At 39.7% G+C, this 144,179-nt stretch overlaps 2 protein-coding genes and 1 long non-coding RNA gene across 3 annotated transcripts; all 3 read right to left on the bottom strand.

Annotated features, from left to right (window-relative positions):
• Positions 1-11,872: 11,872 nt before the first annotated feature.
• LOC131706894 (scavenger receptor cysteine-rich type 1 protein M130-like) lies at positions 11,873-52,502 on the bottom strand. Its single transcript, XM_059008833.1, has 26 exons — positions 52,169-52,502; positions 51,010-51,315; positions 50,328-50,639; positions 49,690-50,004; positions 48,569-48,871; positions 47,971-48,042; positions 47,194-47,511; positions 46,710-46,847; positions 46,152-46,247; positions 45,763-45,813; positions 45,517-45,603; positions 45,073-45,144; positions 44,639-44,758; positions 18,484-18,798; positions 17,554-17,868; positions 16,866-16,952; positions 16,341-16,655; positions 15,685-15,987; positions 15,073-15,144; positions 14,445-14,762; positions 13,959-14,096; positions 13,401-13,499; positions 13,012-13,062; positions 12,766-12,852; positions 12,323-12,394; positions 11,873-12,006 (listed from the first exon to the last, which is right to left on the bottom strand). The coding sequence occupies exons 1-26, from the start codon at positions 52,488-52,490 to the stop codon at positions 11,873-11,875; spliced, it is 4,818 nt and encodes a 1,605-aa protein (XP_058864816.1). The 5' UTR covers positions 52,491-52,502.
• Positions 43,654-45,138, bottom strand: LOC131707130 (uncharacterized). Its single transcript, XR_009310996.1, has 2 exons — positions 45,073-45,138; positions 43,654-44,758 (listed from the first exon to the last, which is right to left on the bottom strand). It is a non-coding gene; the product is annotated as an uncharacterized LOC131707130 (long non-coding RNA).
• Positions 52,503-78,077: 25,575 nt separating the features above from the next.
• Positions 78,078-110,274, bottom strand: LOC117964850 (scavenger receptor cysteine-rich type 1 protein M130-like). The gene is made up of 27 exons (XM_059008834.1): positions 109,960-110,274; positions 108,515-108,829; positions 107,826-107,912; positions 107,301-107,615; positions 106,172-106,474; positions 105,574-105,648; positions 104,797-105,114; positions 104,635-104,667; positions 104,250-104,387; positions 103,689-103,787; positions 103,279-103,350; positions 103,056-103,142; positions 102,613-102,684; positions 102,186-102,305; positions 95,955-96,019; positions 95,482-95,569; positions 95,058-95,129; positions 86,572-86,889; positions 83,426-83,737; positions 81,983-82,304; positions 81,575-81,591; positions 81,302-81,388; positions 80,777-81,091; positions 79,659-79,961; positions 79,059-79,130; positions 78,209-78,598; positions 78,078-78,085 (listed from the first exon to the last, which is right to left on the bottom strand). The coding sequence occupies exons 1-27, from the start codon at positions 110,060-110,062 to the stop codon at positions 78,078-78,080; spliced, it is 4,506 nt and encodes a 1,501-aa protein (XP_058864817.1). The 5' UTR covers positions 110,063-110,274.
• Between the last annotated feature and the right edge of the window lie 33,905 nt (positions 110,275-144,179).

Below are 144,179 nucleotides of genomic sequence, written 5' to 3' on the forward strand. Positions count from 1 at the left end.
TATTAAGGTTTGAATTCTCTGAAATCAGCAATACGAGGGGAGATGAAATAATCTTTACTTTATTGATTCTATTTTCTTTTTTTAACGTTATAGTATTTTTAAAATGTCCCCAAATATAAATATAAATCTGAATATTTCCCAATATACTTTTATTTTTCCAGCCATCGTTTTGTTTTCAGCATTTCAAATATGGTAAGAATCTAATGTTACTGCTGATAACTTTCTGCATCGTTGTTTGTTTCTACACACAGCAGCTCCTTTCTACCTGAACAATATGCGTGTTATAACAACAGTATATGAGCAGGGAAGTGTTTGGTATAAGTTACTGCTTAATCAAAACTAATAATAATAATAATAATAATAATAATAATAATAATAATAATAATAATAATAATAGCACACATTGTACCGTTACAGTACCTATTTAATAATCTTTTTCTCTCATAATGTAAATACAATTTCACAGATCCACAACAGATTGTATCGATAAATGACTGAATAAGGCTGACTTCACAAATACATAATTTCACATAATTTAAATAAAAGACCTAGTTGAAAATAACGCGCACGTGCAATAGCCAGTTGTCTTTGTTAGTCGAGCTCGAAGAATGCATTCTATTTTAATTGTAACTGCACGATTTTGCATTTGTATATGTGAAGTCAACCTTATGCAATCATTTATAGATTAAATCTGTTGCATTTCAATTTTAATATTTTTGTACAGGTATATTTTTATGTGCTATTTTTATGTGAAAAAGGTTCTATCTAGAACCATTATAGTAGGACTATTTAGTATCAAGATCAGTATGCTTTTCCAAGGCAGTATAATGTTTATTTTTTTTTTGTTAAATCATTCTACATTTCCAATATTATTCTTCCACATTGATGATTAAGAACCCTGACACAGCTCTCTGCTAGAAATAAACCCAACATCTGCACCTGGGTGAATAAAACCAGCAGCTCCGAGATCACTGATATACAAGCACACAAGATTACACTGCACATTACACATGTCAGATTTGAAAGAGAGAATTACGTAATTAGATGGATGTGTAAGATCCCTTAAAACATTTTTTTTTTTTATCTCATCCAGCGTGTCAATTAAACTTGACGTAGTCCGTCATAAAATTAAACATCTATCTATCAATCACAAACACACACTGAATAACCAGGGCATAGGCAAACATGAGCAGAGGAGCCCTGTTTTTTTCTGCTCCAGTACTGTATCTCATCACACGGTTTTGATTGATTTCAAAATGTTACCAATCAGACAAATCTCACTGGGATGCAACTCCTTCAACAAAACAAATCAATGCACAAAAACGACAATTTTAGGAAGCAGCAGTGAGAAAATTGCATCAATACAAGATATACAAATGAACACCATAAGACATAATGTAGACGGGTCGTGCGCCAGCACCGTGAATAATAAGACTGTAAAACACTGAAGTTTATAATAAAATGATCATTCACCATGTAAAATAATAATAATAATAATAATAATAATAATAATAATAATAATAATAATAAATACAACTTAATAATAGACCACTTAAATTACAGGGACATCAGATACAATTCAGCTTAAACAAATTGGTCTCAATGTTACAATTCAATTTTTAACATTTTAAACTGCTGCAGTACAACTTGTTCTTCAGTTCAACAGCAGCACTGCCTGACTATTCTGGTAGATTAACACACTATAATCTAGAAGTTACATCTTTGTGAAGTTGCAGGCTCACCAGCAGACACAGCCCTGGCACCATGAAGTGTTATTTCTGCAATGCAACACAGCTGGAAATACACTGTGCTTGAGCAGGGACTTTCTTTACAGTGAAGTTACTGTGTCCACCTGAACACCAGTATCCCCTCACCTCGGCTGGGTTTAGGCAGGTTTGCAGGTGGAACCCAGCCTCCAGAATCTATACCTCTACAGTTCTATCCCAGTTAACAAACTCAATAAATCAATCAATAAAAACAGCCTTGAAAGGAAAGCATCCTAATGGGCAGTTCTACCCACCAAGTCACTCAGTCCCTGGACCACTGAACCGGACTCCCTGTCTCAGAATAAATAACCGACTTCATTAAAAAGCTGTAAAGAAATAACAGTGTGGAACTTACTGGCTGGTGAGTGCAGAAGCAGGACAGTGAGACAGAAGATGGGCATGCAGCTCTCCATTGTTATCAGGACAGATGAACCCTCCTCTGAGCGAAGTCAAGACCCGTGCTTAACCCCCTGAGCCAACACAGCAACTGAGAGGGTGCTCAACGCCCCACAACACCAGCAGAAACACAGCCCCCCCCCACCCCACCAATCACACTCAGCATGGCCTTTTTGAGACAGAAAACAGGAAGATTTCAAACAGGTGTGTTGACAAATCAGAGGGCTCTTTTAAGTTCGATCCATATATATCGCTAATACATCACTGTTTCCTCCCAGACCGCCCAGAGGTGATGAAACACACAATACGGAAGAAAGGGGGAGAGATCTGAAAGTTAGACAAAGAAAAAAAAAAAATTTTAAAAAAAATTTGTGTTTATGAAAAGCTTGAGAAAGCTGGTTGCAGAGAGCAAGGAACTTAGTAGTTATCTCTGAGCTCTGGGTTCAGACCCCAGCCAGGCTTCACTCTGCCTAAAGGCCTGGTTTTCGATACTCTTGCATTGCATATCTCTTCTGGGATGTCTTCTGTTTTTGTGTGATTGAAAGCTAGGATTTCCAGAGCAGTCCTAAGTCTATGAAGCCATTGTAATACCCAATGCTGTATCCCTACTTCTCTATGCCCTGTCCATTACACAGCAGAGCCTTGTCTGTACAGGGCCGGGGCGGGATCAAAAGCTGTATTGCATTTACAGAAATCCCTGTACTGTAGGATGCTTTCAACATGTAAGATACACACCAGGTTATATAGGCAGTAGTTTCTGTTACTTGTTTGGTACCAAGGCTGACATTGCAATAATTAAGAAAAAATTACTTATCTGATCTGGTCTACGCCATGGTGACTGTTCCTATTTGGCAGAAATGGGGGTAAATCTTCGGTAAGAACAGGTGGGAAGTATAGAGGCAGGCAATTCTGAGGTTCTGTAAGTCCCCTCTCCTTAGATCTTGTCACTACAGATTGGGAGCTTACAGCTCTCATCTTCACAAGCAGCTATGTGACGTGAAGCTGTGGTTGTCTGTGTGCTGTAGCTGCTGATAACTGCTGCACAGGGTAACAGCACAGGGAGACAGTGTAATGAGAGTATTAGTGCTTGACAAGATGCAGAGAGCTAAGAATGGGATCTTTTAGTTCTCATGAAGGTACAGCGCTGGGTGATGTATATGGAGTGCTTTAATGCTCATTACGATCCTGCAGAGCCTTATACAAATATTATAATAGGAATCATTAAACTATGAATGAAAAGCAATAGGGAAATGTATTTTCAATGGTAACAAGATACACCTTAATTTCCCAATGGGACATCTACTATGTATAATATTAACTATCATACATACTGTAATGTTCCAAAAACCAATGCATTTACCAGTGGTATACTGTGCCATTATAACATTACTTTAGCAAACCAAGCTCTCTGATTGGCTGAAAGGCCTGTACAACTCTCCTAACAATGCAGAGGAGGCGGGTCCGAAGGGGCGCTTAACCTATAAGAAGATCAAAGTGAGTCTGTTAGCAACTGTGAAAAGTGTAGCGGGGCCCTCTGGTTTTCTCACCGCTGGTATTGTAGGCTTTAATAGTATTAGTTATACTGCCCCACTGCTATACGAATTCCTAATCCGTACATAACACAGAATACCTACTGAGTACAGGATCTGTAAATGCTGCCCAAACCACACTGTGTGTCAGAATAGGGCTCTAACCACAGCCAGCTATTCAGAAGCCCGCATGGCACGAAACAAACTTTTTAATGAGGAGCAGCATGTCCCCTAGTGGCTCAAGCAGTAAAAGCTTTTTCACTGCAGAATCTCTTTATTCATTTTACTGCTGGTAGAATTATCAGCCTTCCTCCTCTAAAATGGCATCTCCCTCAGAGGCGTCTGTCACATCCACATCAAGTGGTGCTTGGAAGGGCTCTAATGCGTTTATATTTTTGCCTGTATAGAGAAATGAAAAAAATTAAAAAGTCACTGATTACAAAGCAGTAAATAGAAAATGCATAAAGTACCAGAGGTATTATTATTATTATTATTATTATTATTATTATTATTATTATTATTACTATTATTATTATTATTATTATTATTATTATTATTATTAGTTTATTTGGCAATGCAAGGTTACAGTGCTAATACAATATTTAAATTCAGTGTAGCTTACAGTAAGTGTAAATACAACTAGATGCATTATGAGATAAGAAGAAACAATTTAGGATTAAGACCATTTGTATCTACAATGACCTAACTGTAGTGCAATAGTGCAAGGATAGTGCATCAGCTGAGGATCCAGTAACATGGTGCTGAGGTCAGCAAGTCCAGTGAAGCCTTTTGAAGGAAAAAGTGATCTCGGAATTCAGGCATGGACAGGTATTCCCGCGTTCCAGATTACTGACTGACAGTCCATTTCTTGAGACAGTATTTTCATTGTAATAAATGGAAAGGAAAGATGAAAAAAGAAATCAGGTAAAAATGTTGACATTGAAACCCCCGAGTCTGGAGGCCGCAGCTGCTACAGATTCAGCAGACTCTGCAGGCTCCCATAAATCACATTACACAAGTCTGATTGTGCCTGTTTGCTCCCACTTATCACCCCTTAGGCAAATTAAGAACCCATCAATGAATAAAATGTACATACAATCACATGTTGATAATGACAAACTTCATTTTTTTTGCCTCACCCAAACAGTGATCTTACACACAAGTGTGAATGACTGTGGCGGGTCTGGGTCTGCGGTTCTGACCCGGGAAATGCGGGTCACCTGGGTGGTCTGTAACAACCTGTGCCTTAATTTTAGTGCCTTGCCCTATGATCAATATTGGGCACACGGTCTTTTACAAAAGCACCCTCTGAAAAAAGCTTTGACGACTGCGCAATAAACTCCAATACAACATAACTTACCTTTACTGAAGCATCACCTTCAGTTTTTGCTTTACTGAACATGTTCCGCTGCAAATCAATACTTTTTAAAAATTCTGCAGCTTCATCTTTTTTTCTTTCCTTCTAACTTGCCATATTTTGTTTGTTTAGTTTCCTCACATCCAATTCCTTTAAGACCTTACCGGTACATCCGAGTCCTTTAAGAATATTGCAAAGTCTAAACAATGCAAACATCCAGAAATGAGTGAAAGGGATGTCAAGGGTTCATTTTGCAAAATGATACAAAAATAATGTGCAAATGAAGTATTTATTCCGCAAACAATCTCTAAACTCATCGCCGTGGTGGGTCTCGTCTAAAATAACCTAGATGTGAACGAGGTTAGGGTTGCAAGCATGCAAGAATTTTGACATCAAAAGCTTTGCAAAGCAAAGTACCACAACATCTCAATATATCAGGAGTGAGAGACAGAGAAAGTGAAGGAAAGCAGGGCAGGTGTGATACCACAGGGGCTGATATTAATCTGTTTAACAAAAAAAAATCGCATTTTCATATTTTTATAAATATCTTCTTAAACAAGATTAACATCACCCTTATTTTTATTATGTAACATTTAAAATCTAGATGATTTTTTTAAAGCCTACTTAATCATTGTGAAAAACAAAAATGCATTTTGAAAAGAAAGTTTCCCTCAATTTTCTGACTTTTTTTTTTTTTTTAAATATAAAATAAACGTAGAGAAGGTTTTTCCTGCTTCCTCTGGCAAGTGCTCTCAGCTGCAGCCGTTTCTTTCTTCAGTCTTGTCAGCAATGGGCCTCATATGCAAATAATACATTTAAAGACTGAAACTTAACTCCCCTACATAGCAAATGCTCCACTACAAGTGCACAGTGTAATGAGAATCCACATCAAATGAATAAACTATCAATAGCTACATGCCACTGTTTCTGTTTCAAGTCGATGACTTCTGAACACTTGGCTGTGGTTAGAGCCCTATTCTGACACACAGTGTGGTTTTGGCAGCATTTACAGATCCTGTACTCAGTAGGTATTCTGTGTTATGTACGGATTAGGAATTCATATAGAACTGAGGCAGTATAACTAATACTATTAAAGCCTACAATACCAGCAGTGAGAAAACCAGATGGCGGTGCTACACTTTTCACAGTTGTTAACAGACTCACTTTGATCTTCTTCTAGGTTAAGTGCCCCTTCGGACCTGCCTCCTCAGCTCTGCATTGTTAGGAGAGTTGTACAGGCCTTTCAGCCAATCAGAGAGCTTGGTTTGCCAAAGCAATGTTATAATGGTATAGTATACCACTAGCAAATGCATTGGTTTTTGGAACATTTCTGTATGTATGATAGTTAGTATTATACATGGTAAAAGTCCCATTGGGAAATTGAGGTGTATCTTGTTACCATTGAAAATACAGTTCACCATTGCTTTTCATTCATAGTTTAATGATTCCTATTATAATATTGATATAAGGCTCTACAGGATCTTAATGAGCATTAAAGCACTCCATATACATCACCCAGCGCTGTATCTTCATGAGAAGAAGGTACATGTCTGCATCTTGTCAAGCACTAATACTCTCATTACACTGTCTCCCTGTGCTGTTACCCTGTGCAGCAGTTATCAGCAGCTTCAGCACACAGACGACCACAGCTTCACGTCACACAGCTGCTTGTTTTTCAGATTCTGTACAAACCACAGAGTCGGCGCAGCTCTTGGTCTCGGGCTGGTGTGAAGATGAGAGCTGTAAGCTCCCAATCTGTAGTGACAACATCTAAGGAGAGGGGACTTACAGAACCTCAGAATTGAACGGCGAAGTATAAAATTCTGCTGTGTTGGCTGGTGCTATTTCAAGTTATTTGCTTATTAACTATTATTTTATTATTTTTCTTTGAAGAAAAAAATGCTTTGTTTCATGTTTTATACACAGTTGTATGTTAAATTGATGTCTGCAGTCGCTGTTCCCCTAGTACATTAAAGCCTCTTTCACACTGGCATGCTCTGTCCGGGTTGTGACCTGGTGTCACGCGGGTGGGCTACGTGATTTCACACTGGTTTTTGAAGAATCAGGGTCGACCTGGGTGACAGAAGCAAGTAAATGCACGCACGCAATGCCCAAGAAGCAGCTTCCATCCAAGCTTCACTGGATTGACTCGTCAGGCAAATGTTCATCCCTGCTGCAATCTGGCTCATGGGGTGTCTCAGTCAACAAAAATATTGTTCAACAGAAAAAACAGAAATGTTGCTTGCGGAAGTGAAACCTTCACGCAGGCGTGGCTGTTTGTTGCTTCGTTGGCTTACGAACAGCCATCATGCATTTTGTCTCGCTCAACCCGAGTCAAAGTGTGTCGACCCACATCCTGAGGTGGGTCGCTGCCGACCCAGGGTACGTGGTATTGTGACCCGGGTAGCCAGAACCCAGGTTGGGACCCGGGTAGGAGCGTTAGTGTGAAAGGGGCTTGCGCCTTCATTATTTCCTCCAAACAGCATACCTGCCTCTATACTTATCACCAGTCCTGACACCAGCCTCACCCCCCATTTCCACCAACAGGGACAGTCGCCAGGAGGCCTGCAGCCAACTGCGCTCCACTAAGGAAGGATACCTTTCTGGCTACCACTGCTCCCCCCATTATACAAAGGGAATGGGCTCTCCACAGCTCAGACCTAATGCTCAGGCCGTCTTAATGTCAGCAGGAAGGGGACATTTATAAAATCACCTTTTCTCCAAAATGTTTAAAATGTGCATTATCAAAGAGGTACTCATCCAATAGCAGTGGGTCAAAGAAACCAATGTGAGGGTTCCCCTTAGCTTTATGAGTATAATAATTAGGCTCATATTTGACTTTAGAATGGTTTGGGGGCCACTAGACCTTAGTTTTGCCATTACTTTAAAGCTGTTTGATTCAACTGACCTTATAGTAACCTTATCCTGTCCATACATGGCAGAAAAGGGGGTTTGTAACTCCTATTTTATTTATTGTGTTGTCCAGCAACACCACTGGAATTCAAAACCCCAAAATATTTCAAAAAAATAGAACAGCAGCACACTAACACTTATTACAAGAATGCCTTCGAATTAATTGACTTGTGAGCTTGTTTGTATGGAATTGTGATGTAGCACCCCCCCCTGCTGGCAGGTGCAGTACATCACACTTTCAGGATCATCTACAGTGCTGGTAAACAATGGAGTCCGAAGTGTGTAATGTAGGGTTGAAATGCCAGTGGGACAGTTTTATTAGAATTCACAGGGTTAGGCCACTGGCCCTTTAAGAAAGAAAAAACTAATTGTATTGGTTTTACGTTTGGCCTATATAACCTGGTGTGTATCTTACATGTTGAAAGCATCCTACAGTACAGGCATGTCTGCAAATGCAATACAGCTTTTGATCCCGCCCCGGCCCTGTACAGAGAAGGCTCTGCTGTGTGACGGACAGGGCATAGAGAAGTAGGGATACAGGATTGGGTATTACAACGGCTTCATAGACTTAGCACTGCTGTGGAAATTTACAGAAGAGTAAAATTAAAGATCTTGGTGTATTTTTAATGATATGATTAGTAATTTGCTTTTTGCACTTACAGTGTGACGGGAGACCCAAGTACCTCAAAGAGAGTTTGCTAGAAAATGTTCGACAGCCTCTTATCACTCTTATGATCCACCGCTGGTTGTCCAATTTTCATTGCTCTGTGTTTTTTTTTGTTTTGGCTTCACCCTCCACCCTTGCAAGTGTTACATTGTATAACCACCCTTTGAATGCAGCTCCAGAGCGGCACAACACGCCTACAGCTACAGCCAAAAGTGTTGCATCACCTCAAATTCGGGGGGTTGAGACATAATTCAAAATAGAAAAATACAACTTTATGAACATCATTTCGATATTTTATTTAACATCATGTAATCAAAGAAACAAAATGATATCGCAAATAAAGTCTACCGGAAAAATAGTAGTACTGTTAGATTTCAAAATGTCACATTTTTCAAATTGTCATTTTTTTCATTAAGTATATGGAAAACTACAACACGCTATGTCATTCAATATGTTACCGTAACATTATTCAGCAGGTTTCATTCGACGTCATGTATCAAAATTGGTTAATTCTATAGGGTGATGCTAAACTTTCGGCCATAGCTGTAGATCTAGGACCACCTTCATAAAACTCAATTTAGTTAATCTAGAGCCTTTAAGAAGTATACCTGCTTATTAAGAGCACAGTTTGCCTCGAGCAAAGGTAGCATTGCAGAGAATAAAAGCAGCCCAACGAAGCACTTTCACAGGGACACAAACGCCTGTGGACTGAGCGCTAGCAAGAACATTGTAATATTTCACATTAGTATTCAAAACCGATTTGAAATCTTGTTTCTCTGAAGTCTTTTTTTTTTCATAAAAAGGAATATTTTAGTTCCCGGTGATCCTAAATTCCACTTCAAGAAGAAAGTTTGCATTTAATTAATGCTGTTTCCATTTGTTAATGTGATAGGTACACGGTAATGAATGCAAAAAAGACAATTCATTAATTTATTAATATGTCATGCGGCGACTGTCGTGTTAGGCTTCATGTGTGTGCAAGCACTTAACCACTCTGTGTTTATCATTACTAATCTGGACACCAAGGCAGCCTCGCTATCTCTTTCTAATATCTGACTTGTACAATGGCTGCTGTAACGTTTACATTTCCTAAAATATACCTAAGAGCTCGTCTATAGTAAAGGTGTGTATTCCATCTATATGTAAGGCTTTAGATTTTCATAAAGCTCACCTATATATGTCCACGTGTGTCAAACTATACTCAAAAGAAAAAAAAAAACATGTTTTCATGTCTGCTTTGTCAAGGTAATTCATTATTTTGTGTCTTAAACATATTAAACACTCGCCTGCTGTGTTTATAAAATACATCATTTAATACATGCGTTTTCCTAGGAATATAGCATATAAAATAAGATAAACAGGTGGATCCTTGAGTTTAGATTTTGGTTGCCAACGTAGAGAGTTTTTTCTATGCTTTGCCGCAGAAAAAAGAAAAAGCAACTTTATATTGTTCTGTTCAAATCTTTGTGTAATCATAACTGAAAAGCATTCAAATATTCATCTATCCGGACAGAAAACCCTTTGAGAAACAGTAGCTTGTGGATATTTAAAAAAAACCCAAAAAACATTTTCGTGCTTGTTTACAAATAACTGTGTACTAATAAATTATATTGCAATAAAGATCATAGTATGCATTTAGAAATCCTGTTACATCTTCAGAGCTGACATTTTTTAAAATTGAAATCTTGCCTCTTCTCAATCTCACACGATTAGTCTCCCAGTGAGATCAAAACTGCTTTCACACATGACCAGAGACCGAGGGTTATGACGTGTCACCATACCTAAGGAAATATTTAGCCTGTTGTGTGTTTAACATAGGAAGGGCCAGTGAATACTCAAGTTTGTATCTTTAAAGCTGCACCCTCGATTCTTCAGTTGGTAATTCAGCGGGTCAGCCAGTTATGCCAGAGCTCCAGTAATAAAGTGTTCAACAAGAGAGGTTGTCTCATAAAATGTTCTGTCAGGGAAAGAGGTATCAGTGAAACTTGCTCAGTGAATGTACAGCTATGGTCAAAGGTTTTGCATCACCTTGAATTTTAGAACTGAGACTTGAGTATATTGAAAACAACAAAGTGGTATGCAAGTCAATATGTCAACATAAGATTATTCAGCAGGTTTCATTCGACTTTCTGAAGCAAAATGAGTTAATTCTGTAGGATGATGCAAAACCTTTGGCCAGTTATTTTTTGTGACAATGCAGCCTTTTTTTGCAGGCTGTTGCACATACATAGTAAGTACAGTTAAAGGAACCTTGAATACATTCTCTGTGTATTACATTAACCATTTTTACAACAAAAACACACGCCATCCGCCAGATGATAAATTAGACTTTATTGTTTAAAAATAGAATACAGCCTTCAAGCCATTGCACACTCTGCAAGAAATGCTATACGTTTAGAAATGGTACATTAAAACAGAATACATATATTCAAATAAAAAAAAAACTAACATTTTAATATAGACATCATTTTTTATCTGCACACCAAGCTCCAAATGAATTACAAACAGCGTAACTATCAAGAGTTGGGCTGCAGGAATTCTGTAAATCCAAACTTTACAACAGAATTTCAAAACAATCCATTTTCAAACCAGATCCCCTTTGAAACTGCACACCACCACAATTACAGGCTGAAAGAGGGAACACAGACCCCTATTAAAACACAATCTGTATTTAAAGACTGGATTTAAAAGAAAACCTGACCAGAAGAGACATTGCTAGAAAAAATGGACACAAAATACACAGACAGCAGACTGCCAAGCGAATCTCCTTTAAATTTGGAAATCTGTATATACCTTCATAATTGTGATGGGGGTGCACACAAAAACCATTGATATAACAATGTGTTTCACAAAACCCACCCAATGGCTATTAGTTACATTTTGAACTGTTTCAGTTACTTTGGTAGCCAGAAACAATGATTTTTAAAAAATATATATATATATATAAAATACTGATCTTTGAGGTTGCTTCAGTTAGCATTCGCGACATGGTTTCCTAATTTGATGCTTGTTTCTAACAAAATGCAATTTTGCAGCATAAAGGGAAAAATTCATATTTGACATGAAGCACTTTTATGAGAAGCCTGCTAAATATTCAGCCAATGGAGTTTCACTGTGAAATCCCAGAAGGCGGCTGGAACTGCAGTGAAACTGGCAGGTTTACAGTTAATGGCGCTCTTACAGCTCTAGAACTTTAGGGGGCTCCAGCTGCCCCTCTATTCTCCTCCCAGACACACTGCCAGCCTCACAGCGCCCCACCCTCTCCTGGAGACTCCTCCCCAACATCATCGTAGTCAGTCCTGTCAGGTGCAGCGGGTCCTTCTTCAGGGGGCAGTGCGGCCCGGGCATTCTCCTCTCCAGGGGGAGTGAGGGGAAAACCTGCCAAAGAGAGACACACACAATCAGGGACTGGTTGGGTTTACGCAGTGGGAGGGTTCACACAGATCTGGGGTCAGGGATTGGTTGAAGCAATGGGTGTGATTAGAGTGCCATGGGTGGTTTCTGAGAGATTCAGAACTTCTCAAACTCCACTGCCTGGTAGTGACACCTGCTGGAAGAGGTGGGAGTGGGGCAGTTACAGGCTCCCCCACAGCGTGCTGCTCCTGGGGCAGTAGGGTGTGCTGTGCTGAAGCGGGGCAGGATATGTGAGGGGCCATCCCAATCCCTCCCCACTATAGACTCCAGTCCCCCTTACCTTGGATGGGGTTCCCCTCACTGTCCTCCACATCATAGTAGCCAGAGGGAAGTTCGTCATAATGGAAACTCCCTAGGAACAGGAATCAAGGTTAGGTCTGGAGTTTGACCTGCTTTCACCCACAGCATATTAACTCCCTCCTATTGTCCACTAACAGACATACAGGGTTCACAGTGCTAAATAAAACTGTTTACATAACATTAAGACTGACCCATCAAATGCAGAAAAACTACTTGGCACCCTAGAATCAAACCCACTCTACTGCTCAACGGGCATGGCGGGGGATGTTGCACAGTCCTGGGACTTACCTGCACAAACAATATGCAGTGACTGAGGATATGACAAACGTGAGCTAAATTAGGAACCTGATTGAATACATTTACTTTCTCCAAGACTGGGTTTGGTGCAGGGCTTCTCTACAGGGCTTGTCTGCAAGAACTCACCTGATAAATCTTCTGGGTTACTGTTCATAGGGACGGCATCGTCATAGTACCCTGGGGTCTCTCCTTCCAGAGAGGGCATCGATTCACCTAAAAGAGACAGAGAACAGCATTAGTGTTACAGACCAGAGAGAGCACTGCTTCACCTAAACCAGACAGAGAACAGAATCGGTGATACAGGTGAGAGAATTGTTTCTTCATAGGTTTGTAACACAGCCCCCCCCTTACCTGGGATGGGGTTCCCCTCACTGTCCTCCACATCATCGTAGTCAGAGGGCAGCTCATCAGAAAGGAAACTCCCTGGAACAGGAGACAGGGTTAGTGCTGCCTGCTTTCACTCTGCAAATTCACTACCTGCTACTTGTTGCACACTGACTACTATTGTAGCTGTTGTTCAATGTTTGGATTACTGAATTCAGGATAGGAAATTAAACAGTGGTTTTGTGATCTACACCCTAAGTAACTACATATTATCTACTGTTTGCTGCTCTGTTCCTGCCTGTCTCCCACTCTTTGTAGTGTTTCCTGTGGTGAGAGGTTTACAAGTCTGCTGCTTTGAGTCATGTTTGTGGATTGTGTGGCAGTGTGATGTGTGTGTTGGCTCTCTCTTTCTCCACTCCCCCTCCCCTCTTACTCACCTCTCCTGGGCGCATCATAGGTTCCCTGTCTGGCCAGTTTGTACTCAATCTCCTCGTAAACGGCTTCATGGAAGGGGTCAAGCTCCTCCTCAGCAATCCCTATGGGAGGAAACAGGCTCTCATTCACAGTGACACAGCTCTGCACACACTGTACTGAACAGCACAGCCTTCAGTGATCCACAGTGCAAGAACACCATTTCTTTTCTTTATTTAAAACTGCCATTTTAAACAGCTTTTTAATTAATGATCTTGTCAAGATTGTGTCCTCTGCTGCCCCTACTGCAGCAGGCTGGTATCGCACATGTGGTTCAAGACCAGCTTTTTCTCTAACCAGATCATTAATAAAAGAGAATGATTTTTAAATTGTCATCTGAGATGCACAGAACAAGGATCGCTGCTATAAAGGATCTGGGTAGTGAATTTGTGTTGTCTGGAAAGCACTGCAGATTTAAAATGCCGGTGTAGGGCATTACTGAATACAATCCTAGAACAACGCATTAGGACCTGAGTGTGTCACCTTCCTGAACTTGCATCTCTTTAAAGGGATTTGTTCCCTACCTCTCCTCAGCATCCTGTTGTGCTGCAGCTGCCCGGCTAACAGGACCAGCACCACAAAGAGCAGAGCTCCCAGCACGATGCAGGCTATCAATGGGATGGTCATGTCTCTCTGTGGCTGCAGCCTGGGTGGAGAGGCTTCTGTTGGAGAGGAAGACAGACAGACACTTCTGGAAACAGTTGGGTACTGTACTGTAAATGAAGCAAAAAAGCTGTATTCACATTGCTTACATAGGAAAGCCCTAACTGAGGCCTCCCTTCATTTATCCACGCGACTCCCAAATTCAGAACGCTACACAATAAGAAACATTTCCCCTTAGAGCTGTGCTTTTGTGTTTATGTTTATGAGAGTGTAGTCTGAAGTAAAACAGAATGAAATGACTGTTAATATTTGCAATGTAAGCAAGTACTCCCTGCCTAACACAACAGAGCCTCTCCCCAGTACAGCTCATTCCCCATCTCCCCTGCTCAGATAACCCCCTCTCTCACCTGCACAGGTAACCCATGCATCTTCTTTGTGGTCGCAGTCATTGAGTCCCAGTAGAGAGCGCCGGCAGTCCCACAGATGCATCTCGCTGCCCCTGCAGTTCACCTCATCCAGCCAGATGATGCCGTTCCCTTGTCCAAACGTAGCCTCACCCCCTCCTGCGCTCTCTGCTGCCCCACAGCCTACTTGTCTGCAGACCACCTGGGCGTCCTTCAGGTCCCAGGAATCACCGCAGACTGTCCCCCAGGACCCCTCGAACCGCACCTCCACCCGTCCGGAGCAGGGACTTGAGCTTCCAGCTAGCCTCAGCTCTGCTGGCTCTGGAATAAAACAGCAGGGCTTACTGAATCAGTTCAGCCCAGAGGCTGCTGTGTGAGTAGTAGACAGAGGCTTGATTTCCCTTTCTGGAAAAAAATCTAGGTAACCAGTCTCAGAGATCAGAGGCAATCACAATTCAGTGTTGAATTATTAATTTGAAACTATAAGAACCGCTCATTAAAATTAGTTAACAGCAGAAATTTAAAGGCCAAACGTTGACAATGTTGTCTAAAATGTCAATACATGTCACTGTAAGGCCATGCTTTTGCAATTTTATGCATTATTTTTAGACGCTGTTAAATAAAAAATAACCTGTGCAGTGCTCTTGAGTGAGGTCTTCAGAGCATGACTTGGGTATGCTGGTGACAGACGGCTTCTCTTTCACTGTTAAAAACAAACAATTAAGTGAATTCAGTGTTTGGGAAAAAAATTACAATGCATTCACACTCTGCTCAAGCATGCTCCTGCTTTGTGTCTTGTTTGTTTTGAGCTGAAACAAGAAATGGTGAATGCAAAGTATTCTGAAGATATTGCTGTAGGGGTTTCCATAAGGCCTGGGCATATTTCCATTGGGATCTCTTAAGTTTCATCTGCTCTCTATTCTAAAGAGGCCCTGCTTTTCTGTACTTTAACACATCCCTGCTCTGGCCTCTCCTCTTTGATGTGCAGGGGTTTGATCAGGGATCTGTGGACACTATCCGCTGCTCTGCTTCCAGAAGTGTTGTTAACATTCACCAAGAAGAGGGAACATCAAATGGACCTCTCTTAGAAAGGACAGAATCCTCCAATAACACAGCTACCATGTTGTGTAACTTGCTAGGGGCAGCATGTCCTTGTTATCTCAGGAGGAGGATTCAAACCTGTGGTCTTTAACTGCTGAGCCATCAGGTGACCAGCAGAGGAACAACAGAGGGAGATCTTTACCTGTGCACTCAATCGCAGCCACCTCATAGTTTTCGCAATTTGTCTGACCCCAGGGTAAGGATGGACACTGCCACAGTGTAGAGTCGTGTCTTCGGCAGATCACTTCATCAAGCCATTTGTAATCAGAACTCAGCCTGGATTGTGCATCTCTAATAGAAACACTTTCTCCACAGTTCAGCTGCTGACATATCACTGAAGCTGTAATCTGTGTCATTCTGTTGCTGCAGACACTACCCCAGGTGCCATTGTAGAGAACCTCTATTGGTCCAGAGCAGCCTTCAGCCAGTCTAAGATCCTTGAACTCTGTCAAAACAACATACAATCGTGAAAGAAAACTGCACTGCAATGAATGACACTCAGAACTATCCTGATTACAATACTGCTGCGAGACAATATTAAAAAGCTTTTTATACAAAACGTTTTAATACAATCAACTACAAATTGGAGAGGTGCTATAAATAGTTTGAAATCATTAGAGGATCACCAGTAATCTGCCCTGCTTACTGTCCTAAACACTGAGCTCCACCTCTAAGATTAAATACATTTTATGTAGTAATTGATATTGCCTTGGTTTCCACTATTAACATATTAATGGCTAATATAGAGATGGCTCAGTTTCCACTGGTTAGGTATAGTGAGTTATTGCAATCCTGTACCTGAACACACGACTCCTGCGTCCTCCTTGTGGTTGCAGTTGTGTTGCCCCCACCCTCCTGAGTCACACCCCCACAGAGTCGATTCGTTCCCCTGACAGCGCAGCTCGTCCAGCCAGATGGGCCCGGTCCCCTGGCCGAAGGAGGCTGACACTGAGGCGTTGAATGCCGTCCCACACTGGAGCTGCTTACACACCACCTCAGCATCTGCCAGGTCCCAGGAGTCATCGCAGACCGTCCCCCAGGAGCCGTTGTGATAAACCTCCACCCTCCCAGCGCAGGCACCTCCTCCCCCAACCAGCCTGAGGGCCGTGTGATCTAGGGGGACAGAATCACAAGCACACATCAATAACACAATCACTGCAGCTTAGGCACAGAATCAGTTAGTAATAATATAAATAATAACCCTATGATAATGCGTGCCGATTTTCAGATAAGAATCCTTGTCACAGACTGTACCCATGGCAGTAATGTCAGTATAGTCACATTGAAATAACTTATTAACACAAGAGTTTGAATTGCACTAACCTGAGCAGAGCGTGGTCCCTTCATTACTGGTGTTGCATTTACTTGGTAGAGGTCCGACTCGACCTGCTTGTGCTGGTAGCAATGGACCTGAAGATAATAAGAGTGAGCAGGGGGGGAATGAAACACGTCAGAGCTGAAGGAACAGCACCATTATTTACTGCATCTACAGCTTCTACATCAGTCTACAGTTTGTTATCTTGTATGTTGAATCAGTTAAAACATAAACATGGTTTCAGAGTAATTCTGTTGTTTGGGCACTGTCTGTTCTTCCACCTGGAGCAAGCTCAAAGCTATTCAGAGATTTAGCTTTATAGAGAAATGAATAAACTCATAATGGTATTGGTGCTTTAGAACTCAGAACCAACATGGATAATTGAGAATTTAATTAAAAGTGTAAATAGCATTTCAAACTATATAAGATTAAATGTGAGACCGTTTGCTTTATTTGTATGCATACATAACATATAAAATATCATAAACTGCACACATCTAATACACCCCAAATATGGGAACAGTTAATCAATACTAATGGGTATAAAAAAATACTGTAACAGTAAATTGATTTAATTTACAATCCCACCAGATGGCAGTAGAAGATCTGAATACCTAGAATACCGAGATATGTTTAGCAGATAGGATGTTAAGTTACCTATTCAATCTTCCACCCATTAGAGTGATTACTACTCACCTGAACAATTCACTCCTGCATCATTGCTATGAGTGCAGTTACCTCGTCCCCATGCAGAGATGGAGCAATTTGATATGTGTGTCTCACTGCCATCACAGTCGAATATATCAGTCCGTACATCACCGCTGCCTTCACCAAACCAGGCCTGTCCCGGGACTGATACAGCGTACCCACAATTCAACTGCTTGCAGAGAACTGTGGCGTCCTGTAGATCCCAATAGCGATCGCAGACCGTCCCCCACTGACCATCATACTGCAGCTCCACTCGACCAGAACAGGAGTCCGGGCCACCCACCAGCCTGTACTCAGTGTACCCTGCACACAGGGCAGCAGAGTGTGAGCAGGGCACAGCACAAGCAGAGAACCAGGACATGGGGTTTGCTTTACTCTAGCTATCAATCACAAAAGGGTTGCTATGTTGTTGTAATATTGGCTGCAAGGGTATGATTGGTGGGCATGCATTTCTTTAGCTTTCTAATAATTATGCATCAGTTAATTTAATTACAGACTTCTGAAGAGTGACACTCATCTAGAACAACCCAATCCCTCACACCCTCGGGTATATGATCAAAAACAGGCTTGCCGAAAATGAAGCAGCATTCAGCTAGCGGTATCAAGCTGGTCAATTTCTATTTAAAAAATTGGCTCTAATGTATCCAATGTATATAAAAATGCTTCATGGTATGCTAAGCTTCTTGGATTGTATTGGACATATACATATAATATAAACATGTTATCTGGTTAAAAAAAGTTCTCACTTTCCATGTCTTACTTTCTTTTACATTTGAGCCTCCTAAAGCAAAATCACAGAGCCCACATTGTAAAGACTTTAATAAAGAATTCTCATTGAAACATTTGTCTAAATGACTTGCTTGATATCCACCCATAATGTTTATGGCCCCGGGTTAATAAACAAAGTTATAGACTCACCGAAACAGACAAGGCCCACGTCGTTCCTGTGTGTGCAGCTCTGCTTCTTGCTGGCTGAAGTCAAACACTTATAGATTTGGGGCTCCTTTCCCTGGCACTGCATCTCCTCGGACCAGACCGTACCCTGCCCCTCTCCAAAAGGGGCTCCTCCCAGCACCTCTTTAGGAATTCCACACTTCAGCTCCCGACAGACAACCTCTGCATCCTGCCAGTCAAAGTCAGCATCACAGACTGTTCCCCAGGTCTGCCCATGCAGTACTTCAACTCTCCCAAAGCAGAGGTTGCTGTCACCGCCTAACCGCACTGCTCTATGTCCTGAAATCACAAAACTGCACTTAGAGACTCTGGGAGCGAAGCAACAACAGTTAACAGATAATTACAAACTGCATCTTGGAAAACATCTAAATATTATTATTCAGTTAGTTCTTTCACTGAACCTCATGGTGACATGGTGTGACAGAGAGCAAATGAATCCTAGACAACAATCTCCCTCCCGATCTGTGAGGGTGCTGTATGACAGGAACAGAGTGCCTCGTACTGGTTGGTCTGGCAGTTCATTCCAGGATCAGTCGGAAGCCAGCCAGCCAGGAAGGGGGCGGAGTCACGATGCCGAAGTCATCGCCCGAAAGCGGTAGGCGATGTGTCAGTCATGGATTAGACGAGACATGATTGGACTAGCTATCGCAGGGGGCGTGACTAAGGGTATAATTGGGGATGTGATGATGTAATCTGTTCCTTTGATGTGGTTATGAGAATGAGCGAGAAAGGAAACGGACTGTGAAAAGCGTATGGTGAGTGTTAAGTGTTTTGTTTGTTTGTGGAAACTAACTGTGTGTTTGTCACTGTTAGACGGCTAACACGAACCGGGAGCTGTCGCTACAGGCCAGCATCAAGCCCGGACTTCACTGCACAACTGTCACTGTATTACCTTGCTCCGCACCTGCATTCAGAGCACTCACTGTCAGGAGAAGTGTCTGTGTTGTGTGTTGTTCTTTGTATTATTATTTCAGGACTGAACCCGGTGGTTTATACGCTGGCAAAACACATTGTTGTGTAGAGCCAGCATTATTATTTAACGGTCTCAAGCAGACCAAGAGAAAATAAAGAACTGTTTTGAACCGTAAAACTTTGTATCTGTCGTTGCTGGAGCACCTGCATCACCTGTACACCTGAGCACTGCAAATCACTGGGTCACACATGATAATTAAAATAAAAGTAAATAATATGCCATTGATGAAGCAAGATAGCAAGAAGACGTTTTTTAAATTAGAGAGTTCAAGAGAGCAATAAAGGATCCTGTCAGTAAGGCTGCCACCTAAACATCTTTATTTCCTTCATTATAAAACTCTGGGCACCTAACAAGTCTGATTCACTTGTCTCTCTGGTTCATTTTTGTATTGTGTTATAACAGTCTGGGCACCTGACAAGTCTGATTCACTTCTCTCTGGTTCATTTTTGTATTGTGTTACAATCACATACTGACTGAAAGGCTTTTAAATGATCCATTATTAAGCAACAAAATGAAGACCTGACTATTCCTGTTTTGTTTGTAGTCATGCTTGTTCTATATATATACAGAGCAGTGAACAGTTTATGCTGCCACAGTGCAGTAGTCTATAGATGTGAAATGAGCAAAACTGTCATTAGTGACAAGTAGCAGTGTGGGGTTGGTAATTTAAAACGTCAGTTTCTGTCTTTGTTTATTCAAACAACACACTTCCTGTCCTATCCAAAGGACATTGAGCTTAGTTGAAAGAGCAGCAATATAAGATTAGCTCATATTAACAATAGAGTGAATTCGTATTGTGGTTTCGACAAGATCAGCAAGGTGCCCTGCCATATCAGAAAAAGATGTGAGGGAGTTCTGATACTTTCTAATGAGGAAGCTGTTGAGTGAGGAGGTTAACAAAAGGTTTTGATCGCATGCAAAGGAAGCCTAATTACTTCTCTTTTTTCACTGATCAATGCAGCAATTAATGCAGCTAAACAGGATGTATTAGTCTGACCTTTGGGATGTAAAAACTTTGAACAGTGTTTTGGTGCCACCTAGCGGACACATTGCAGCACTAACCTCTGCCAATATCCTGTAGGCAAGCTGTTAAAACGGCCTATTACAAAAAGTAGTGAGGGTTATTTGTACATCTATTTAAAGAGGTTGAAAGTCGGTAAATAAATAAATTGCCCTCGCCCTTATATGTTATCATTCATTGTCTAGTATCATATTCCAGTTCATAAGAAGAATGAAACAATGTGAGAATCCTACATTGTTTTCCTGAAACATGCATTTTATACTGGGTTCAGATACCACAACGTTGTGTGGATCTGGAGAAGACAAAAGGGTCACAATCCCTGTTTTCTGGTGAACAGGTAATACAATGAAATGTTTTATTTGTTTGTATATTTTATTGACTAATCAAACAGCCAACACGCGTGTATAACAACAGCCTTGTTTGTGGATCTAAGTATTGAAGGGGGTTCTGAATATTTTCAAATACATTTGTGTATGCAGATTTTGTACATTTTTTTTCAGAAAGCTCAGTTTCAGTTTTGTGTTACAGGATATTCTTCAGGGACAGCTGAAAGACAATTTAAGTTTCTGGATCGGTACAGCAACACGGCAGTAAAAACGGCAGCGTCCTGGATGAGAGGAAAATCCGCTTCCAGTCGGCTTTTAAAACACTCGCTGTGGAAACTAATTGCCATTAATTGGTACTCAATTGTAAAGGTGAGGGACAGGTGAAAACTGGAATGAAGACTTGCCAGACTAGATTGTGTGTATGTTGGTGTAATATAGATAGCGTATTCTTTCAAATTTAAGACGCAGAACAAATTTCCCACCCTCAATTTGAGGAAAAAATAAAACATCAAATAACTAATAATTTACAAAGACACAACCTCAATTACGCATATGGAGGCAGTTTGTGACCGTCTGCTATCACAGACAATTACAGTGATGTGCTGCTTCTCATTTCCACTCGTGATTACTCACACCTGTTTTTCTCTCAATTTGTGAACTGTGGTATTGCTTGGCACGTCGAAAAATACAGGGGTCTGGTCAGCACTTCCGATCTGTCCAAGCTGGTACTGTTTGTTAAAACTGAGCCTAATAACGAAACGCTGAAAATGTAAAAGCTTCCATTCAAATTCCTCATTAAGATTATCACGCTATTTTCAAAATGGCTGCCTCTACGTCATGGATGATTCTAGATCGGTCAGTGACGTTTTGGTTCGTCTTTTCTCAGCAGTAAGTCACGTTGTTGCTTGTGTATTTGGGCAGTGACGTCTTTGTTCGTCTTTTCTCGGCAGTCAGTCACATTGCTGTTTGTGTACTCAGGTAGTCTTGTCTTTTGTTGTTGATTTTAATGCTCGTATCACTATACTGTACTCGAATTTAAGACACAGGCTACTTAATTCTTCAAGCTCGATTAACAAAGACATCTGGCTATTGCTCGTGCACATTAATTTTAACTATGTTTTTTTTTTAAATTTAAATTGTGAAATTATGTATTTGTAAAGTCAACCTTATTCAGTCATTTATAGATAAAATCTGTTGTGGATCTGTGAAATTGTATTTACATTATGAGAGACAGAGATTATAAAATAGGTATAATTTTTTGTAACGGTACAATGTGTGCTATTATTATTATTATTATTATTATTATTATTATTATTATTATTATTATTATTAGTCGTAGTCCTAGTTTTGATTAAGCAGTAACTTATAATAAACACTTCCCTGCTCATATCCTGTTGTTATAACACGCATATTGTTCAGGTAGAAAGGAGCTGCTGTGTGTAGAAACAAACAACGATGCAGAAAGTTATCAGCAGTAACATTAGATTCTTACCATATTTTAAATGCTGAAAACAAAACTATGTCTGGAAAAATAAAAGTGTATTGGGAAATATTCATATTTATATTTGGAGACATTTTAAAAATATTATAACGTTAAAAAAAGAAACTAGAATCAATGAAGTAAAGATTATTTCATCTTCCCTCGTATTGCTGATTTGAGAGAAATCAAACCTTTATACGAGCAGAAATATCTCTTTACACAACCTCGCCTACCTGACGTTTTATCTTTATATATTTACACTCTATTAACCAACATTTCCTCTGTCATTTTATAAACGGATCCAGCAGCTGGTAACTTTATACATTTTCTGATTACTTAATACATTTACCCGTGGACGTGGTTATTTGATAAATGAAGTATCATGTTAACAAATGACATAGAGATCTCATAGATCCATCAGCCTCAGGACTATTTTGTGTTTTTCCAAGACAGTATTATGTTTCATAATTTTTTGTTAAATCATTTTCATATTTTCCTGTACATTTACAATATTATTCTTCCACATTGGTGATTAAGGTAAATATAGTTTTGTGTTTTGCATTCATTAAGTTAAATAAACTTTCACTGTGTGTTAAACAGTGAATAATAATAATGAAATAATAAGTTCAGTGTTTCATGAGGCTTCATGTTCCCTGCTATTTTGTAAAGATAATAAATAAACAAAATTAAACTTATATAAAAGGTTTCCTTAAGGCAGACAGACAGACAGACAGACTGCAGCACTTTGTATTTAGGGACCAGCAACTCGCCTCATGTGTACTTCTTCACCTGCATGAGGTGGACACTGTCCTTTTATATTCACCTGCCTTGAATCAATGACCATATTGAATAATTGGTTGGTCAACCAATCAGGGTCCCACATTCTTACATGGCTGGAATGGAGGGAGCGAGGGACAGGGCCAGATTAACCCATCACTGGACTCTATGCAAACATACACTTGAGGGCCCTACCTTCTAACATGTATAACATCAAACAGCAGACATGTACACACGTTTACACTTACTCCCATACACGTGCCATTTGTTAAGATCAGGGGTGCGTTCAATAGGCAGAGATCTCCAGAGCGTTACGTGGTGCTTTCTATTGAACGACCTGCATGCTGAGAGCGCTGCCTAACAGTAGCGAGTCAAGCTCAGAGCTGCCTCGCTGGAGGTCCAAAAAGGCCAGCCTGCATTATCAGTGCGGTGGCTGCAAATTGATTTTTTCAAATATGGATTTGTGTGATCAACACATGTGTGATAAGTAATATTTTTGTTGTAATTTTTGGCTTTTTAAAACTGATTGTGACGATTGTATTAGAAAAAGAAATATGGACTATTTATAACTTGACAAATATGACAAGATGCTAAACCAAAAAAAAGTGTCACTAACTTTACATTACAAAAATACAGAAGTTGTAATTACATATATATATATATATATATATAGAGAGAGAGAGAGAGAGAGAGAGAGAGAGAGACACACACACACACACACACACACACACACACCAAAATCGTAAAACTGTTAAAGCAACTGTTTGAATACACCGCGATGTATTGGCTGCTATTGTGAAACTGCTCTCTCCTAACAGACCAACCAATAACTGCTAACATAGGTTACACGGCGCCACTAGAGAGCGCTCTGCTATTGTACGCAACTCTCCCAGAGCAGAGATCGCTGCCACCACTGAGCCGCACTCCTTGACCTGGAATCATAAAACTGCAGATATTTAGACTCTGGTGCCAAAGCAACAACCTGTAAATGGTTTGCAGATTTAAATCTATGGTGAAGATCATTTTGCATGCAGTAAATGTGAAGCCTGTTTGAGATTCCATCATGCACAAGTGTATTCCTAAACCTTGTTAATTAGACAATTATAATTGCAGAACTGTCAGGTTTTTGGTACTTGTGTCCGAATTTATTTGTGTCTATTATTCACTTAATTTCTTAATTAGTAGTAGTTAGTTTCACTATTTTCACAATTATTAGTCATTATTGTTGGTTTTGACTATTAGTTAATTGGCACGTCTGTGGAAATTGCATGTATATTAAAGCTGGCATGTTAGATGTTAGCTCTTTTTAGGGGAAAGTAATTAAGGTTATAAATGGGATATACATTTGCATAAAATTATTTTAAAATACTTCAGATAACAGTTGCATTTGTATTGTGTAATTAATTAGCCATTTCCCCGCAAATATACTTGACATTAAGTTACTGTTTTAATTGTATTCCTGACTGTTTTAAACTAGCAGTGTGGAGTAGTGGTTAGGGGCTCTGGACTCTTGATCGGAGGGTCATGGGTTCAATCCCAGGTGGGGGACATGGCTGTTGTACTATTTTACATATCCCAAAACAAACTCCAATGTTTAGTTTTACACAAAAGTTGCTGGAAAGCAGTCTAATTTTAAGTTTTAAATCGGTGTTTTGGTAAACGGGAAACCTGTTTCAGTGGTTGCTATGGAACTCCTCCCGTTGCTATATGACGTGCGCAGGGGAAGGGAAGTTTAAAGCCGGGTCCACACCTGAGCGTTCAGTTGCGCAACTCAATTGCTCCCGAAATCGCTCAATTGCTGTGTCCAAGGTTCCCGCGTCTACAAGTTTAAGTTTTTTAATGATAACTGAGAGTATTTTTTTTTTTTTTTTTTGGTTTTGACAACTGAGTTGACACGTTTTTGTTTTTTTTTTCTTTTTCACGTGTCTACAAGTTTAGAATTGTATTTATTTTATTTATTTGTTTTTAAAATTAGCGCTTCTTCATGACAGGTATGCAAGCCGTTCAGTCAGCATTATAAGAACCAATCAGAGTTCTCGAATTGCCACGTGATCGCCTATGTCTACAGAAGTCGCTCAGGCGGTTGCTTGGAAAGTAGAGCCCGGCTCTCCTGCAAGCAGCTGGTTCAAGTTGCAGGGACGTCCACATACGCGACTCAGGTGTGGACCCAGCTGAACAGAAGCAGCATGGCTACGCAGGGAGCTAGCAAGTGTTTGCAAACAAAAGGATGCTGAAACCTCGGAGAGTGAGGAGGATGACATTTTTAAAGAGACTTTAGAAGAAACATTATTTAACGCCGAAAATCCTAATCAATACGATCCAAACCACGTCAGTTTGACGTGTAGCCTTACCTTTCGTATCCTTGTATACAGCGAGATTACTAGACTTTCTATCTATCTTCAGTCGCAGAAGAAAGTATTGGCATCCTTCAATTGAAACAATGTTATTCACTAATTTATTTAGTTTAATACATACTGTTAATTAAACTATACTTATTTAACAGTGATATGTTTTTGAAGTTTATTGGACACTCATGCATCCTAGCAAGTAATAGTAAAGATTGCAGGTACATTATTTGAGTTCAGACAGGGAGTGCCAATACTTATGTCTGTAACTCAGGAAGTGCCCCGATTGTGAAATATGATGGTATCTTGTTTTTATGAAAGTCCCTTTTCTGTATTACTACCGTGTTAAATTGTACTCTTACCAACGCTTTTGTAAGGCAATCTCTATTTCGTAGTGTGGACTGATATCTGACATCTTTCTACACCTACACTACACCCTGCTGGAGGAAATGGTTCTGATTCAGCAGTGTCCTCTACGCTATCTTTAGCTACACTATGCTTTCGTGATCTTTACGAGACTCTTGCAAGACCTGTTAAAAATAAAATAATTTATAATAGGACTAACAATTAATCTCACACATTTGTAAAACTTGCTGCCATCTAGCGGAGTAATAAGGTTATGTATCATCTGGAAGCTGTTTTTTTTTTTTTTTTTAAATACATACCCTTATTATTCCACTAGATGGCAGCATAAGACCACAAATAGCTAGGGGAATCATTATATATTCAGTACAGTACAACGTCGCATATCCGACCCTCTGTGGACTGGGGTATAGGCGTTATGTGAAAAAGTCGGATTTGCGATCATCTATAGAAAAAGCATTTACACATCCACAAATAGGTTAGTGAACAAAAACAATACGCCAACTGCTTTAAACATGTGGACATTTTCTGCTTTAAAAGTAAACAAACATAAACGACATTAATTAGGCTACAAATACACAGTGTTGCTATGCGGTTTGCTATAAACTATCACCACGCAAGCTTTTTTTTTTTTTTTTTTTTTAAACAAAACAAATGGTAAATGTACAGTAACCTGCAACTGATGGCTTCTTTCTTAACTCTAGAAGTCCCTGCTTCCCTGGTTCTGCGTTCTTAATATCTCTGTCACGGTACTTTGCGCTCTTTCTTGATATTGCCAACAGCCGATAAGCAGCTCGGTTTGAATATTGCTTCGGCTATTTTAAACAAACGTCCGGTAAGCATTACGTTTATGAAGCTTGCTTTGTTTAATTCAAATGCATTTAAATGCCACAACAGCACGCTGCCAATATCTGCAAGCGTGCGCTCCATCATATAAACACATTGCACACAAGAAAGCTTTCTCGACTGGTGTATTTAAACGTTACTGCTACACGCAGCTGACTGACACACGCACTCAGCCCGCCTCTCTTAAAGGGGAACGCACCAAAAGGCTGATTGCTATGACGCTTTCTTTCTGTTTCCATCGCGGAAGCTGTATTTGCTGCCAATGCCATTACTCTCGTAGCTTACTTTTAATATATATTTATTTAGCAAGGCGGTTAATTGACTGTATAGTTTTATAGGGCTACAATCATTTGCGTGATTTATTTTAATTGCCAGCAGGGGTTGCATGGTGGTGTGTGCATGCAGGGGTTGCATGGTGGTGTGTGCTTGCAGGGGGTTGCATGGTAGTGTGTGCGTGCATGGGTTGCATGGTCCTGTGTGCATGCAGGGGTTGCACGGTGGGTGTATGCCTGCAGGGGTTACACAGTGGTGTGTGTGTGCAGGGGTTGCATGGTGGTGTGTGCTTGCAGGGGGTTACATGGTAGTGTGTGCGTGCAGGGGTTGCATGGTCCTGTGTGCATGCAGGGGTTGCACGGTGGGTGTATGCCTGCAGGGGTTACACAGTGGTGTGTGTGTGCAGGGGTCGCATGGTGGTGTGTGCGTGGAGGGGTTGCATGTTGTGTGTGGATGTGTGAGGAGGGCAATCGAGGTGCAGGTTTGGCGTAAAAGACGGCTGAGCGGGGAAGCGAGTGCAGATAAGGGGGTGCAGAGAAAAGACGGGGAGGATTGGGGAAGACAAGAGTGTGAGAGAAAGTTGTGTTCGGGGGGATAGAGAGAAAAACTACTTCATCATTTATTTTCATTTTCACCTCCCAGTTCCCTTTCCCTCACTTTATGATTTTATTTTGTGATTATTGAATTATTGTAAAAATAAATGGCTTGAGCCTTTACCTACTCACGGTTGCAGTCTCATTTCTGTCGCAAAAAGAACCCGAAATGCTACAGTATAGTGATGGACATTACATAAGAAATGTGTGATATTATTATTATTATTATTATTATTATTATTATTATTATTATTAGTTTTGATTAAGCAGTAACTTATACTAAACAGTTCCCTGCTCATATACTGTTGTTATAACACGCATATTGTTCAGGTAGAAAGGAGCTGTTTTTTTTGTTGTTGTTGTTCAGGTGTTCTGTGTTTACATGCAAATATCCACTGGTAAGAACTCAGCATTGGAACTTTGTGTATTTCTATTTTTAACAACCAGTATGGGATCAATGGGTATTGACAAGTAGCAATGTGGGGTTGGTAATTTAAAATCCTTCACACAGTTGCTGTCTTTTTTTAATTGAAATAACACAGTCCCCGTCCTATCCAAAGGACACTGAGCTTAGTTGAAAGAGCAGCAATATAAGATTAGCTCATATTAACAATAGAGTGAATTCGTATTGTGGTTTCGACAAGATCAGCAAGGTGCCCTGCCACATCAGAAAAAGATGTGAGGGAGTTCTGATACTTTCTAATGAGGAAGCTGTTGAGTGAGGAGGTTAACAAAAGGTTTTGATCACATGCAGAGGAAGCCTAATTATTGCTCTTTTTTCACTGATCAATGCAACAATTAATACAGCTAAACAGGATGTATTAGTCTGACCTTTGGAATGTAAAATCTTTGAACAGTGTTTTGGTGCCACCTAGCGGACACATTGCAGCACTATCCTCTGCCAAGATCCTGCAGGCAAGCTGTTAAAACGGCCTATTACAAAAAGTAGTGAGGGTTATTTGTACATCTATTTAAAGAGGTTGAAACTCGGTAAATAAATAAATTGCCCTTTCCCTTATATGTTATCATTCATTGTCTAGTATCATATTCCAGTTCATAAGAAGAATGAAACAATGTGAGAATCCTACACTGTTTTCCTGAAACATGCATTTTATACTGGGTTCAGATACCACAGCGTTGTGTGGATCTGGAGAAGACAAAAGGGTCACAATCCCTGTTTTCTGGTGAACAGGTAATACAATGAAATGTTTTATTTGTTTGTATATCAAACAGCCAACACACGTGTATAACAACAGCCTTGTTTGTGGATCTAAGTATTGAAGGGGGTTTCTGAATATTTTCAATTTCAAATACACTTGTGTATGCAGATTTTGTAGATTTTTTTTTTTTTTTCAGAAAGCTCAGTTTCAGTTTTGTGTTACAGGATATTTTTCAGGGACAGCTGAAAGACAATTTAAGTTTCTGGCCTCGGTACAGCAACACGGCAGTAAAAACGGCAGCGTCCTGGATGAGAGGAAAATCCGCTTCCAGTCGGCTTTTAAAACACTCGCTACGGAAACTAATTGCCATTGATTGGTACTCAGTTGTAGAGGTGAGGGAAGGACACAATGTGAGAACGGGAATGAAGACTTGCCAGACTAGATTGTGTGTATGTTGATGTAATATAGATAGCGTATTCGTTCGAATTTAAGACGCAGCCCAAATTTCCCACCCTCGATTTGAGGAAAAAATAAAACATCAAATGAATTTACCAAGACACAACCTCAATTACGCACATGGAGGCAGTTTGCGACCGTCTGCTATCACACACAATTACAGTGATGTGCTGCTTCTCATTTCCACTCATGATTACTCACACCTGTTTATCTCCCAATTTGTGAACTGTGGTATTGCTTGGCGTGTCGAAAAATACAGGGGTCTGGTCAGCATTTCCGATCTGTCCAAGCTGGTACTGTTTGTTAAAACCGAACCTAATAACGATACGCTGAAATTGTAAAAGCTTCTCTTCGAATTCCACAGGAAGCTAATGACGCTTCTTAGAAAATGGCTGCCGTACGTCACGGATGATTCGAAATCGGGCAGTGCTTTGTGTTTGTGTATTCGGGCAGTGACTGTTTGTGTTTTCGGGCAGTGACGTCTTTGTTCGTCTTTTCTCGGCAGTCAGTCACATTGCTGTTTGTGTACTCAGGTAGTCTTGTCTTTTGTTGGTGATTTTAATGCACGCATCACTATACTGTACTCGAATTTAAGACACGGGCTATTTTTTAAAATAATAATAAAAAAAATGGTTTAAAAAGTGTGTTTTAAATTCGATGGTATTCACTCCTACTGTTCAAGCAATTTTACAACAATAATCCACATTGCTAAAGTTTACACCATGGCAATTTTTGAAAGGAAAAAAATAGAGAATATGGAAGCACCTGCAAAACAATTGATAACCCCCAGCCCTATCTTGCCCATTGTCATTTGCAACAGGGAGAGCCCGCTTTTTACATTGCACAATACAGGTCAGGGATGCCATTTCAAAAAAAAAAAGAAACTGGTCATGTGATGCGCGGCCCATTTAAAACACGTGTGCTACAGATGGACGGTGTTTCTAATGTTTTGTTCAAACTCTTCATAGCCTAAGAGATATATTTATGTGTTTCCTACCTGAACAGATCACTCCAGCGTCTAAATAGTGACCACAGTAATTCTTTCCCCATCCACGAGATCCACAGTCCCGAAGAGCTGACTCAGAACCTCTGCAGGAAACATTATCCAGCCAGATGGTTCCAGAACCGGCTCCGAAGTGAGCATAGCCTGGTGCTGATACAGCAGATCCACAGCCCAGCTGTTTACACACAACTCCTGCATCCGTCATATCCCACTGATAACCACAAACTGTGCCCCACTGTCCCTCATGAAGAATCTCCACTCTCCCAGCACAGGGACTGCCTCCATTCACCAGCCTCAGATCATCACCGCCTTCAAAGAGAAGAAAGTGTGTCAAGTTCACTGATGTCATCACATATTGGTATCAGGTATCATTCATATTCTGCATCAGGTGTCACTCGATATTGGTATCAGGTATCATTCATATTTTGGATCAGGTATCACTCGATATTGGTATCAGGTATCATTCATATTTTGGGTCAGGTGTCACTCGATATTGGTATCAGGTATCATTCATATTTTGTATCAGGTGTCACATTTGGTGCCAGTGATCAAACAGTTTCAACTTTGTTTCTGTGTTAAACTACGATTTTTGACCATTGATATCTTCGCAATAGTAGAGGGTAAACATTGTGATAACGTCTCTTTAAACGGTCTTTTAATAGGATTATTATTTTAACGATAAGAGAGATGTCAAAACGTTGACATGTCCTCTGTGTACAATGCGAATTATAAATAATGTCGTTTTTCAGCTAAAGAAACACGTGCACAGCGTGGAAAAAAAGTGCTTGTGTAGCACACCATGTTTAGTTGCAGTTACACTCTGCGTCCTGCATAAAAGCGCGGCGCTAATGATCTCATATAAGAACCTCACTATCCTGGCATCTAATGCTGCTGCTGAGATCAAAGCTTTTCGTGCCTTCGACGGTTGAAACATACCAACGATCTTCAGGACTGAGGCTGGTCTTTTTTCACGGTTATCACGGATTTCACAATTTCCGTAAAATGTACCCATTTCTGTGTAATAGGCGATGTAGTCCCCAGTGAAAAATCAAATTTCTGAAAAAATATTGTAAATAGGTTATGCATATTTTTATCACTTAAAATAAATACAGCAAACGTTTCCCTTAGTTATTGACGCTCTACCTGTTACATTAAATCTCTTAACCTGGCAGCTGGTTTGGTTTGCTTCAATCAAAAACACACTGCGTCACAGATCGGAACTATTTCTGCTAATATCGCTCTGTCCAGGTCAGGACAAAAGGGGAACCTTTCACGTGTCTGTTGTTATTTTTACATTTATTTATTTATTTATTTATTTATTTATTTATTTATTTATTTAGTTTGATAATTCACTGATGATGAAAATAGAACGTGTTTAAAAGATGGACATAAAAAACTAGATATTCTACAATTTAGTATTTACCGTTTTCCGGTAAGCATTTAAATATTTAGGTACATTTGTTGTGTAATAACTGTATGACAATGCAATAAAATCTTTGCTGACCGATATTTGTGCTTGATAATTGTGTGATTTTATCAAGCTTTAACTGTTGTAAAAAAAAAAAAAAATGGTATGTGATTTTGTATGTTTGTATTGTGTTGATTTTATTTATTTATTTATTTATTTCACTGCTGTAGTGTGAACCTCTTGGCCAGGTCGTTATTGTAAATGAGAATATGTTCTCAACTGACTCACCTGGCTAAATAAAGGTTAAATAAAATAAAAATAAAATCATGGGCATGGGGCTGAAGGTGTATAGATAATTAACAATACCGGTTGATATGCTGCTTGTAATTTCCAGATTGATTTGAAAATGTTTAACGACCGGGCTAGCCAAACCCTTAGACCAGTGGTTTGCACCCTGCTAGTAGCATTGCTGACATCATTAAAAATAATTTAAACATTCAGAATACATTCATATGTGTTGCACTGTTTTTCTTTCTTTTTTCTTTTCTTTTTTTTTGCCACATTTAAGTTTTAAAAGCCAGTTGAAAATCTTCAGCTAAATTTATTTTTTGTCAGCTGGTCGGATTAGCCAGTCACAATTTCTTCAAATCAGTCGTAAAACCTAAATTCAACTGTACCTGGGTAACATTCCCGCCAATATAAGAAATGTACCTGAAGCAAAAGCAAAACATATGTTTTTTGGTAATTACGTAATTCTCTCTTTCAGATATCGCATGTGTAATGTGCAGTGTAATCTTGTGTGCTTGTATATCAGTGATCTCGGTGCTGCTGGTTTTATTCACCCAGGTGCAGATGTTGGGTTTATTTCTAGCAGAGAGCTGTGTCAGGGTTCCTAATCATCAATGTGGAAGAATAATATTGGAAATGTACAGGGAAATGTGAAAATGAACATTATACTGCCTTGGAAAAACATACTGATCTTGATACTAAATAGTCCTACTATAATGGTTCTAGATAGAACCCTTTTTCACATAAAAATATACCTGTACAAACATATTAAAATTGAAATGCAACAGATTTAATCTATAAATGATTGCATAAGGTTGACTTCACATATTACAAATGCAAAATCGTGCAGTTACGATTACAATAGAATCTCGATTAACAAAGACACCTGGCTATTGCACGTGCGCGTTATTTTCAACTAGGTCTTTTATTTAAATTATGTGAAATTATGTATTTGTGAAGTCAACCTTATTCAGTCATTTATCGATTCAATCTGTTGTGGATTTGTGAAATTGTATTTACATTATGAGAGACAGAGATTATTAAATAGGTATAATTTTCTGTAACGGTACAATGTGTGTTATTATTATTATTATTATTATTATTATTATTATTATTATTATTATTATTAGTTTTGATTAAGCAGTAACTTATACTAAACACTTCCCTGCTCATATACTGTTGTTATAACACGCATATTGTTCAGGTAGAAAGGAGCTGCTGTGTGTAGAAACAAGCAACGATGCAGAAAGTTATCAGCAGTAACATTAGATTCTTACCATATTTTAAATGCTGAAAACAAAACTATGGCTGGAAATATTCATATTTATATTTGGAGACATTTTAAAAATACTGTAACGTTAAAAAATGAAAACAGAATCAATGAAGTAAAGATTATTTCATCTTCCCTCGTATTGCTGATTTGAGAGAAATCAAACCTTAATAACAGCAGAAATATCTCTTTACACAACCTCGCCTACCTGACGTTTTATGTTTATATATTTACACTCTATTAACCAACATTTCCTCTGTCATTTTTTATAAACTGATCCATCAGTATAATGTTATTTTTTTGTTAAATCATTTAAATATTTTCCTGTACATTTCAAATATTATTTTTCCACATTGATGATTAAGAACCCTGACACAGGTCTCTGCTAGAAATAAACCCAACATCTGCACCTGGGTGAATAAAACCAGCAGCTCCGAGATCACTGATATACAAGCACACAAGATTACACTGCACATTACACATGCCAGATTTGAAACATAGAATTACGTCCTTATGGATGTGTAAGATCCCTTAAAACATTTTTTTTATCTCATCCAGCGTGTCAATTAAACTTGACGTTATCCGTCATAAAATTAAACATCTATCTATCAATCACAAACACACACTGAATAACCAGGGCATAGGCAAACATGAGCAGAGGAGCCCTGTTTTTTTCTGCTCCAGTACTGTATCTGATCACACGGTTTTGACTGATTTCAAAATGTTACCAATCAGACAAATCTCACTGGGATGCAACACAATTAACAAAACAATTCAAAACACAAAAGCGACAATTTGAGGAAGCAGCAGTGAGAAAATTACATCAATACAAGATATACAAATGAACACCATAAGACATAATGTAGACGGGTCGTGCGCCAGCATCGTGAATAATAAGACTGTAAAACACTGAAGTTTATAATAAAATGATCATTCACCATGTAAAATAATAATAATAATAATAATAATAATAATAATAATAATAATAATAATAATAATAATAAATACAACTTAATAATAGACCACTTAAATTACAGGGACATCAGATACAATTCAGCTTAAACAAATTGGTCTCAATGTTACAATTCAATTTTTAACATTTGAAACTGCTGCAGTACAACTTGTTCTTCAGTTCAACAGCAGCACTGCCTGACTATTCTGGTAGATTAACACACTATAATCTAGAAGTTACATCTTTGTGAAGTTGCAGGCTCAACAGCAGACACAGCGGAGGCACCATGAAGTGTTATTACTGCAATGCAACACAGCTGGAAATACACTGTGCTTGAGCAGGGACTTTCTTTACAGTGAAACAAATTCAACTTGCACAATATATACTCAGTATTTTAGATCCCATTTTACTGCATTGAGAAGTTACTGTGTCCACCTGAACACCAGTATCCCCTCACCTAGGCTGGGTTTAGGCAGGTTTGCAGGTGGAACCCAGCCTCCAGAATCTGTACCTCTACAGTTCTATCCCAGTTAACAAACTCAATAAATCAATCAATAAAAACAGCCTTGAAAGGAAAGCATCCTAATGGGCAGTTCTACCCATCAAGTCACTCAGTCCCTGGACCACTGAACTGGACTCCCTGTCTCAGAATAAATAACCGACTTCATTAAAAAGCTGTAAAGAAATAACAGCGTGGAACTTACTGGCTGGTGAGTGCAGAAGCAGGACAGTGAGACAGAAGATGGGCATGCAGCTCTCCATTGTTATTAAGACAGATGAACCCTCCTCTGAGCGAAGTCAAGACCCGTGCTTACCACCCTGAGCCAACACAGCAACTGAGAGGGTGCTCAACGCCCCACAACACCAACAGAAACACAGCCCCCCCACCCCACCAATCACACTCAGCATGGCCTTTTTGAGACAGAAAACAGGAAGATTTCAAACAGGTGTGTTGACAAATCAGAGGGCTCTTTTAAGTTCGATCCATATATATCGCTAATACATCACTGTTTCCTCCCAGACCGCCCAGCATTGATGAAACACACGATACGGAGGAAAGGGGGAGAGATCTGAAAGTTAGAATAAAAACCATATTTTTTTAAATTTGTGGTTATGAAAAGCTTGAGAAAGCTGGGTGCAGAGAGCAAGGAACTTAGTAGTTACCTTTGAGCTCTGGGCTCGGACCCCAGCCAGGCTTCACTCTGCCTAAAGGCCTGGTTTTCGATACTCTTGCATTGCATATCTCTTCTGGGATGTCTTCTGTTTTTGTGTGATTGAAACCTAGGATTTCCAGAGCAGTCCTAAGTCTATGAAGCCATTGTAATACACAATGCTGTATCCCTACTTCTCTATGCCCTGTCCATCACACAGCAGAGCCTTGTCTGTACAGGGCCGGGGCGGTATCAAAAGCTGTATTGCATTTGCAGACATGCCTGTACTGTAGGATGCTTTCAACATGTAAGAAACACACCAGGTTATATAGGCAGTAGTTTCTGTTACTTGTTTGGTACCAAGGCTGACATTGCAATAATTAAGAAAAAATTACTTATCTGATCTGGTCTACGCCATGGTGACTGTTCCTATTTGGCAGAAATGGGGGTAAATCTTGGGTAAGAACAGGTGGGAAGTATAGAGGCAGGCAATTCTGAGGTTCTGTAAGTCCCCTCTCCTTAGATCTTGTCACTACAGATTGGGAGCTTACAGCTCTCATCTTCACAAGCAGCTGTGTGACGTGAAGCTGTGGTTGTCTGTGTGTTGAAGCTGCTGATAACTGCTGCACAGGGTAACAGCACAGGGAGACAGTGTAATGAGAGTATTAGTGCTTGACAAGATGCAGAGAGCTGAGAATGGGATCTTTTAGTTCTCAAGAAGGTACAGCGCTGGGTGATGAATATGGAGTGCTTTAATGCTTATTAAGAGTCTGTAGAGCCTTATACAAATATTATAATAGGAATCATTAAACTATGAATGAAAAGCAATGGGGAACTGTATTTTCAATGGTAACAAGATACACCTCAATTTCCCATTGGGAAATTTACTATGTATAATATTAACTATCATACATACTGTAATGTTCCAAAAACCAATGCATTTACCAGTGGTATACTGTGCCATTATAACATTACTTTGGCAAACCAAGCTCTCTGATTGGCTGAAAGGCCTGTACCACTCTCCTAACAATGCAGAGCTGAGGAGGCGGTTCCGAAGGGGAGCTTAACCTATAAGAAGCTCAAAGTGAATCTGTTAGCAACTGTGAAAAGTGTAGCGGGGCCCTCTGGTTTTCTCACTGCTGGTATTGTAGGTTTTAATAGTATTAGTTATACTGCCCCACTGCTATACGAATTCCTAATCCATACATAACACAGAATACCTACTGAGTACAGGATCTGTAAATGCTGTCAAAACCACACTGTGTGTCAGAATAGGGCTCTAACCACAGCCAACTATTCAGAAGCCCGCATGGCACGAAACAAACTTTTTAATGAGGAGCAGCATGTCCCCTAGTGGCTCAAGCAGTAAAAGCTTTTTCACTGCAGAATCTCTTTATTCATTTTACTGCTGGTAGAATTATCAGCCTTCCTCCTCTAAAATGGCATCTCTCACAGAGGCGTCTGTCACATCCACATCACGTGGTGCTTGGAAGGGCTCTAATGCGTTTATATTTTTGTCTGTATAGAGAAATGAAAAAAATTAAAAAGTCACTGATTACAAAGCAGTAAATAGAAAATACATGAAGTACCAGAGGTATTATTATTATTATTATTATTATTATTATTATTATTATTATTATTATTATTAGTTTATTTGGCAATGCAAGGTTACAGTGCTAATACAATATTTAAATACAGTGTGGCTTACAGTAAGTGCAAATACAACTAGAATGCACTATGAGATAAGAAGAAACAATTTAGGATTAAGACCATTTGTATCTACAATGACCTAATTGTAGTGCAATAGTGCAAGGATAGTGCATCAGCTGAGGATCCAGTAACATGGTGCTGAGGTCAGGCAAGTCCAGTGAAGCCTTTTGAAGGAAAAAGTGATCTCGGAATTCAGGCATGGACAGGTATTCCCGCGTTCCAGATTACTGACTGACAGTCCATTTCTTGAGACAGCATTTTCACTGTAATAAATGGAAAGGAAAGATGAAAAAAGAAATCAGGTAAAAATGCTGACATTGAAACCCCCGAGTCTGGAGGCCGCAGCTGCTACAGATTCAGCAGACTCTGCAGGCTCCCATGAATCACATTACACAAGTCTGATTGTGAATGTTTGCTCCCACTTATCACCCCTTAGGCAAATTAAGAACCCATCAATGAATAAAATGTATATACAATCACATGTTGATAATGACAAACTTCAATTTTTTTTGCCTTGCCCAAACAGTGATCTTACACACAAGTGTGAATGACTGTCACGGGTCTGGATCTGCGGTTCTGACCCGGGAAATGCGGGTCACCTGGGTGGTCTGTAACAACCTGTGCCTTAATGTTAGTGCCTTGCCCTTTGATCAATATTGGGCCCGCGGTCTTTTACAAAAGCACCCTCTGAAAAAGGCTTTGACGATTGCGCAATAAACTCAATACAACATAACTTGCCTTTACTGAAGCTTCACTTTCAGTTTTTGCTTTACTGAACATGTTCCGCTGCAAATCAATACTTTTTAAAAATTCTGAAGCTTTATCTTTTTTTTCTTTCCTTCTAACTTGCCATATTTTGTTTGTTTAGTTTCCTCACATCCATTTCCTTTAAGACCTTACCGGTACATCCGAGTCCTTTAAGAATATTGCAAAGTCTAAACAATGCAAACATCCAGAAATGAGTGAAAGGGATGTCAAGGGTTCATTTTGCAAAATGATACAAAAATAATGTGCAAATGAAGTATTTATTCCACAAACAATCTCTGAACTCATCGCCGTGGTGGGTCTCGTCTAAAATAACCTAGATGTGAACGAGGTTAGGGTTGCAAGCATGCAAGAATTTTGACATCAAAAGCTTTGCAAAGCAAGGAACCACAACATCTCAATATATCAGGAGTGAGAGACAGAGAAAGTGAAGGAAAGCAGGGCAGGTGTGATACCACAGGGGCTGATATTAATCTGTGTAACAAAAAAAATCGCATTTTCATATTTTTATAAATATCTTCTTAAACAAGATTAACATCACCCTTATTTTTATTATGTAACATTTTAAATCTAGATGTATTTTTTATTAAAGCCTTATTAATCGTTGTAAAAAAAACAAAGATGCAGGTTGAAAAGAAAGTTTCCCTCATTTTTCTGACTTTTTTTTTTTTTTTTACAAATATAAAATAAACGTAGAGAAGGTTTTTCCTGCTTCCTCTGGCAAGTGCTCTCAGCTGCAGCCGTTTCTTTCTTCAGCCTTGTCAGCAATGGGCCACATATGCAAATAATACATTTAAAGACTGAAACTTAACTCCTCTACATAGCAAATGCTCCACTACAAGTGCACAGTGTAATGAGAATCCACATCAAATGAATAAACTATCGATAGCTACATGCCACTGTTTCTGTTTCAAGGCGATGACTTCTGAACAGTTGGCTGTGGTTAGAGCCCTATTCTGACACACAGTGTGGTTTTGGCAGCATTTACAGATCCTGTACTCAGTAGGCATTCTCTGTTATGTACGGATTAGGAATTCATATAGAAGTGGGGCAGTATAACTAATACTATTAAAGCCTACAATACCAGCAGTGAGAAAGCCAGATGGCAGTGCTACACTTTTCACAGTTGCTAACAGATTCACTTTGAGCTTCTTATAGGTTAAGCGCCCCTTCGGACCTGCCTCCTCAGCTCTGCATTGTTAGGAGAGTTGTACAGGCCTTTCAGCCAATCAGAGAGCTTGGTTTGCCAAAGCAATGTTATAATGGTACAGTATACCACTGGCAAATGCATTGGTTTTTGGAACATTACTGTATGTCTGATAGTTAATATTATACATTGTAAATGTCCCATTGGGAAATTGAGGTGTATCTTGTTACCATTGAAAATAGAGTTCCCTATTGCTTTTCATTCATAGTTTAATGATTCCTATAAGAATATTTTTATAAGGCTCTACAGGATCTTAATGAGCATTAAAGCACTCCATATACAACACACAGCACTGTACCTTCATGAGAACTAAAAGATCCCATTCTCAGCTCTCTGCATCTTGTCAAGCACTAATACTCTCATTACACTGTCTCCCTGTGCTGTTACCCTGTGCAGCAGTTATCAGCAGCTTCAGCACACAGGCGACCACAGCTTCACGTCACATAGCTGCTTGTTTTTCAGATTCTGTACAAACCACAGAGTCGGCGCAGCTCTTGGTCTCGGGCTGGTGTGAGGATGAGAGCTGTAAGCTCCCAATCTGTAGTGACAAGATCTAAGGAGAGGGGACTTACAGAACCTCAGAATTGAACGGCGAAGTATAAAATTCTGCTGTGTTGGCTGGTGCTATTTAAAGATATTTGCTTATTAACTATTATTTTATTATTTTTCTTTAAAGAAAGAAATGCTTACTTTTATATTTTATACACAGTTGTATGTTAAATTGATGTCTGCAATCACTGTTCCCCTAGTACATTAAAGCCCCTTTCACACTGGCATGCTCTGTCCGGGTTGTGACCTGGTGTCACGCGGGTGGGCTACGTGATTTCACACTGGTTTTTGAAGAAGCAGGGTCAACCTGGGTGACAGTAGCAAGTAAATGCACGCACGCAATGCCCAAGATGCAGCTTCCATCCAAGCTTCTCTGGATTGACTCGTCGGCCCAAATGTTCATCCCTGCTGCAATCTGGCTCATGGGGTGTCTCAATCAACAAAAATATTGCTCAACAGAATAAACAGAAATGTTGCTTGCGGAAGTGAAACCTTCATGCAGGCGTGGCTGTTTGTTGCTTCGTCGGATTACGAACAGCCATCATGCATCTTGTCTCGCTCAACCCGGGTCAAAGTGTGTCGACCCACATCCTGAGGTGGGTCACTGCCGACCCAGGGTACGTGGTATTGTGACCCGGGTAACCAGAACCCAGGTTGGGACCCGGGTAGGAGCGTTTGAAAGGGGCTTGTACCTTCATTTTTTCCTCCAAACAGCATACCTGCCTCTATACTTACCACCAGTCCTGACCCCAGCCTCACCCCCCATTTCCACTAACAGGGACAGTCGCCTGGAGTTCTGCAGCCACCTGCGCTCCACTAAGGGAGGATGCCTTTCTGGCTACCACTGCTCCCCCCCATTATACAAAGGGAATGGGCTCTCCACAGCTCAGACCTACACCTCAGGCCGTCTTAATGTCAGCAGGGAGGAGACATTTATAAAATCACCTTTTCTTCAAAATGTTTAAAATGTGCATTATCAAAGAGGTACTCATCCAATAGGAGTGGGTCAAAGAAACCAATGTGAGGGTCCCCCTTAGCTTCATGAGCATAATAACTAGGCTCATATTTGACTTTAGAATGGTTTGGGGGCCACTAGACCTTAGTTTTGCCATTACTTTAAAGCTGTTTGATTCAACTGACCTTATAGTAACCTTATCCTGTCCATACGTGGCAGAAAAGGGGGTTTGTAACTCCTATTTTATTTATTGTGTTGACCAGCAACACCATTGGAATTCAAAACCCCAAAATATTTCAAAGAAATAGAACAGCAGCACACTAACACTTATTTCAAAAATGCCTTTGAATTAATTGACTTGTGTGCTTGTTTGTATGGAATTGTGATGTAGCACCCCCCCTGCTGGCAGGTGCAGTCCATCACACTTTCAGGATCATCTACAGTGCTGGTAAACAATGGAGTCCGAAGTGTGTATTGTAGGGCGGAAATGCCAGTTAGAGAGTTTTATTAGAATTCACAGGGTTAGGCCACTGGCCTTTTAAGAAAGAAAAAACTAATTGTATTGGTTTTACGTTTTGCCTATATAACCTGGTGTGTATCTTACATGTTGAAAGCATCCTACAGTACAGGCATGTCTGCAAATGCAATACAGCTTTTGATCCCGCCCCGGCCCTGTACAGACAAGGCTCTGCAGTGTGATGGACAGGGCATAGAGAAGTAGGGATACAGAATTGGGTATTACAGCGGCTTCATAGACTTAGCACTGCTGTGGAAATTTACAGAAGAGTAAAATTAAAGAGCTTGGTGTATTTTTAATGATATGATTAGTAATTGCTTTTTGCACTTACAGTGTGACGGGAGACCCAAGTACCTCAAAGAGAGTTTGCTAGAAAATGTTCGACAGCCGCTAATCACTCTTATGATCCACAGTTGGTTGTCCAATTTTCATTGCTCTGTGTTTTTTTTTTTGGCTTCACCCACCACCCTTGCAAGTGTTACATTGTATAACCACCCTTTGTATGCAGCTCCAGAGCGGCACAACACGCCAACAGCTACAGCCAAAAGTGTTGCATCACCTCAAATTCGGGGGGTTGAAACATAATTCAAAATAAAAAAATACAACTTTATGAACATCATTTCGATATTTTATTTAACATCATGTAATCAAAGAAACAACAAAATGATATCGCAAATAAAGTCTACCGGAAAAATAGTAGTACTGTTAGATTTCAAAATGTCACATTTTTCAATTTGCCATTTTTTTCATTAAGTATATGGAAAACTACAACACGCTATGTCATTCAATATGTCACCGTAACATTATTCAGCAGGTTTCATTCGACGTTATGAATCAAAATTGGTTAATTCTATAGGGTGATGCTAAACTTTCGGCCATAGCTGTAGATCTAGGACCACCTTCATAAAACTCCATTTAGTTCATCTAGAGCCTTTATGAATACCTATATACCTGCTTATTAAGAACACAGTTTGCCTCGAGGAAAGGTAGCATCGCAGAGAATAAAAGCAGCCCAACGAAGCACTTTCACAGGGACACAAACGCCTGTGGACTAAGCGCTAGCAAGAACATTGTAACTGCAATGCTGGCATTGTTGTTACTTGCAATGCTCTTGGTCTCGGCCGTGCGAGATGACATCCTTCAATCGGTCATCGATGTTGTGTGTGTTTTTTTTTGGTTTTTTTTCACATTAGCATTCAAAACCGATTTGAAATCTTGTTTCTCTGAAGTCGTTTTTTTTTTTCTTAAAAAGGAATATTTTAGTTCCCGGGATCCAAAATGCCACTTCAAGAAGAAAGTTTGCATATAATTAATGCTGTTTCCATTTATTAATGTGATAGGTACACGGTAATGAATGCAAAAAAGACAATTCATTAATTTATTAATATGTCATGCAGCGACTGTCGTGTTAGGCATCATGTGTGTGCAAGCGCTTAACCACTCTGTGTTTATCATTACTAATCTGGACACCAAGGCAGCCTCGCTATCTCTTTCTAATATCTGACTTGTACAATGGCTGCTGTAACGTTTACATTTCCTAAAATATACCTAAGAGCTCGTCTATAGTAAAGGTGTGTATTCCGTCTATATGTAAGGCTTTAGATTTTCATAAAGCTCACCTTTATATGTCCACGTGTGTCAAACTATACTCAAAAGAAATGTCTGCTTTGTCAAGGTAATTCATTATTTTGTGTCTTAAACATATTAAACACTCACCTGCTGTGTTTATAAAATACATCATTTAATACATGTGTTTTCCTAGGAATATAGCATATAAAATAAGACAAACAGGTGGATCCTTGAGTTTAGATTTTGGTTGTCAAAGTAGAGTGTTTTTTCTCCTGCTTTGCCGCAGGAAAAAGAAAAAGCAACTTTATATTGTTCTGTTCAAATCTTTGTGTAATCATAACTGAAAAGCATTCAAATATTCATCTATCCGGACAGAAAACCCTTTGAGAAACAGTAGCTTGTGGATATTAAAAAAAACCAAAAAACCATTTGTCTGCACTGTTTCCTGCTTGTTTACAAATAACTGTATACTAATAAATTATATTGCAATAAAGATCATAGTATGCATTTAGAAATGCTGTTACATCTTCAGAGCTGATATTTTTTTTAATTCAAATATTGCCTCTTCTCAATCTCACAAGATTAGTCTCCCAGTGAGATCAAAACTGCTTTCCCGCATGACCAGAGACCGAGGGTTATGATGTGTCACCATACCTAAGGAAATATTTAGCCTGTAGTGTGTTTAACATAGGAAGGGTCAGTGAATACTCAAGTTTGTATCTTTAAAGCTGCGCCCTCGATTCTTCAGTTGGTAATTCAGCGGGTCAGCCAGTTATGCCAGAGCTCCAGTAATAAAGTGTTCAACAAGAGAGGCTGTCTCATAAAATGTTCTGTCAGGGAAAGAGGTATCGGTGAAACTTGCTCAGGGAATGTACAGCTATGGTCAAAGGTTTTGCATCACCTAGAATTTTAGAACTGAGACTTGAGTATATTGAAAACAACAAAGCGGTATGTAAGTCAATATGTCAACATAACATTATTCAGCAGGTTTCATTCGACTTTCTGAAGCAAAAGGAGTTAATTCTATAGGACGATGCAAAACCTTTGGCCAGTTATTTTTTGTGACAGAGTGCAGGCTGTTGCACATACATAGTAAGTACAGTTAAAGGAACCTTGAATACATTCTCCGTTGTATTACATTAACCATTTTTGCAACAAAAACACATGCCATCCGCCAGATGTTAAATTAGACTTTATTGTTTAAAAACAGAATACAGCCATCAAGCCATTGCACATTCTGCAAGAAATGCTATACGTTTAGAAATGGTACATTAAAGCAGAATAGATATATTCAAATAATAAAAAAACAAACTAACATTTTAATATAGAAATCATTTTTTATCTGCACACCTAGCTCCAAATGAATTACAAACAGGGTAACTGTCAAGAGTTGGGCTACAGGAATTCTGTAAATCCAAACTTTACAATGGAATTTCAAAACAATTCATTTTCAAACCAGATCCCCTTTGAAACTGCACACCACCACAATTACAGGCTGAAAGAGGAAACACAGACCCCTATTAAAACACAGTCTGTATTTAAAGACTATGGACTGGATTTAAAAGAAAACCTGACCAGAAGAGACATTGCTAGAAAAAATGGACACAAAATACACAGACAGCAGACTGCCAAGCGAATCTCCTTTACATTTGGAAATCTGTATCTACCTTCATAATTGTGAGGGGGGGGGGAAGGGGGGTAGACAAAAACCATTGTTATAACAATGTGTTTTCCCAAAACCCACCCAATGGCTGTTAGTTACATTTCTGAACTGTTTCAGTTACTTTTGGTACTGGATTTTTAAAATATATATATATATAATACTGATCTTTGAGGTTGCTTTGCAACACATAATTTGATGATATATTTTTCTTGGGAAAATATAATTTCTTAGTTTCTTTCAGACATCTTTGCTAATTTGATTTAACCAGCTTTGTAACAAGATGCAATTTTGCAGCATAAAGGGAAACATTCATATTTGACATGAAGCACTTTTATGAGAAGCCTGCTAAATATTCAGCCAATGGAGTTTCAACGGAACTGCAGTGAAACTGTCTGGCAGGTTTACAGTTAATGGCGCTCTTACAGATCTAGAACTCTAGGGGGCTCCAGCTGCCCCTCTATTCTCCTCCAGACACACTGCCAGCCTCACAGCGCCCCACCCTCTCCTGGAGACTCCTCCCCAACATCATCGTAGTCAGTCCTGTCAGGTGCAACGGGTCCTTCTTCAGGGGGCAGTGCGGCCCGGGTGCTCTCCTCTCCAGGGGGAGTGAGGGGAAAACCTGCCAAAGAGAGACACGCACAATCAGGGACTGGTTGGGTTTACGCAGTGGGAGGGTTCACACAGATCTGGGGTCAGGGATTGGTTGAAGCAATGGGTATGATTAGAGTGCCATGGGTGGTTTCTGAGATTCAGAACTTCTCAAACTCCACTGCCTGGTAGTGACACCTGCTGGAAGAGGTGGGAGTGGGGCAGTTACAGGCTCCCCCACAGCGTGCTGCTCCTGGGGCAGTAGGGTGTGCTGTGCTGAAGCGGGGCAGGATATCTGAGGGGCCATCCCAATCCCTCCCCTCAATAGACTCCAGCCCCCCTTACCTTGGATGGGGTTCCCCTCACTGTCCTCCACATCATAGTAGCCAGAGGGAAGTTCGTCATAATGGAAACTTCCTAGGAACAGGAATCAAGGTTAGCTCTGGAGTTTGACCTGCTTTCACCCACAGCATATTAACTCGGAACATATTGTCCACAAACAGAGTTACAGGGTTCAGAGTGCTAAATAAAACTGTTTACATAACATTAAGACTGACCCATCAAATGCAGAAAAACTACTTGGCACCCTAGAATCAAACCCACTCTACTGCTCAACGGGCATGGCGGGGGATGTTGCACAGTCCTGGGACTTACCTGCACAAACAAGATGCAGTGACTGAGGGTTTGACAGACATGAGCTAAATTAGGAACCTGATTGAATACATTTACTTTCTCCAAGACTGGGTTTGGTGCAGGGCTCCTCTAAAGGGCTTGTCTGCAAGAACTCACCTGATAAATCTTCGGGGTTACTGTTCATAGGGACGGCATCGTCATAGTACCCTGGGATCTCTCCTTCCAGAGAGGGCATCGATTCACCTAAAAGAGACAGAGAACAGCATTAGTGTTACAGACCAGAGAGAGCACTGCTTCACCTAAACCAGACAGAGAACAGAATCGGTGATACAGGTAAGAGAATTGTTTCTTCATAGGTTTGTAACACAGCCCCCCCCTTACCTGGGATGGGGTTCCCCTCACTGTCCTCCACATCATCGTAGTCAGAGGGCAGCTCATCAGAAAGGAAACTCCCTGGAACAGGAGACAGGGTTAGTGCTGCCTGCTTTCACTCTGCAAATTCACTACCTGCTACTTGTTGCACACTGACTACTATTGTAGCTGTTGTTCAATGTTTGGATTACTGAATTCAAGATAGGAAATTAAACAGTGGTTTTGTGATCTACACCCTAAGTAACTACATATTATTTACTGTTTGCTGCTCTGTTCCAGTCTGTCTCACACTCTTTGTAGTGTTTCCTGTGATGAGAGGTTTACAAGTCTGCTGCTTTGAGTCATGTTTGTGGATTGTGTGGCAGTGTGATGTGTGTGTTGGCTCTCTCTTTCTCCACTCCCCCTCTCCTCTTACTCACCTCTCCTGGGCGCATCATAGGTTCCCTGTCTGGCCAGTTTGTACTCAATCTCCTCGTAAACGGCTTCATGGAAGGGGTCAAGCTCCTCAGCAATCCCTATGGGAGGAAACAGGCTCTCATTCACATTGACACAGCTCTGCACACACTGTACTGAACAGCACAGCCTTCAGTGATCCACAGTGCATGAACACCATTTTGTTTCTTTATTTAAAACTGCCATTTTAACAGCTCTTTAATTAATGACAGAACTTGTCAAGATTGTGTCCTCTGCTGCCCCTACTGCAGCAGCATGGTATCCCACATGAGGGTCAATACAAGCTTTTCCTCTAACCAGATCATTAATAAAAGAGAATGATTTATAAATTGTCACCTGAGATGCACAGAACAATGATTGCTGCTATAAAGGATCTGGGTAGTGCATTTGTTTTGTCTGGAAAGCACTGCAGATTTAAAATGCCGGTGTAGGGCATTACTGAATACAATCCTGGAACAGCGCATTAGGACCTGAGTGTGTCACCTTCCTGAGCTCGCGTCTCTTTAAAGGGATTTGTTCCCTACCTCTCCTCAGCATCCTGTTGTGCTGCAGCTGCCCGGCTAACAGGACCAACACCACAAAGAGCAGAGCTCCCAGCACGATGCAGGCTATCAATGGGATGGTCATGTCTCTCTGTGGCTGCAGCCTGGATGGAGAGGCTTCTGTTGGAGAGGAGGACAGACAGACACTTCTGTAAACAGTTGGGTACTGTACTGTAAATGAAGCAAAAAAGCTGTATTCACATTGCTTACATAGGAAAGCCCTTACTGATGCCTCCCTTCGTTTATCCACACAACTCCCAAATTCAGAAGACTACACAATAAGAAACATTTCCCCCTAGAGCTGTGCTTTTGTGTTTATGTTTATAAGAGTGTAGTCTGAAGTAAAACGAAATGAAATGTCTTAATATTTGCAATGTAAGCAAGTACTCCCTGCCAAACACAACAGAGCATCTCCCCAGTACAGCTAATTCCCCATCTCCCCTGCTCAGATAACCCCCTCTCTCACCTGCACAGGTAACCCATACGTCCTCTTTGTGGTAGCAGTCATTGTGTCCCAGTTGAGAGCGCCGGCAGTCCCACAGGTGCATCTCGCTGCCCCTGCAGTTCACCTCATCCAGCCAAATGATGCCGTTCCCTTGTCCAAACATAGCCTCACCACCCCCTGTGCTCTCTGCTGCCCCACAGCCTACTTGTCTGCAGACCACCTGGGCGTCCTTCAGGTCCCAGGAGTCATCGCAGACTGTCCCCCAGGACCCCTCGAACCGCACCTCCACCCGTCCGGAGCAGGGACTTGAGCTTCCAGCTAGCCTCAGCTCTGCTGGCTCTGGAATAAAACAGCAGGGCTTACTGAATCAGTTCAGCACAGAGGCTGCTGTGTGACTATTAGAGGTAGGCTTGGTATTCACATCTAGGAATGCACTGTTCCATTGTTCACTTGAAAAAAAGACACATACCTTTCCCTTAAGGTCTGTTATAAGTTGTCCTGCTTTGTAGTCTCTTTACTATTGGAAACTATGAGATCGCTAATTTTAATCAGCACTGTAGCAGAAAATTACAAATTTGGCTCAAATGAACGGTAAACAGGTAACAATTCACAGCTGTGTAGGAATAAGACATCTTTGACATGTTTGGATACCCTTCCCTACCTGTACTTAATACAGTATGTCTCTGTAAAATGACTAATTGTATGCATTACTTTTACAATTGCATATTTCTATGTGTGATATCAGTTAGTATGAATCTAATAATTCTCAAGGGTCAAGTCAATGAAATACGAACCCACCTGAGCAGTGCTCCTGAGTGAGGTCTTCAGAGCAGTTCTTGGGTATGCTGGAGACAGTTGGCTTCTTTTCCACTGTTAAAAACAAACGACAAAATTGTGTTTTATTCACACTGCTAAAGCATGGGTATGTTTTGTGTCTCTTGGTGGTGAGTATAGTGGAGACATGTCCACAGGGAAGCTCACAGGTGCAGTATGCCAACTTGTATCCCTAAAGTTTCATCTTGTAAACTCATACTGAAGGAATGAGTTTACAAGCTGGAATACGTAGTGCATTAATCCTGATTAAATAACTAAATCAATTAACAAATAACACTGTAGCTGAGCACAGCCCTGCTCTGGCCTCTCCAGTGTGGTGGGTATTACAGTAAGTTTGGTCAGGGCTCAGTATCTGCTGCTCTAGGGCTGGAGGCATCAACTACACCCCTCTTAGAAAGAGCAGTGCCTCCAATAACACAACTTCACGTTGTATTGCTGGTGTTCGGGGAGGCATGTTCCGGTTATCACTGGAACAGGATTTAAAGCTGTGGTCTTTCGGGTGACTGTTTAGCTGCTGAGCCATTAGGTCACCAGCAGAAGAAAAACAGAGAGAAATCTTTACCTTTGCAGTCAATCTCAGCCACCTCATTATTCAGGCAGTAGTTTTGACCCCAGGGTGAAGATGGACACTGCCACAGTGTAGAGTCATGCCCTCTGCATTCAACATTATCAAGCCACTTGCGCGCAGTGCTAGATGCTGGAAGTGGCATTGATATTTCAGAACTCTCTCCACAGTTGACCTCACGGCATATCATCTTAACTGTGTTTTCACTCATGCCGTTATAGCAGACGCTGCCCCAGGTGCCATTGTAGAAAACCTCTGCCAGTCCAGAACAGCCCCGAGACAGTCTCAGCTTCTTGAACTCTGTGTCACAAACAATAGAAATACGTTAATGTAAACATTCCGGATTACAAAACGTCTGCTTCATTAAAAGATTTTCAGTAAAGGTGAAATCATGAAATGGATTAACTACCCCCTGCCCGGTGGAGGCGAGCATACATACTCCTTGGTACATTTCTTAATTATTAAAAATGTAAAAACAAATTGCAATCAAAATAAGCACAAATGCAATCACAATAAATAAATACAAACAGCTCAAGTAAAACATTTTAAAACCATTGTTGTGCGTTTATGTTTTCATTTATATTGCTTCCTTTATAACTTTCATATCTCACTAACACCTTACAAAATCCTTCTGTTAAACTGAAAGGTAAAGTCTTATCCAACTGGCCTTTTCCCTTTCTTTTAAAACCAATTACCCGTCTTCATCTATTTTACATTTATCTGGAGAAGCACTTATTCAATTGTGAATCAACATGAGGTTATCTAGGAGAGTCACTTTGTGTGTCAAACTTACATTATTACATGTGCATACAGTGAATGGAAATGTTTTTTTCTTTTTAATGAGCATAGCCTGTAGTTTCATTTCCTGTGCATGTATGAAGACACAAAATGAGTTTTGTTTGTGTGATTACTTTGCTGCAGCTTTCTATTGGTACAGTTATTGAATTGAAGTGTAAGGGTATGATTCACGAAGTCATGTGTAACACAGAAAGAGTCACAGTAGTAAGATGGCACAGTAGTGACTAATACATCAGCATACTAAATGAGAATTTTGCATTTATTTTTTGGGGGGCTGGAGGCGGGCTGGTTAGGCATGGTGAGTTATTGCAGTCCTGTACCTGAACACACGACTCCCGCATCCTCCTTGTGTCTGCAGTTGTGTTGCCCCCACCCTCCTGAGGCACACTCCCACAGAGTCGATTCGTTCCCCTGACAGCGCAGCTCGTCCAGCCAGATGGGTCCGGTCCCCTGGCCGAAGGAGGCTGACACTGAGGCGTTGAGTGCCGTCCCACACTGGAGCTGCTTACACACCACCTCAGCATCTGCCAGGTCCCAGGAGTCATCGCAGACCGTCCCCCAGGAGCCGTTGTGATAAACCTCCACCCTCCCAGCGCAGGCACCTCCTCCCCCAACCAGCCTGAGGGCCGTGTGATCTAGAGGGAAAGAATCAGAGTCAGTGACCAATAATCAATTCAATAATAGTGTGTCATCATACTGACTGAATACCACGTGATCTAGAGGAACAGAATCAGTGATCAATAATAAATCAGAAGCATTAAGATCAACCCCTTTCAGCATTCAGTATTGTTTCCAATGAAGTTCTTGTGATAAAATAGGTTTTAAGTAGTCAAGCTACAAAAGGGCTTATTATAAAAGCTGAAACATAAATGAGAAGTGTCCTTGTATTACAGGATGGACACCCCAGTACATATGGGAATATTTTATTTATGAGATCATGTTTTTGAAATGCACTCACTGGAGCACAGCACAGCCGCACCGTTACTGGTACTGCAGCTGACTTGCTGTGGAAGGCTGCAGTTTATCAGATGGGACTCATCCCCGGTGCAGCGAATGCCTGTCAGACACACATCACTGTGCCCTGTCCCGTATCGAGAGGAGTTAGAGACTTCCATTGCAGAGCCACAGTCCAGCTCTCTGCACACCACGGAAGCCTCTGTGATGCCCCAGGAGTCGTGGAGAACTCTCCCCCAGGTCCTGTTGTAGTAAACTTCCACCCGGCCTTCACAACGACTCGGCCCGGCTGCCAACCGGACTCGACCTGCCTGTGCTGGGAGCAAAGGAGAGAGAGTAGAGTGCATGAACCACAAACCAGAGAGATTGCTATATATGGTACAGTATGTACACAAACTAAATGGTTAAAATTGTTCACGTGGCAATGGAAGTTATAATGCAAGTTCATTCAGGAAAATGGAAGACCTACATTTCAATACAATTGATATAGTTAGTGTGATTGCAGTGTTATGATATTCAGATATGGGAATAGCGGACTGGAACTAGAAATGAGACATCAAAAAGGTTTTCTCTTATTGTGAAGTAAGTTCTGAAAAGGCTCACGTCATGGTCACACGAGGGGGGTTCCATCTGAATATAAATCAATAGACCTTTTCAGCATCCCTCATGAAGTGATTACTACTCACCAGTACAAATAACACCAGCATCATTCTCATGAGTGCAGACACCTCGTCCATATTCAGAGGCGGGGCACTTAAATAAGTCAGCCTCGCTGCCCTCACAGTTAAATTTATCAGCCCAGATTTGACCACTGCCTTTCCCAAAATGGGCCTGTCCAAGGCCGGCTACAGCATATCCACATTTCAGCTTCTGACAGAGAACTGTGGCATCTTGTAGATCCCAATAGCGATCGCAGACCGTCCCCCAGACTCCTTCATGATGCAGCTCCACTCGGCCAGAACAGGAATCAGAGCCATTCACCAGCCTGTACTCTGAATAGCAAGTATACAGACAGTGAAGTTAGTGGAGTCGCTCCCTATTACCTTTGCAGTGCATACATACCTGTTGCTAGTTGTAAAGCACTATCAGGTAATACATTAGTTCTTGATTCCTGATCATTGGAAATCTGTTTTACTAATCTTTATAATCTGATCCTTGAGTTATTTAAAAATCAGTAATTTACAAGACTGGTTTCTCAACTGAATAAAAATACAGAATTAGCTCAGTATACAAACAATTTATACAAGATGTGTTGTTCATTTCCTTAAGTGAAACGTTTGTCTTCTGGACTGCAATATTTTTTAGCTTTATTCACTGTAGAGATGCCCTTCACAAGATAATGGGTTTTCATAACTGTGCAAACACTTGCTAGCTCCCTGCGTAGCCATGCTGCTTCTGTTCAGCTGGGTCCACACCTGAGTCGCTAATGTGGACGTCCCTGCAACTTGAACCAGCTGCTGTAGACATAGCGATCACGTGGCAATTCGAGAACTCTGATTGTCATGTGACAGGTGGAGAGGTACTCAAGATGTGACGCTGCAACGCCGCCCAGGCATTTATTTACAATGATTTTAGCTGTAGTTGCAGGTAAGCGACCCCATGGATTCAAACACGGGGTCGCTGGGGTCCTGGATCCAGGAGAGCCCGCTTCGATCCATGCCTCCCCTGGGTCCGCCCTGGAACCCTCCCCGCTCCCCATGCCCAGCACTCTTAAATCAAATATCTATTAGAACATTTTTGAAGTTTGCTGGAAAGACCTAACAGAGAAACATAGAAGTGAGGGTAGTGCTATTTGTTTGCATTATTAACAGGCTGTTCATCTATATTCACCCTCCTTGTACTCACCAACACAGACAAGGCCCACATCGTTTGCATGTGTGCAGCTTGGCTGCTCCCTGGCTGAGGTGGGGCAGCCATGGAGCCCGGGCTCATCTCCCCTGCACTGGATCTCCTGTGACCAGACCGGACCCTGCCCCTTACCGAAACGAGCAGCTCCCAGCACCTCTAGAGGAATTCCACACTGCAGCTGCCGACAGACAACCTCTGCATCCCGCCGGTCAAAGCCAGCATCACAGACCGTGTTCCAGGCGCTCCCACGCAGTACTTCAACTCTCCCAGAGCAGAGATCGCTGCCACCACTGAGCCGCACTCCTTCACCTGGAATCATAAAACTGCAGATATTTAGACTCTGGTGCCAAAGCAACAACCTGTAAATGGTTTGCAGATTTAAATCTATGGTGAAGATCATTCTGCATGCAGTAAATGTGAAGCCTGTTTGAGATTCCATCATGCTCAAGTGTATTCCTAAACCTTGTTAATTAGACAATTATAATTGCAGAACTGTCAGATTTTTGGTACTTGTGTCCGAATTTATTTGTGTCTATTATTCACTTAATTTCTTAATTAGTAGTAGTTAGTTTCACTATTTTCACAATTATTACTCATTATTGTTGGTTTTGACTATTAGTTAATAGGCACGTCTGTGGTAATTGCATGTATATTAAAGCTGGCATGTTAGATGTTAGCTCCTTTTAGGGGAAATTAATTAAGGTTATAAATGGGATATACATTTGCATAAAATTATTTTAAAATACTTCAGATAACAGTTGCATTTGTATTGTGTAATTAATTCGCTATTTCCCTGCAAATATGCTTGACATTAAGTTACTGTTTTAAAGGTATTCCTGACTCATTGTTTTAAACTAGCAGTGTGGAGTAGTGGTTAGGGTTCTGGACTCTTGACCGGAAGGGTTTTGGGTTCAATCCCAGGTGGAGATCATTGCTGTTGTACTATTTTACATATCCCAAAACAAACTCCAATGTTCCGTTTTACTCAAAAGTTGCTGGAAAGCAGTCTAATTTTAAGTTTTAAATCGGCGTTTTGGTAAACAGGAAACCTGCTTCAGTGGTTGCTATGGAACTCCTCCCGTTGCTACATGACGTGCGCAGGGGAAGGGAAGTTTTTTTTTTTCTTTTCCCCGTGTCTACAAGTTTAGAATTGTATTTATTTTATTTATTTTTTGACAACTGAGGTGACACTGTTTTTTTGGTCAGGTCGTAATGTGTCCAGTAATTAACGAGGAAGAGTTGGCTGTTATTATTTTTTCAACTGTTGTTATTTTAAATGCCATACTCCCTTAAGAAAAAAACAACGCCACTTAAAAACTGGACGAAACCGTTTAATTTTACCGCCGACATTTTTAAAATTAGCGCTTCATGACAGGAATGCAAGCCGGTCCGTCAGCATTATAAGAACCAATCAGAGCTCTCGAATTGCCACGTGATCGCTATGTCTACAGAAGTCGCTCAGGCGGTTGCTTGGAAAGTAGAGTCCGGCTCTCCTGCAAGCAGCTGGTTCAAGTTGCAGGGACGTCCACATAAGCGACTCAGGGTGTGGAACCAGCTGAACAGAAGCAGCATGGCTACGCAGGGAGCTAGCAAGTGTTTGAAAACAAAAGGATGCTGAAACATCGGAGAGTGAGGAGGATGACATTTTTAAAGAGACTTTAGAAGAAACATTATTTAACGCCGAAAATCCTAATCAATACGATCCAAACCACTTCAGTTTGACGTGTAGCCTTACCTTTCGTATCCTTGTATACAGCGAGATTACTAGACTTTCTATCTATCTTCAGTCGCAGAAGAAAGTATTGGCATCCTTCAATTGAAACAATGGTATTCACTAATTTATTTAGTTTAATACATACTGTTAATTAAACTATACTTATTTAACAGTGATATGTTTTTGAAGTTTATTGAACACTCATTCATCCTAGCAAGTAATAGTAAAGATTGCAGGTACATTATTTGAGTTCAGACAGGGAGTGCCAATACTTATGTCTGTAACTCAGTAAGAGCCCCGATTGTGAAATATGATGGTATCTTGTTTTTATGAAAGTCCCTTTACTGTATTACTACCGTGTTAAATTGTACTCTTACCAACGCTTTTGTAAGGCAGTCTCTATTTCGGTGTGTGGACTGCTATCTGACATCTTTCTACACCTTCACTACACCCTGCTGGAGGAAATGGTTCTGATTCAGCAGTGTCCTCTACGCTATCTTTAGCTGCACTGTCATTTATGCTTTCGTGATCTTTACGAGACTCTTGCAATACCTGTTAAAAATAAAATAATTTATAATAGGACTAAATTAATCGCACACATTTGTAAAACTTGCTGCCATCTAGCGGAGTAATAAGGTTATGTATTATCTGGAAGCTGTGTTTTTTAAAAAAAATACATACCCTTATTATTCCACTAGATGGCAGCATAAGACCACAAATAGTCGCATATCCGACCTCCTGTGGACTGGGGTATAGGCGGTATGTGAAAAAGTCGGATTTGCGATCATCTATAGAAAAAGCATTTACACATCCATAAATAGGTTAGTGAACAAAAACAGCATGCAAACTGCTTTAAACATGTGGACATGTTTTGCTTTAAAAGTAAACAAACATAAACGAGATTAATTAGGCTACAAATACACAGTGTTGCTATGCGTTTTCCTATAAACCATCTCCACGCAAGCTTTTCTTTTTTTTTTTTTTTAAACAAAACAAACGGTAAATGTACAGTAACCTGCAACTGATGGCTTCTTTCTTAACTCTAAAAGTCCCTGCCTCCCTGGTTCTGCTTTCTTAATATCTCTGTCACGGTACTTTGCGCTCTTTCTTGATATTGCCAACAGCCGATAAGCAGCTCGGTTTGAATATTGCTTCGGCTATTTTAAACAAACGTCCGGTAAGCATTACGTTTATGAAGCTTGCGTTGTTTAATTCAAATGCATTTAAATGCTACAACAGCACGCTGCTAATGTCTGCAAGCGTGCGCTCCATCATATAAACACATTGCACAAAAGAAAGCTTTCTCGACTGGTGTATTGAAACGTCACTGCTACACGCAGCTGACTGACACGCACACACAGCCCGCCTCTCTTAAAGGGGAACGCACCAAAAGGCTGATTGCTATGACGCTATCTTTCTGTTTCCATCGCGGAAGCTGCATTTGCTGCCAATGCCATTACTCTCGCAGCCTACTTTTAATATTTATTTATTTATTTAGCGAAGCGGTTAATTGATTAGGGCGGTTATGTGACGGTTGGATATGCTACGTTCCACTGTATAGTTTTAGACGGCTACTATCATTTGCGTGATTTATTTTAATTGCAAATATATATGCTGACCGTTATTACAGTTTTGTTACAGGATTCATTAGTTTATCTGTAATGTAAACACAGTTTTACGTATAGACTGCTCGTTCTCAAGGTTCTGGGCCAATTTGGTTTTCAGAGAACGTCCCAAATTCTGGGCGATTTGGTTTTCAGAGAACGTCCCAAATTCTGCTTTGCTTTTCCGAATTAAGCCCAGTTTTTGGGATGTTCTGACAGCCGAGTTTCTAAGTCATGCATGCTCAGTTTACCATAAAAAGGCACACGAGAACTGGATCGTGAATTCATTTAAGAGTAATCCTTAGTACATGAATAAAAGTAAATGTATTTTTTTACTCTCATTAAAACGTTTTTTTTTATTTTTTTATGAAGAAACAGAAATAAAATGTAAATGTTAAAAACACGTATTTCTTTATTACAATGAAGAAACTACATTGCACTGAAATAGATATTTTTATATCATTTACTTTCATTTTCGACTCCCAGTTCCCTTTCCCTCACTTTATGATTTTATTTTGTGATTATTGAATGATTGTAAAAATAAATGGCTTGAGCCTTTACCTACTCACGGTTGCAGTCAAAAAGAACCCGAAACGCTACAGGATAGTGATGTACATTACATAAGAAATGTGTGATATTATTATTATTATTATTATTATTATTATTATTATTAGTAGTAGTAGTAGTAGTAGTAGTTTTGATTAAGCAGTAACTTATACTAAACACTTCCCTGCTCATATACTGTTGTTATAACACGCATATTGTTCAGGTAGAAAGGAGCTGTTTTTTTTGTTGTTGTTGTTCAGGTGTTCTGTGTTTACATGCAAATATCCACTGGTAAGAACTCAGCATTGGAACTTTGTGGATTTCTATTTTTAACAACCAGTATGGGATCAATGGGTATTGACAAGTAGCAATGTGGGGTTGGTCATTTAAAATCCTTCACACAGTTGCTGTCTTTTTTTAATTGAAACAACACAGTCCCCGTCCTATCCAAAGGACATTGAGCTTAGTCGAAAGAACAGCAATATAAGATTAGCTCATATTAACAATAGAGTGAATTCGTATTTTGATTTCGACAAGAGCAGCAAGGTGCCCTGCCATATCAGAAAAAGATGTGAGGGAGTTCTGATACTTTCTAATGAGGAAGCTGTTGAGTGAGGAGGTTAACAAAAGGTTTTGATCACATGCAAAGGAAGCCTAATTATTGCTCTTTTTTCACTGATCAATGCAGCAATTAATACAGCTAAACAGGATGTATTAGTCTGACCTTTAGAATGTAAAAACTTTGAACAGTGTTTTGGTGCCACCTAGCGGACACATTGCAGCACTAACCTCTGCCAAGATCCTGTAGGCAAGCTGTTAAAACGGCCTATTACAAAAAGTAGTGAGGGTTATTTGTACATCTATTTAAAGAGGTTGTAAATAAATAAATTGCCCTTGCCCTTGTATGTTATCATTCATTGTCTAGTATCATATTCCAGTTCATAAGAAGAATGAAACAATGTGAGAATCCTACATTGTTTTCCTGAAACATGCATTTTATACTGGGTTCAGATACCACAGCGTTGTGTGGATCTGGAGAAGACAAAAGGGTCGCAATCCCTGTTTTCTGGTGAACAGGTAATACAATGAAATGTTTTATTTGTTTGTATATTTTATTGACTAATAAAACAGCCAACACACGTGTATAACAACAGCCTTGTTTGTGGATCTAAGTATTAAAGGGGGTTTCTGAATATTTTCAAATAAATTTGTGTATGCAGATTTTGTAGATTTTTTTTTTTTTTCAGAAAGCTCAGTTTCAGTTTTGTGTTACAGGATATTCTTCAGGGACAGCTGAAAGACAATTTAAGTTTCTGGCCTCGGTACAGCAACACGGCAGTAAAAACGACAGCGTCCTGGATGAGAGGAAAACCCGCTTCCAGTCGGCTTTTAAAACACTCGCTGCGGAAACTAACTGCCATTGATTGGTACTCAATTGTAAAGGTGAGGGAAATGTGAGAACTGGAATGAAGGCTTGCCAGACTAGATTGTGTGTATGTTGGTGGAATATAGATAGCGTATTCTTTCAAATTTAAGACGCAGCCCAAATTTCCCACCCTCAATTTGAGGAAAAAATAAAACATCAAATAAATATGCATTTATAAAGACACCACCTCAATTGCGCATATGGAGTCAGTTTGCGAGCGTCTGCTATCACACTGAAATACAGTGATGTGCTGCTTCTCATTTCCACTCGTGATTACTCACACCTGTTTTTCTCCCAATTTGTGAACTGTGGTATTGCTTGGCATGTCGAAATATACAGGGGTCTGGTCAGCATTTCTGATCTGTCCAAGCTGGTATTGTTTGTTAAAACTGAGCCTAATAACGATACGCTGAAATTTTAAAAGCGTCTCTTCGAATTCCTCAGGAAGATTATCACGCTATTTTCAAAATGGCTGCCTGTACGTCACGGATGATTCGAGATCGGTCACTGACGTTTTGGTTCGTCTTTTCTCAGCAGTAAGTCACGTTGCTGCTTGGGTATTTGGGCAGTGCCGTCTTTGTTCGTCTTTTCTCGGCAGTCAGTCACGTTGCTGCTTGTGTATTTGGGCAGTGCCGTCTTTGTTCGTCTTTTCTCAGCAGTAAGTCACGTTGCTGCTTGGGTATTTGGGCAGTGCCGTCTTTGTTCGTCTTTTCTCAGCAGTAAGTCACGTTGCTGCTTGGGTATTTGGGCAGTGCCGTCTTTGTTCGTCTTTTCTCGGCAGTCAGTCACATTGCTGTTTGTGTACTCAGGTAGTCTTGTCTTTTGTTGGTGTATTTGTAAAGTCAACCTTATTCAGTCATTTATAGATAAAATCTGTTGTGGATCTGTGAAATTGTATTTACATTATGAGAGACAGATTATTAAATAGGTATAATTTTTTGTACAGGTACAATGTGTGCTATTATTATTATTATTATTATTATTATTATTATTATTATTATTATTATTACTTATTATTATTATTATTACTTATTATTATTACTTATTATTATTATTATTATTATTATTATTATTATTATTATTATTATTAGTCGTAGTCGTAGTTTTGATTAAGTAGTATCTTATACTAAACAGTTCCCTGCTCATATACTGTTGTTATAACACGTATATTGTTCAGGTAGAAAGCAGCTGCTTTTTTTGTCTGTTGTTGTTCAGGTGTTCTGTGTTTACATGCAAATATCCACTGGTAAGAACTCAGCATTGGAACTTTGTGGATTTCTGTTTTTAACATCTATAACCTCAATATTTAGTGAGCACGCCATCTAAGGGGGGTATATGGGGCATCAAAAGACATGCCCCCATGCTTTCTGTATTGGTTATAATCGGCTACATTTTGGGTTGCTGCTGTTCGTGGCGTACGGCTTGCTCACTAAAATCTTTAGTGTTTTTGCAAAGAGTGGGTTATAACCTATCTAGCGATACCTCGATATTTAGTGAGCAAGGTGTCTAAGGGGGGTTAAATGGGGCGAAACAAGCAGGTAATATAGGGTAACGCTATGCTGCTGATACAGATTTGTTATTAATATTTTCGTTTTTTTTTTTTTGTTAAAGAAGGAACGATTATTTTTTAAATAGTGGCAATATATTAATTGAGCAAGATGTTTAAGTGAGTTAAAACACACAGAAAAAGGACACGCTGCTTTGTCAACTACACCGCGAATAAGGAACCGGGAAGAAGTAACCAACTTCCAGGTGGTGATTCTGACAGGAAACAGACCACACCCACAAACATAGAGACTTGGGAACACAATTACTAAAACAAGTGAATACTAAAGTAAAAAACACAACAGCATACGAAACACTGCACTGCTGATACGTGCTTTACTGTAGAAGTGGTTGCTTTGTTCACATGGCCTGACTTGCTAGATGTGTTTTATAACTCCAGTACAGGACTATTCTGGTCCCCGCATCGGCACCGCAGCACCAAATACACTTTAAAGTGGCTTCTTTTCTGCTTTTTAAGACACAAAATCATCTATAACGTCATCAAAATCAAGCGAGGTGGTGATTTTGCACGCAACACAAGTGAGACTGCCCTGCCTACACTGACAAGAAAAAAAATGACTGTGTTGAAACAGTGCCAGTGTCAGTGAGTAAAGTTCTACTTTGCCTACGCATTAATCCAGCCCTGACTAGGGAGACAATTTCCATGCAAGGATAGGAAAAGGTAACCCAATCCCTGCCAGCCCATCACCACAAACACACAACACATACATTCATAGTTTACATTAATATTATGAAACAGGGGACACTTCACAATGTCACAGAATTACTGATGAAAATAATAATTCTGATGAAAAGTCAAGAGTGTCTGGTGTTTACACACATATTTATACTGTATAATCGTAGTATTTGAGTTTCCTGATTGCAATGAGAACGACTCGGAATGATTGCAAGCATCATACAAAGGGAAGGGGGCTGTTAATCAAAGGAAGACTAGAAACTTAACCTGAAGATACTTACCCTTTAAGTACTGCTACAATCTGATGATTTCTAAATTGATAGACTACAAATGTATCTCAAAAACTGAAATACATCCACACAAAGTGCAATACATGTGTAACCTGGATCACACATTTAAAAAAAAAAAAAAAAAAAAAAAAAAAATTGGAAGGAAATTCATCTTAAATACGCAGTGTCAGAGATGAAGACAATGGCAGAAATAGTGATCTGTGTTGATTGATTTAATTACAGAAGCACCTGCCAACCGAGAATCTACTATCAGCGCTCTAGTCTGTCATATTTAATGTCTTGTCCATGAAGATGCTTTTCTGTATTATTGAATATGTGTCTGGGATTTCATTTGCATGACACATAAATCAGTGTGATGAGCTGCACATTGGAGGAGTGCTACAGAGGGCAGGTGGTCCTGTTTGTCTGACCCCTGTATATTGAGTAAGTGTTTCTGTGATGGAATGTGTGTCTCTTACCTGAACAGATCACTCCAGCGTCCCTGGCGTGAGTGCAGAAAGAGGTCTCACCCCACCCCCATGACCCACAGTCTCGCAGGGCAGATTCAGAGCCGCTGCAGGAAACATAAGCCAGCCAGATGGTTCCAGAACCGGCTCCGAAGTGCGCATCGATTGGTGCTGATACAGCAGATCCACAGCCCAGCTGTTTACACACAACTCCTGCATCCTCTATATCCCAGCCACCATTGCAAACTGTCCCCCACCGTCCCTCGTGAAGAATCTCCACTCTCCCAGCACAGGGACTGCCTCCATCCACCAGCCTCAGATCATCACCGCCTTTAAAAAGAGAAAAGGGAATAAGAGAAGGGAGTCTGTACAGGCCCTGCCACAAGAGAACACAGGTTTATAATCACACACTGTTTACACTGCATGGAGTTGTATTATTCTCCATATCACAAAGCTTCCCAAGTAAACATCAGCAGTAAAACTCCTCTATATATATATTTCATGTATAGAAATGTTTTCATGATGTTCACACGCTGCATAAGACGTGTGCTAAGAAGGGTTTCCACCTAGTATCTGAGATAACACTACAGCAGGTAAAGTACCTGACAAATATTAAACTTTTCGAGAAACGTAGCACAACCCTGATAAGCATGCATACATCATATATAATTGTTCAAATAAAGGGTTATATGTTTCATATTTGGAACTCATAATTATGGTTCTTTTCAATCCCACCTCAGCCATTGACTCATTGTGTGACCCTGAGCAAGTCACTTAACCTCCTTGTGCTCCGTCTTTCGGGTGAGATGTAATTGTAAGTGACTCTGCAGCTGATGCATAGTACACACACTCTAGTCTCATCCGAAAGAAGGAGCACAAGGAGGTGAAGTGACTTGCTCAGGGTCACACAATGTCAGTGGTTGAGCCAGGATTTGAACCAGGGACCTCCAGGTTACAAGCCCTTTTCTTTAACCACTGGACCACACAGCCTCCTCAGTAGTTTTATTTGTATAAGCCTGTGTTTTTCTGAATAATTGACATGATGTTTGTAGAATGTGAATAAGTAGTGTTTCCTAAGAAAGCTCAGTGCTCATATTCCATTACCTTGACTCACTAGCAGGGGTCAGCATTGTTTGTAATTGCTGTGCCTCACAATAACTGGCAGTGGCTTAAAAATATAAGTTTTAAAGAAACCCGGTCAAACCCGGTCAAACCCGTTCCTCTGGACCCCATGTGTCTTCTGGTTTTCATTCCAAATGAGCTCTCAATTACTTAACTACAAATGCTAAATTAAACTTATAATTTGCTTAATTAGACCTTTTTAATTGTTCTCAGCTCCTAAAAGGTTGCAGAATTTAAGTTAACTTGAAATCTCCAAATGTTAAAGAACTGAACACAATTAAAAAGGGCTCATTAAGTGAATTATTAGTTCAATTAAGGGTTTAGTGAAGTAACTGAGAGCTCGGAAGGAAGACCAGAAGACACTGGGGTCCCGAGGAGCGGGTTTGAGAGCCCCTGCACTATATGATGCTACACATTCTGTAACAAAGCAATACTGAAAGAAACTAGAATTCAATAAGAAACCTTTCGGCAAGAAGTCTTTTTCAATGTCTTCAGTCCAAACAAAGAGTTCTAATCGAAAGGATCCTCATTTATTTATTTATTTATTTATTGTATTTCTTAATTCAACACTATTTGAGTGTTTAATAGCTGTGGATGAATCTCTGTAATATGTTTTACAAATGCTCCATTGCTGACTGACTGCTTGTTGTATGAAACACATTTCATATAAAGTTATTTAGCTGAAATATTAATTCTTAGTGTTTACAGATATAGTATAGTTCTTTATTTTATTTCAATACTGGAATGTTCCAACTGTAGGATATATTTTCTTCTTCAGACATTGTTTCAATGAAGTGCAGCAAAAAAAAAGCCTTTTTGAGTGTTTTGCTTTTCTTAGGAAAATAAACATTCAAAATAAACTGTGCTATTTTACTTTTCCTATTGCCCCTAAATGCATTTGCAATGTAATACCCTGACACACCCAGGGTCAGCAAGGAAACACAATGTAGCATAACATGAAATAATAATAATAATAATAATAATAATAATAATAATAATAATAATAATAATAATAATAATAGCAGATAAATATACCTGTATAATAATCTCTGTCTCTCATAATGTAAATGCAGTTTTACAGATCCACAACAGATTTCATCTATAAATGATTGAATCAGGTTGACTTCACATATTACAAATACAAAATCGTGCAGTTACGATTAAAATAGAATGCATTCTTTGAGCTCGATTAACAATTGGTCGTGCACGTTTTTTTATTTTATTTTATTTTATTTTATTATTTAAATTATGTGAAATTATGTATTTGTGAAGTCAACCTTAATCAGTCATTTAAAAATAAAATCTGTTGTGGATCTGTAAAACTGCATTTACATTATGAGAGACAGAGATTATTATACAGGTATATTTATCTGCTATTATTATTATTATTATTATTATTATTATTATTGTTATTATTGTGTGTGGAATACAATAGATTGTCTGTAATTCAACAGATGTCACAGCACGAGACCGGGCTAGCCAAACCCTTAGACCAGTGGTTTGCACCCTGCTAGTAGCATTGCTGACATCATTAAAAATAATTTAAACATTCAGAATACATTCATATGTGTTGAACTGTTTTTCTTTTTTTTTTTGCCACATTTAAGTTGAAAAAGTCAGTTTAAAATCTTCAGCTAAATGTAATTTTTGTCAACTAGTCGTGTTAGCCAGTTACAATTTTCTCAAATCAGTCGTAAAACCTAAATTCAACTGTACTGGGTAACATTCCCGCTATTTTTTTTTAATATAGATATACCAATATAAGAAATGTACCTGAAGCAAAAGCAAAAAATATTGTTTCTGGTAATTACGTAATTCTCTCTTTCAAATCTGGCATGTGTAATGTGCAGTGTAATCTTGTGTGCTTGTATATCAGTGATCTCGGAGCTGCTGGTTTTATTCACCCAGGTGCAGATGTTGGGTTTATTTCTAGCAGAGAGCTGTGTCAGGGTTCTTAATCATCAATGTGGAAGAATAATATTTGAAATGTACAGGAAATATTTAAATGAACAAAAAAAAATAAACATTATACTGCCTTGGAAAAACATACTGATCTTGATACTAAATAGTCCTGGGGCTGAGATGGGTCTATGAGACCTCTATGTCATTTTCAACATGATGATTCATTGTATTAGTATTACTAATAAGTAATACAAATAATAATAGCACATAAAAATATACTTGTATAAAAATATTAAAATTGAAATGCAACAGATTTAATCTATAAATTATTGCATAAGGTTGACTTCACATACAAATGAAAAATCGTGCAGTTACGATTAAAATAGAATGCATTCTTCGAGCTCGACTAACAAAGACAACTGGCTATTGCACGTGCGCGTTATTTTCAACTAGGTCTTTTATTTAAATTATGTGAAATTATGTATTTGTGAAGTCAGCCTTATTCAGTCATTTATCGATACAATCTGTTGTGGATCTGTGAAACTGCATTTACATTATGAGAGACAAAGATTATTAAATAGGTACTGTAACGGTACAATGTGTGCTATTATTATTATTATTATTATTATTATTATTATTATTATTATTATTATTATTAGTTTTGATTAAGCAGTAATTTATACTAAACACTTCCCTGCTCATATACTGTTGTTATAACACGCATATTGTTCAGGTAGAAAGGAGCTTCTGTGTGTAGAAACAAACAACGATGCAGAAAGTTATCAGCAGTAACATTAGATTCTTACCATATTTTAAATGCTGAAAACAAAACTATGGCTGGAGAAATAAAAGTGTATTGGGAATATTCATATTTATATTTGGGGACATTTTAAAAATACTATAATGTGATTTTAAAAAAAGAAAATAGAATCAATGAAGTAAAGATTATTTCATCTTCCCTCGTATTGCTGATTTGAGAGAAATCAAACCTTAATACGAGCAGAAATATCTCCTTACACAACCTCGCCTACCTGACGTTTTATCTTTATATATTGACACTCTATTAACCAACATTTCCTCTGCCATTTTTTATAAACGGATCCATCAGTATAATGTTTTTTTTTTGTGTGTGTGTCTTTTTTTGTTAAATCATTTTCATATTTTCCTGTACATTTCAAATATTATTCTTCCACATTGATGATTAAGAACCCTGACACAGCTCTCTGCTAGAAATAAACCCAACATCTGCACCTGGGTGAATAAAACCAGCAGCTCCGAGATCACTGATATACAAGCACACAAGATTACACTGCACATTACACATGCCAGATTTGAAAGAGAGAATTACGTACTTATGGATGTGTAAGATCGCTTAAAACATTTTTTATTATCTCAACCAGCGTGTCAATTAAACTTGACGTTGTCCGTCATAAAATTAAACAGCTATCTATCAATCACAAACACACACTGAATAACCAGGGCATAAACATGAGCAGAGGAGCCCTGTTTTTTTCCGCTCCAGTACTGTATCTCATCACACGGTTTTGATTGATTTCAAAATGTTACCAATCAGACAAATCTCACTGGGATGCAACTCCTTCAACAAAACAAATCAATCCACAAAAACGACAATTTGAGGAAGCAGCAGTGAGAAAATTGCAGCAATACAAGATATACAAATGAACACCATAAGACATAATGTAGACGGGTCGTGCGCCAGCACCGTGAATAATAAGACTGTAAAACACTGAAGTTCATAATAAAATGATCATTCACCATGTAAAATAATAATAATAATAATAATAATAATAATAATAATAATAATAATAATAATAATAATAATAATAATAATAATAATAAATACAACTTAATAATAGACCACTTAAATTAAGGGACATCAGATACAATTCAGCTTAAACAAATCGCTCTCAATGTTACAATTCAATTTTTAACATTTTAAACTGCTGCAGTACAACTTGTTCTTCAGTTCAACAGCAGCACTGCCTGACTATTCTGGTAGATTAACACACTATAATCTAGAAGTTACATCTTTGTGAAGTTGCAGGCTCACCAGCAGACACAGCCGTGGCCCCATGAAGTGTTATTTCTGCAATGCAACACAGCTGGAAATACACTGTGCTTGAGCAGGGACTTTCTTTACAGTGAAACAAATTCAACTTGCACAATATATACTCAGTATTTTAGATCCCATTTTACTGCATTGAGAAGTTACTGTGTCCACCTGAACACCAGTATCCCCTCACCTAGGCTGGGTTTAGGCAGGTTTGCAGGTGGAACCCAGCCTCCAGAATCTGTACCTCTACAGTTCTATCCCAGTTAACAAACTCAATAAATCAATCAATAAAAACAGCCTTGAAAGGCAAGCATCCTAATGGGCAGTTCTACCCACCAAGTCACTCAGTCCCTGGACCACTGAACTGGACTCCCTGTCTCAGAATAAATAACCGACTTCATTAAAAAGCTGTAAAGAAATAACAGCGTGGAACTTACTGGCTGGTGAGTGCAGAAGCAGGACAGTGAGACAGAAGATGGGCATGCAGCTCTCCATTGTTATCAGGACAGATGAACCCTCCTCTGAGCGAAGTCAAGACCCGTGCATAACCCCCTGAGCCAACACAGCAACTGAGAGGGTGCTCAACGCCCCACAACACCAGCAGAAACACAGCCCCCCCACCCCACCAATCACACTCAGCATGGCCTTTTTGAGACAGAAAACAGGAAGATTTCAAACAGGTGTGTTGACAAATCAGAGGGCTCTTTTCAGTTCTATCCATATATATCGCTAATACATCACTGTTTCCTCCCAGACCGCCCAGAGGTGATGAAACACACGATACGGAAGAAAGGGGGAGAGATCTGAAATTTAGACAAAGAAAAAAAAACATTTTTTTTTTAAATTTGTGTTTATGAAAAGCTTGAGAAAGCTGGGTGCAGAGAGCAAGGAACTTAGTAGTTATCTCTGAGCTCTGGGTTCGGACCCCAGCCAGGCTTCACTCTGCCTAAAGGCCTCGGTTTCGATACTCTTGCATTGCGTATCTCTTCTGGGATGTCTTCTGTTTTTGTGTGATTGAAACCTAGGATTTCCACAGCAGTGCTAAGTCTATGAAGCCGTTGTAATACCCAATTCTGTATCCCTACTTCTCTATGCCCTGTCCGTCACACAGCAGAGCCTTTTCTGTACAGGGCCGGGGCGGGATCAAAAGCTGTATTGCATTTGCAGACATGCCTGTACTGTAGGATGCTTTCAACATGTAAGATACACACCAGGTTATATAGGCAGTAGTTTCTGTTACTTGTTTGGTAACAAGGCTGACATTGCAATAATTAAGAAAAAATTACTTATCTGATCTGGTCTACACCATGGTGACTGTTCCTATTTGGCAGAAATGGGGGTAAATCTTGGGTAAGAACAGGTGGGAAGTATAGAGGCAGGCAATTCTGAGGTTCTGTAAGTCTCCTCTCCTTAGATCTTGTCACTACAGATTGGGAGCTTACAGCTCTCATCTTCACAAGCAGCTGTGTGACGTGAAGCTGTGGTTGTCTGTGTGTTGAAGCTGCTGATAACTGCTGCACAGGGTAACAGCACAGGGTGACAGTGTAATGAGAGTATTAGTGCTTGACAAGATGCAGAGAGCTGAGAATGGGATCTTTTAGTTCTAATGAAGGTACAGTGCTGGGTGATGATATGGAGTGCTTTAATGCTCATTAAGATCCAGTAGAGACTTATACAAATATTATAATAGGAATCATTAAACTATCAATGAAAAGCAATGGGGAAATGTATTTTCAATGGTAACAAGATACAGCTCAATTTCCCAATGGGACATTTTCTATTTATAATATTAACTATCATACATACTGTAATGTTCCAAAAAACCAATGCATTTAGCAGTGGTATACTGTGTCATTATAACATTGCTTTGGCAAACCAAGCTCTCTGATTGGCTGAGAGGCCTGTACAAATCTCCTAACAATGCAGAGCTGAGGAGGCGGGTCCGAAGGGGCGCTTAACCTATAAGAAGATCAAAGTGAATCTGTTAGCAACTGTGAAAAGTGTAGCGCAGCCCTCTGGTTTCTCACTGCTGGTATTGTAGGCTTTAATAGTATTAGTTATACTGCCCCACTGCTATACGAATTCCTAATCCGTACATAACACAGAATACCTACTGAGTACAGGATCTGTAAATGTTGCCAAAACCACACTGTGTGTCAGAATAGGGCTCTAACCACAGCCAGCGATTCAGAAGCCCACATGGCACGAAACAAACTTTTTAATGAGGAGCAGCATGTCCCCTAGTGGCTCAAGCAGTAAAAGCTTTTTCACTGCAGAATCTCTTTATTCATTTTACTGCTGGTAGAATTACAGCCTTCCTCCTCTGAAATGGCATCTCTCACAGAGGCGTCTGTCACATCCACATCACGTGGTGCTTGGAAGGGCTCTAATGCGTTTATTTTTTTGCCTGTATAGAGAAATTAAAAAAATTAGTCACTGATTACAAAGCAGTAAATAGAAAATACCTAAAGTACCTGAGGTATTATTATTATTATTATTATTATTATTATTATTATTATTATTATTATTATTATTATTATTATTATTATTATTATTAGTTTATTTGGCAATGCAAGGTTACAGTGCTAATACAATATTTAAATACAGTGTAGCTTACAGTAAGTGTAAATACAACTAGATGCACTATGAGATAAGAAGAAACAATTTAGGATGAAGACCATTTGTATCTACAATGACCTAATTGTAGTGCAATAGTGCAAGGATAGTGCATCAGCTGAGGATCCAGTAACATGGTGCTGAGGTCAGCAAGTCCAGTGAAGCCTTTTGAAGGAAAACGTTATCTCGGAATTCAGGCATGGACAGGTATTCCCGTGTTACAGATTACTGACTGACAGTCCATTTCTTGAGACAGTATTTTCATTGTAATAAATGGAAAGGAAAGATGAAAAAAGAAATCAGGTAAAAATGCTGACATTGAAACCCCCGAGTCTGGAGGCCGCAGCTGCTACAGATTCAGCAGACTCTGCAGGCTCCCATGAATCACATTACACAAGTCTGATTGTGCCTGTTTGCTCCCACTTATCACCCCTTAGGCAAATTAAGAACCCATCAATGAATAAAATGAACATACAATCACATGTTGATAATGACAAACTTCAATTTTTTTGCCTTGCCCAAACAGTGATCTTACACAGAAGTGCAAATGACTGTTGCGGGCCTGGGTCTGCGGTTCTGACCCGGGAAATGCAGGTCACCTGGGTGGTTTGAAACAACCTGTGCCTTAATTTTAGTGCCTTGCCCTTTGATCAATATTGGGCACACTGTCTTTTACAAAAGCACCCTCTGAAAAAGGCTTTGACTATTGCGCAATAAACTCCAATACAACATAACTTGCCTTTATTGAAGCATCACTTTCAGTTTTTGCTTTACTGAACATGTTCCACTGCAAATCAATACTTTTTAAAAATTCTGCAGCTTTATCTTTTTTTCTTTCCTTCTAACTTGTCATATTTTGTTTGCTTAGTTTCCTCACATCCAATTCCTTTAAGACCTTACCGGTACATCCGAGTCCTTTAAGAATATTGCAAAGTCTAAACAATGCAAACATCCAGAAATGAGTGAAAGGGATGTCAAGGGTTCATTTTGCAAAATGATACAAAAATAATGTGCAAATGAAGTATTTATTCCGCAAACTATCTCTGAACTCATCGCCGTGGTGGGTCTCGTCTAAAATAACCTAGATGTGAACGAGGTTAGGGTTGCAAGCATGCAAGAATTTTGACATCAAAAGCTTTGCAAAGCAAAGTACCACAACATCTCAATATATCAGGAGTGAGAGACAGAGAAAGTGAAGGAAAGCAGGGCAGGTGTGATACCACAGGGGCTGATATTAATCTGTTTAACAAAAAAAAATCGCATTTTCATATTTTTATAAATATCTTCTTAAACAAGATTAACATCACCCTTATTTTTATTATGTAACATTTAAAATCTAGATGATTTTTTTAAAGCCTACTTAATCATTGTGAAAAACAAAAATGCATTTTGAAAAGAAAGTTTCCCTCAATTTTCTGACTTTTTTTTTTTTTTTAAATATAAAATAAACATAGAGAAGGTTTTTCCTGCTTCCTCTGGCAAGTGCTCTCAGCTGCAGCTGTTTCTTTCTTCAGTCTTGTCAGCAATGGGCCACATATGCAAATAATACATTTAAAGACTGAAACTTAACTCCCCTACATAGCAAATGCTCCACTACAAGTGCACAGTGTAATGAGAATCCACATGAAATGAATAAACTATCGATAGCTACATGCCACTGTTTCTGTTTCAAGTCGATGACTTCTGAACACTTGGCTGTGGTTAGAGCCCTATTCTGACACACAGTGTGGTTTTGGCAGCATTTACAGATCCTGTACTCAGTAGGTATTCTGTGTTATGTACGGATTAGGAATTCATATAGAACTGAGGCAGTATAACTAATACTATTAAAGCCTACAATACCAGCAGTGAGAAAACCAGATGGCGGTGCTACACTTTTCACAGTTGTTAACAGACTCACTTTGATCTTCTTCTAGGTTAAGTGCCCCTTTGGACCTGCCTCCTCAGCTCTGCATTGTTAGGAGAGTTGTACAGGCCTTTCAGCCAATCAGAGAGCTTGGTTTGCCAAAGCAATGTTATAATGGTATAGTATACCACTAGCAAATGCATTGGTTTTTGGAACATTTCTGTATGTATGATAGTTAGTATTATACATGGTAAAAGTCCCATTGGGAAATTGAGGTGTATCTTGTTACCATTGAAAATACAGTTCACCATTGCTTTTCATTCATAGTTTAATGATTCCTATGATAATATTGATATAAGGCTCTACAGGATCTTAATGAGCATTAAAGCACTCCATATACATCACCCAGCGCTGTATCTTCATGAGAAGAAGGTACATGTCTGCATCTTGTCAAGCACTAATACTCTCATTACACTGTCTCCCTGTGCTGTTACCCTGTGCAGCAGTTATCAGCAGCTTCAGCACACAGACGACCACAGCTTCACGTCACACAGCTGCTTGTTTTTCAGATTCTGTACAAACCACAGAGTCGGCGCAGCTCTTGGTCTCGGGCTGGTGTGAAGATGAGAGCTGTAAGCTCCCAATCTGTAGTGACAACATCTAAGGAGAGGGGACTTACAGAACCTCAGAATTGAACGACGAAGTATAAAATTCTGCTGTGTTGGCTGGTGCTATTTCAAGTTATTTGCTTATTAACTATTATTTTATTATTTTTCTTTGAAGAAAAAAATGCTTTGTTTCATGTTTTATACACAGTTGTATGTTAAATTGATGTCTGCAGTCGCTGTTCCCCTAGTACATTAAAGCCTCTTTCACACTGGCATGCTCTGTCCGGGTTGTGACCTGGTGTCACGCGGGTGGGCTACGTGATTTCACACTGGTTTTTGAAGAATCAGGGTCGACCTGGGTGACAGAAGCAAGTAAATGCACGCACGCAATGCCCAAGAAGCAGCTTCCATCCAAGCTTCACTGGATTGACTCGTCAGGCAAATGTTCATCCCTGCTGCAATCTGGCTCATGGGGTGTCTCAGTCAACAAAAATATTGTTCAACAGAAAAAACAGAAATGTTGCTTGCGGAAGTGAAACCTTCACGCAGGCGTGGCTGTTTGTTGCTTCGTTGGCTTACGAACAGCCATCATGCATTTTGTCTCGCTCAACCCGAGTCAAAGTGTGTCGACCCACATCCTGAGGTGGGTCGCTGCCGACCCAGGGTACGTGGTATTGTGACCCGGGTAGCCAGAACCCAGGTTGGGACCGGGGTAGGAGCGTTAGTGTGAAAGGGGCTTGCGCCTTCATTATTTCCTCCAAACAGCATACCTGCCTCTATACTTACCACCAGTCCTGACCCCAGCCTCACCCCCCATTTCCACCAACAGGGACAGTCGCCAGGAGTTCTGCAGCCAACTGCGATCCACTAAGGAAGGATACCTTTCTGGCTACCACTGCTCCCCCCCATTATACAAAGGGAATGGGCTCTCCACAGCTCAGACCTACTGCTCAGGCCGTCTTAATGTCAGCAGGAAGGGGACATTTATAAAATCACCTTTTCTCCAAAATGTTTAAAATGTGCATTATCAAAGAGGTACTCATCCAATAGCAGTGGGTCAAAAAAACCAATGTGAGGGTTCCCCTTAGCTTTATGAGTATAATAACTAGGCTCATATTTGACTTTAGAATGGTTTGGGGGCCACTAGACCTTAGTTTTGCCATTACTTTAAAGCTGTTTGATTCAACTGACCTTATAGTAACCTTATCCTGTCCATACATGGCAGAAAAGGGGGTTTGTAACTCCTATTTTATTTATTGTGTTGTCCAGCAACACCACTGGAATTCAAAACCCCAAAATATTTCAAAAAAATAGAACAGCAGCACACTAACACTTATTACAAGAATGCCTTCGAATTAATTGACTTGTGAGCTTGTTTGTATGGAATTGTGATGTAGCACCCCCCCTGCTGGCAGGTGCAGTACATCACACTTTCAGGATCATCTACAGTGCTGGTAAACAATGGAGTCCGAAGTGTGTATTGTAGGGCGGAAATGCCAGTGGGACAGTTTTATTAGAATTCACAGGGTTAGGCCACTGGCCCTTTAAGAAAGAAAAAACTAATTTGATTGGTTTTACGTTTGGCCTATATAACCTGGTGTGTATCTTACATGTTGAAAGCATCCTACAGTACAGGCATGTCTGCAAATGCAATACAGCTTTTGATCCCGCCCCGGCCCTGTACAGACAAGGCTCTGCTGTGTGATGGACAGGGCATAGAGAAGTAGGGATACAGAATTGGGTATTACAACGGCTTCATAGACTTAGCACTGCTGTGGAAATTTACAGAAGAGTAAAATTAAAGATCTTGGTGTATTTTTAATGATATGGTTAGTAATTTGCTTTTTGCACCTACAGTGTGACGGGAGACCCAAGTACCTCAAAGAGAGTTTGCTAGAAAATGTTCGACAGCCGCTAATCACTCTTATGATCCACCGTTGGTTTTCCAATTTTCATTGCTCTGTGTGTTTTTTTGTTTTGGCTTCACCCACCACCCTTTCAAGTGTTACATTGTATAACCACCCTTTGTATGCAGCTCCAGAGCGGCACAACACGCCTACAGCTACAGCCAAAAGTGTTGCATCACCTCAAATTCGGGGGGTTGAGACATAATTCAAAATAAAAAAATACAACTTTATGAACATCATTTTGATATTTTATTTAACATCATGTAATCAAAGAAACAACAAAATGATATCGCAAATAAAGTCTACCGGAAAAATAGTAGTACTGTTAGATTTCAAAATGTCGCATTTTTCAATTTGTCATTTTTTTCATTAAGTATATGGAAAACTACAACACGCTATGTCATTCAATATGTCACCGTAACATTATTCAGCAGGTTTCATTCGACGTTATGAATCAAAATTGGTTAATTCTATAGGGTGATGCTAAACTTTCGGCCATCGCTGTAGATCTAGGACCACCTTCATAAAACTCAATTTAGTTAATCTAGAGCCTTTAAGAAGTATACCTGCTTATTAAGAGCACAGTTTGCCTCGAGCAAAGGTAGCATTGCAGAGAATAAAAGCAGCCCAACGAAGCACTTTCACAGGGACACAAACGCCTGTGGACTGAGCGCTAGCAAGAACATTGTAATATTTCACATTAGTATTCAAAACCGATTTGAAATCTTGTTTCTCTGAAGTCTTTTTTTTTTCATAAAAAGGAATATTTTAGTTCCCGGTGATCCTAAATTCCACTTCAAGAAGAAAGTTTGCATTTAATTAATGCTGTTTCCATTTGTTAATGTGATAGGTACACGGTAATGAATGCAAAAAAGACAATTCATTAATTTATTAATATGTCATGCGGCGACTGTCGTGTTAGGCTTCATGTGTGTGCAAGCACTTAACCACTCTGTGTTTATCATTACTAATCTGGACACCAAGGCAGCCTCGCTATCTCTTTCTAATATCTGACTTGTACAATGGCTGCTGTAACGTTTACATTTCCTAAAATATACCTAAGAGCTCGTCTATAGTAAAGGTGTGTATTCCATCTATATGTAAGGCTTTAGATTTTCATAAAGCTCACCTATATATGTCCACGTGTGTCAAACTATACTCAAAAGAAAAAAAAAACATGTTTTCATGTCTGCTTTGTCAAGGTAATTCATTATTTTGTGTCTTAAACATATTAAACACTCGCCTGCTGTGTTTATAAAATACATCATTTAATACATGCGTTTTCCTAGGAATATAGCATATAAAATAAGATAAACAGGTGGATCCTTGAGTTTAGATTTTGGTTGCCAACGTAGAGAGTTTTTTCTATGCTTTGCCGCAGAAAAAAGAAAAAGCAACTTTATATTGTTCTGTTCAAATCTTTGTGTAATCATAACTGAAAAGCATTCAAATATTCATCTATCCGGACAGAAAACCCTTTGAGAAACAGTAGCTTGTGGATATTTAAAAAACCCCAAAAAACATTTTCGTGCTTGTTTACAAATAACTGTGTACTAATAAATTATATTGCAATAAAGATCATAGTATGCATTTAGAAATCCTGTTACATCTTCAGAGCTGACATTTTTTTAAATTGAAATCTTGCCTCTTCTCAATCTCACACGATTAGTCTCCCAGTGAGATCAAAACTGCTTTCACACATGACCAGAGACCGAGGGTTATGACGTGTCACCATACCTAAGGAAATATTTAGCCTGTTGTGTGTTTAACATAGGAAGGGCCAGTGAATACTCAAGTTTGTATCTTTAAAGCTGCACCCTCGATTCTTCAGTTGGTAATTCAGCGGGTCAGCCAGTTATGCCAGAGCTCCAGTAATAAAGTGTTCAACAAGAGAGGTTGTCTCATAAAATGTTCTGTCAGGGAAAGAGGTATCGGTGAAACTTGCTCAGTGAATGTTCAGCTATGGTCAAAGGTTTTGCATCACCTTGAATTTTAGAACTGAGACTTGAGTATATTGAAAACAACAAAGTGGTATGCAAGTCAATATGTCAACATAAGATTATTCAGCAGGTTTCATTCGACTTTCTGAAGCAAAATGAGTTAATTCTGTAGGATGATGCAAAACCTTTGGCCAGTTATTTTTTGTGACAATGCAGCCTTTTTTTGCAGGCTGTTGCACATACATAGTAAGTACAGTTAAAGGAACCTTGAATACATTCTCTGTGTATTACATTAACCATTTTTACAACAAAAACACACGCCATCCGCCAGATGATAAATTAGACTTTATTGTTTAAAAATAGAATACAGCCTTCAAGCCATTGCACACTCTGCAAGAAATGCTATACGTTTAGAAATGGTACATTAAAACAGAATACATATATTCAAATAAAAAAAAAACTAACATTTTAATATAGACATCATTTTTTATCTGCACACCAAGCTCCAAATGAATTACAAACAGCGTAACTATCAAGAGTTGGGCTGCAGGAATTCTGTAAATCCAAACTTTACAACAGAATTTCAAAACAATCCATTTTCAAACCAGATCCCCTTTGAAACTGCACACCACCACAATTACAGGCTGAAAGAGGGAACACAGACCCCTATTAAAACACAATCTGTATTTAAAGACTGGATTTAAAAGAAAACCTGACCAGAAGAGACATTGCTAGAAAAAATGGACACAAAATACACAGACAGCAGACTGCCAAGCGAATCTCCTTTAAATTTGGAAATCTGTATATACCTTCATAATTGTGATGGGGGTGCACACAAAAACCATTGATATAACAATGTGTTTCACAAAACCCACCCAATGGCTATTAGTTACATTTTGAACTGTTTCAGTTACTTTGGTAGCCAGAAACAATGATTTTTAAAAAATATATATATATATATAAAATACTGATCTTTGAGGTTGCTTCAGTTAGCATTCGCGACATGGTTTCCTAATTTGATGCTTGTTTCTAACAAAATGCAATTTTGCAGCATAAAGGGAAAAATTCATATTTGACATGAAGCACTTTTATGAGAAGCCTGCTAAATATTCAGCCAATGGAGTTTCACTGTGAAATCCCAGAAGGCGGCTGGAACTGCAGTGAAACTGGCAGGTTTACAGTTAATGGCGCTCTTACAGCTCTAGAACTTTAGGGGGCTCCAGCTGCCCCTCTATTCTCCTCCCAGACACACTGCCAGCCTCACAGCGCCCCACCATCTCCTGGAGACTCCTCCCCAACATCATCGTAGTCAGTCCTGTCAGGTGCAGCGGGTCCTTCTTCAGGGGGCAGTGCGGCCCGGGCATTCTCCTCTCCAGGGGGAGTGAGGGGAAAACCTGCCAAAGAGAGACACACACAATCAGGGACTGGTTGGGTTTACGCAGTGGGAGGGTTCACACAGATCTGGGGTCAGGGATTGGTTGAAGCAATGGGTGTGATTAGAGTGCCATGGGTGGTTTCTGAGAGATTCAGAACTTCTCAAACTCCACTGCCTGGTAGCGACACCTGCTGGATGAGGTGGGAGTGGGGCAGTTACAGGCTCCCCCACAGCGTGCTGCTCCTGGGCAGTAGGGTGTGCTGTGCTGAAGCGGGGCAGGATATCTGAGGGGCCATCCCAATCCCTCCCCACTATAGACTCCAGTCCCCCTTACCTTGGATGGGGTTCCCCTCACTGTCCTCCACATCATAGTAGCCAGAGGGAAGTTCGTCATAATGGAAACTCCCTAGGAACAGGAATCAAGGTTAGCTCTGAAGTTTGACCTGCTTTCACCCACAGCATATTAACTCCCTCCTATTGTCCACTAACAGAGTTACAGGGTTCACAGTGCTAAATAAAACTGTTTACATAACATTAAGACTGACCCATCAAATGCAGAAAAACTACTTGCAACCTAGAATCAAACCCACTCTACTGATCAACGGGCATGGCGGGGGATGTTGCACAGTCCTGGGACTTACCTGCACAAACAAGATGCAGTGACTGAGGGTTTGACAGACATGAGCTAAATTAGGAACCTGATTGAATACATTTACTTTCTCCAAGACTGGGTTTGGTGCAGGGCTTCTCTACAGGGCTTGTCTGCAAGAACTCACCTGATAAATCTTCTGGGTTACTGTTCATAGGGACGGCATCGTCATAGTACCCTGGGGTCTCTCCTTCCAGAGAGGGCATCGATTCACCTAAAAGAGACAGAGAACAGCATTAGTGTTACAGACCAGAAAGAGCACTGCTTCACCTAAACCAGACAGAGAACAGAATCGGTGATACAGGTAAGAGAATTGTTTCTTCATAGGTTTGTAACACAGCCCCCCTTACCTGGGATGGGGTTCCCCTCACTGTCCTCCACATCATCGTAGTCAGAGGGCAGCTCATCCGAAAGGAAACTCCCTGGAACAGGAGACAGGGTTAGTGCTGCCTGCTTTCACTCTGCAAATTCACTACCTGCTACTTGTTGCACACTGACTACTATTGTAGCTGTTGTTCAATGTTTGGATTACTGAATTCAGGATAGGAAATTAAACAGTGGTTTTGTGATCTACACCCTAAGTAACTACATATTATCTACTGTTTGCTGCTCTGTTCCTGTCTGTCTCGCACTCTTTGTAGTGTTTCCTGTGATGAGAGGTTTACAAGTCTGCTGCTTTGAGTCATGTTTGTGGTTTGTGTGGCAGTGTGATGTGTGTGTTGGCTCTCTCTTTCTCCACTCCAACTCCCCTCTTACTCACCTCTCCTGGGCGCATCATAGGTTCCCTGTCTGGCCAGTTTGTACTCAATCTCCTCGTAAACGGCTTCATGGAAGGGGTCAAGCTCCTCAGCAATCCCTATGGGAGGAAACAGGCTCTTATTCACAGTGACACAGCTCTGCACACACTGTACTGAACAGCACAGCCTTCAGTGATCCACAGTGCATGAACACCATTTTGTTTCTTTATTTAAAACTGCCATTTTAACAGCTCTTTAATTAATGACAGAACTTGTCAAGATTGTGTCCTCTGCTGCCCCTACTGCAGCAGCCTGGTATCCCACATGAGGGTCAATACAAGCTTTTTCTCTAACCAGATCATTAATAGAAGAGAATGATTTATAAATTGTCATCTGAGATGCACAGAACAAGGATCGCTGCTATAAAGGATCTGGGTAGTGCATTTGTGTTGTCTGGAAAGCACTGCAGATTTAAAATGCTGGTGTAGGGCATTACTAAATACAAACCTAGAACAGCGCACTAGGACCTGAGTGTGTCACCTTCCTGAGCTTGCATCTCTTTAAAGGGATTTGTTCCCTACCTCTCCTCAGCATCCTGTTGTGCTGCAGCTGCCCGGCTAACAGGACCAACACCACAAAGAGCAGAGCTCCCAGCACGATGCAGGCTATCAATGGGATGGTCATGTCTCTCTGTGGCTGCAGCCTGGATGGAGAGGCTTCTGTTGGAGAGGAGGACAGACAGACACTTCTGTAAACAGTTGGGTAATGTACTGTAAATGAAGCAAAAAAGCTGTATTCACATTGCTTACATAGGAAAGCCCTAACTGAGGCCTCCCTTCGTTTATCCACATGACTCCCAAATTCAGAACGCTACACAATAAGAAACATTTCCCCCTAGAGCTGTGCTTTTGTGTTTATGTTTATAAGAGTGTAGTCTGAAGTAAAACAAAATGAAATGTCTTAATATTTGCAATGTAAGCAAGTACTCCCTGCCAAACACAACAGAGCATCTCCCCAGTACAGCTAATTCCCCATCTCCCCTGCTCAGATAACCCCCTCTCTCACCTGCACAGGTAACCCATGCGTCCTCTTTGTGGTAGCAGTCATTGTGTCCCAGTTGAGAGCGCCGGCAGTCCCACAGGTGCATCTCGCTGCCCCTGCAGTTGACCTCGTCCAGCCAGATGATGCCATTCCCTTGTCCAAACATAGCCTCACCACCCCCTGTGCTCTCTGCTGCCCCACAGCCTACTTGTCTGCAGACCACTTGGGCGTCCTTCAGGTCCCAGGAGTCATCGCAGACTGTCCCCCAGGACCCCTCGAACCGCACCTCCACCCGTCCGGAGCAGGGACTTGAGCTTCCAGCTAGCCTCAGCTCTGCTGGCTCTGGAATAAAACAGCAGGGCTTACTGAATCAGTTCAGCACAGAGGCTGCTGTGTGATTATTAGAGGTAGGCTTGGTATTCACATCTAGGAATGCACTGTTCCATTGTTCACTTATAAAAAAAGACACATACCTTTCCCTTAAGGTCTGTTATAAGTTGTCCTGCTTTGTAGTCTCTTTACTATTGGAAACTATGAGATCGCTAATTTTAATCAGCACTGCAGCAGAAAATTACAAATTTGGCTCAAATGAACGGTAAACAGGTAACAATTCACAACTGTGTAGGAATAAGACATCTTTGACATGTTTGGATACCCTTCCCTACCTGTACTTAATACAGTATGTCTCTGTAAAATGACTAATTGTATGCATTACTTTTACAATTGCATATTTCTATGTGTGATATCAGTTAGTATGAATCTAATAATTCTCAAGGGTCAAGTCAATGAAATACGAACCCACCTGAGCAGTGCTCCTGAGTGAGGTCTTCAGAGCAGTTCTTGGGTATGCTGGAGACAGTTGGCTTCTTTTCCACTGTTAAAAACAAACGACAAAATTGTGTTTTATTCACACTGCTAAAGCATGGGTATGTTTTGTGTCTCTTGGTGGTGAGTATAGTGGAGACATGTCCACAGGGAAGCTCACAGGTGCAGTATGCCAACTTGTATCCCTAAAGTTTCATCTTGTAAACTCATACTGAAGGAATGAGTTTACAAGCTGGAATACGTAGTGCATTAATCCTGATTAAATAACTAAATCAATTAACAAATAACACTGTAGCTGAGCACAGCCCTGCTCTGGCCTCTCCAGTGTGGTGGGTATTACAGTAAGTTTGGTCAGGGCTCAGTATCTGCTGCTCTAGGGTTGGAGATATCAACTAGACCCCTCTTAGAAAGAGCAGTGCCTCCAATAACACAGCTTCACGTTGTATTGCTGGTGTTCGGGGAGGCATGTTCTGGTTATCACTGGAAAAGGATTTAAAGCTGTGGTCTTTCGGGTGGCTGTTTAGCTGCTGAGCCATTAGGTCAGCAGCAGAAGAAAAACAGAGAGAGAGATCTTTACCTTTGCAGTCAATCTCAGCCACCTCATCATTCAGGCAGTCGTTTTGACCCCAGGGTAAAGATGGACACTGCCACAGTGTAGAGTCATGCCCTCTGCATTTAACATTATCAAGCCACTTGCGCGCAGTGCTAGATGCTGGAAGTGGCATTGATATTTCAGAACTCTCTCCACAGTCGACCTCACGGCATATCATCTTAACTGTGTTTTTATCCATGCCGTTATAGCAGACGCTGCCCCAGGTGCCATTGTAGAAAACCTCTGCCAGTCCAGAACAGCCCCGAGACAGTCTCAGCTTCTTGAACTCTGTGTCACAAACAATAGAAATACGTTAATGTAAACATTCCGGATTACAAAACTTCTGCTTCATTAAAAGATTTTCAGTAAAAGTGAAATCATGAAATGGATTAACTACCCCCTGCCTGGAGGAGACGAGCATACATACTCCTTGGTATATTTCTTAATTATTGGAAATGTTAAAGAAATTGCAATCAAAATAAGCACAAATGCAATCACAATAAATAAATACAAACAGCTCAAGTAAAACATTTTAAAACCATTGTTGTGCGTTTATGTTTTCATTTATATTGCTTCCTTCATATCTTTCAGTTCTCACTAACACCTTACAAAATCCTGCTGTTAAACTGAAAGGTAAAGTCTTATCCAACTGGCCTTTTCCCTTTCTTTTAAAACCAATTACCCGTCTTCATCTATTTTACATTTATCTGGAGAAGCGCTTACTCAATTGTGAAGCAACTTGAGGTTATCTAGGAGAGTCACTTTGTGTGTCAAACTTACATTATTACATGTGCATACAGTGAATGGAAATGTTTTTTTTTTTTTAATGAGCATAGCCTGTAGTTTCATTTCCTGTGCATGTATGAAGACACAAAATGAGTTTTGTTTGTGATTACTTTGCTGCAGCTTTCTATTGGTACAGTTATTGAATTGAAGTGTAAGGGTGTGATTCACAAAGTCATGTGTAACACAGAAAGAGTCACAGTAGTAAGATGGCACAGTAGTGACTAATACATTAGCATACTAAATGAGAATTTTGCATTTATTTTTTGGGGGGCTGGCGGCGGGTTGGTTAGGTATAGTGAGTTATTGCAGTCCTGTACCTGAACACACGACTCCCGCGTCCTCCTTGTGTCTGCAGTTGTGTTGCCCCCACCCTCCTGAGGCACACCCCCACAGAGTCGATTCGTTCCCCTGACAGCGCAGCTCATCCAGCCAGATGGGTCCGGTCCCCTGGCCGAAGGAGGCTGACACTGAGGCGTTGAGTGCCGTCCCACACTGGAGCTGCTTACACACCACCTCAGCATCTGCCAGGTCCCAGGAGTCATCGCAGACCGTCCCCCAGGAGCCGTTGTGATAAACCTCCACCCTCCCAGCGCAGGCACCTCCTCCCCCAACCAGCCTGAGGGCCGTGTGATCTAGGGGGACAGAATCACAAGCACACATCAATAACACAATCACTGCAGCTTAGGCACAGAATCAGTTAGTAATAATATAAATAATAACCCTATGATAATGCGTGCCGATTTTCAGATAAGAATCCTTGTCACAGACTGTACCCATGGCAGTAATGTCAGTATAGTCACATTGACATAACTTATTAACACAAGAGTTTGAATTGCACTAACCTGAGCAGAGCGTGGTCCCTTCATTACTGGTGTTGCATTTACCTGGTAGAGGTCCGACTCGACCTGCTTGTGCTGGTAGCAGTGGACCTGAAGATAATAAGAGTGAGCAGGGGGGGAATGAAACACGTCAGAGCTGAAGGAACAGCACCATTATTTACTGCATCTACAGCTTCTACATCAGTCTACAGTTTGTTATCTTGTATGTTGAATCAGTTAAAACATAAACATGGATTCAGAGTAATTCTGTTGTTTGGGCACTGTCTGTTCTTCCACCTGGAGCAAGCTCAAAGCTATTCAGAGATTTAGCTTTATAGAGAAATGAATAAACTCATAATGGTATTGGTGCTTTAGAACTCAGAACCAACATGGATAATTGAGAACTTAATTAAAAGTGTAAATGGCATTTCTAACTATATAAGCTTAAATGTGAGACCGTTTGCTTTATTTGTATGCATACATAACATATAAAATATCATAAACTGTACACATCTAATACACCCCAAATATGGGAACAGTTAATCAATACTAATGGGTATAAAAAAATACTGTAACAGTAAATTGATTTAATTTACAATCCCATCAGATGGCAGTAGAAGATCTGAATACCTAGAATACCGAGATATGTTTAGCAGATAGGATGTTAAGTTACCTATTCAATCTTCCACCCATTAGAGTGATTACTACTCACCTGAACAATTCACTCCTGCATCATTGCTATGAGTGCAGTTACCTCGTCCCCATGCAGAGATGGAGCAATTTGATATGTGTGTCTCACTGCCATCACAGTCGAATATATCAGCCCGTACATCACCGCTGCCTTGACCAAACCAGGCCTGTCCCGGGACTGATACAGCGTACCCACAATTCAACTGCTTGCAGAGAACTGTGGCGTCCTGTAGATCCCAATAGCGATCGCAGACCGTCCCCCACTGACCATCGTACTGCAGCTCCACTCGACCAGAACAGGAGTCCGGGCCACCCACCAGCCTGTACTCAGTGTACCCTGCACACAGGGCAGCAGAGTGTGAGCAGGGCACAGCACAAGCAGAGAACCAGGACATGGGGTTTGTTTACTCTAGCTATCAATCACAAAAGGGTTGCTATGTTCTTGTAATATTGGCCGCAAGGGCATGATTGGTGGGTATGCATATCTTTAGCTTTCTAATAGTTATGCGCCAGTATTTTTTTAATTACAGACTTCTGAAGAGTAACACTCATCTAGAGCAACTCAAACGGTATATAATCAACAGCAGGCTGCCAAAAATGAAGCAGCATTCAGCTAGCGGTATAAAACTGGTCAATTTTTATTGAAAGTAATGGCTCCATTTTAACCAATGTATATAAAAATGCTTTATGGTATGCTAAGCTTCTTGAGATTGTATTGGACATATACAGGACATGTATTACAGTTTCAAATGGCATTTTAGTTTTAAATTTGGCAGGCATTTACCTCTCACAATGCTACAAAACCCATTCCCGGACCTACATTTTCCAGGGGAGAAACATTTCAAATGCTATTCAGCACCCTGAGCTTCCCTGTATTTATTACTTTCCATATGTCCTGGTGTGAGCTTCCATTAGTTGTATAGGTCTCCTTTGTGCAGTTTTAAAAGAAGCACAGTAAAAATATATATTTTCAATTTATAGCAATAGCAGCAACACCAACAGACCTCCTCAGAGCAGCTCACAATTCACAAAACAGTTTCAAGAGAAATCTGACTGAGGCCAGCAGAGAGTTCCAAAGGTTAGGAGGATAATAGGAAAAGGCTCTTTCTCCCTTTGCTAAGGAATTGCAAGTGCCCTGTGTCAGGAGAATGTAAAGTGTGGCTAGGGATGTAAAGAGAGGGCAGTTCAGACAGATAAGGCAGAGCAAGGCCATTCACACACTGATAACCAATGTAATGAGGCTGTACAGGGGTAATATAAACATGCTGTCTGGTTAAAAAAAGTTTTCAGTTTGCATGTCTTACTTTCTTTTACACTTGAAAAAAAGCTAAAACAGAGAGTCCACATTGTAAAAATTTTGATACGGAATTCTCATTGAAACATTTATCTAAATGACTTGCTTGATATCCACCCATAATGTTTATGGCCCCGGGTTAATAAACAAAGTTATAGACTCACCGAAACAGACAAGGCCCACGTCGTTCCTGTGTGTGCAGCTCTGCTTCTTGCTGGCTGAAGTCAAACATTTAGAGATCTGGGGCTCCTTTCCCTGGCACTGCATCTCCTCGGACCAGACCTTACCCTGCCCCTCTCCAAAAGGGGCTCCTCCCAGCACCTCTTTAGGAATTCCACACTTCAGCTCCCGACAGACAACTTCTGCATCCTGCCAGTCAAAGTCAGTATCACAGACCGTGTTCCAGGCGCTCCCACGCAGTACTTCAACTCTCCCAGAGCAGAGATCGCTGCCACCACTGAGCCGCACTCCTTGACCTGGAATCATAAAACTGCAGATATTTAGACTCTGGTGCCAAAGCAACAACCTGTAAATGGTTTGCAGATTTAAATCTATGGTGAAGATAATTTTGCATGCAATAAATGTGAATTCCATCATGTAAAACTTGTTAATTAGACAAGCATAATTGCAGAAGTATCAGGTTTTTGATACTTGTTTCCTAATGTATTTATGTATCTATTATTCACTTAATTTCTTGATTAGTAGTAGTTAGTTTCACTATTTCAGTAGTTGAGTATGCTATTTATTTTTGATTTTCACATTTATTAGTAATTATTGTTAGTTCTGACTATTGGTTCATTGGCACGTCTGTGAGAATGGTATGTCTATTAAAGCTGGCCTGTTAACCCTTTTCAGGGGACAGTAATTAAGGTTATAAATAGGATATACACTTGCATAAATGTACCTCTTTTAAAATACAGTAGTAGAGATAACAGTTGCATTTGTATTTCCTGTGAATATATGCTTGATATTTTTCTTGTATGTAAAAGCTCTCCATGTTCGGGGTGTGGGTGTTCGAGAGAGGTAGAGGGAGAGGGACAGGGGGAGGGGGAGAGAGGGGGAGGGGGGTAGAGGGAGGGGGAGAGGGAGAGAGGGGGAGGGGGGGAGAGAGGGGGAGAGGGGGGTGGAGAGGGAGAAACTTAAAAGATTCCAAACTGTCCCAGGATCGTATTATTTTTGTGTTTGTGATTATTTTGTTTCACTGTTTTATTTTTGCTCTGTGAGCAAGTGTTTTGTGTTTAAACTTTTTATTTTATTTTTGTATTTAAATAAACAGCGCACAGCGTCTTTTTGACCTGCAGTACTGCCTTTGTGTTTTGGTTCCTGCTTCTGGCCTGACATCACCACTCGTCCACCCTGTCACAGGGACACTGTAAATAAAAATCACACCATTTTTTCTAAAAAAAAAACCCTTCATTTACAGGGTTTACAGGGTTATTTAGAAGTTTGTCTTGGAGGCTTGAGCCCGAGAAATATTATTTTTTTATAACCATAAATAAAGAATGAGGTCTTCTTCCTGGTATTGAACCCTGATCTCCACAGTATATGAATATACCTAAACTATAGATGTCACCCCTATGCAATGACAAACTAACAGTTTGTAAATAAATAAAAAAATTCTTTAAAAAATAAATGTTTTAAACAAGTGTGATGTCATTAATCTGTGCCCTTATATTATCAGAAGTTCTGACAGCTGCATATTATACTGTAGCCTTAAATAGTGTTTATTTTTTCCTCATCGTCTATTGTCCAAATGTACAGCACACACTCAAACTGTAAGGTAGGCCAATTATCTGTGTCATTGCAGCACATATCATAGAGCACTTATAATGGGGTAAAAAAAAAATACTTCTTCTCTTATTATCTTCTTACCTTGGCAAATGCAAACCATTAAAACATCTGCATGTTGGGCAGGCAGACAGACAGATACACAGACAGACAGACAGTCAGACAAACAGGCAGGCAGACAGACAGACAGGCAGGCGGGCAGGCAGGCAGGCAGACAGACAGACAGGCAGCAGACAGACAGACAGACTGCAGCACTTTGTATTTAGGGACCAGCAACTCGCCTCATGTGTACTTCTTCACCTGCATGAGGAGGACACTATCCTTTTATATTCACCTGCCTTGAATCAATGACCATATTGAATAATTGGTTGGTCAACCAATCAGGGTCCTGCAGTCTTACATGGCTGGAATGGAGGGAGCTAGGGACAGGGCCAGATTAACCCATCACTGGACTCTAGGCAAACATACACTTGAGGGCCCTACCTTCTAACATGAATAACATCAAACAGCAGACATGTACACACGTTTACACTTACTCCCATACACGTGCCATTTGTTAAGATCAGGTTTAGCATATATCGTTTTATCAATTTTTAAAGGGTTTAGGATAGCATTCATGGTTTTGATCAGAATCTGGGAATTATGCTGCATTATGATGAATTCATTTTGACAAACCTTTCACACAATGTTCTGAACTGAATGACTGAGCGAACCTGACAGAAACAGTCCCAGTGAAGACAGTGTGCTAAATACATTTAAAAATAAACCCTGAAACCTACTTCTAATCCTGTAGAGGAGCTTGATAACCACATTTCCCAATGTATTGAACAAAAAGAGACACCAGGTCGAATGTGAACCAGGGACCGTAGACAGCTTTGATCCACGTTGTCGTCCCATTAAAAATGTGACACTTCTATTTTTAACATGTACAAGTTCCAAAACTGAAACATAGGTCCACGACAAAGTCTGGTTTCGATTAAACATATTGAAAGCAAATTTGATATCCTGAGCCCCCGCCTCTCCCTAGCAAACATGGATTCTGACAGGAAACAGACCACACCCACAAACATAGAGACTTGGGAACACAATTACTAAAACAAGTGAATACTAATGTAAAAACACAACAGCATACGAAACACTGCACTGCTGATACGTGCTTTACTGTAGAAGTGGTTGCTTTGATCACATGGCCTGGCTTGCTAGATGTGTTTTATAACTCCAGTACAGGACTATTCTGGTCCCCGCATCGGCACCACAGCACCAAATACACTTTAAAGTGGCTTCTTTTCTGCTTTTTAAGACACAAAATCATCTATAACGTCATCAAAATCAAGCGAGGTGGTGATTTTGCATGCAACACAAGTGAGACTTATTGAATATGTGTCTGGGATTTCATTTGCATGACACATAAATCAGTGTGATGAGCTGCACATTGGAGGAGTGCTACAGAGGGCAGGTGGTCCTGTATGTCTGACCCCTGTATATTGAGTAAGTGTTCTGTGATGGAATGTGTGTCTCTTACTTGAACAGATCACTCCAGCGTCCCTGGCGTGATTGCAGTCATAGGCGTAACCCCACCCCTGTGACCCACAGTCCCATAGGGCAGATTCAGAGCCGCTGCAGGTAACATAAGCCAGCCAGATGGTTCCAGAACCGGCTCCGAAGTGAGCACTGCCTGGTGCTGATACAGAAGATCCACAGCCCAGCTGTTTACACACAACTCCTGCATCCACTACATCCCAGTAATGATGACAAACTGTCCCCCACCGTCCCTCGTGAAGAATCTCCACTCTCCCAGCACAGGGACTGCCTCCATCCACCAGCCTCAGTTCATCACCGCCTTTAAAAAGAGAAAAGGGAATCAGAGAAGGGAGTCTGCACAGGTCCTGCCACGAGAGAACACGAGTTTATAATCACACACTGTTTACACTGCATGGAGTTGTATTATTCATCATATTACAGAGCTTCCCAAGTAAACATCAGCAGTAAAACTCCTCTATATATATTTCATGTACTGAAATGTTTTCATGATGTTCACACGCTGCATAAGGCGTGTGCTAAGAAGGGTTTCCACCAAGTCTCTGAGATAACACTACAGCAGGTAAAGTACCTGACAAATATTAAACTTTTCTAGAAAAGCAGCACAACCCTGATAAGCAAGCATACATCATATATAATTATTCAATATGAGAAATACAGGCTTACTGTTGTAGGAAGTGTAATTGACATGTATTTGATGCTTCATATTTGGAACTCATAATTATGGTTCTGTTTGTTCTAGTAGTTTTATTTGTATATTTAGAAGCTTGTTCAGAATATTTGAGAGGCTCTTTGTAGATACCTAGTTAATGTTCCGCCCAGGCGTTTAGCATCAATAATACAGCAATAAGGGATGTTTCTGAGGACACTGTAGTGCTTAATGACACGGAGGTGTTACTCTTGGTCCAAAGAAGCAAAGTGAATGACAGAATAAAAGGCAGCAATGGTACAAGAAGCTCTACAATGCCCAGAACAGTGATGTTGTTACATCAACGTATTTCTAATTTTTATCATCTGTATGAGATATTTTCAAAACTATTTATTATTCAAACACTAACAGGAATTAAACATCATGTAATTAGAATTACACAGCAGTGCGCATTACAAAATGCAGTGAGCAGTATTGTGTAGAATGAGTAACATCCTACGGCATTGCTTTTGAATGCTACAAAATGTAAAGTGCAGAGCGCAATTACTGAGTAATGGAAACAGAAATACCAGACATCAACTTTCCATACCCATCTGTGTACAACATGCGAGTCAGCAGCTTTATTTATTCATTTCTTAATACATTCAAATGACACTATAATAAATACATAAATTATCTTCTCCACACATATATTCACAATGCAGGAGTATCAAGTTCGTCCCGACAATGTTAAGGATACATGGAATACATTTAGATTTCAAGTTTCAAATCGAGAGTTTCTTTTAGTTTTCTTTTTATAGAATAAACATGAGAGTCATGTTATAACAGCAATAAGCCACTCCTCGTGCCTCACAGCCCACCCAAGTGTGCAGTTATTAGGAACAGCACCAAACAACACGGAACACAACCAGAGCACTATACAAGTGGAACGGAATCCAACCAGAACACTATACAAGTGGAACGGAACACAACCAGAACACTATACAAGTGGAAAGGAACACAACCAGAACACTATACAAGTGGAACGGAACACAAGCAGAACACTATACAAGTGGAACGGAACCCAACCAGAACACTATACAAGTGGAATGGAACCCAAAAAGAACACTATACAAGTGGAACAGAACACAACCAGAACACTATACAAGTGGAACAAAACACAACCAGAACACTATACAAGTGGAACGGAACCCAAACAGAACACTATACAAGTTGAACGGAACCCAACCAGAACACTATACAAGTGGAACGGAACCCAACCAGAACACTGTACAAGTGGAACGGAACCCAACTAGAACACTGTACAAGTGGAACGGAACCCAACCAGAACACTGTACAAGTGGAACGGAACCCAACCAGAACACTATACAAGTGGAACAGTACCCAACCAGAACACTATACAAGTGGAACGGAACACAACCAGAACACTATACATGTGGAACGGAACACAACCAGAACACTATACAAGTGGAACGGAACACAACCAGAACACTATACAAGTGGAACAGAACCCAACCAGAACACTATACAAGTGGAACAAAATATTTTTTTTTTTACTTTTTATTACATTTTAGTTATTTATTTAATTATTTATTTATTACATTTAGGCAGTAACCAAACACACAGTAAACCCTGTCTAATGCAGCTCCTCTACATATCAGCATTATGTATCGGCATCATTTTGGGGTCCCAGACAAAGAAGTAATTTTGTAAAGTTAAAATTTCAGGGTACCTGAACAGAACTCCTACTGTATGTATTTTAATTGAGTTTTTCAAAGTGTTAAATTAGTTTGTCATTTATACCTTTTTCAGTTACATTACTACATTTCACAGCAGTTCCCTCTATCAAGCAGCACACTGTATTGGGCAGAACACTTTTCTGATCCTATGCGATGCCGGGTTAGACAGGTTTCTCTAGACACTCTTGCAGGGCTTCTCAAACCCGGTCCTCTGGACCCCATGTGTCTTCTGGTTTTCATTCCAACTGAGCTCTCAATCACTTAACTACAAACACTTAATTCAACTTATAATTTGCTTGATTAGACCTTTTTAATTTTTCTCAGCTCCTAAAAAGTTGCAGAAGTTAAGTTAATGAAATCTCCAGGTGTTTAAGAGCTGAACACAATTTAAAAGGCCTCATGAAGTGAATTATTAGTTCAATTAAGGGTTTAGTGAAGTAACTGAGAGCTCGGAAGGAAGACCAGATGACACTGGGGTCCCGAGGAGCGGGTTTGAGAACCCCTGCACTATATGATGCTACACATTCTGTAACAAAGCAATACTGAAAGAAACTAGAATTCAATAAGAAATGTTTCGGCTAGAAGACTTTATCAATGTCTTCAGTCCAAACAAAGAGTTCTAATCGAAAGGATCCTCATTTATTTATTTATTTATTTATTTATTTATTTATTTATTTATTTATTGTATGTCTTAATTCAGCACTGTTGAGTGTTTAATAGCTGTGGATGGATCTCTGTAATATGTTTTACAAATGCTCCATTGCTGACTGACTGCTTGTTGTATGAAACACATTTCATATAAAGATATTTAGCTGAAATATTAATTGTTAGTGTTTATAGATATAGTATATAGTTCTTTATTTTATTTCAATACTGGAATGTTCCAACTGTAGGATTTATTTTCTTCTTCAGACATTGTTTGAATGAAGTGCAGCAAAAAAAAAAAGCCTTTTTGAGTGTTTTGCTTTTCTTAGGAAAATAAACATTCAAAATAAACTGCGCTATTTTACTTTTCCTATTGCCCCTAAATGCATTTGCACTGTAATACCCTGACACACCCAGGGTCAGCAAGGAAACACAATGCAGCATAACATGAAATAATAATAATAATAATAATAATAATAATAATAATAATAATAATAATAATAATAATAATAATAATAATAGAATGAATTAAGAAAAAAAATCTAAACATTAAACCCTGCAGTAGACCTATTAGGTTATGTCTGGTTTGACCTTGCCAGAAACTACGCTGACACAAATTAAAAATAATTATACTAATTCATAATACATTCATATGTGTTGAGCTGTTTTTTTTGTTTGTTTGTTTTGTGTTTGTTTTTTTAAGTTGTAAAAGGCAGTTCAAATTCTTGCCAAATTGTATTTTTATCAGCGAGTCAGATTAGCCAGTCACAATTTCTTCAAATCAGTCGTAAAGCCTAAATTCAGCTGTACCTGGGTAGCATTTCACACAATGTTTTAATACAGATATACCAATATAAGAAATGTACCTGAAACAAAAACAAAGATTCTGTTTGCTGTTTTTATATCTGCATATATTATAATTACAAATGTTAATTAGATCAATAATAATAATAATAATAATAATAATAATAATAATAATAATAATAATAATCATCATCATCATAATACTACTACTACTACTACTACTACTACTACTACTAATAATAATAATAATAATAATAATAATAGCAGATAAATATACCTGTATAATAATCTCTGTCTCTCATAATGTAAATGCAGTTTTACAGATCCACAACAGATTGCATTTTTAAATGACTGATTAAGGTTGACTTCACAAATACATAATTTCACATAATTTCAATAAAAAAATAAAATAAAATAAAATAAAAAACGTGCACGAACAATTGTTAATCGAGCTCAAAGAATGCGTTCTATTTTAATCGTAACTGCTCGATTTTGTATTTGTAATATGGGAAGTCAACCTTATTCAATCATTTATAGATGAAATCTGTTGTGGATCTGTAAAACTGCATTTACATTATGAGAGACAGAGATTATTATACAGGTATATTTATCTGCTATTATTATTATTATTATTATTATTATTATTATTATTATTATTATTATTATTATTATTATTATTGTGTGTGGAATACAATAATTTGTCTGCAATTCAACGAGACCGGGCTAGCCAAACCCTTAGACCAGTGGTTTGCACCCTGCTAGTAGCATTGCTGACATCATTAAAAATAATTTAAACATTCAGAATACATTCATATGTGTTGAACTGTTTTTCTTTCTTTTTCCTTTTCTTTTTTTTTTGTGCCACATTTAAGTTGTAAAAGCCAGTTGAAAATCTTCAGCTAAATTTAATTTTTGTCAGCTGGTCGGATTAGCCAGTCACAATTTCTTCAAATCAGTCGTAAAACCTAAATTCAACTGTACCTGGGTAACATTCCCGCTATTTTTAAATATAGATATACCAATATAAGAAATGTACCTGAAGCAAAAGCAAAAAATATGGTTTCTGGTAATTACGTAATTCTCTCTTTCAAATCTGGCATGTGTGTAATCTTGTGTGCTTGTATATCAGTGATCTCGGAGCTGCTGGTTTTATTCACCAAGGTGCAGATGTTGGGTTTATTTCTAGCAGAGAGCTGTGTCAGGGTTCTTAATCATCAATGTGGAAGAATAATATTTGAAATGTACAGGGAAATGTGAAAATGATTTAACAAAAAATTATTTAAACATTATACTGCCTTGGTAAAACATACTGATCTTGATACTAAATAGTCCTGGGGCTAAGATGGGTCTATGAGATCTCTATGTCATTTTCTACATGATGATTCATTGTATTAGTATTAGTAATAAGTTATACAAATAATAACAGCACATAAAAATATACTTGTATAAAAATATTAAAATTGAAATGCAATAGATTTCATCTGTAAATGATTGAATAAGGTTGACTTCACATATACAAATGCAAAATCGTGCAGTTACGATTAAAATAGAATGCATTCTTCGAGCTCGATTAACAAAGTCACCTGGCTATTGCACGTGCACATTATTTTTAACTTTTTTTATTATTTAAATTATGTTAAATTATGTATTTGTGAAGTAAACTTTATTCAGTCATTTATAGATGAAATCTGTTGTGGATCTGTAAAACTGCATTTACATTATGAGAGACAGAGATTATTATATAGGCACTGTAACGGTACAATGTGTGCTATTATTATTATTATTATTAGTTTTGATTAAGCAGTAACTTATACTAAACAGTTCCCTGCTCATATACTGTTGTTATAACACGCATATTGTTCAGGTAGATAGGAGCTGCTGTGTGTAGAAACAAACAACGATGCAGAGTTATCAGCAGTAACATTAGATTCTTACCATATTTTAAATGCTGAAAACAAAACTATGGCTGGAAAAATAAAAGTATATTGGGAGATATTCATATTTATATTTATATTTGGAGACATTTTAAAAATACTATAATGTGATTTAAAAAAAGAAAATAGAATCAATGAAGTAAAGATTATTTCATCTTCCCTCGTATTGCTGATTTGAGAGAAATCAACCCTTAATACGAGCAGAAATATCTCTTTACACAACCTCGCCTACCTGACGTTTTATCTTTATATATTGACACTCTATTAACCAACATTTCCTCTGTCATTTTTTATAAACTGATCCATCAGTATAATGTTTTTTTTTTCTTTTTTTTTTAAATCATTTAAATATTTCCCTGTACATTTCCAATATTATACTTCTACATTGATGATTAAGAGCCCTGACACAGCTCTCTGCTAGAAATAAACCCAACATCTGCACCTGGGTGAATAAAACCAGCAGCTCCGAGATCACTGATATACAAGCACACAAGATTACACTGCACATTACACATGCCAGATTTGAAAGAGAGAATTACGTACTTAATGATGTGTAAGATCCCTTAAAACATTTTTTTTTATCTCATCCAGCGTGTCAATTAAACTTGACGTTGTCCATCATAAAATTAAACAGCTATCTATCAATCACAAACACACACTGAATAACCAGGGCATAGGCAAACATGAGCAGAGGAGCCCTGTTTTTTTTCGCTCCAGTACTGAATCTGATCACACGGTTTTGATTGATTTCAAAATGTTAGCAATCAGACAAATCTCACTGGGATGCAACTCCATCAACAAAACAAATCAATACACAAAAGCGACAATTTGAGGAAGCAGCAGTGAGAAAATGGCATCAATACAAGATATACAAATGAACACCATAAGACATAATGTGACGGGTCGTGCGCCTTCACCGTGAATAATAAGACTGTAAAACACTGACGTTTATAATAAACTGATCATTCACCATTTAAAATAATAATAATAATAATAATAATAATAATAATAATAATAATAATAATAATAATAATAATAATAATAAATACGACTTAATAATAGACCACTTAAATTACAGGGGCATCAGATACAATTCAGCTTAAACAAATTGCTCTCAATGTTACAATTCAATTTTTAACATTTTAAACTGCTGCAGTACAACTTGTTCTTCAGTTCAACAGCAGCACTGCCTGACTATTCTGGTAGATTAACACACTATAATCTAGAAGTTACATCTTTGTGAAGTTGCAGGCTCACCAGCAGACACAGCCCAGGCACCATGAAGTGTTATTACTGCAATGCAACACAGCTGGAAATACACTGTGCTTGAGCAGGGACTTTCTTTACAGTGAAACAAATCCAACTTGCACAATATATACTCAGTATTTTAGATCCCGTTTACTGCATTGAGAAGTTACTGTGTCCACCTGACCACCAGTATCTCCTCACCTAGGCTGGGTTTAGGCAGGTTTGCAGGTGGAACCCAGCCTCCAGAATCTATACCTCTACAGTTCTATCCCAATTAACAAACTCAATAAATCAATCAATAAAAACAGCCTTGAAAGGAAAGCATCCTAATGGGCAGTTCTACCCACCAAGTCACTCAGTCCCTGGACCACTGAACTGGACTCCCTGTCTCAGAATAAATAACTGACTTCATTAAAAAGCTGTAAAGAAATAACAGTGTGGAACTTACTGGCTAGTGAGTGCAGAAGCAGGACAGTGAGACAGAAGATGGGCATGCAGCTCTCCATTGTTATCAGGACAGATTAACCCTCCTCTGAGCGAAGTCAAGACCTGTGCTTACCCCCTGAGCCAACACAGCAACTGAGAGGGTGCTCAACGCCCCACAACACCAGCAGAAACACAGCCCCCCCACCCCACCAATCACACTCAGCATGGCCTTTTTCAGACAGAAAACAGGAAGATTTCAAACAGGTGTGCTGACAAATCAGAGGGCTCTTTTCAGTTCTATCCATATATATCGCTAATACATCACTGTTTCCTCCCAGACCGCCCAGAGGTGATGAAACACACGATACGGAAGAAAGGGGGAGAGATCTGAAAGTTAGACAAAGAAAAAAAAACATTTTTTTTAAAATTTGTGTTTATGAAATGCTTGAGAAAGCTGGGTGCAGAGAGCAAGGAACTTAATAGTTATCTCTGAGCTCTGGGTTCGGACCCCAGCAGGCTTCACTCTGCCTAAAGGCCTGGGTTTCGATACTCTTGCATTGCGTATCTCTTCTGGGATGTCTTCTCTTTTTGTGTGATTGAAACCTAGGATTTCCACAGCAGTGCTAAGTCTATGAAGCCGTTGTAATACCCTATTCTGTATCCCTACTTCTCTATGCCCTGTCCGTCACACAGCAGAGCCTTGTCTGTACAGGGCCGGGGTGGGATCAAAAGCTGTATTGCATTTGCAGACATGCCTGTACTGTAGGATGCTTTCAACATGTAAGATACACACCAGGTTATATAGGCAGTAGTTTCTGTTACTTGTTTGGTACCAAGGCTGACATTGCAATAATTAAGAAAAAATGACTTATCTGATCTGGTCTACGCCATGGTGACTGTTCCTATTTGGCAGAAATGGGGGTAAATCTTGGGTAAGAACAGGTGGGAAGTATAGAGGCAGGCAATTCTGAGGTTCTGTAAGTTCCCTCTCCTTAGATCTTGTCACTACAGATTGGGAGCTTACAGCTCTCATCTTCACAAGCAGCTATGTGACGTGAAGCTGTGGTTGTCTGTGTGCTGAAGCTGCTGATAACTGCTGCACAAGGTAACAGCACAGGGAGACAGTGTAATGAGAGTATTAGTGCTTGACAAGATGCAGAGAGCTGAGAATGGGATCTTTTAGTTCTCATGAAGGTACAGTGCTGGGTGATGTATATGGAGTGCTTTAATACTCATTAAGATCCTGTAGAGACTTATACAAATATTATAATAGGAATCATTAAACTATGAATGAAAAGCAACAGGGAAATGTATTTTCAATGGTAACAAGATACACCTCAATTTCCCATTGGGACATTTAATATGTATAATATTAACTATCATACATACTGTAATGCTCCAAAAACCAATGCATTTACCAGTGGTATACTGTGCCATTATAACATTACTTTGGCAAACCAAGCTCTCTGATTGGCTGAAAGGCCTGTACAACTCTCCTAACAATGCAGAGGAGGCGGGTCCGAAGGGGCGCTTAACCTATAAGAAGATCAAAGTGAGTCTGTTAGCAACTGTGAAAAGTGTAGCGGGGCCCTCTGGTTTTCTCACTGCTGGTATTATAGGCTTTAATAGTATTAGTTATACTGCCCCACTGCCATACGAATTCCTAATCCGTACATAACACAGAATACCTACTGAGTACAGGATCTGTAAATCCTGCCAAAACCACACTGTGTGTCAGAATAGGGCTCTAACCACAGCCAGCTATTCAGAAGCCCGCATGGCACGAAACAAACTTTTTAATGAGGAGCAGCATGTCCCCTAGTGGCTCAAGCAGTAAAAGCTTTTTCACTGCAGAATTTCTTTATTCATTTTACTGCTGGTAGAATTATCAGCCTTCCTCCTCTAAAATGGCATCTCTCACAGAGGCATCTGTCACATCCACATCACGTGGTGCTTGGAAGGGCTCTAATGCGTTTATATTTTTGCCTGTATAGACAAATGAAAAAATTAAAAAGTCACTGATTACAAAGCAGTAAAGAGAAAATACATAAAGTACAAGAGGTATTATTATTATTATTATTATTATTATTATTATTATTATTATTGTTATTATTAGTTTATTTGGCAATGCAAGGTTACAGTGCTAATAAAATATTTAAATACAGTGTAGCTTACAGTAAGTGCAAATACAACTAGAATGCACTATGAGATAAGAAGAAACAATTTAGGATTAAGACCATTTGTATCTACAATGGCCTAATTGTAGTGCAATAGTGCAAGGATAGTGCATCAGCTGAGGATCCAGTAACATGGAGCTGAGGTCAGGCATGTCCAGTGAAGCCTTTTGAAGGAAAAAGTGATCTCGGAATTCAGGCATGGACAGGGATTCCCGTGTTACAGATTACTGACTGACAGTCCATTTCTTGAGACAGTATTTTCATTGTAATAAATGGAAAGGAAAGATGAAAAAAGAAATCAGGTAAAAATGCTGACACTGAAACCCCCGAGTCTGGAGGCCGCAGCTACTACAGATTCAGCAGACTCTGCAGGCTCCCATGAATCACATTACACAAGTCTGATTGTGCCTGTTTGCAACCACTTATCACCCCTTAGGCAAATTAAGATCCCATTAATGAATAAAATGTACATACAATCACATGCTGATAATGACAAACTTCAATTTTTTTTGCCTCACCCAAACAGTAATCTTACACACAAGTGTGAATGACTGTCACGGGTCTGGGTCTGCGGTTCTGACCCGGGAAATGCGGGTCACCTGGGTGGTCTGTAACAACCTGTGTCTTTATTTTAGTGCCTTGCCCTATGATCAATTTTGGGCCCGCGGTCTTTTACAAAAGCACCCTCTGAAAAAGGCTTTGACGATTGCGCAATAAACTCCAATACAACATAACTTGCCTTTACTGAAGCATCACTTTCAGTTTTTGCTTTACTGAACATGTTCCGCTGCAAATCAATACTTCTTAAAAATTCTGCAGCTTTATCTTTTTTTTCTTTCCTTCTAACTTGCCATATTTTGTTTGTTTAGTTTCCTCACATCCAATTCCTTTAAGACCTTACCGGTACATCCAAGTCCTTTAAGAATATTGCAAAGTCTAAACAATGCAAACATCCAGAAATGAGTGAAAGGGATGTCAAGGGTTCATTTTGCAAAATGATACAAAAATAATGTGCAAATGAAGTATTTATTCCACAAACAATCTCTGAACTCATGGCCGTGGTGGGTCTCGTCTAAAATAACCTAGTTGTGAACGAGGTTAGGGTTGCAAGCATGCAAGAATTTTGACATCAAAAGCTTTGCAAAGCAAAGTACCACAACATCTCAATATATCAGGAGTGAGAGACAGAGAAAGTGAAGGAAAGCAGGGCAGGTGTGATACCACAGGGGCTGATATTAATCTGTTTAACAAAAAAAATCGCATTTTCATATTTTTATAAATATCTTCTTAAACCAGATTAACATCACCCTTATTTTTATTATGTGAAATTTAAAATCTAGATGTATTTTTTAAAAGCCTTATTAATCATTATGAAAAAACAAAAATGCATGTTGAAAAGAAAGTTTCCTTCATTTTTCTGACTTTTTTTTAAATATAAAATAAACGTAAAGAAGGTTTTTCCTGCTTCCTCTGGCAAGTGCTCTCAGCTGCAGCCGTTTCTTTCTTCAGTCTTGTCAGCAATGGGCCACATATGAAAATAATACATTTAAAGACTGAAACTTAACTCCCCTACATAGCAAATGCTCCACTACAAGTGCACAGTGTAATGAGAATCCACATCAAATGAATAAACTATCGATAGCTACATGCCACTGTTTCTGTTTCAAGTCGATGACTTCTGAACAGTTGGCTGTGGTTAGAGCCCTATTCTGACACACAGTGTGGTTTTGGCAGCATTTACAGATCCTGTACTCAGTAGGTATTCTGTGTTATGTACGGATTAGGAATTCGTATAGCAGTGGGGCAGTATAACTAATACTATTAAAGCCTACAATACCAGCAGTGAGAAAACCAGAGGGCCCCGCTACACTTTTCACAGTTGTTAACAGACTCACTTTGATCTTCTTCTAGGTTAAGTGCCCCTTCGGACCTGCCTCCTCAGCTCTGCATTGTTAGGAGAGTTGTACAGGCCTTTCAGCCAATCAGACAGCTTGGTTTGCCTAAGTAATGTTATAATGGCACAGTATACCACTGGCAAATGCATTATGTTTTGGGACATTACAGTATGTATGATAGTTAATATTATACATAGTAAATTTCCCATTGGGAAATTGAGGTGTATCTTGTTACCATTGAAAATACAGTTCCCTATTGCTTTTCATTCATAGTTTAATGATTCCTATTATAATATTTGTATAAGGCTCTACAGGATCTTAATGAGCATTAAAGCACTCCATATACATCATCCAGCGCTGTACCTTCATGAGAACTAAAAGATCCCATTCTCAGCTCTCTGCATCTTGTCAAGCACTAATACTCTCATTACACTGTCTCCCTGTGCTGTTACCCTGTGCAGCAGTTATCAGCAGCTTCAGCTCACAGACAACCACAGCTTCACGTCACACAGCTGCTTGTTTTTCAGACTCTGTACAAACCACAGAGTCGGCACAGCTCTTGGTCTTGGGCTGGTGTGAAGATGAGTGCTGTAAGCTCCCAATCTGTAGTGACAAGATCTAAGGAGAGGGGACTTACAGAACCTCAGAATTGACCAGCGAAGTATAGAATTCTGCTGTGTTGGCTGGTGCTATTTAAAGTTATTTGCTCATTAACTATTATTTTATTATTTTTTTTAAAGAAAAAAATGCTTACTTTCATGTTTTATACACAGTTGTATGTTAAATTGATGTCTGCAATCGCTGTTCCCCTAGTACATTAAAGCCTCTTTCACACTGGCATGCTCTGTCCGGGTTGTGACCTGGTGTCACGCGGGTGGGCTACGTGATTTCACACTGGTTTTTGAAGAGGCAGGGTCAACCTGGGTGACAGAAGCAAGCAGATGCACGCACGCAATGCCCAAGAAGCAGCTTCCATCCAAGCTTCTCTGGATTGACTCGTCAGCCCAAATGTTCATCCCTGCTGCAATCTGGCTCATGGGGTGTCTCAATCAACAAAAATATTGCTCAACAGAATAAACAGAAATGTTGCTTGCGGAAGTGAATCCTTCATGCAGGCGTGGCTGTTTGTTGCTGGTTTCATTCGACATTATGAATCAAAATTGGTTAATTCTATAGGGTGATGCTAAACTTTCGGCCATAGCTGTAGATCTAGGACCACCTTCATAAAACTCCATTTAGTTCATCTAGAGCCTTTATGAATACCTATATACCTGCTTATTAAGAGCACAGTTTGCCTCGAGGAAAGGTAGCATCGCAGAGAATAAAAGCAGCCCAACGAAGCACTTTCACAGGGACACAAACGCCTGTGGACTGAGCGCTAGCAAGAACATTGTAATTGTTGTTACTTGCAATGCTCTTGGTCTTGGCCATGCGAGATGACATCCTTCAATCGGGCAGCGATGTTGTGTTTTTTTTTCACATTAGCATTCAAACCCGATTTGAAATCTTGTTTCTCTGAAGTCGTTTTTTTTTCATAAAAAGGAATATTTTAGTTCCCGGGATCCAAAATGCCACTTCAAGAAGAAAGTTTGCATATAATTAATGCTGTTTCCATTTGTTAATGTGATAGGTACACGGTAATGAATGCAAAAAAGACAATTCATTAATTCATTAATATGTCTTGCGGCGACTGTCGTGTTAGGCTTCATGTGTGTGCAAGCACTTAACCACTCTGTGTTTATCATTACTAATCTGGACACCAAGGCAGCCTCGCTATCTCTTTCTAATATCTGACTTGTACAATGGCTGCTGTAACGTTTACATTTCCTAAAATATACCTAAGAGCTTGTCTATAGTAAAGGTGTGTATTCCGTCTATATGTAAGGCTTTAGATTTTCATAAAGCTCACCTTTATATGTCCACGTGTGTCAAACTATACTCAAAAGAAAAAAAAACATGTTTTCATGTCTGCTTTGTCAAGGTAATTCATGATTTTGTGTCTTAAACATATTAAACACTCACCTGCTGTGTTTATAAAATACATCATTTAATACATGTGTTTTCCTAGGAATATAGCATATAAAATAAAATAAACAGGTGGATCCTTGAGTTTAGATTTTGGTTGCCAACGTAGAGTGTTTTTTCTATGCTTTGCTGCAGGAACAACAAAATGCAACTTTACATTGTTCTGTTCAAATCTTTGTGTAATCATAACTGAAAAGCATTCAAATATTCATCTATCCGGACAGAAAACCCTTTGAGAAACAGTAGCTTGTGGATATTAAAAAAAAAACAAAAAAACATGTGTCTGCACTGTTTCCTGCTCGTTTACAAATAACGGTATACTAATAAATTATATTGCAATAAAGATCATAGTATGCATTTAGAAATGCTGTTACATCTTCAGAGCTGACATTTTTTTAATTGAAATCTTGCCTCCTCTTAATCTCACAAGATTAGTCTCCCAGTGAGATCAAAACTGCTTTCCCACATGACCAGAGACCGAGGGTTATGACGTGTCACCATACCTAAGGAAATATTTAGCCTGTTGTGTGTTTAACATAGGAAGGGCCAGTGAATACTCAAGTTTGTATCTTTAAAGCTGCACCCTCGATTCTTCAGTTGGTAATTCAGCGGGTCAGCCAGTTATGCCAGAGCTCCAGTAATAAAGTGTTCAACAAGAGAGGTTGTCTCATAAAATGTTCTGTCAGGGAAAGAGGTATCGGTGAAACTTGCTCAGTGAATGTACAGCTATGGTCAAAGGTTTTGCATCACCTTGAATTTTAGAACTGAGACTTGAGTATATTGAAAACAACAAAGCGGTATGCAATTCAATATGTCAGCATAACATTATTCAGCAGGATTCATTCGACTTTCTGAAGCAAAAGGAGTTCATTCTGTAGGACGATGCAAAACCTTTGGCCAGTTATTTTTTGTGACAATGCAGACTTTTTTTGCAGGCTGTTGCACATACATAGTAAGTACAGTTAAAGGAACCTTGAATACATTCAGTGTATTACATTAACCATTTTTGCAACAAAAACACATGCCATCCACCAGATGTTAAATTAGACTTTATTGTTTAAAAATAGAATACAGCCGTCAAGCCATTGCACACTCTGCAAGAAATGCTATACGTTTAGAAATGGTACATTAAAACAGAATACATATATTCAAATAATAAAAAACAAACTAACATTTTAATATAGAAATCATTTTTTATCTGCACACCTAGCTCCAAATGAATTACAAACAGGGTAACTGTCAAGAGTTGGGCTACAGGAATTCTGTAAATCCAAACTTTACAACGGAATTTCAAAACAATTCATTTTCAAACCAGATCCCCTTTGAAACTGCACACCACCACAATTACAGGCTGAAAGAGGGAACACAGACCCCTATTAAAACACAATCTGTATTTAATGACTATGGACTGGATTTAACAGAAAACCTGACCAGAAGAGACATTGCTAGAAAAAACAGACACAAAATACACAGACAGCAGACTGCCAAGCGAATTTCCTTTAAATTTGGAAATCTGTATATACCTTCATAATTGTGATGGGGGTGCACACAAAAACCATTGATATAACAATGTGTTTCCCCAAAACCCACCCAATGGCTATTAGTTACATTTTGAACTGTTTCAGTTACTTTGGTAGCCAGAAACAGTGATTTAAAAAAAAATATATATAAAAAAAATACTGATCTTTGAGGTTGCTTTGCAACAATCATAATTTGATGATTTATTTTTCTTGGGAAAATATAATTTCTTAGTTTCTTTCAACGTTCAATTAGCATTCGAGACATGGTTTCCTAATTTGATGCTTGTTTGTAACAAGATGGAATTTTGCAGCATAAAGGGAAACATTCATTTTTTACATGAAGCACTTTTGTGAGAAGCCTGCTAAATTTTCAGCCAATGGAGTTTCACCGTGAAATCCCAGAGGAAGGCTGGAACTGCAGTGAAACTGTGGCAGGTTTACAGTTAATGGTGCTCTTACAGCTCTAGAACACTAGGGGGTTCCAGCTGCCCCTCTATTCTCCTCCAGACACACTGCCAGCCTCACAGCGTCCCACCCTCTCCTGGAGACTCCTCCCCAACATCATCGTAGTCAGTCCTGTCAGGTGCAGCGGGTCCTTCTTCAGGGGGCAGTGCGGCCTGGGCACTCTCCTCTCCAGGGGGAGTGAGGGGAAAACCTGCCAAAGAGAGACACGCTCAATCAGGGATTGGTTGGGTTTACGCAGAGGGAGGGTTCACACAGATCTGGGGCCAGGGATTGGTTTAAGCAATGGGTGTGATTAGAGTGCCATGGGTGGTTTCTGAGAGAGTCAGAACTTCTCAAACTCCACTGCCTGGTAGTGACACCTGCGTAGGGGTGGGGCAGTTACAGGCTCCTCACAGCGTGCTGCCCCTGGGGCAGTAGGGTGTGCTTTGCTGAAGTGGGGCAGGATATCTGAGGGGCCCTCCCAATCCCTCCCCATTGTTGACTCCAGTCCCCCTTACCTTGGATGGGGTTCCCCTCACTGTCCTCCACATCATAGTAGCCAGAGGGAAGTTCGTCAAAATGGAAACTCCCTAGGAACAGGAATCAAGGTTAGCTCTGGAGTTTGACATGCTTTCACGTACAGCATATTAACTCCCTCCTATTGTCCACTAACAGAGTTACAGGGTTCACGGTGCTAAATAAAACTGTTTACATAACATTAAGACTGACCCATCAAATGCAGAAAAACTACTTGGCACCCTAGAATCAAACCCACTCTACTGCTCAATGGGCATGGCGGGGGATGTTGCACAGTCCAGGGACTTACCTGCACAAACAATATGCAGTGACTGAGGGTTTGACAAACGTGAGCTAAATTAGGAACCTGATTGAATACATTTACTTTCTCCAAGACTGGGTTTGGTGCAGGGCTCCTCTACAGGTCTTGTCTGCAAGAACTCACCTGATAAATCTTCGGGGTTACTGTTCATAGGGACGGCATCGTCATAGTACCCTGGGGTCTCTCCTTCCAGAGAGGGCATCGATTCACCTAAAAGAGACAGAGAACAGCATTAGTGTTACAGACCAGAAAGAGCACTGCTTCACCTAAACCAGACAGAGAACAGAATCGGTGATACAGGTAAGAGAATTGTTTCTTCATAGGTTTGTAACACAGCCCCCCTTACCTGGGATGGGGTTCCCCTCACTGTCCTCCACATCATCGTAGTCAGAGGGCAGCTCATCAGAAAGGAAACTCCCTGGAACAGGAGACAGGGTTAGTGCTGCCTGCTTTCACTCTGCAAATTCACTACCTGCTACTTGTTGCACACTGACTACTATTGTAGCTGTTGTTCAATGTTTGGATTACTGAATTCAGGATAGGAAATTAAACAGTGGTTTTGTGATCTACACCCTAAGTAACTACATATTATCTACTGTTTGCTGCTCTGTTCCTGTCTGTCTCGCACTCTTTGTAGTGTTTCCTGTGATGAGAGGTTTACAAGTCTGCTGCTTTGAGTCATGTTTGTGGATTGTGTGGCAGTGTGATGTGTGTGTTGGCTCTCTCTTTCTCCACTCCCCCTCCCCTCTTACTCACCTCTCCTGGGCGCATCATAGGTTCCCTGTCTGGCCAGTTTGTACTCAATCTCCTCGTAAACGGCTTCATGGAAGGGGTCAAGCTCCTCCTCAGCAATCCCTACGGGAGGAAACAGGCTCTCATTCACAGTGACACAGCTCTGCACACACTGTACTGAACAGCACAGCCTTCAGTGATCCACAGTGCAAGAACACCATTTCTTTTCTTTATTTAAAACTGCCATTTTAACAGCTCTTTAATTAATGACAGAACTTGTCAAGATTGTGTCCTCTGCTGCCCCTACTGCAGCAGCCTGGTATCCCACATGAGGGTCAATACAAGCTTTTTCTCTAACCAGATCATTAATAGAAGAGAATGATTTATAAATTGTCATCTGAGATGCACAGAACAAGGATCGCTGCTATAAAGGATCTGGGTAGTGCATTTGTGTTGTCTGGAAAGCACTGCAGATTTAAAATGCTGGTGTAGGGCATTACTGAATACAATCCTAGAACAGCGCACTAGGACCTGAGTGTGTCACCTTCCTAAGCTCGCGTCTCTTTAAAGGGATTTGTTCCCTACCTCTCCTCAGCATCCTGTTGTGCTGCAGCTGCCCGGCTAACAGGACCAACACCACAAAGAGCAGCGCTCCCAGCACGATGCAGGCTATCAATGGGATGGTCATGTCTCTCTGTGGCTGCAGCCTGGATGGAGAGGCTTCTGTTGGAGAGGAAGACAGACAGACACTTCTGTAAACAGTTGGGTACTGTACTGTAAATAAAGCAAAAAAGCTGTATTCACATTGCTTACATAGGAAAGACCTAACTGAGGCCTCCCTTCGTTTATCCACACGACTCCCAAATTCAGAACACTACACAATAAGAAACATTTCCCCCTAGAGCTGTGCTTTTGTGTTTATGTGTATAAGAGAGAAGTGTCTGATTCGTTTAAAAGTTGCTGCTTTTACCTGTCAATGGAGAGCTGATAGTAGTTGGAACACCTGTAAAACAAAATGAAATGACTGTTAATATTTGCAATGTAAGCAAGTACTCCCTGCCAAACACAACAGAGCCTCTCCCCAGTACAGCTAATTCCCCATCTCCCCTGCTCAGATAACCCCCTCTCTCACCTGCACAGGTAACCCATGCGTCCTCTTTGTGGTAGCAGTCATTGTGTCCCAGTGGAGAGTGCCGGCAGTCCCACAGGTGCATCTCGCTGCCCCTGCAGTTCACCTCGTCCAGCCAGATGGTGCCGTTCCCTTGTCCAAACGTAGCCTCACCCCTCCCTGCGCTCTCTGCTGCCCCACAGCCTACTTGTCTGCAGACCACCTGGGCGTCCTTCAGGTCCCAGGAGTCATCGCAGACTGTCCCCCAGGACCCCTCGAACCGTACCTCCACCCGTCCGGAGCAGGGACTTGAGCTTCCAGCTAGCCTCAGCTCTGCTGGCTCTGGAATAAAACAGCAGGGCTTACTGAATCAGTTCAGCACAGAGGCTGCTGTGTGACTATTAGAGGTAGGCTTGGTATTCACATCTAGGAATGCACTGTTCCATTGTTCACTTGAAAAAAAGACACATACCTTTCCCTTAAGGTCTGTTATAAGTTGTCCTGCTTTGTAGTCTCTTTACTATTGGAAACTATGAGATCGATAATTTTAATCAGCACTGCAGCAGAAAATTACAAATTTGGCTCAAATGAACGGTAAACAGGTAACAATTCACATCTGTGTAAGAATAAGACATCTTTGACATGTTTGGATACCCTTCCCTACCTGTACTTAATATAGTATGTCTCTGTAAAATGACTAATTGTATGTATTACTTTTACAATTGCATATTTCTATGTGTGATATCAGTTAGAATGAATCTAATAATTCTAAAGGGTCAAGTCAATGAAATACGAACCCACCTGAGCAGTGCTCCTGAGTGAGGTCTTCAGAGCAGTTCTTGGGTATGCTGGAGACAGTTGGCTTCTTTTCCACTGCTAAAAACAAACAACAAAATTGTGTTTTATTCACACTGCTAAAGCATGGGTATGTTTTGTGTCTCTTGGTGGTGAGTATAGTGGAGACATGTCCACAGGGAAGCTCACAGGTGCAGTATGCCAACTTGTATCCCTAAAGTTTCATCTTGTAAACTCATACTGAAGGAATGAGTTTACAAGCTGGAATACGTAGTGCATTAATCCTGATTAAATAACTAAATCAATTAACAAATAACACTGTAGCTGAGCACAGCCCTGCTCTGGCCTCTCCAGTGTGGTGGGTATTACAGTAAGTTTGGTCAGGGCTCAGTATCTGCTGCTCTAGGGTTGGAGACATCAACTACACCCCTCTTAGAAAGAGCAGTGCCTCCAATAACACAACTTCACGTTGTATTGCTGGTGTTCGGGGAGGCATGTTCCGGTTATCACTGGAACAGGATTTAAAGCTGTGGTCTTTCGGGTGGCTGTTTAGCTGCTGAGCCATTAGGTCAGCAGCAGAAGAAAAACAGAGAGAAATCTTTACCTTTGCAGTCAATCTGAGCCACCTCATTGTCCCAGCAGTTGTTTTGACCCCAGGGTGAAGATGAACACTTCCACAGTGTAGAGTCATGCCCTCTGCATTTAACATTATCAAGCCACTTGCGCGCAGTGCTGGATGCTGGAAGTGGCATTGATATTTCAGAACTCTCTCCACAGTCGACCTCACGGCATATCATCTTAACTGTGTTTTTATTCATGCCGTTATAGCAGACGCTGCCCCAGGTGCCATTGTAGAAAACCTCTACCAGTCCAGAACAGCCCCGAGACAGTCTCAGCTTCTTGAACTCTGTGTCACAAACAATAGAAATATGTTAGCAAGATGCATGTAGACATTCCAGATTACAAAACTTCTGCTTCATTAAAAGATTTTCAGTAAAAGTGAAATCATGAAATGGATTAACTACCCCCTGCCCGGTGGAGGCGAGCATACATACTCCTTGGTACATTTCTTAATTATTGGAAATGTAGAAACAAATTGCAATCAAAATAAGCACAAATGCAATCACAATGAATAAATACAAACAGCTCAAGTAAAACATTTTAAAACCATTGTTGTGCGTTTATGTTTTCATTTATATTGCTTCCTTCATAACTTTCATATCTCACTAACACCTTACAAAATCCTACTGTTAAAATGAAAGGTAAAGTCTTATCCAACTGGCCTTTTCCCTTTCTTTTAAAACCAATTACCCGTCTTCATCTATTTTACATTTATCTGGAGAAGCGCTTACTCAATTGTGAAGCAACTTGAGGGTATCTAGGAGAGTCACTTTGTGTGTCAAACTTACATTATTACATGTGAATACAGTGAATGTAAATGTTTTTTTTTTTTAATGAGCATAGCCTGTAGTTTCATTTCCTGTGCGTGTATGAAGACACAAAATGAGTTTTGTTTGTGTGATTACTTTGCTGCAGCTTTCTATTGGTACAGTTATTGAATTGAAGTGTAAGGGTGTGATTCACAGAGTCATGTGTAACATAGAAAGAGTCACAGTAGTAAGATGGCTCACTAGTGACTGATACATCAGCATACTAAATGAGAATTTTGCATTTATTTTTGCAGGGGCTGGTGGCGGGCTGGTTACGTATAGTGAGTTATCGCAGTCCTGTACCTGAACACACGACTCCCGCGTCCTCCTTGTGTCTGCAGTTGTGTTGCCCCCACCCTCCTGAGGCACACCCCCACAGAGTCGATTCGTTCCCCTGACAGTGCAGCTCGTCCAGCCAGATGGGTCCAGTCCCCTGGCCGAAGGACGCTGACACTGAGGCGCTGAGTGCCGTCCCACACTGGAGCTGCTTACACACCACCTCAGCATCTGCCAGGTCCCAGGAGTCATCGCAGACCGTCCCCCAGGAGCCGTTGTGATAAACCTCCACCCTCCCAGCGCAGGCACCTCCTCCCCCAACCAGCCTGAGGCCCGTGTGATCTAGGGGGAAAAAATCACAAGCAGACATCAATAATACAATCACTGCAGCTTAGGCACAGAATCAGTTAGTAATAATATAAATAATAACCCTATGATAATGCATGCCGATTTTCAGATAAGAATCCTTGTCACAGACTGTACCCATGGCAGTAATGTCAGTATAGTCACATTGAAATAACTTATTAACACAAGAGTTTGAATTGCACTAACCTGAGCAGAGCGTAGTCCCTTCATTACTGGTGTTGCATTTACTTGGTAGAGGCCTGACTCGACCTGCTTGTGCTGGTAGCAATGGACCTGAAGATAATAAGAGTGAGCAGGGGGGGAATGAAACACGTCAGAGCTGAAGGAACAGCACCATTATTTACTGCATCTACAGCTTCTACATCAGTCTACAGTTTGTTATCTTGTATGTTGAATCAGTTAAAACATAAACATGGTTTCAGAGTAATTCTGTTGTTTGGGCACTGTCTGTTCTTCCACCTGGAGCAAGCTCAAAGCTATTCAGAGATTTAGCTTTATAGAGAAATGAATAAACTCATAATGGTATTGGTGCTTTAGAACTCAGAACCAACATGGATAATTGAGAATTTAATTAAAAGTGTAAATAGCATTTCAAACTATATAAGCTTAAATGTGAGACAGTTTGCTTTATTTGTATGCATACATAATGTTTAAAATATCATAAACTGCACACATCTAATACACCCCAAATATGGGAACAGTTAATCAATACCAATGGGTATAAAAAAAATACTGTAACAGTAAATTGATTTCATTTACAATCCCACCAGATGGCAGTAGAAGATCTGAATAACTAGAATACCGAGATATGTTTAGCAGATAAGATGTTAAGTTACCTATTCAATCTTCCACCCATTAGAGTGGTTACTACTCACCTGAACAATTCACTCCTGCATCATTGCTATGAGTGCAGGCCCCTCGTCCCCATGCAGAGATGGAGCAATTTGATATGTGCGTCTCACTGCCATCACAGTCGAATATATCAGCCCGTACATCACCGCTGCCTTGACCAAACCAGGCCTGCCCCGGGACTGATACAGCGTACCCACAATTCAACTGCTTGCAGAGAACTGTGGCGTCCTGTAGATCCCAATAGCGATCGCAGACCGTCCCCCACTGACCATCGTACTGCAGCTCCACTCGACCAGAACAGGAGTCCGGGCCACCCACCAGCCTGTACTCAGTGTACCCTGCACACAGGGCAGCAGAGTGTGAGCAGGGCACAGCACAAGCAGAGAACCAGGACATGGGGTTTGCTTTACTCTAGCTATCACTCACAAAAGGGTTGCTATGTTCTTGTAATATTGGCCGCAAGGGCATGATTGGTGGGCATGCATTTCTTTAGCTTTCTAATAATTATGCACCAGTATTTATTTAATTACAGACTTCTGAAGAGTGACACACATCTAGAACAACTCAAACTAGGTATATGATCAACAACAGGCTTGCCAAAAATGAAGCAGCATTCAGCTAGCAGTATAAAACTGGTCAATTTCTTTTGGAAGCAATGGCTCCATTGTATCCAATGTATATAAAAATGCTTTATGGTATGCTAAGCTTCTTGAGATTGTATTGGACATATACAGTATGTTTATTACAGTTATTACAAATAGTATACCATGTAATTGAGGCAGGCATTTACCTCTCACAATACTACAAAACCTATTCCCGGACCTACATTGTCCAGGGGAAAAACATTTAAAATGCTATTCAGCACCCAGAGCTTCCCTGTATTTATTACTTTCCATATGTCCTGGTGTGAGCTTCCATTAGTTGTATAGGTCTCCTTTGTGCAGTTTTAAAAGAAGCACAGAAAAAATATATATTTTCAATTTAAAACAATAGCAGCAACACCAAGACAACTCCTCAGAGCAGCTCACAATTCACAAAACAGTTTCAAGAGAAATCTGACTGAGGCCAGCAGAGAGTTCCAAAGGTTAGGAGGATAATAGGAAAAGGCTCTTTCTCCCTTTGCTAAGGAACTGCAAGCACCCTGTGTCAGGAGAATGCAAAGTGTGGCTAGGGATGTAAAGAGAGAGCAGTTCAGACAGATAAGGCAGAGCAAGGCCATTCACACACTGATAACCAATGTAATGAGGCTGTACAGGGGTAATATAAACATGCTGTCTGGTTAAAAAAAGTTTTCAGTTTGCATGTCTTACTTTCTTTTACACTTGAGCCTCCTAAAGCAAAAACACAGAGCCCACGTTGTAAAGACTTTAATAAATAATTCTCGTTGCAACATTTATCTAAATGACTTGCTTGATGTCCACCCATAATGTTTATGGCCCCGGGTTAATAAATAAAGTTATAGACTCACCGAAACAGACAAGGCCCACGTCGTTCCTGTGTGTGCAGCGCTGCTTCTTTCTGGGTGAAGTCAAACACTTATAGATCTGGGGCTCCTTTCCCTGGCACTGCATCTCCTCGGACCAGACCGTACCCTGCCCCTCTCCAAAAGGGGCTTCTCTCAGCACCTCTTTAGGAATTCCACACTTCAGCTCCCGACAGACAACCTCTGCATCCTGCCAGTCAAAGTCAGCATCACAGACCGTTCCCCAGGTCTCTACATGCTGTACTTCAACTCTCCCAGAACAGAGATCGCTGCCACCACTTAACCGCACTCCTCGATGGTCTGAAATCACAAAACTGCAGACATTAGACTCTGGGGGCAAAGCAACAACAGTTAACAGTCAATAACAAACTTCACCTTGGAAATCATCTGAATATTATTATTCAGTTAGTTCTTTCACTGAACCTCATACAAACATGACATGGTAATTCAAATATATTAAATTAAAAGTAAATAATATGCCATTGATGTAGCAAGATAGCAAGATGACATATTTTGAATGAGAGAGTTCAAGAGAGCAATAAAGGATCCTGTCAGTAAGGCTGCCACCTAAACATCTTTATTTCCTTCATTATAAAACTCTGGGCACCTGACAAGTCTGATTCACTTATCTCTCTGGTACATTTTCATATTGTGTTACAATCACATACTGACAGAAAGGCTTTTAAATGATCCATTATTAAGCAACAAAATGAAGACCTGCCTATTCCTGTTTTGTTTGTAGTCATGCTTGTTCTATATATATACAGAGCAGTGAACAGTTTATGCTGCCACAGTGCAGTAGTCTATAGATGTGAAATGAGCAAAACTGTCATTAGTGACAAGTAGCAGTGTGGGGTTGGTAATTTAAAACGTCAGTTTCTGTCTTTATCTATTCAAACAACACACTTCCTGTCCTATCCAAAGGACATTGAGCTTAGTTGAAAGAGCAGCAATATAAGATTAGCTCATATTAACAATAGAGTGAATTCGTATTGTGGTTTCGACAAGATCAGCAAGCTGCCCTGCCATATCAGAAAAAGATGTGAGGGAGTTCTGATACTTTCTAATGAGGAAGCTGCTGAGTGAGGAGGTTAACAAAAGGTTTTGATCGCATGCAAAGGAAGCCTAATTATTGTTCTTTTTTCACTGATCAATGCAGCAATTAATGCAGCTAAACAGGATGTATTAGTCTGACCTTTGGAATGTAAAATCTTTGAACAGTGTTTTGGTGCCACCTAGCGGACACATTGCAGCACTAACCTCTGCCAAGATCCTGCAGGCAAGCTGTTATAACGGCCTATTACAAAAAGTAGTGAGGGTTATTTGTACATCTATTTAAAGAGGTTGAAACTCGGTAAATAAATAAATTGCCCTTGCCCTTATATGTTATCATTCATTGTCTAGTATCATATTCCAGTTCATAAGAAGAATGAAACAATGTGAGAATCCTACACTGTTTTCCTGAAACATGCATTTTATACTGGGTTCAGATACCATAGCGTTGTGTGGATCTGGAGACGACAAAAGGGTCACAATCCCTGTTTTCTGGTGAACAGGTAATACAATTAAATGTTTTATTTGTTTGTATATTTTATTGACTAATAAAACAGCCAACACACGTGTATAACAACATCCTTGTTTGTGGATCTAAGTATTGAAGGGGGTTTCTGAATATTTTCAAATAGATTTGTGTATGCAGATTTTGTAGATTTTTTTTTTTTCAGAAAGCTCAGTTTCAGTTTTGTGTTACAGGATATTCTTCAGGGACAGCTGAAAGACAATTTAAGTTTCTGGCCTCGGTACAGCAACACGGCAGTGAAAACGACAGCGTCCTGGATGAGAGGAAAATCCGCTTCCAGTCGGCTTTTAAAACACTCGCTGAGGAAACTAAGTGCCATTGATTGGTACTCAGTTGTAGAGGTGAGGGAAGGACACAATGTGAGAACGGGAATGAAGACTTGCCAGACTAGATTGTGTGTATGTTGATGTAATATAGATAACGTATTCGTTCGAATTTAAGACGCAGCCCAAATTTCCCACCCTCGATTTGAGGAAAAAATAAAACATCAAATGAATTTACAAAGACACAACCTCAGTTACGCACATGGAGGCAGTTTGCGAGCGTCTGCTATCACACACAATTACAGTGATGTGCTGCTTCTCATTTCCACTCGTGATTACTCACACCTGTTTTTCTCTCAATTTGTGAACTGTGGTATTGCTTGGCATGTCGAAATATACAAGGGTCTGGTCAGCATTTCCGATCTGTCCAAGCTGGTACTGTTTGTTAAAACTGAGCCTAATAACGAAACGCTGAAATTGTAAAAGTGTCTCTTCGAATTCCTCAGGAAGATAATCACTCTATTTTGAAAATGGCTGCCTCGTCTATGTCACGGATGATTCTAGATCTGTCAGTGCCGTTTTTGTTCGTCTTTTCTCAGCAGTAAGTCACGTTGCTGCTTGTGTACTCAGGTAGTCTTGTCTTTTGTTGGTGATTTTAATGCGCGCATCACTATACTGTACTCGAATTTAAGACACAGGCTACTTTATTCTTCGAGCTCGATTAACAAAGACACCTGGCTATTGCTCGTGCACATTATTTTTAGCAATGTTTTTTTTTATTTAAATTATGTGAAATTATGTATTTGTGAAGTCAACCTTATTCAGTCATTTATAGATAAAATCTGTTGTGGATCTGTGAAATTGTATTTACATTATGAGAGACAGAGATTATTAACTAGGCCTAGGTATAATTTGTTGTAACGGTACAATGTGTGCTATTATTATTATTATTATTATTATTATTATTATTATTATTATTATTATTGTTAGTTTTGCTTAAGCAGTAACTTATACTAAACAGTTCCCTGCTCATATGCTGTTGTTATAACACGCATATTGTTCAGGTAGAAAGGAGCTGCTGTGTGTAGAAACAAACAACGATGCAGAAAGTTATCAGCAGTAACATTAGATTCTTACCATATTTTAAATGCTGAAAACAAAACTATGGCTGGAGAAATAAAAGTGTATTGGGAGATATTCAGAATTATATTTATATTTGGGGATATTTTAAAAATACTATAACGTTAAAAAAAGAAACTAGAATCAATGAAGTAAAGATTATTTCATCTTCCCTCGTATTGCTGATTTGAGAGAAATCAAACCTTAATACGAGCAGAAATATCTCTTTACACAACCTCGCCTACCTGACGTTTTATCTTTATATATTTACACTCTATTAACCAACATTTCCTCTGTCATTTTATAAACGGGTCCAGCAGCCGGTAACTTTATACATTTTCTGATTACTTCATACATTTACTCATGGACGTGGTTATTTGATAAATGAAGCTTCATGTTAACAAATGACATAGAGATCTAATAGACCCATCAGCTCCAGGACTATTTTGTGTTTTTCCAAGACAGTATTATGTTTCATAATTTTTTGTTAAATCATTTTCATATTTTCCTGTACATTTACAATATTATTCTTCCACATTGATGATTAAGGTAAATATAGTTTTGTGTTTTGCATTCTGTAAGTTAAATAAACTTTCACTGTGTGTTAAACAGGGAATAATAATAATGAAATAATAAGTTCAGTGTTTCATGAGTGTAATGTATTTGGTATACATTATAATTGAACAGTGTTAGGCTGTAATGGTTAGATACTGACATCTAGTGGTTACTAGATGTAAGTTAGAGACAAGTATTACTAGCCTGGGGTTCCGGATGTTGTATTCAGTTTACTGAGTGTTAAGATGGCGATCACCCGAAAATAAACCACGTTGTGTTCATGCAATACTGTGTCGAGTAAATCCTTTAAGGTATCATCAAGGATATTACATTTTGGCGACGAGAACGGGATAAAAGGATTGCAGAGATTAAGAGAAGACATAAGCCTGAAGTCCACATCAGAAGAAAAGTAAAAAAAAAAAAAAAAAAACGGGTCAGAAGAACAAGACGCTGCAAAAATGGCGCACATTGGAAACATTGCCGAATATAAAGAGTCACAGGAGGATTTTGAATCATATTTTGAACGACTAGAGCAATGGATGATTGCAAATGAAGTGAGTGAAGAAAAACAGGTTAGTGTGTTCCTCTCAGTAATTGGGCCTGAATGCTATCGTTTGTTGAAAAATTTGTTAGTGCCGGATAAACCGACCACGAAGTCTTTTGCTGAGTTAACGGGGACTTTAGCAGCACATTACAAGCCAAAACCGCTTGTGATTGCAGAGCGTTTTCGATTTCAGAAGAGAAATCAAAAAGAAGGAGAATCCGTCTCTGATTATGTAGTAGCTTTGAAACAGCTTTCTACATATTGTGAGTTCGGGACTTTTCTAGAAGATGCGTTGCGAGACAGATTTGTTAGTGGGTTAAGAGTAGAAGCAATACAAAGGAAGTTATTGTCGGAAAGGACTTTGACTTTTAAAACTGCTTGCGACATCGCGTTTTCAACGGAGCTGGCTTCTAAAAATACAATCGAACTTTCGGGAAGGACAAAAGAAGATCCGGCCATGGTGAATAGCCTAACATTGGGAAAGCCTGCGTATGCAAAATAAGTAACTGAAGAGAAGCAGATGGAAAGTGCAGTTAGAAGAAACATGCAGACAGATAAGCAGAGGCAAGGTAGAGGAAATCAACAGTGCTACAGATGTGGATGGCGACATTCCGCACAAGCCTGTAAATTTAAATTGGAAAATTGCCATTACTGCTCGAAAGTAGGACACATAGCAAGAATGTGCTGGAGTAGAACATTATCACTACAGACACAGTATGTGGGAACTGAAACAAATAAAGAGGAAGATGAAATGTTCGAAGTTTTCACAGTTTACACTGCTTCAGATGGAAAAAAAGGCATTATGGTGAAGATGTACCTGGATAACAAAAACGTGGATATGCAGTTAGACACAGGCGCAGCTGTTTCCATTGTTTCAGAAACTCTGTATCGGAAAACCCTGTCGCGTTTACCTCTGGGAAAAACCAACATGAGACTGATAACTTACTCTGGAGAGAAGATTCCACTGCTGGGACAGGTGAGAGTTCCGGTTAAATATGAAGATCAGAGTGCTACCCTACCCTTAGTAATTGTAAAAGGGGACCGACCTGCTTTGTTAGGTAGGAATTGGCTAAGGAAAATTTGCTTAAACTGGGCTAGCATTTTTTCTGTGGAATGTGCTGAGGTGTCAGGTGACAAAGCAGTAGCAAGAGTAATAGAAAAGCACCGAAAAGTGTTTCAAGAAGGGCCCGGCACCATTAAGAATTTCAAAGCAAAGATTCGTACTCGTCCAGACGCTAAGCCAATCTTTCATAAAGCCAGACCAGTTCCATATGCGCTGAGAGAAGCGGTAGAGAAGGAGTTGTCGAGGCTAGAAAGCACTGGCATCATTTCCAAGGTAGACAGAAGTGATTGGGCTGCACCAATTGTCGTAGTACCAAAATCAGATAAATCTATTCGTATTTGTGGGGATTATAAAGTCACCATCAATCAGAGTGTGGAAGAAGAAACGTATCCGTTACCAAACACGCAGGATTTGTTTGCCACTCTTGCTGGAGGGACTTTGTTTAGTAAATTGGATCTTTCACATGCGTACCAGCCACGCCAGCTGTTTCAGAGGAAATCAAACCTACTGTGCCAGTTTCAACACCAGAGGGGGAGGAACCAAAACATGCAACTGAGACTGTTGAACCTGTAGAAATTCCTAGAAGAACTCCTTCAACTTCTGAAGTAGCTGCGAGGGAAACACCTGTTCGTAGATGGCCAGGGAGAGTTAGGAGTGCACCAAAGAGACTGAATTTGTAGTATTTAGGCACTCCTATTCTTAACAAGTTCCATCAAGAAAGGGGCAGAATAATCCCCTGGGCTTGTTGTAAGGCAGAATAGTCTACCTCTACCTTACTAGGTTTGAATTGGCAATTTAGAAAAACAATTATTAAACTGCTGTGTTAAGGGTTAAAAGTCTAAGGGGGAGGAGTGTAATGTATTTGGTATACATTATAATTGAACAGTGTTAGGCTGTAATGGTTAGATACTGACATCTAGTGGTTACTAGATGTAAGTTAGAGACAAGTATTACTAGCCTGGGGTTCCGGATGTTGTATTCAGTTTACTGAGTGTTAAGATGGCGATCACCCAAAAATAAAACACGTTGTGTTCATGCAATACTGTGTCGAGTAAATCCTTTAAGGTATCATCAAGGATATTACAATGAGGCTTCACTTTCCCTGCTATTTTGTAAAGATAATAAATAAACAAAATTAAACTTATATAAAAGGTTTCCTTAAGGCAGGCAGACAGGCAGGCAGACAGACTGCAGCACTTTGTATTTAGGGACCAGCAACTCGCCTCATGTGTACTTCTTCACCTCCATGAGGTGGACACTATCCTTTTATATTCACGTGCCTTCAATCAATGACCATATTGAATAATTGGTTGGTCAACCAATCAGGGTCCCGCATTCTTACATGACTGGAATGGAGGGAGCTAGGGACAGGGCCAGATTAACCCATCACCGGACTCTAGGCAAACATACACTTGTAGGCCCTACCTTCTAACATGAATAACATCAAACAGCAGACATGTACACACGTTTACACTTACTCCCATACACGTGCCATTTGTTAACATCAGGGGTGCGTTCAATAGGCAGAGATCTCCAGAGCGTTACGTGGTGCTTTCTATTGAACGACCTGCATGCTGAGAGCGCTGCCTAACAGTAGCGAGTCAAGCTCAGAGCTGCCTCGCTGGAGGTCCAAAAAGGCCAGTCTGCATTATCAGTGCGGTGGCTGCAAATTGATTTTTTCAAATATAGATTTGTGTGATCAACACATGTGTGATAAGTAATATTTTTGGGCTTTTTAAAACTGATTATGTGACGATTGTATTAGAAAAAGAAATATGGACTATTTATAACTTGACAAATATGACTCGCACCTCAAGATGCTAAACCAAAAAAAAAGTCAGTAACTTTACATTACAAAAATACAGAAGTTGTAATTACATATATATATATATATATATATATATATATATATATATATATATATATATATATATATATATATATATATATATGACACACACACACACACACACACACACACACACACCAAAATGGCAAAACTGTTAAAGCAACTGTTTGAATACACCGCGATGTATGGGCTGCTATTGTGAAACTCCTCGCTCATAACAGACCGTCCAATACCTGCTAACAGTCCCAGTGAAGACAGTGTGCTAAATACATTTAAAAATAAACCCTGAAGCCTACTTCTAATCCTGTAGAGGAGCTTGATAACCACGTTTCCCAATGTATTGAACAAAAAGAGACACCAGGTCGAATGTGAACCAGGGACCGTAGACAGCTTTAATCCACGTTGTCGTCCCATTAAAAATGTGATACTTTTATTTTTATCATGTACAAGTTCCAAAACTGAAACACAGGTTCACGACAAAGTTTGGTTTCGATTAAACATATTGAAAGCAAATTTGATATCCTGAGCCCCCGCCTCTCCCAGGCAAACACGGATTCTGACAGGAAACAGACCACACCCACAAACATAGAGACTTGGGAACACAATTACTAAAACAAGTGAATACTAATGTAAAAACACAACAGCATACGAAACACTGCACTGCTGATACGTGCTTTACTGTAGAAGTGGTTGCTTTGTTCACATGGCCTGGCTTGCTAGATGTGTTTTATAACTCCAGTTCAGGACTATTCTGGTCCCTGCATCAGCACCGCAGCACCAAATACACTTTAAAATGGCTTCTTTTCTGCTTTTTAAGACACAAAATCATCTATAACGTCGTTATTATTATTATTTATTTCTTAGCAGTCGCTCTTATCCAGGGCGACTTATAATTGTTACAAGATATCTCATTATTTTTACGTACAATTACCCATTTATACAGTTGGGTTTTTACTGGAGCAATCTAGGTAAAGTACCTTGCTCAAGGGTACAGCAGCAGTGTTTCCCCCCCCCCTGGGGATTGAACCCACGACCCTCCGGTCAAGAGTCCAGAGCCCTAACCACGACTCCACACTGCTGCCCCCACACTGATGTCATCAAAATCAAGTGAGGTGGTGATTTTGCACACAACACACGTGAGACCCCTGCCTACACTGACAAGAAAAAAAAAATGAGTCTGGTATTTACACACATATTTATACTGTATAATCGTAGTATTTGAGTTTCCTGATTACAATGAGAACGACTCGGAATGATTGCAAGCATCATACAAAGGGAAGGGGGCTGTCAATCAAAGGAAGACTAGAAACTTAACCTGAAGATACTTACCCTTTAAGTACTGCTACAATCCAATGATTTCTAAATTGATAGATTACAAATGTATCTCAAAACCTGTAATACACCCACACAAAGTGCAATACATGTGTAAACTGGATCACAAATTTTTCCAAAAAAAAAAAAAAATTGGAATTTATCTTAAATACGCAGTGTCAGAGATGAAGACAATGGCAGAAATAGCAGTGATCTGTGTTGATTGTTTTAATTACAGAAGCACCTGCTAACCAAGCATGTCTCTAGTCTGTCATATTTAATGTCTTGCCCATGAAAGTGCTTTTATATATTATTGAATATGTGTCTGGGATTTCATTTGCATGACACATAAATCAGTGTGATGAGCTGCACATTGGAGGAGTGCTACAGAGGACAGCTGGTCCTTTTTGTCTGACCCCTGTATATTGAGTAAGTGTTTCTGTGATGGAATGTGTGTCTCTTACCTGAACAGATCACTCCAGCATCCTTGGCGTGATTGCAGTCATAGGCGTTACCCCACCCCGTTGACCCACAGTCCCGCAGGGCAGATTCAGAGCCGCTGCAGGTAACATAAGCCAGCCAGATGCTTCCAGAACCGGCTCCGAACTGTGCACTGCCTGGTGCTGATACAGCAGATCCACAGCCCAGCTGTTTACAAACAACTCCTGCATCCACTACATCCCAGTAATGATGACAAACTGTCCCCCACTGTCCCTCATGAAGAATCTCCACTCTCCCAGCACAGGGACTGCCTCCATTCACCAGCCTCAGATCATCACCACCTTTAAAAAGAGAAAAGGGAATCAGAGAAGGGAGTCTGCACAGGCCCTGCCACAAGAGAACACGAGTTTATAATCACACACTGTTTACACTGCATGGAGTTGGAATATTCTCCATATCACAGAGCTTCCCAAGTAAACATCAGCAGTAAAACTCCTCTATATATATTTCATGTATAGAAATGTTTTCATGATGTTCACACACTGCATAAGGCGTGTGCTAAGAAGGGTTTCCACCAAGTCTCTGAGATAACACTACAGCAGGTAAAGTACCTGACAAATATTAAACTTTTCTAGAAACGCAGCACAACCCTGATAAGCATGCATACATCATATATAATTGTTCAAATACAAGCTTACTATTGTAGGAAATGTAATTGACATGTATTTGATGCTTCATATTTGGAACTCATAATTATGGTTCTGTTCGTTCTAGTAGTTTTATTTGTATATTTAGAAGCCTGTTCAGAATATTTGAGAGGCTCTTTGTAGATACCTAGTTAATGTTCCGCCCAGGCGTTTAGCATCAATAATACAGCAATAAGGGCTGTTTCTGAGGACACTGTAGTGCTTAATGACACAGAGGTGTTACTCTTGGTCCAAAGAAGCAAAGTGAATGACAGAATAAAAGGCAGCAATGGTACAAGAAGCTCTACAATGCCCAGAACAGCGATGTTATTACATCAGCATATTTCTAATTTTTATCAACTGTATGGGATATTTTCTAAACTATTTATTATTCAAACACTAACAGGAATTAAACATCATGTCATTAGAATTACACAGCAGTGCGCATTACAAAATGCATTGAGCAGTAATGTGTAGAATGAGAAACATCCTATGGCATTGCTTTTGAATGCTACACAATGTAAAGTGCAGAGCGCAATTACTGAGTAATGGAAACAGAAATACCAGACATCAACTTTCCATACCCATCTGTGTACAACATGCAAGTCAGCAGCTTTATTTATTCATTTCTTAATACATTCAAACAACACTATAATAAATACATAAATGATCTTCTCCACACATATATTCACAATGCAGGAGTATCAAGTTCTTCTCAACAATGTTAAGGATACATGGAACACATTTAGATTTCAAGTTTCAAATCAAGAGTTTCTTTTAGTTTTCTTTTTATAGAATAAACACGAGAGTCATGTTATAACAGCAATAAGCCACTCCTCGTGCCTCACAGCCCACCCAAGTGTGCAGTTATTAGGAACAGCACCAAACAACACGGAACACAACCAGAACACTATACAAGTGGAACGGAACCAAACCAGAACACTACACAAGTGGAACGGAACCCAACCAGAACACTATGCAAGTGGAACGGAACCAAACCAGAACACTACACAAGTGGAACGGAACCCAACCAGAACACTATACAAGTGGAACGGAACACAACCAGAACACCATACAAGTGGAACGGAACACAACCAGAACACTATACAAGTGGAACGGAACCCAACCAGAACACTATACAAGTGGAACGGAACACAACCAGAACACCATACAAGTTGAACGGAACACAACCAGAACACCATACAAGTGGAACGGAACACAACCAGAACACTATACAAGTGGAACAGAATACTTTTTTTTTTTTTACTTTTAATTACATTTTAGTTATTTATTTAATTATTTATTTATTACATTTAGGCAGTAACCAAAAACACAGTAAACCCTGTCTAATGCTGCTCCTCTACACACCAGCATTATGTATCGGCATCATTTTGGGGTCCCAGACAAAGAAGTGATTTTGTAAAGTTAAAATTTCAGGGTACCTGAACAGAACTCCTACTGTATGTACTTTAATAGAGTTTTTCAAAGTGTTAAATTAGTTTGTCATTGATACCTTTTTCAGGTACATTACTACATTTCACAGCAGCTCCCTCTATCAAGCAGCACACTGTATTGGGCAGCACACTTTTCTGGTCCTATGCGATGCCGGGTTAGACAGGTTTCTCTAGACACTCTTGCAGGGCTTCTCAAACCCGGTCCTCTGGACCCCATGTGTCTTCTGGTTTTCATTCAAAATGAGCTCTCAATTACTTAACTACAAACTTATAATTTGCTTAATTAGACCTTTTTAATTGTTCTCAGCTCCTAAAAAGTTGCAGAAATTAAGTTAATGAAATCTCCAGGTGTTTACGAACTGAACACAATTAAAAAGGCCTCATTAAGTGAATAATTAGTTCAATTAGGGGTTTAGTGAAGTAACTGAGAGCTCGGAAGGAAGACCAGAAGACACTGGGGTCCCGAGGAGCGGGTTTGAGAGCCCCTGCACTATATGATGCTACACGTTAAGTAACAAAGCAATACTGAAAGAAACTAGAATTCAATAAGAAACGTTTCGGCTAGAAGTCTTTATCAATGTCTTCAGTCCAAACAAAGAGTTCTAATCGAAAGGATCCTCATTTATTTATTTATTTATTTATTTATTTATTTATTTATTTATTTATTGTATTTCTTAATTCAACACTATTTAAGTGTTTAATAGCTGTAGATGAATCTCCGTAGTATGTTTTACAAATGCGCCATTGCTGACTGACTGCTTGTTGTATGAAACACATTTCATATAAAGATATTTAGCTGAAATATTAATTATTATATCTATAAACACTAATATTAATTGTTAGTGTTCTTTATAGTTCTTTATTTTATTTCAAAACTGGAATGTTCCAACTATAGGATATATTTTCTTCTTCAGACATTGTTTGAATGAAGTGCAGCAAAAAAAAAAAAAAAGCCTTTTTGAGTGTTTTGCTTTTCTTATGAAAATAAACATTCAAAATAAACTGCGCTATTTTACTTTTCCTATTGCCCCTAAATGCATTTGCACTGTAATACCCTGACACACCCAGGGTCAGCAAGGAAACACAATGTAGCATAACATGAAATAATAATAATAATAATAATAATAATAATAATAATAATAATAATAATAATAATAATAATAATAATAATAGAATGAATTAAGAAAAAAAAAATCTAAACATTAAACCCTGCAGTAGACCTATTAGGTTATGTCTGGTTTGACCTTGCCAGTATCTACGCTGACACAATTTAAAAATAATTATAATAATTCATAATACATTCATATGTGTTGTGCTGTTTTTTTTTGTTTGTTTGTTTTTTCAGTTGTAAAAGTCAGTTGAAAATCTTGCTAAATTGTATTTTTATCAGCGAGTCAGATTAGCCAGTCACAATTTCTTCAAGTCGGTCGTAAAGCCTAAATTCAGCTGTACCTGGGTAACATTTCACACAATGTTTTAATGTAGATATACCAGTATAAGAAATGTACCTGAAGCAAAAGCAAAGGTTCTGTTTTCTGTTTTTATATCTGTATATATTATAATTACAAATGTTAATTAGTTCAATAATAATAATAATAATAATAATAATAATAATAATAATAATAATAATAATAATAATAATAGCAGATAAATCTATAATAATCTCTGTCTCTCATAATGTAAATGCAGTTTCACAGATCCACAACAGATTTCATCTGTAAATGATTGAATAAGGTTGACTTCACATATTACAAATACAAAATCGTGCAGTTACGATTAAAATAGAATGCATTCTTCGATCTCGATTAACAAAGTCACCTGGCTATTGCACGTGCACGTTATTTTTAACTGTTTTTTTTATTATTTAAATTCTGTTAAATTATGTATTTGTGAAGTAAACTTTATTCAGTCATTTATAGATGAAATCTGTTGTGGATCTGTAAAACTGCATTTACATTATAAGAGACAAAGATTATTAAATAGGTATATTTATCTGCTATTATTATTATTATTATTATTATTATTATTATTATTATTATTATTATTATTATTAGTTTTGATTAAGCAGTATCTTATACTAAACAGTTCCCTGCTCATATACTGTTGTTATAACACGCATATTGTTCAGGTAGAAAGGAGCTGCTGTGTGTAGAAACAAACAACGATGCAGAAAGTTATCAGCAGTAACATTAGATTCTTACCATATTTTAAATGCTGAAAACAAAACTATGGCTGGAAAAATAAAAGTATATTGGGAGATATTCATATTTATATTTATATTTGGAGACATTTTAAAAATACTATAACGTGATTTTAAAGAAAGAAAATAGAATCAGTGAAGTAAAGATTATTTCATCTTGCCATTTTTTATAAACGGATCCATCAGTATAATGTTTTTTTTTTTTTTTTTTTGTTAAATCATTTAAATATTTCCCTGTACATTTCAAATATTATTCTTCCACATTGATGATTAAGAACCCTGACACAGCTCTCTACTAGAAATAAACCCAACATCTGCACCTGGGTGAATAAAACCAGCAGCTCCGAGATCACTGATATACAAGCACACAAGATTACACTGAACATTACACATGCCAGATTTGAAAGAGAGAATTACGTAATTAGATGGATGTGTAAGATCCCTTAAAACATTTTTTTTTTTTTTATCTCATCCAGCGTGTCAATTAAACTTGACGTTATCCGTCATAAAATTAAACATCTATCTATCAATCACAAACACACACTGAATAACCAGGGCATAGGCAAACATGAGCAGAGGAGCCCTGTTTTTTTTCACTCCAATACTGTATCTCATCACACGCTTTTGATTGATTTCAAAATGTAACCAATCAGACAAATCTCACTGGGATGCAACTCCATCAACAAAACAAATCAATACACAAAAGCGATAATTTGAGGAAGCAGCAGTGAGAAAATTGCATCAATACAAGATATGCAAATGAACACCATAAGACATAATGTAGACGGGTCGTGCGCCAGCACCGTGAACAATAAGACTGTAAAACACTGAAGTTTATAATAAAATAATCATTCACCATGTAAAATAATAATAATAATAATAATAATAATAATAATAATAATAATAATAATAATAATAATAATAATAATAATAACAATAACAATAATAATAATAATAATAGACCACTTAAATTACAGGGGCATCAGATACAATTCAGCTTAAACAAATCGCTCTCAATGTTACAATTCAATTTTTAACATTTTAAACTGCTGCAGTACAACATGTTCTTCAGTTCAACAGCAGCACTGCCTGACTATTCTGGTAGATTAACACACTATAATCTAGAAGTTACATCTTTGTGAAGTTGCAGGCTCACCAGCAGACACAGCCGAGGCACCATGAATTACCAATCAGACAAATCTCACTGGGATGCAACTCCATCAACAAAACAAATCAATACACAAAAGCGACAATTTGAGGAAGCAGCAGTGAGAAAATTGCATCAATACAAGATCTACAAATGAACACCATAAGACATAATGAACACGGGTCATGCGCCAGCACCGTGAAATATAAGACTGTAAAACACTGAAGTTTATAATAAAATGATCATTCACCATGTAAAATAATAATAATAATAATAATAATAATAATAATAATAATAATAATAAATACGACTTAATAATAGACCACTTAAATGACAGGGGCATCAGATACAATTCAGCTTAAACAAATTGGTCTCAATGTTACAATTCAATTTTTAACATTTTAAACTGCTGCAGTACAACTTATTCTTCAGTTCAACAGCAGCACTGCCTAACTATTCTGGTAGATTAACACACTATAATCTAGAAGGTACATCTTTGTGAAGTTGCAGGCTCACCAGCAGACACAGCCGTGGCACCATGAAGTGTTATTACTGCAATGCAACACAGCTGGAAATACACTGTGCTTGAGCAGGGACTTTCTTTACAGTGAAACAAATTCAACTTGCACAATATATACTCAGTATTTTAGATCCCATCTTACTGCATTGAGAAGTTACTGTGTCCACCTGAACACCAGTATCCCCTCACTTAGGCTGGGTTTAGGCAGGTTTGCAGGTGGAACCCAGCCTCCAGAATCTATACCTCTACAGTTCTATCCCAGTTAACAAACTCAATAAATCAATCAATAAAAACAGCCTTGAAAGGAAAGCATCCTAATGGGCAGTTCTACCCACCAAGTCACTCAGTCCCTGGACCACTGAACCGGACTCCCTGTCTCAGAATAAATAACCGACTTCATTAAAAAGCTGTAAAGAAATAACAGCGTGGAACTTACTGGCTGGTGAGTGCAGAAGCAGGACAGTGAGACAGAAGATGGGCATGCAGCTCTCCATTGTTATTAAGACAGATGAACCCTCCTCTGAGCGAAGTCAAGACCCCCCTGAGCCAACACAGCAACTGAGAGGGTGCTCAACGCCCCACAACACCAGCAGAAACACAGCCCCCCCACCCCACCAATCACACTCAGCATGGCCTTTTTGAGACAGAAAACAGGAAGATTTCAAACAGGTGTTGACAAATCAGAGGGCTCTTTTCAATTCTATCCATATATATCGCTAATACATCACTGTTTCCTCCCAGACCGCCCAGAGGTGATGAAACACACGATACGGAAGAAAGGGGGAGAGATCTGAAAGTTAGACAAAGAAAAAAAAACATTTTTTTAAAAAAATTTGTGTTTATGAAAAGCTTGAGAAAGCTGGGTGCAGAGAGCAAGGAACTTAGTAGTTATCTTTGAGCTCTTGGTTCGGACCCCAGCAGGCTTCACTCTGCCTAAAGGCCTGGGTTTCGATACTCTTGAATTGCATATCTCTTCTGGGATGTCTTCTGTTTTTGTGTGATTGAAACCTAGGATTTCCAGAGCAGTGCTAAGTCTATGAAGCCACTGTAATACCCAATGCTGTATCCCTACTTCTCTATGCCCTGTCCGTCACACAGCAGAGCCTTGTCTGTACAGGGCCGGGGCGGGATCAAAAGCTGTATTGCATTTGCAGACATGCCTGTACTGTAGGATGCTTTCAACATGTAAGATACACACCAGGTTATATAGGCAGTAGTTTCTGTTACTTGTTTGGTAACAAGGCTGACATTGCAATAATTAAGAAAAACTTACTTATCTGATCTGGTCTACACCATGGTGACTGTTCCTATTTGGCAGAAATGGGGGTAAATCTTGGGTAAGAACAGGTGGGAAGTATAGAGGCAGGCAATTCTGAGGTTCTGTAAGTCTCCTCTCCTTAGATCTTGTCACTACAGATTGGGAGCTTACAGCTCTCATCTTCACAAGCAGCTGTGTGACGTGAAGCTGTGGTCGTCTGTGTGCTGAAGCTGCTGATAACTGCCGCACAGTGTAACAGCACAGGGTGACAGTGTAATGAGAGTATTAGTGCTTGACAAGATGCAGAGAGCTGAGAATGGGATCTTTTAGTTCTAATGAAGGTACAGTGCTGGGTGATGATATGGAGTGCTTTAATGCTCATTAAGATCCAGTAGAGACTTATACAAATATTATAATAGGAATCATTAAACTATGAATGAAAAGCAACAGGGAAATGTATTTTCAATGGTAACAAGATACAGCTCAATTTCCCAATGGGACATTTTCTATTTATAATATTAACTATCATACATACTGTAATGTTCCAAAAAACCAATGCATTTAGCAGTGGTATACGGTGTCATTATAACATTGCTTTGGCAAACCAAGCTCTCTGATTGGCTGAAAGGCCTGTACAAATCTCCTAACAATGCAGAGTTGAGGAGGCGGGTCCGAAGGGGCGCTTAACCTATAAGAAGATCAAAGTGAATGTGTTAGCAACTGTGAAAAGTGTAGCGGGGCCCTCTGGTTTTCTCACCGCTGGTATTGTAGGCTTTAATAGTATTAGTTATACTGCCCCACTGCTATACGAATTCCTAATCCGTACATAACACAGAATACCTACTGAGTACAGGATCTGTAAATGTTGCCAAAACCACACTATGTGTCAGAATAGGGCTCTAACCACAGCCAGCTTTTCAGAAGCCCACATGGCACGAAACAAACTTTTTAATGAGGAGCAGCATGTCCCCTAGTGGCTCAAGCAGTAAAAGCTTTTTCACTGCAGAATCTCTTTATTCATTTTACTGCTGGTAGAATTACAGCCTTCCTCCTCTGAAATGGCATCTCTCACAGAGGCGTCTGTCACATCCACATCACGTGGTGCTTGGAAGGGCTCTAATGCGTTTATTTTTTTGCCTGTATAGAGAAATTAAAAAAATTAGTCACTGATTACAAAGCAGTAAATAGAAAATACCTAAAGTACCTGAGGTATTATTATTATTATTATTATTATTATTATTATTATTATTATTATTATTATTATTAGTTTATTTGGCAATGCAAGGTTACAGTGCTAATACAATATTTAAATACAGTGTAGCTTACAGTAAGTGCAAATACAACTAGAATGCACTATGAGATAAGAAGAAACAATTTAGGATGAAGACCATTTGTATCTACAATGACCTAATTGTAGTGCAATAGTGCAAGGATAGTGCATCAGCTGAGGATCCAGTAACATGGTGCTGAGGTCAGCAAGTCCAGTGAAGCCTTTTGAAGGAAAACGTGATCTCGGAATTCAGGCATGGACAGGTATTCCCGTGTTACAGATTACTGACTGACAGTCCATTTCTTGAGACAGTATTTTCATTGTAATAAATGGAAAGGAAAGATGAAAAAAGAAATCAGGTAAAAATGCTGACATTGAAACCCCCGAGTCTGGAGGCCGCAGCTGCTACAGATTCAGCAGACTCTGCAGGCTCCCATGAATCACATTACACAAGTCTGATTGTGCCTGTTTGCTCCCACTTATCACACCTTAGGCAAATTAAGAACCCATCAATGAATAAAATGTACATACAATCACATGTTGATAATGACAAACTTCAATTTTTTTGCCTTGCCCAAACAGTGATCTTACACAGAAGTGTGAATGACTGTGGCGGGTCTGGGTCTGCGGTTCTGACCCGGGAAATGCGGGTCACCTGGGTGGTCTGAAACAACCTGTGCCTTAATGTTAGTGCCTTGCCCTATGATCAATATTGGGCCCGCGGTCTTCTATAAAAGCACCCTCTGAAAAAGGCTTTGATGATTGCGCAATAAACTCCAATACAACATAACTTGCCTTTACTGAAGCATCACCTTCAGTTTTTGCTTTACTGAACATGTTCCGCTGCAAATCAATACTTTTTAAAAATTCTGCAGCTTTATCTTTTTTTTTCTTTCCTTCTAACTTGCCATATTTTGTTTGTTTAGTTTCCTCACATCCAGTTCCTTTAAGACCTTACCGGTACATCCGAGTCCTTTAACAATATTGCAAAGTCTAAACAATGCAAACATCCAGAAATGAGTGAAAGGGATGTCAAGGGTTCATTTTGCAAAATGATACAAAAATAATGTGCAAATGAAGTATTTATTCCACAAACAATCTCTAAACTCATCGCTGTGGTGGGTCTCGTCTAAAATAACCTAGATGTGAACGAGGTTAGGGTTGCAAGCATGCAAGAATTTTGACATCAAAAGCTTTGCAAAGCAAAGTACCACAACATCTCAATATATCAGGAGTGAGAGACAGAGAAAGTGAAGGAAAGCAGGGCAGGTGTGATACCACAGGGGCTGATATTAATCTGTTTAACAAAAAAAATCGCATTTTCGTATTTTTATAAATATCTTCTTAAACAAGATTAACATCACCCTTATTTTTATTATGTAACATTTAAAATCTAGATGTATTTTTATTAAAGCCTAATTAATCATTGTGAAAAAACAAAAATGCATGTTGAAAAGAAAGTTTCCCTCATTTTTCTGATTTTTTTTTTTTTTTACAAAAAAAGCCGTTTCTTTCTTCAGTCTTGTCAGCAATGGGCCACATATGCAAATAATACATTTAAAGACTGAAACTTAACTCCCCTACATAGCAAATGCTCCACTACAAGTGCACAGTGTAATGAGAATCCACATCAAATGAATAAACTATCGATAGCTACATGCCACTGTTTCTGTTTCAAGTCGATGACTTCTGAACACTTGGCTGTGGTTAGAGCCCTATTCTGACACACAGTGTGGTTTTGGCAGCATTTACAGATCCTGTACTCAGTAGGTATTCTGTGTTATGTACGGATTAGGAATTCATATAGAACTGAGGCAGTATAACTAATACTATTAAAGCCTACAATACCAGCAGTGAGAAAACCAGATGGCGGTGCTACACTTTTCACAGTTGTTAACAGACTCACTTTGATCTTCTTCTAGGTTAAGTGCCCCTTCGGACCTGCCTCCTCAGCTCTGCATTGTTAGGAGAGTTGTACAGGCCTTTCAGCCAATCAGAGAGCTTGGTTTGCCAAAGCAATGTTATAATGGTATAGTATACCACTAGCAAATGCATTGGTTTTTGGAACATTTCTGTATGTATGATAGTTAGTATTATACATGGTAAAAGTCCCATTGGGAAATTGAGGTGTATCTTGTTACCATTGAAAATACAGTTCACCATTGCTTTTCATTCATAGTTTAATGATTCCTATTATAATATTGATATAAGGCTCTACAGGATCTTAATGAGCATTAAAGCACTCCATATACATCACCCAGCGCTGTATCTTCATGAGAAGAAGGTACATGTCTGCATCTTGTCAAGCACTAATACTCTCATTACACTGTCTCCCTGTGCTGTTACCCTGTGCAGCAGTTATCAGCAGCTTCAGCACACAGACGACCACAGCTTCACGTCACACAGCTGCTTGTTTTTCAGATTCTGTACAAACCACAGAGTCGGCGCAGCTCTTGGTCTCGGGCTGGTGTGAAGATGAGAGCTGTAAGCTCCCAATCTGTAGTGACAACATCTAAGGAGAGGGGACTTACAGAACCTCAGAATTGACCAGCGAAGTATAGAATTCTGCTGTGTTGGCTGGTGCTATTTAAAGTTATTTGCTTATTAACTATTATTTTATTATTTTTCTTTGAAGAAAAAAATGCTTTGTTTCATGTTTTATACACAGTTGTATGTTAAATTGATGTTTGCAGTCGCTGTTCCCCTAGTACATTAAAGCCTCTTTCACACTGGCATGCTCTGTCCGGGTTGTGACCTGGTGTCACGCGGGTGGGCTACGTGATTTCACACTGGTTTTTGAAGAATCAGGGTCGACCTGGGTGACAGAAGCAAGTAAATGCACGCACGCAATGCCCAAGAAGCAGCTTCCATCCAAGCTTCACTGGATTGACTCGTCAGGCAAATGTTCATCCCTGATGCAATCTGGCTCATGGGGTGTCTCAGTCAACAAAAATATTGTTCAACAGAAAAAACAGAAATGTTGCTTGCGGAAGTGAAACCTTCACGCAGGCGTGGCTGTTTGTTGCTTCGTTGGCTTACGAACGGCCATCATGCATTTTGTCTCGCTCAACCCGAGTCAAAGTGTGTCGACCCACATCCTGAGGTGGGTCGCTGCCGACCCAGGGTACGTGGTATTGTGACCCGGGTAGCCAGAACCCAGGTTGGGACCCGGGTAGGAGCGTTAGTGTGAAAGGGGCTTGCGCCTTCATTATTTCCTCCAAACAGCATACCTGCCTCTATACTTATCACCAGTCCTGACACCAGCCTCACCCCCCATTTCCACCAACAGGGACAGTCGCCAGGAGGTCTGCAGCCAACTGCGCTCCACTAAGGAAGGATACCTTTCTGGCTACCACTGCTCCCCCCATTATACAAAGGGAATGGGCTCTCCACAGCTCAGACCTAATGCTCAGGCCGTCTTAATGTCAGCAGGAAGGGGACATTTATAAAATCACCTTTTCTCCAAAATGTTTAAAATGTGCATTATCAAAGAGGTACTCATCCAATAGCAGTGGGTCAAAGAAACCAATGTGAGGGTTCCCCTTAGCTTTATGAGTATAATAATTAGGCTCATATTTGACTTTAGAATGGTTTGGGGGCCACTAGACCTTAGTTTTGCCATTACTTTAAAGCTGTTTGATTCAACTGACCTTATAGTAACCTTATCCTGTCCATACATGGCAGAAAAGGGGGTTTGTAACTCCTATTTTATTTATTGTGTTGTCCAGCAACACCACTGGAATTCAAAACCCCAAAATATTTCAAAAAAATAGAACGGCAGCACACTAACACTTATTACAAGAATGCCTTCGAATTAATTGACTTGTGAGCTTGTTTGTATGGAATTGTGATGTAGCACCCCCCCTGCTGGCAGGTGCAGTACATCACACTTTCAGGATCATCTACAGTGCTGGTAAACAATAGAGTACGAAGTGTGTATTGTAGGGCGGAAATGCCAGTGGGACAGTTTTATTAGAATTCACAGGGTTAGGCCACTGGTACTTTAAGAAAGAAAAAACTAATTTGACTGGTTTTACATTTGGCCTATATAACCTGGTGTGTATCTTACATGTTGAAAGCATCCTACAGTACAGGCATGTCTGCAAATGCAATACAGCTTTTGATCCCGCCCTGGCCCTGTACAGACAAGGCTCTGCTGTGTGACGGACAGGGCATAGAGAAGTATGGATACAGAATTGGGTATTACAACAGCTTCATAAACTTAGGACTACTCTGGAAATCCTAGGTTTCAGTCACAGAAAAACAGAAGACATCCCAGAAGAGATATGCAATGCAAGAGGCCTTTAGGCAGAGTGAAGCCTGGCTGGGGACCGAACCCAGAGCTCAGAGATAACTACTAAGTTCCTTGCTCTCTGCACCCAGCTTTCTCAAGCTTTTCACAAATTAAAAAAAATATATGTTTTTTTTTCTTTGTCTAACTTTCAGATCTCTCCCCCTTTCCTCCGTATCGTGTGTTTCATCAATGTTGGGCGGCCTGGGAGGAAACAGTGATGTATTAGCGATATATATGGATAGCACTGAAAAGAGCCCTCTGATTTGTCAGCACACCTGTTTGAAATCTTCCTGTTTTCTGTCTCAAAAAGGCCATGCTGAGTGTGATTGGTGGGGTGGGGGGGGGGCTGTGTTTCTGCTGGTGTTGTGGGGCGTTGAGCATCCTCTCAGTTGCTGTGTTGGCTCAGGGGTGTAAGCACAGGTCTTGACTTCGCTCAGAGGAGGGGTCATCTGTCCCGATAACAATGGAGAGCTGCATGCCCATCTTCTGTCTCACTGTCCTGCTTCTGCACTCACCAGCCAGTAAGTTCCACACTGTTATTTCTTTATAGCTTTTTAATGAAGTCGGTTATTTATTCTGAGACAAGGAGTCCGGTTCAGTGGTCCAGGGACTGAGTGACTTGGTGGGTAGAACTGCCCATTAGGATGCTTTCCTTTCAAGGCTGTTTTTATTGATTGATTTATTGAGTTTGTTAACTGGGATAGAACTGTAGAGGTATAGATTCTGGAGGCTGGGTTCCACCTGCAAACCTGCCTAAACCCAGCCTAGGTGAGGGGATACTGGTGTTCAGGTGGACACAGTCACTTCTCAATGCAGTAAAATGGGATCTAAAATACTGAGTATATATTGTGCAAGTTGAATTTGTTTCGCTGTAAAGAAAGTCCCTGCTCAAGCACAGTGTATTTCCAGCTGTGTTGCATTGCAGAAATAACACTTCATGGTGCCTCGGCTGTGTCTGCTGGTGAGCCTGCAACTTCACAAAGATGTAACTTCTAAGTTGTATTTATTATTATTATTATTATTATTATTATTATTATTATTATTATTATTATTATTATTATTATTATTATTATTATTATTTTACATGGTGAATGATCATTTTATTATAAACTTCAGTGTTTTACAGTCTTATTATTCACGGTGCTGGCGCACGACCCGTCTACATTATTCCTTATGGTGTTCATTTGTATATCTTGTATTGATGTAATTTTCTCACTGCTGCTTCCTCAAATTGTCGTTTTTGTGTATTGATTTGTTTTGTTGATGGAGTTGCATCCCAGTGAGATTTGTCTGATTGCTAACATTTTGAAAACAAAAAAAACCGTGTGATGAGATACAGTACTGGAGCGGGAAAAAAACAGGGCTCCTCTGCTCATGTTTGCCTATGCCCTGGTTATTCAGTGTGTGTTTGTGATTGATAGATAGCTGTTTAATTTTATGACGGACAACGTCAAGTTTAATTGACACGATGGATGAGATAAAAAAAAATCTTTTAAGGGATCTTACACATCCATAAGGACGTAATTCTCTCTTTCAAATCTGGCATGTGTAATGTGCAGTGTAATCTTGTGTGCTTGTATATCAGTGATCTCGGTGCTGCTGGTTTTATTCACCCAGGTGCAGATGTTGGGTTTATTTCTAGCAGAGAGCTGTGTCAGGGTTCTTAATCATCAATGTGGAAGAATAATATTTGAAATGTACAGGAAAATATTTAAATGATTTAACAACAACAACAAAAAAAAAAACATTATACTGATGGATCCGTTTATAAAATGACAGAGGAAATGTTGATTAATAGAGTGTAAATATATAAAGATAAAACGTCAGGTAGGCGAGGTTGTGTAAAGAGATATTTCTGCTCGTATTAAGGTTTGATTTCTCTCAAATCAGCAATACGAGGGAAGATGAAATAATCTTTACTTCATTGATTCTAGTTTCTTTCTTTAAAATCACATTATAGTATTTTTAAAATGTTTCCAAATATAATTATGAATATCTCCCAATACACTTTTATTTTTCCAGCCATAGTTTTGTTTTCAGCATTTAAAATATGGTAAGAATCTAATGTTACTGCTGATAACTCTGCATCGTTGTTTGTTTCTACACACAGCAGCTCCTTTCTACCTGAACAATATGCGTGTTATAACAACAGTATATGAGCAGGGAAGTGTTTAGTATAAGTTACTGCTTAATCACAACTAATAATAATAATAATAATAATAATAATAATAATAATAATAATAATAATAATAATAATAATAATAATAGCACACATTGTACCGTTACAGTGCCTATATAATAATCTTTGTCTCTCATAATGTAAATGCAGTTTCACAGATCCACAACAGATTTCATCTATAAATGACTGAATAAAGTTTACTTCACAAATACATAATTTAACATAATTTAAATAATAAAAAAACAGTTAAAAAGAACGTGCACGAGCTATAGCCAGGTGACTTTGTTAATCGAGATCGAAGAATGCTTTCTATTTTAATCGTAACTGCACGATTTTGCATTTGTATATGTGAAGTCAACCTTATTCAATCATTTACAGATGAAATCTGTTGCATTTCAATTTTAATATTTTTACACAAGTATATTTTTATGTATTTGTATGTATGTATGTATTATTATTATTATTATTATTATTATTATTATTATTATTATTATTATTATTATTATTATTAACCCAGGTACAGTTGAATTTAAGTTTTACCACTGATTTGAAGAAATTGTGACTGGCTAATCTGACTAGCTGACAAAAATTCTTTTTCAACTTAAATGTGGCAAAAAAAGAAAGAAAAACAGTTCAACACATATGAATGTATTCTGAATGTTTAAATTATTTTTAATGATGTCAGCAATGCTACTAGCAGGGTGCAAACCACTGGTCTAAGGGTTTGGCTAGCCCCGACATCTGTTGAATTACAGACAAACTATTGTATTCCACACACAATAATAATAATAATAATAATAATAATAATAATAATAATAATAATAATAATAATAATAATAGGAGATAAATATACCTGTATAATAATCTCTGTCATAATGTAAATGCAGTTTTACAGATCCACAACAGATTTCATCTATAAATGATTGAATAAATTTGACTTCACATATTACAAATACAAAATCATGCAGTTACGATTAAAATAGAATGCATTCTTTGAGCTCGATTAACAATTGCTCGTGCACGTTTTTTATTTATTTTTATTTTTTTTATTGAAATTATGTGAAATTATGTATATGTGAAGTCAACCTTAATCAGTCATTTAAAAATGAAATCTATTGTGGATCTGTAAAACTGCATTTACATTATGAGAGACAGAGATTATTACACAGGTATATTTATCTCCTATTATTATTATTATTATTATTATTATTATTATTATTATTATTATTATTATTATTATTATTATTGTTAATTAACATTTGTACATATGATATATACAGATATAAAAACTTTCCAGAAAACAGAATCTTTGCTTTTGCTTCAGGTACTTTTCTTATACTGGTATATCTATATTAAAACATTGTGTGAAATGCTACCCAGGTACAGCTGAATTTAGGCTTTATGACCGACTTGAAGAAATTGTGACTGGCTAATCTGACTCGCTGATAAAAATACAATTTAGCAAGATTTTCAACTGACATTTACAACTTAAAAAACAAACAAACAAACAAAAAAAACAGCACAACACATATGAATGTATTATGAATTATTATAATTATTTTTAAATTGTGTCAGCGTAGGTACTGGCAAAGTCAAACCAGACATAACCTAATAGGTCTACTGCAGGGTTTAATGTTTAGATTTTTTTTTATTTAATTCATTCTATTATTATTATTATTATTATTATTATTATTATTATTATTATTATTATTATTATTATTATTTCATGTTATGCTACATTGTGTTTCCTTGCTGACCCTGGGTGTGTCAGGGTATTACAGTGCAAATGCATTTAGGGGCAATAGGAAAAGTAAAATAGCGCAGTTTATTTTGAATGTTTATTTTCCTAAGAAAAGCAAAACTCTCAAAAAGGCTTTTTTTTGCTGCACTTCATTCAAATAATGTCTGAAGAAGAAAATATACCCTACAGTTGGAACATTCCAGTATTGAAACAAAATAAAGAAATATACTATATCTATAAACACTAACAATTAATATTTCAGCTAAATATCTTTATATGAAATGTGTTTCATACAACAAGCAGTCAGTCAGCAATGGAGCATTTGTAAAACATATTACAGAGATCCATCCACAGCTATTAAACACTCAACAGTGCTGAATTAAGAAATACAATAAATAAATAAATACATAAATAAATAAATAAATAAATAAATAAATAAATAAATGAGGATCCTTTCGATTAGAACTCTTTGTTTGGACTGAAGACATTGAAAAAGGCTTCTTGCCGAAACGTTTCTTATTTAATTCTAGTTTCTTTCAGTATTGCTTTGTTACAGAATGTGTAGCATCATATAGTGCAGGGGTTCTCAAACCCGCTCTTCGGGACCCCAGTGTCTTCTGGTCTTCCTTCCGAGCTCTCAGTTACTTCACTAAACCCCTAATTTAACTAATAATTCACTTAATGAGCCCTTTTTAATTATGTTCAGTTCTTAAACATTTGGAGATGTCAAGTTAACTTAAATTCTGCAACTTTTTAGGAGCTGAGAACAATTAAAAAGGTCTAATTAAGCAAATTATAAGTTGAATTAAGCGTTTGTAGTTAAGTAATTGAGAGCTCAGTTGGAATGAAAACCAGAAGACACATGGGGTCCAGAGGACCGGGTTTGAGAAGCCCTGCAAGAGTGTCTAGAGAAACCTGTCTAACCCGGCATCACATAGGACCAGAAAAGTATGCTGCCCAATACAGTGTGCTGCTTGATAGATGGAGCTGCTGTGAAATGTAGTAATGTACCTGAAAAAGGTATAAATGAAAAACTAATTTAACACTTTGAAAATCTGTAGGAGTTCTGTTGACGTAGGACTATACCCTGATATTCTAACTTTACAAAAGTATTTATATATCATGCAGTAGTTGGTAAACCAGGTAAACCTCTTGTTCTGTGACCCTAAAAAATGATGCCGATACAGAATGCTGGTGTGTAGAGGGGCAGCATTAGACAGGGTTTACTGTGTATTTGGTTATTGCCTCCTAAATAATTAAAATGCAATAAAAAGTTAAAAAAAAGCATTATTTTCCACTTGTATAGTGTTCTGGTTGTGTTCTGTTCCACTTGTATAGTGTTCTGGTTGTGTTCCGTTCCACTTGTATAGTGTTCTGGTTGGGTTCCGTTCCACTTGTATAGTGTTCTTGTTGGGTTCCGTTCCACTTGTATAGTGTTCTGGTTGTGTTCCGTTCCACTTGTATAGTGTTCTGGTTGTGTTCCGTTCCACTTGTATAGTGTTCTGGTTGTGTTCCGTTCCACTTGTATAGTGTTCTTGTTGGGTTCCGTTCCACTTGTATAGTGTTCTGGTTGAGTTCCGTTCCACTTGTATAGTGTTCTGGTTGGGTTCCGTTCCACTTGTATAGTGTTCTGGTTGGATTCCGTTCCACTTGTATAGTGTTCTGGTTGTATTCCGTGTTGTTTGGTGCTGTTCCTAATAACTGCACACTTTGGTGGGCTGTGAGGCACGAGGAGTGGCTTATTGCTGTTATAACATGACTCTCGTGTTTATTCTATAAAAAGAAAACAAAGAAACTCTCGATTTGAAACTTGAAATCTAAATGTATTCCATGTATCCTTAACATTGTTGGGAAGAACTTGATACTCCTGCATTGTGAATATATGTGTGGAGAAGATCATTTATGTATTTATTATAGAGTCGTTTGAATGTATTAAGAAATGAATAAATAAAGCTGCTGACTTGCATGTTGTACACAGATGGGTATGGAAAGTTGATGTCTGGTATTTCTGTTTCCATTACTCAGTAATTGCGCTCTGCACTTTACATTGTGTAGCATTCAAAAGCAATGCCGTAGGATGTTACTCATTCTACACAATACTGCTCACTGCATTTTGTAATGCACACTGCTGTGTAATTCTAATGACATGATGTTTAATTCCTGTTAATGTTTGAATAATAAATAGTTTTGAAAAAATCTCATACAGATGATAAAAATTAGAAATACGTTGATGTAACAACATCACTGTTTTGGGCATTGTAGAGGTTCTTGTACCATTGCTGCCTTTTATTCTGTCATTCACTTTGCTTCTTTGGACCAAGAGTAACACCTCCGTGTCATTAAGCACTACAGTGTCCTCAGAAACAGCCCTTATTGCTGTATTATTGATGCTAAATGCCTGGGCGGAACATTAACTAAACATTAAAGTTTAATATTTGTCAGGTACTTTACCTGCTGTAGTGTTATCTCAGAGACTTGGTGGAAACCCTTCTTAGCACACGCCTTATGCAGCGTGTGAACATCATGAAAACATTTCAATACATGAAATATATATAGAGGAGTTTTACAGCTGATGTTTACTTGGGAAGCTCTGTGATTTGGAGAATAATACAACTCCATGCAGTGTAAACAGTGTGTGATTATAAACTTGTGTTCTCTCATGGCAGGGCCTGTGCAGACTCCCTTCTCTGATTCCCTTTTCTCTTTTTAAAGGTGGTGATGATCTGAGGCTGGTGAATGGAGGCGGTCCCTGTGCTGGGAGAGTGGAGATTCTTCATGAGGGACGGTGGGGGACAGTTTGTAGTTTTGGCTGGGATATAGAGGATGCAGGAGTTGTGTGTAAACAGCTGGGCTGTGGATCTGCTGTATCAGCACCAGGCTGGGCTCGCTTCGGAGAAGGTTCTGGAACCATCTGGCTGGCTTTTGTTTCCTGCAGTGTCTCTGAATCTGCCCTGCGGGACTGTTGGTCATGGGATTGGGGTATGACCCCTTTCTGCACTCACGCCTTTGACGCTGGAGTGATCTGTTCAGGTAAGAGACACACATTCCATCACAGAAACACTTACTCAATATACAGGGGTCAGACAAACAGGACCACCTTACCTCTGTAGCACTCCTCCAATGTGCAGCTCATCACACTGATTTATTTGTCATGCAAATGAAATCCCAGACACATATTCAATAATACAGAAAAGCACCTTCATGGGCAAGACATTAAATATGACAGACTAGAGACGTGCTCGGTTGGCAGGTGCTTCTGTAATTAAAACAATCGACACAGATCACTGCTATTTCTGCCATTTTTTTTTTCTGTGACACTGCGTATTTAAGATTAATCTCCTTCCAATTTTTTTTTTTGAAAAAAATTGTGATCCAATTTACAAATGTATTGCACTTTGTGTGGATGTATTACAGGGTTTGAGATACATTTGTAATCTATCAATTTAGAAATCATCAGATTGTAGCAGTTCTTAAAGGGTAAGTATCTTCAGGTTAAGTTTCTAGTCTTTCTTTGATTGACAGCCCCTTCCCTGTATTTATGCATAGGCAAAGTAGAACTTTACTCCCTGACACTGGCACTGTTTCAACACAGTCATTTTTTTTCTTGTCAGTGTAGACAGGGCAGTCTCACATGTGTTGCGTGCAAAATCACCACCTCGCTTGATTTTGACGACGTTATAGATGATTTTGTGTCTTAAAAAGCAGAAAAGAAGCCACTTTAAAGTGTATTTGGTGCTGCGGTGCCGATGCGGGGACCAGAATAGTCCTGTACTGGAGTTATAAAACACATCTAGCAAGCCAGGCCATGTAAACAAAGCAACCACTTCTACAGTAAAGCACGTATCAGCAGTGCAGTGTTTCCTATGCTGTTGTGTTTTTTACATTAGTATTCACTTGTTTTACTAATTGTGTTCCCAAGTCTCTATGTTTGTGGGTGTGGTCTGTTTCCTGTCAGAATCCGTGTTTGCCTGGGAGAGGCGGGGGCTCAGGCTATCAAATTTGCTTTCAATATGTTTAATCGAAACCAAACTTTGTCGTGGACCTGTGTTTCAGTTTTGGAACTTGTGTCATGTTAAAAAATAGTATCACATTTTTAATGGGACGACAACGTAGATTAAAGCTGTCTACGGTCCCTGGTTCACATTCGACCTGGTGTCTCTTTTTGTTCAATACATTGGGAAACATGCTTATCAAGCTCCTCTACAGGATTAGAAGTAGGCTTCATGGTTTATTTTTAAATGTATTTATCACACTCTTCACTGGGACTGTTTCTGTCAGGTTATTGGATGGTCTGTTAGGAGCGAGCAGTTTCACAATAGCAGCCAATACATTGCGGTTTATTAAAACAGTTGCTTTAACAGTTTTGCCATTTTGGTGTGTGTGTGTGTGTGTGTGTGTGTGTGTGTGTGTGTGCGTGTGTGTGTGTGTCTATATATATATATATATATATATATATATATATATATATATATATATATATATATATATATAATTATATGTAATTACAACTTCTGTATTTTTGTAATGTAAAGTTACTGAATTTTTTTTTTTGGTTTAACATCTTGTCATATTTGTCAAGTTATAAATAGTCCATATTTCTTTTTCTAATACAATCGTCACATAATCAGTTTTAAAAAGCCAAAAAATATTACTTATCACACATGTGTTGATCACACAAATCCATATTTTTAAAAATCAATTTGCAGCCACCACACTGATAATGCAGGCTGGCCTTTTTGGACCTCCAGCGAGGCAGCTCTGAGCTTGACTCGCTACTGTTAGGCAGCGCTCTCAGCATGCAGGTCGTTCAATAGAAAGCACCACGTAACGCTCTGGAGATCTCTGCCTATTGAACGCACCCCTGATCTTAACAAATGGCACGTGTATGGGAGTAAGTGTAAACGTGTGTACATGTCTGCTGTTTGATGTTATACATGTTAGAAGGTAGGGCCCTCAAGTGTATGTTTGCCTAGAGTCCAGTGATGGGTTAATCTGGCCCTGTCCCTAGCTCCCTCCATTCCAGCCATGTAAGAATGCAGGACCCTGATTGGTTGACCAACCAATTATTCAATATGGTCATTGATTCAAGGCAGGTGAATATAAAAGGATAGTGTCCACCTCATGCAGGTGAGGAAGTACACATGAGGCGAGTTGCTGGTCCCTAAATACAAAGTGCTGCAGTCTGTCTGTCTGTCTGTCTGTCTGTCTGTCTGTCTGCCTGTCTGTCTGCCTGTCTGCCTTAAGGAAACCTTTTATATAAGTTTAATTTTGTTTATTTATTATCTTTACAAAATAGCAGGGAAAGTGAAGCCTCATGAAACACTGAACTTATTATTTCATTATTATTATTCACTGTTTAACACACAGTGAAATTTTATTTAACTTACAGAATTAAAAACACAAAACTATATTTACCTTAATCATCAATGTGTAAGAATAATATTGTAAATGTACAGGAAAATATGAAAATGATTTAACAAAAAATTATGAAACATTATACTGTCTTGGAAAAACACAAAATAGTCCTGAGGCTGATGGGTCTATCAGATCTCTATGTCATTTGTTAACATGAAGCTTCATTTATCAAATAACCACGTCCATGGGTAAATGTATGAAGTAATCAGAAAATGTATAAAGTTACAGGCTGCTGGACCCGTTTATAAAATGGCAGAGGAAATGTGGGTTAATAGAGTGTAAATATATAAAGATAAAACGTCAGGTAGGCGAGGTTGTGTAAAGAGATATTTCTGCTCGTATTAAGGTTTAATTTCTCTCAAATCAGCAATACGAGTTTCCCCATTAAAAACTATTAAAAACAGTTCTTTCAACTTTTTATTTTGGAAATCTTTATATATTTTAAGTTATCTAAAGTAGTAGTGCACCTTTTTAGTTAAAAACATTTTGATTTTAGTGTTTTTTATTTTTATTAAAAAACACTTTTTAGTTTTTACTTTCTCTCCCTGCACTTGCCTGCATAAGCAAGTGCAGGAGAGATTCTTCTTTCTTTGATTTTTCTTTCTTTTTAAAAACACTATTTTATTGATTTATTTATTTTACTTTAAAGGTTTTATTTTTGTACTTTTAGGAAAATTATTTTTATATAATTAACTGTTTAGTTTTTGATTTAAAAATTTAAAAATCGTTTTGTTTTAAAAATCCCCCATCTCTGCCTTGTGCAGGCAGGGAGCACAGGCCGTGTGCTCCTTTGTTTGCCCTTAGTTTGGTTTTTGATTTTTCTTTTAAGTTTAAAACTATTTATTTTTTGAATTTTTCTTTTTATGTCAATTTGTATTTGTTTTAGTATTTTGTATTTGTATTGTGTTTTTGATTGTTTTATTTTTCTTTTTGTGTGTGTGTGCCCCTGCACTATTGGAGTGCAGGGGTGTGTGTGTGAATTTTTATTTTTGTTGTTTTAAAAAATAAATACATCATTTTTGTTTGTTTGTTTTATCTTTTTAGTTTGCTACTCCTGCATTTATTGGAGTGCAGGGGTAGTTATTTTTCGTTTATTTAATTATTATTAAAAAAAAAAATAAACCTTTGTGTTTTGTGTGCCCCTGCACTATTGGAGTGCAGGGGTGTGCAAGTGTGTCTGTTTTATTTTAAATTATTGTTTGTTTGATTTTTAATAAATAAATAAATAAATAAATAAATAAATAAATAAAATAAAATAAAATTGGGCAAGCTCCACAAGCCCCGAAAAAATGGGCAAAGATGGCTGCAGGGGAGGCTGCAGCACCTTTTAAAAACATCACCAGGAGGCACGGGGTCAGGTGCCTCCTGAAGGACTCCCTCCCGATTGAGGGTTTTGTCAAGGCCATGGCCAAGTTGGTGGGGCCATCGGCGGCCTCCAAGATGTACGGCAAAGCCGTCTTCTTCTTAAAATCGGAGGCCGCCGCGAATACAGCGATCGAGAGGGGTCTCGCGGTGGCGGGGATTTTTATCCCCGTCGAACCGCTTGCGGGCCTGGGCACAAGGGTTGTCCTATCAAACGTGCCACCTTTTTTGAAGGACGACCTGCTCAGGCCCCACTTGCAAGCCCTGGGGGAGATTAAGACATCTATCCACCCCCTCCCCCAGGGCTGCAAAGACCAGGCCCTCCGCCACATTCTGTCCTTCTGCCGCCAGGTGACCATCCACCTGGCCGGTCGGGAAGTGGCGGAGGGCAGTTTCGTGGTCCCCTTCGAGGTGACCAATTATGTAATCTTTTTCTCCTCGGAGGAGGTGCGGTGCTACCACTGCAAGGAGCTGGGGCACCAGAAAAAGAGGTGCCGCAAGCTCCAGCAGGGCGCAAAGCCACCCGCACCCGCACCGCACCCCTCCGAGTCCACCTCGCCCCCGGGGCCCTCCAAGAGGCCCGCAGAGTGGGGCAAAAAGGCACCCGCCCCCCTCCCAGTAACATCCGGGGGGGGAAAGGGAGAGAAGGCCCCCGAGGCGGCCGGACCCTCCCGAAAGCGCACAGGGGGAAAAGGCCGCCGAGTGGACCGTGGTTGCCCGCCGCAAGAAGAAGGCGGCGGCCAGGTCCACCGGTGAGGCCAAGCGAGGGGAGACGAAGCCCGCCGCCGCACCATCTGGCGGTGGGTCAGGGTGAGTCCCAGAGAAAGAGACTCCCTCGACGGCACCCCCCGCGAGGCAGGGTGGCAAAGCCGCCAGTAAAACGAAGCACCTCATCCCCGGGGGTGAGGAGAGAAGCGCTGCCGGAGGTGAGCTCCCCGTCGCCGTGACAGGGCAGGGGACCATTAGCCTCAGGGGGGAGAGGAAGGCACAAGCTCGTCTTCCCACGTGTGCACTTGGGCTCTTGGTGAGGGTCCCCGGGGGGGCGATAGAGGGCCCCCAGAAACGAAAGAGACCGCCTCGGCGTCCCCCCTCTACCGGCGACGAGGGCCCCGGCCCTCGTGCTGCCACAGAGGGGGAGAAGGATCCATCCCCCGAAGCGATCTGGGGCTCTGCAGAATCTGCGGAGCCCATGGAAGAGGCCCCCGCCGAGAGGCCAAAGGGGAGGGAGGAACCCGCGAGGGCAAAAGAAGCCCATCGGGTAGATCCCCTCCCAGTCACAAAACAGACCCCGGAAGCCGGCCCCGACTGTACCATCGAGGGGCCGGCCGCAGCGGAGGTCGCCGAGGGGGCGCAGGAGGGGCCCCCGAAAGAACAGCTGCCTCGGGCACCGCCTTCCTCCAGAGGCGACACGGGTCCTGAAACCTCCAACGCCTGCACAACCCCCACCTGGGTGCGCAGGCGTTGGAGTCCCCCTCGGTGCAGCGCGCGCTGATCTCGGCCAAGGTGACCAGAGTCTGGGATCTCCTGGATCGCGAGCGGTCGGAGTGGCTGACCCCCGAGTCGCTCGTCGCCAGGGCGGCTCGGGCGACCGTCAGGACGGCCGGCCGCGCGATCCGGGAGTGCAAAGCAGTGTTGCACCCAGACTCTGTCAGGTATCTCGAGGGAGTTCTCAGGACCGGGGAGCCATCTTCCATCCCCCCCCCTGCCCCCGGCTCTCCGGTCCTGCTGATCGAAACCAAGGCCCGAGCCCCCCCTCGGCCTCCCCTCGAGAACAACCTGAGCAGGATCTCGCAGTTCTCCTCGACGCCCCTCCGTTCCGCATCGAGGAGGACCCTGTATGCGATGACGCTCCACACCCTCCACTTCCCAGCCCTCGTCTCCCGCCGAGACACCGCTTGGCGGGAGACCCTCCGACCACCGGAGGGCGTCGGTCCCCAGGGGAGCTGGGGACTTGG

Source organism: Acipenser ruthenus, chromosome 38, assembly GCF_902713425.1.
Source record: "Acipenser ruthenus chromosome 38, fAciRut3.2 maternal haplotype, whole genome shotgun sequence".
NCBI classification, from domain to species: Eukaryota; Metazoa; Chordata; class Actinopteri; order Acipenseriformes; family Acipenseridae; genus Acipenser; species Acipenser ruthenus.

What these genes read in the sequence shown, in the direction of transcription:
- LOC117964850 (XM_059008834.1), bottom strand. Translation starts at nt 110,062, where the DNA reads ATGCAGTGCCAGGGAAAGGAGCCCCAGATCTATAAGTGTTTGACTTCA. An exon ending in CACTCAGGAGCACTGCTCAG is followed by an intron (nt 105,115 to 105,573) that starts GTGGGTTCGTAT and finishes GTTTTATTCCAG; the next exon opens with AGCCAGCAGAGCTGAGGCTA. An exon ending in TGGATGTGACAGATGCCTCT is followed by an intron (nt 95,570 to 95,954) that starts GTGAGAGATGCC and finishes ATCTTCTTATAG; the next exon opens with GTTAAGCGCCCCTTCGGACC.
- LOC131706894 (XM_059008833.1), bottom strand. Translation starts at nt 52,490, where the DNA reads ATGATTCCAGGTGAAGGAGTGCGGCTCAGTGGTGGCAGCGATCTCTGC. An exon ending in CAACAGGATGCTGAGGAGAG is followed by an intron (nt 13,500 to 13,958) that starts GTAGGGAACAAA and finishes TTCCTCCCATAG; the next exon opens with GGATTGCTGAGGAGGAGCTT. An exon ending in TAACCCAGAAGATTTATCAG is followed by an intron (nt 12,395 to 12,765) that starts GTGAGTTCTTGC and finishes TCCTGTTCCTAG; the next exon opens with GGAGTTTCCATTATGACGAA.